The 132,500-nt window shown below is 37.1% G+C and overlaps 3 protein-coding genes across 7 annotated transcripts in view; 1 reads left to right on the top strand and 2 right to left on the bottom strand.

Annotated features, from left to right (window-relative positions):
* The window catches only part of LOC121327829 (TBC1 domain family member 23-like), a 27,444-nt gene extending 3,077 nt beyond the window's left edge, over positions 1 to 24,367 (top strand). Inside the window, exons 2-19 of one of the 2 annotated variants that reach the window (XM_041272061.1) lie at positions 2,978 to 3,089; positions 4,558 to 4,663; positions 8,046 to 8,250; positions 8,600 to 8,723; positions 9,265 to 9,389; positions 11,349 to 11,395; positions 11,651 to 11,754; positions 11,860 to 11,982; positions 13,021 to 13,113; positions 13,912 to 14,082; positions 14,766 to 14,808; positions 15,458 to 15,567; positions 17,056 to 17,198; positions 17,862 to 17,906; positions 19,724 to 19,812; positions 20,067 to 20,202; positions 21,905 to 22,099; positions 22,228 to 24,367. In XM_041272061.1, the coding sequence (XP_041127995.1) occupies positions 2,978 to 3,089; positions 4,558 to 4,663; positions 8,046 to 8,250; positions 8,600 to 8,723; positions 9,265 to 9,389; positions 11,349 to 11,395; positions 11,651 to 11,754; positions 11,860 to 11,982; positions 13,021 to 13,113; positions 13,912 to 14,082; positions 14,766 to 14,808; positions 15,458 to 15,567; positions 17,056 to 17,198; positions 17,862 to 17,906; positions 19,724 to 19,812; positions 20,067 to 20,202; positions 21,905 to 22,099; positions 22,228 to 22,309 (2,053 nt within the window). In that variant the 3' untranslated portion in view covers positions 22,310 to 24,367. The remainder of the gene's footprint in view (positions 1 to 2,977; positions 3,090 to 4,557; positions 4,664 to 8,045; positions 8,251 to 8,599; positions 8,724 to 9,264; positions 9,390 to 11,348; positions 11,396 to 11,650; positions 11,755 to 11,859; positions 11,983 to 13,020; positions 13,114 to 13,911; positions 14,083 to 14,765; positions 14,809 to 15,457; positions 15,568 to 17,055; positions 17,199 to 17,861; positions 17,907 to 19,723; positions 19,813 to 20,066; positions 20,203 to 21,904; positions 22,100 to 22,227) is intronic. The other variant, XM_041272062.1, reaches the window with a different exon arrangement.
* A 13,901-nt stretch (positions 24,368 to 38,268) lies between these two features.
* On the bottom strand, positions 38,269 to 43,806 carry LOC121327671 (C3a anaphylatoxin chemotactic receptor-like). Its single transcript, XM_041271808.1, has 4 exons — positions 43,738 to 43,806; positions 43,289 to 43,380; positions 41,515 to 42,545; positions 38,269 to 38,543 (listed from the first exon to the last, which is right to left on the bottom strand). Exon 3 carries the CDS (start codon positions 42,532 to 42,534, stop codon positions 41,533 to 41,535), a length of 1,002 nt encoding a protein of 333 aa, XP_041127742.1. The 5' UTR covers positions 42,535 to 42,545; positions 43,289 to 43,380; positions 43,738 to 43,806; the 3' UTR covers positions 38,269 to 38,543; positions 41,515 to 41,532.
* Positions 43,807 to 51,705: 7,899 nt separating this feature from the next.
* Positions 51,706 to 96,237, bottom strand: LOC121327906 (methyltransferase N6AMT1-like). 4 transcript variants are annotated; one of them, XM_041272236.1, is made up of 8 exons: positions 96,171 to 96,237; positions 90,545 to 90,609; positions 55,376 to 55,511; positions 54,905 to 54,991; positions 53,738 to 53,828; positions 53,417 to 53,500; positions 53,105 to 53,246; positions 51,706 to 52,296 (listed from the first exon to the last, which is right to left on the bottom strand). In XM_041272236.1, exons 2-8 carry the CDS (start codon positions 90,573 to 90,575, stop codon positions 52,190 to 52,192), a joined length of 678 nt encoding a protein of 225 aa, XP_041128170.1. In that variant the 5' UTR covers positions 90,576 to 90,609; positions 96,171 to 96,237; the 3' UTR covers positions 51,706 to 52,189. The 4 variants fall into 4 exon arrangements, with proteins under 4 accessions (XP_041128170.1, XP_041128169.1, XP_041128171.1 ...); XM_041272235.1 differs by lacking the exon at positions 96,171 to 96,237 and adding an exon at positions 90,972 to 91,559; XM_041272237.1 differs by lacking the exon at positions 96,171 to 96,237 and adding an exon at positions 91,064 to 91,559.
* Between the last annotated feature and the right edge of the window lie 36,263 nt (positions 96,238 to 132,500).

Here is a 132,500-nt window from a genome sequence, read left to right as displayed (position 1 = left end):
GTGGTACAGTGCTACACGATTTAGGCTTACAGTAAGCTCTTGAGAAATACTGTACCCAAGCCAGGGCTTGTTTGTGGCACCTTGGCAAAAGGTGACATGGGGGCAAATATGTTTGTTTTAAATATGAAAGGTGCACCAACCATGGTGTGAGGTTGGTATACAGTTCAGGAACTATGTGCTATTTTATTTAATACTCGTAGGGGCTAACTATGAATTTCACACATGGTTTTATTCAAAGTAGCCTAGAGATGTGTATTATATCTTAACACTGGTGCCCTGTACACAGGTCCAGGAAAGCTTCACAACACACTGCTGACTACTCTAGTAGTAGCCTACAGGAAAGATTATGTACAGCAGGGTGGTACACGACTCTCAAACTGTTTAAATAATTATCCAAGAGCAGTCTTTCAGTAAAGTCACCTCGTGGTGAAATAGTTAAAAGGTTTGTTATACACTCTGCTTTTTGATATGATTTGTTACTATGTGCCCTTTAAGATTTCTTTGTTTGGCATTCTTCCCTTGCACGGCCAGTAAATGGAATGATGAATTTTCCCAGCCTGGATGTTGATGGGGTTAAAAGTCACAAATCTGGTGCTGTAGTTTTGATGCTGGAAAAGAAGTCTTGACACACTGTCAGGTGAAACACAGTTCCCTTCTCCAGACCCTGCACCGGGGCAGCCGACAGGATCCAGCTTGCAGTTCAAGTCTTAGTTTACTGAAGCAGTTCTGGAACCCCCTGGTGCATTTACTCAGGCTGTTCTGTAATATCGCAGTATCTTGAGCAGCAATATGATATCCTAAGTTTAGTGCTTTCCATCTCTTGGGTGATGTACACTGAAAATTGAAATTCACAGTAGAATCTAAAACAAACTTGCCACTCATTGACATTTATGCACACCACCTAGTGTGAAATGCCAGCTGGGATTTGTTTTGTTTAGAGGTGCCTGCTTGCTGGCAAAAATCCAGCAAGGAGTACATTTACATTTTAGCTTCCTTTAACCTCCAATTAGCCTCCTGGTTTGAAATTAGTTAAACGATGAGGCTGAAATCAAATGACGTACTGGAGCATGAATTTCATTTCTTTATCTTCCAGCTAATGACAAGCAGCAAGTGTCCTGAGTGACTTCCCCTTACAGCTAGTTTGTGAAGTCATTTCTCTGCTTGCTGCACCGCCATTGTGTGGTTAGGCAAGAGAAAGGCAGTTTCAGTGAGAGAATCCCACAACACACCCCAGTACTAGACAGGCAAGAACACCACAAGCACACTGTACACAGACCGACACACATAAACATTCTTCCAGGTGCACACTGTGCACAGACCGACACACATAAACATTCTTCCAGGTGCACACAGGTTACATGCTGTAGAACTTAATATGAAAGAAAGGGACAGTTGTGTCTTTTGGACTCACTGCTACATTACTGTACAGTACCATGTAGCCTACATACGCAGGACGGTACAACTGACAAACTTGTCCTTATTCATTACCAGATACTACATAGTACACAACACCGATGCAAACCATTAACACACACACACCCCCCCAAACTAGCTGAGTATGCAAACCCTTTCATTTTACATTGAAGCACACCATACCATATTTAGGGCTCTGTGAAATTTGCATTGGGGAGAACATGGACGGTATTGCGGAATTCAGAGAAAAAAACTGAATTAGGCACCCAAGGCCATTACCACAAAATTGGTTTAAACAAATATATATATATATATATATATATATATATATATATATATATATATATATATATATATATATATATGTATATATATATATATATATATATATATATATATATATATATATATATTATATTTTAGTAAAATTACATTGAAACAATGCAGTTTGTATGACAAGAGGCTTTAAGAAACACATTATGGGAATACATGAAAATACACCTTTTAGCTACCATACACAAGCGTGATCTTAACTGTATAAAAGTGCAGCCTCTCATGCCACTTCACTTGCTAGCTACCATTATCTCTTGAGGGAGAACGACTACCTAGAAGTTATTCTGAGCAGGTGGTGCTGTAATGACTACTGCAGAATGTAGGGTCTAGTTGCTGCATTTTGACTTCAAAATTCTCAGGGAGATATTACTAAGTGCCTTTTTATTAAATTAGAATAAATCAAAATATTTAGACTTTGTTTGTCATTAATTATTAAATCTAGTGTCCCATCAGAAAGCTAAAGTACTGCACCTGGTAAAAATAATTTGCAGTGTCAGGCTTTCTGTTTCAAGGTGATCTGTAAAAATTGCATTTTTTCCTTTGTTTTTTCTTCTGTAATATTACTTGCAAACCCTGATTGGTTAATGTACAAGAGTATTACATTTTCTCTTTGTTTGTAGAGTGCCAATCTGTTGAATGTGTTTTCAGTTTTGTCAGTTCTGTATTTATTTTGTCTTAGCAGCTGGGCGTCATATAGCTACCCTCTGATTTTATCATAGAGCAGCATGGTGTGTAGCCCTGGAGATAACAGCTTGTGTGGGAGCTGACACTTCAGGTCCAGGATGACAAGGCTGGATAGACTTTGACCATTCATTGAATTCACTTAGTGCAGTGTTATCACTATCGCTCGTCAATTCCAAATATTTGACAGTGATGAAAACATCAGTTCAGTAGTCAGTAGTGATGACTGCTTCTGTTTGTATGGTAGTTTATTTCATTTTCAAAGAATCATCTCTTTGTAGTTTAAACACAATCATAATTTGACAGAGACGGATAAAGCGGAAGATTGTGCCACTAAACTCTATGGAACAATTTAAAATGCCACTACCGGCGTTCCATAGAGTTCAGATACAGAGAATGAATTTACCTTAAAAACTCTTCTGCTGCAGCAGCAATCAGTGTTAGATGTAAGATGTATACAACAGACTATAAACCTGGTAGGCAGTAGTGTGGCGATTCAGTGTGAGTCTGTGTCTGGCCGGGCTCACTGATCCTCTCTGTGTCTCTTCAGGGACAGAGACCTTGCTGACGCTCTGGAGTCTGGCGGCTGTGATCTGGAAACCGTGAGAAACATAATCCAGGGGAGAGAGCTGCCTTGCGACCAGAGGGCCAGAATTTGGAAGGTAAGTTGCAGGACGTCACTCTTACATATATAGTAAAACCATAGTAAAATTACAAGGCAAATTAATAGAATAGATATTGACTACTGACTATTATTGTATTTGCAGTGTTTAAAGAGCAACTAAAGGTATTAAATATCACAGTAATGTTAACTAATGTATTCTTGTTTAGATTTACTTTGTATATAATTTACTGTTTCAGTCTTAACATCCTGTTGACTTTTTTAACACTTGCATGTTTAAAGCACCCCTGTGGCATCAAAAAAGCAGCCAAACGTTTCTTAACATGTAACCGTTAGCTTGTCCCCCTTGTCCCAGTGGTTGTAAGAAATACCATATTTGTTATCCGTGGTTTTTTATTAATGTATTCCGTACATCCACTACATGTAGAGTGTTGTATAGTTATAACCCTAACCTAATGTATTCCTGAGGACTGTTGACCTCAAAGCATCCACCCCTTTACTCATCATTCCATCAACTTGTACATAAGAAAGGGGCTGACAACATTGAATACCAGGACACATAATGGGATTTATTCCAGTAATCTGAACAGTGACAAACAATACTGCCTCACTAATTTGAATGTCTGCTGTGCTGTAACGTGGATCTGTTCCACTGTATTTGAACTGTAAAGCATTGATTGCAGGTCAGTAAATCACCAGCGGGACGAGTTCAGTAGCATAGGTATTCAGATCTGCTACCGTTTTAGGTTATTAAAATACCCCACTGACTGCTGTTGAAATGCGGCTTAACCAAGGGCAGTGTCCCTGAAATGTTGTCTTCTCTGTTTTTTTTTGGTTTTTCACAAAGTTCTTGTCAGTATTTAATGTTTTATAAAGCCATCCTTTTCTGCCAAGTGATAAATATGAAAGCCAGTGACAATCCTTTGAGCTAGGAGTTGATAGCTGGCTGCGATAATCTGTGTTTTTGTTATCCTGGCTGAGGCTTTGTCTCGGAAAGCTGCCTGATTTATTGATTTGTTGCCAGTTAACAAAAATGCATCTGTCTGTCACCTGAGACACTGTCTGCAGACAGCTGTATAAGTGTTCATGGAACCACAACAGCTGTTGAGTAATACTGTACACATCTCATCTACAATATTACAATAATGTGGGAACAACATGTTAAGCCAATGCAGCATTTGAAAATAAAGCTGTATTGTTTGACCACTGAATAGTACCATAGATCTTGCTCATTTGTGCGTGATTGAGATCCATATGCAACCTGCTTTCTCATTACAGCTTGTATTCCCCAGTGGTTCTCTGACTACCTGAGGGATGATGGGTCATCACGCACTGTAGCCTTCTACCTCTCTGCTCTTAGCCCTGCTGTTGCTGTCTGCTTGATAACTTATTAAGCAATGTCAGGTCCTCCAGACCACAAACATGTAACCACAACACAATATTGTACCTTCTCCATCTTAAAGGACATCCAGTGCTCTCTTCTAATTCACTGTTTCTTTCTGTTTTAGATTGCACTGAATGTAGCGGGGAAAGGAGACAGTCTGGCATCATGGGACAGGTCACTAGATCTGCCAGAGCAGGCCATAATTCACGACAAATGTCAACAGCTAATAGGTGAGTATGTCTTACTAACATGCTTTATGTTTTTTGTAATTGTGTGCAAAATGCTCCTCATCTTTTCAATTCCTTCTTAACTGTTATTTACTGAGACATAGTTTGTTTGTTACCAAGCTTTAAGCATATTGTTTATACTTATTTGGTTCTACTTCAGTTCCAATTGATGAATGTTTCAGTCCCTCTAAATTGGGCAAGCCTTCATATTTTTGTTGTCATTGAATATGAACGTGCACATCTCAAAGTAGCTTTGGTGTGATACTGAACCAAAACAAACACTGAGAAATGTGATGTTTTCCAACAGCTCCAAACCACAAAATAAAAGACACTCCAACTCCCTGTAGTAATCTTTCAATTATTTTCATGTCAGTACAGGATGTAGAGCTTACTGTCTGGAATTGTGTATTCTGTAAGTATTATGCCTCATATGAGGAATGACCAAATAACTTTCTGAGATGCTATGCAGTGCTGCGTTACAAAAGGCAATTCCTTATGAGAGGCATAAGACTGATCTAACATTCCAGACAGTAACCCTTTCCTGCCGCATGCCACACGTGAACTGTTCAGTAAGACAGATTTACAATCTCTTTCAATCTGCACTGCAAGCAGGTAACCAGTTGACAGGTACAGGGTGTCAGCAACAGTAGTATGATTTTAATTGAAACTAAACTAGGACAGTAAATCCAGCTGCTTGCTTTAATTGTGGCAAGAAAACTATTGCAATAAAATTGCTATTTTAATATTCTGGATTTTACATCATCTTGTGTGGTAGGATTTGCTTTTAACTATTTTTACAGTCATACTTGGCATGTTGCTGTTGATGTGTTTCTTTTCAGTTAAAATGTTCTCTCCAGCAGCACAGAAAGCTGATATCTCCTCAAAGAGCACCAGGGTGAGCGAACCTCATCCCTTCCAGCGAGCACAGTGCACAGAGCCGGCAGCATGTGGAGGCAGAACGGTTCATTGTTCAGTTACTGGCAACAGCCCACTCTTAATGCCTCCTGAATAAAACAAAAAAAGTTTGAGACTTTTAATAAAACCTGCTTATTCATTTATAGAGACTGAGGTACTTTACATCATCAGTAATACATTCACCACTGATGCTGTTTGAGTGAATTGCTGTTAGCATTTCATTAGTTTGATAGATTATCCTTGATGTTATTTTTATTATAAAAAAAGATTATATATTTATATATAGTAGTTCAGTATGTTAGTATACAGTAGCACCTCACAGAAATTGTCATTCATTTTCGTTACAATGTTTAAATATTTAAACAAAAAAAAACAACCTATTAACAGTATTGCCTAACAGCTATATATAGCTGTTCGGCAAAACAGTCAATAACTTTACTCTCGATTCCCAGTTCACATTCGGTTGTTTTTTGCATTTTTATTTTTCTAATGCTATTTTCATGTTCCAAGTCTAAAACATAGTCCTCACTACTGTCTTCACTCGCAGACACTTTTGTCTGTGTAAGTGAAATTTCAAACTCAGACTCTAAGGAACTGATGACAGCATTCCCATAATATGAGACAAACATTTTAGCTATTTGAACGAAGCATAACAAAAGAGCAAATACAATTACCAAATTAACAATCAATTGAATTCTTATTGAACATGTATCAAATTAGGAAGAAATTTAAGTGGCATAAACAAGACTAAGTGTTGCATCGGTAAAACAACTACCCACAGTTTCTTGTGTCTAATAGCACATGAAACAGTTATTATTTTTACTGATATGACATGATCATTTTTACAGCATCCAAAACACTTCCAATAAAATAAAAGCTTGTCGATATTTGTAGCTGACAGTTTTAAATTCTTACCAGTTGTGCTTTTGAAATCATTGGTCGCACAAATAAGATTAGAGCAGCTTAGTTTGTGGAGGATAATGTGGCACATAATAAATACAAAGTCTATACGTAATGAATACTCTTGCACAAATGAGGACCATAAAGTCCATTTCAACTTTGAAATTGTACATAAACTGTGTATCAAATGGTAAACCTTGAGGTACTTGTATACTTGTTTGTCTATCAAACATGCCACTACATGATGTGTGTTAAAAGTGCGTTTAAGTTCTATGCAGTATTTCCTACAGATTAAAAAAAAAAAATAATGAAAGTAATTTTACAGGTGCACAAATAGCATTTGATATTGGACTGAAGCATAATAATTTTAGAGCCCTCTCAGTGTCTTTCGTAGAAAGGAGACTCACTTTATCAGCATGAAATTGGTGCCAGAATATACAATGTTTCTAATTTGTGTTCTGCATTTGTAATTTCCCTTTGTCAAATTAGTTTACTTCTTAGGCAGTGGGTTTGAATACCAACCTAAAATTGTGTAAACCTGATATTTTGCACTTATTTTTGTTATGCGTAAGGGAATCTATAAATCAACCATGAGGTTAAAAGGTAGCAGGATTAACCCAGAGTTAAATGTGCTAGTATTAAGATCTGCCACTGTTTAGATAAAAATATATCAGCTCATCATGTTGGTATGGCTTAATAAGATTATATTAATTTCCTTTGGGAGGGTAGAACACTGAAGAAGTATGTATTTATTATTATTATTATTATTATTATTATTATTATTATTATTATTATTAATTGTCTATTTAGCAAATGCTTTAATCCAAAGCAATTTACAGAGGCAAGGGGATACATCAACAACTGCTGCAGAGTAACTTACAATAGTACCTCGGTTTTACGTCTCATGCATTTGTATTAATGTGGATCATGTGATTTATTAAACAGTTTTTAGAATAATCAATTTTTATAGCATTCTATCAGGTCATGCATCATGAGTTCAATTTGTGTAATTCAACCCAAGAACACTGACATTCACTGATGCATAAAATCAAACTTGATGAACTTCCAATAATATTTCATGTCACTGACCTAAAATTGAAAGTGCTTGGGTAGATGAGTGCAGATTTTTTTTAAATGCAACGTCATCATTTATCTATGAATGGAAGGGCATGCAAGTTCCTTAAAAGTATGGTTTAGTTGGAATAACACTATTTAAGAGGGCTAGGTGGCACAGCAGTCTACTTAACAGCTACTTAAATGGCCTATTTTCCTTTCACCAATCGAGGCCTGCATTCGAATGTGGCTTGTGTTATAATTGAAATAGCGGCCTCATTTGAATGTATTTTTCACTCAAAGACATTGTTATCCAATGGTAATCTCCCAGCAACATTGAAAGTCAAGTTATCAATGTGTTATAGTCATGTATCCAACACCTGCATCAGCAGACAGAAAATCAGAAGCAAAAGTTTCTGGGCTGTGGGGATTCTGTTTTAAAGAACAAGCCAGGAGAACTCATGCTGAAGTATTGTTCTGTGTGCAGATTGGTCATTAACTATTTCTCGCTGTTCAGACCTGCAGCCGGTGCCAGAGGAGGAGAAGCCTGCTCTGCTGGTGGATGTGGAGTCAGTCATAACATTTTACTGCAAGTCCCGGAACATCACCTTCAAACAGAACCTGAACTGGCCAGATCTCCTGAAGCCACTGCTGAGTCTGCAGCTGCCCCGCAGTGACCTGTACAACTGCTTCTACGCTATCATGAATAAATACATTCCCAGGTATGCTGCACACTGTACACTATACCCTGGCTTTTTGTAGATGGAAAATCAGGGCTGTCCTTTGTTTGTTATACCCCACTGGGGATTCTTGTCCTGGTGACTGGTATAGTCCATCTGCCCTCATATACATTTGTGGGTTTTGCATATACAGTATCTAGAGAACGCTTATTTTTACAATTAGCTCTAGATCTAAGATTTACCAGTGCTGTCTGCCACCTGGGAAGAGTCCTTCACAGTTACTTATAACAGGCTATAGTGTAATGAGAACATGTACCTGAGGCATTTCTGCATTTGACTGAAGTTACATTACTACTCTGGTGATGTTCAGTAGAATTGTTGTTTCTGACAGGGACTGCGTTTCAAATGGTCGTCCGTTTCACCTCTTCCGGCTGCTGCTGCAGTACCACGAGCCGGAGCTCTGTTCCTTCCTGGACACCAAGAAGATTACCCCTGACTCCTACGCCATGAACTGGGTACCTGAGACAAACATCTAGCCTGTTTTTCTCTTTGGATCTCAGATCTTTCTGTGATCTCATGCTCTCCCTCTCTCCTCAAAATCCAGAGCATACATTACCATGTTTGTTTTGTTGCCTGATATATCAAACAATAGAATATGTAGTAGCTATAAGAAGGGTTTATTAGTCTTAACTAGTATCTGAAATATATAAAACACATTAGGTTTTACAGAAGCATGTTTAGAATGTACTAATTGCTCCCTGCACACACACATCTCAATAATACTTGATCAATTAATCAGCTCGATTTTAAATCAGGCCCTATAAATTATCTGACCGGTCAATAATTCCTGGTAAATTTCCAGGCTAACCAGCATGTGTGGTTTTACCATACCATACCATACCATACCAGTTAAATTTATTTAGCATCCTTCAAGAATAAGCATCATAGGGAATCACAAAAGCTGCACAGAGCCATCTTATGCTAGCTGTTTATCATTAGTGAGCTGACCGGTGTGGCTGTTGTCCCGATGCCTCCTGACTCTTGTTTATTCCCCAGCTTGGAAGCATGTTTGCAGGGCAGTGTTTGCCAGAGGTGACCCAGGCCATGTGGGATGTGTATTTGCAGCAGGCCGATCCGTTCCTCATCTTCTTTTTAATGCTCATCATGCTTGTCAATGCAAAGTAGGTACCCATTGAAGCAAGACTCCTAGCGCTCCTTCTATATACACCAGTGTTGTGGATCTCATAAATATAATACAATTATTTAATAACTTTTTACCCTGTTTCCAGGGTCCTACATAAACATTAATGTGGTTTCTACAGTAAGTTGTTGTACTTTATTGTAATACAAATTAAAGCTAGTAAGCTGTGTATTGCAGTGTTTTGAATCAGACTGCAACTGCCAGCCAAAAAGAGAGTCTTCTCCAGATTTCCTAAAGTAACTCATGCTGATCTAAGGAAGTGGTATGCCGGTTTTTGCAAGTCTGTATTAATAAAATGAATAAGAAATATCCAAAACCACTTGTGTATATAAATGTAATTTGAAGACAAAAGTGATCTTCTGTTTCAACATTACTTTTGAAGTAATTTCCATGTTTTGCCATTTCATACACCTGTTAATTGATATTTATGTAATGGACTTTTACTTTCAAGCTACGTTGTTTATGTAAATGCCAATACATTATGTATTGTTATTTGTATTTATTTTAATCAAACAACAGTTTCAGAATTGAAAAAGTATTAGACAAAAGAAAAAAAAATACAACTTGTTGTAGAAATCACATTAATGTTTACAGAAAATGCAACAGAAACAAACTTCTGAAAACTCTAAAGTCAACAGTGTTTGTTTATTTATTTGTTTATTTATTAATTAATGCACTTGCACATTCTCAGACTCGGTAGTTATTGAGAAATGGTGCCATGGGAAAGTGTGTGTACTCAATCTTAGACTAAAAAATAATTTAAAGACTGGTTGTTTCCATGAATATTTTTTGAAACTTAAAATTGGTCTTTTTTTTTTTTTGTATGACATGCAAAAGAAGAAAAAATCGAATACGTGGAAAAAAATGCAAAACAAAACACAGCTTATGGCTTGCCTTTTCTGTGTTCACATTTATTTTAATACTGCTTATGTCTTGAATTTAGAATTTGTTTCACATTTTTCTCTTCTGGCTCACTTGGTATTGTGGTAGCTATAATGTGACGTGTGTTTGTGTCCAAAAGATAATTTCTGTTTCACTGATGTCTGGCTCTGTCGCCACTTTTTTCTTTGTAATAAATTATTGCAAAACCAAAGTTTGCTTAAATATGTGGAGTTTACTTATTTTGAAATTCACTGTGTGCTAAGACAAGTTTGTGGTTTTAAAATTATAATGTACATTATTTTGTAATTACTTTTCATAGACACCAGGTAAATTTTTATTTGCTCTTTAAATGTCTTTAAAATCAGTTATACACCTATTTTGAATTCTGGGCCCTTATTAAAGGGTACGTAAGGACCTTTGTATTTTATTGTGTTACATGTTCCCATGTGTTGCTACAACTCTTTACGTAAGATAAACAGTCTCAGTTACATATGTGAGCAGGAGGATGATGGGAAATGTAGTTCTGACTGGTCTATACGGATATACTTGAAGCCATCTTTTAAATGAAATTTATAAATTAAAAAATGAATAAAAATTTAAACAATACACACACCTTATGTAAATAGTTGTAGCAACACATGGGAACATGTAACACAATAAAATACAAAGGTCCTTATATACCCGTTTAAGTCACATATTTAGGCCCAGGATATGCAGTTTTAGGCCTCTGCAAAACCCTGAAATTCATTTTCAGTGGGGGGTGTTGCCCCCTGCACCCCCGCTGGGGGAGGAGCCCCATACCCCCCTGCTCCTGATCTGGGGGAGGACACCCATGCCCCCTGCCTTCTGCTTGGGACTTCTAGCCTCTTACTTTAAATAAAAATGAAAAGACTGCTTACTAGTTTAGAAAAATCAAGTTTTAATTCCACTTGTGGTTCAAAATTTGCACTGTCCTCAATTACATTTTGTTTGGCTTTAAAGGTCCATTACAACATGTTTGTTCTGTTTTTAAACTATTATTTTTGCTAACCTGGTGTGTGTGTGTTTTTCCCTTCAGAGATAATATTCTGTCACAAGAAGGAGATGGTAAAGAGGAACTCGTACGTAAGTCTGATCCTTTATCGAACTCACGAAACACATGTTTTAGACATGTAATAACATAGGGAGTATGTTTTAGTGATCTAAATAACATATTCCCACTCCCCAGTTTTTAATATGAAAGAGAATAGAAATCTATAGCAACAATGGGACTGTGTGTTCAGAGCAAAAAAAGCATTCTGGCTATACTGTGAGAGCTAGTTAGCTCTGCTGTATTGATCAATGGGAAAGATGCTGATGTGCGTATTTCCTGTGTTTCAGAGATGCTGGAAACCTCGCCAGCTCATCTGGAAGTTGAAGACATGGAGGATCTCTTCTCCCTGGCTCAGTATTACTACAACAAGACGCCGCTGTCTTTGAGAAAGGTACAAACAACACAGTTAAACCAGTGCTATAGTAATCCAAGATTCGTATTATTTGAGCTCCCTTAATGTAAATGTTTCTTTCCCTTATTACCTTGATCTCTGCAGGATAATCAGAACCTGTTTGGCAGCAGTCTGGTGGCACTGAAAGATGAGGAGATGGACCTGAGCCAAGCTCTCTGCCTGCCTGTCTCGGTACCAGAGATCCTGCAGGCAAACCAACCGCAGGGGGTGAGTCCAGACAGTCTCACTTCTTCACAGTTAAGAGTCCAACATTCACTGAAGAGATGTGTCATTCAAATGCAACTCACTTTTTTAGCAGAGTATAGTTTTAACAGATAAAATACCCCCCCGTGCAAAAAAAAATGAAATCGGTGGATAGCCATTAAACACCAGAAAAACTGGTTAATCAATTCATGTTGCCTTTACCCTTTTCCCGTTAAAAAATAAAACCTACCACAAAAATAATAAATACATTTCCCAATGCTGTTGTGCTTGTATCTATCAATGATTCATTCTGAATACTTTAAACCTGCCCCAGCTACTGAGTGACAGCACATTCCTTTATTTCTATTGGAGACTCCTCTTGCAAGATTTAAAACAAAATTACAATCAGGAATGAAGGCGTGTTAGCGAGATTTAAATCTGTATTACAGTTAAGATACAGAGGATTTAAAACAGAATTGTGGTCAAATGTAAAAAAATGCCTGCACTCAAAAACCCCAGAAGAATGTGCTCATGACCATAGGGATTTCATTATGGAACACGGCAAAGGAAAGAAGGTACAACTTAAGTGTGCAAGTGCTGTTGAGGTATTATACGTATTTTGAAAAAAATAAACACTCATTTCATATAGTATATCTAAAACAAAAGCCCTGAAAAAAACCTATTTACATAACTCAAATAGCTAAAAATAAGCAGTGGAAAATACAATTAATAAAAACGGAAGCCCTAAGTATACATGACACTTCGCGAAAGGCTTTGCTGAAAGTAGGCTTACTGGCTCCTCTGACCTTGCACAATAACATATACTCCTATATTTTGTAATACATGGTTAAATAACAATTAAATGGCATCTCGGGATATAAGGAGAAACCTGTACGTATGTCACACTTCTATTTTGTACATATGGTGTTCAGTATGTAGGTCATGGTGATCTGCTTTTTCATGCTGCTGTTAGCTAGAATTGATAGTGATGTATGACCTGTTAGACCTGTGCTCAGTCATAGTGGTGGCTTGTATTGAACAGTATGTTGGTTTTCTCTGCAGGATGGTGTGCGGTTCTTTGTGGTGGATTGCCGACCTGCTGAGCAGTACAATGCAGGACACCTCTCCACGGCTTTCCACCTGGACTCAGACCTGGTAAATACAGCTGCTGCTCAGAGAAAGTTGATACTATATACAAAGACTAGACTGGTCCTGCTTTCTCTGCAAACACTGTCTTGGCCAGCCAAGACAGTTGAAGATGGCTTTGTAATCCTCATTGAATGGAATGTCTTCAGTATTTACTCCAGTTGTTTAACTGACATTTTGAATGGGCGTTACTGTTTTTAAATTGTGCTAGACCTTGAGAATACCATACCAGAATACAGGAGCCTAGTTTTGTGAAATGTACAGGTGATTTTCTAATTAAAAAATCTGCCTCTTATCTTAATGTGAACCTTTTTATTGTTGGATTTAGTTATTAAAGGATGAATACACTGCTGATATGATTCATAAAACCACTAAAACAGGATGTTTTGAAAGCATTGCCAGTAAATCACATGATGGTCACGTTGTGGTCAAAATCCAATATTAATCGCTTAAAAACATGAACACTTTTGCATACCACTAAATGCAAAGATGATGATGATTAGGGCAGGGTACTGTATACAGGTCACCACAATTTGACACATACAAATTTGAACCTAAAATTTGGTTGTTCTTTATTTGTTTCTGTTATTCTGGCTCTACATTGCTGTGGCTGGTGTCATCCATAGCTACAAAAGGCTCAATCAGCATTTGAGTAACAATCTATGTCAAGTAGACAAACGTTTCAGTACACTGAAACGTTTGACTTAGTTTCTTATAGAATACTGTTGACAATGCAGTCTCCTGTACCTGTTATTGCTGTGGCTGTGGCTGTGACTGGGAGTGAAGTGGATGGTGTTTGTGTTGTAGATGCTGCAGAACCCCGCTGAGTTTGCCCTGTCTGTAAAGTCTCTGCTGGAGGCCCAGAAGCAGTCCCTGGAGTCTGGCTCCATCGCCAGCGGGGAGCACCTGTGCTTCATGGGCAGCGGCCGGGAGGAGGAGGACATGTACATGAACATGGTTCTGGCTCACTTCCTGCAGGTAGGGAAGGCAGACTGGCAGGGGGAGCTAGTGTAACATACACTGTTTTGTGTTGCCCTGACACAATTCTTACCCCTTTTAAACAAGTCTCATTTATATAGTGATTAGGACACTGTCTTGTGGTGTGCAAGGTTTCAGTTTCACACCCAGTCTGAGAAAACTACTGACAGTGATCACCAATTCTGTTTGTAGGGAACTTGATTTACAGAACCCAGGAGTGGTCTGATCATGCTTACACTGCAACACAAGACAATGACTTGGCCAGTTAAGGCAATTGAAGCTGCCTTTTATAATCCCATTTGTAAAGAATATTTTCCGTGTTTAGTCCAGATTTTAATTAACTGACACTTCTTTAACAGTAAGAATTCCATGTCAAAATGTTCAAAATGTGAAATGCTTAGACCTTGAATTACTTGGTAATCTGCAGACAGCCAGACTGCGGCTGAGTGCACTAAAGTGAAGCTTTCCGTCTACCCTTCAAGCTCTGTAACTCAGAGTAAGTACATTTTTGTGAAGTGGCTTATCTACAGTAACTTTTTATTGTAGGTTAATAAGCTGGGAATGACATCAGGCTTACTTTGTATGTTTTATAATTTTAATCTTACAAACTAGAAACTGACAGAAGTATGCTTTTCGGGAAATGTTCATTAGTCATGTTTTCATATTTTAAATTTTCATTGCAGAAAAACAAGGAGTATGTCAGTATTGCAAAGGGGGGGTTTATGGGTAAGTTCTTTTTTCCCTGCTTGTTAGTTTGGAGACTTGATGGCTAACATTGACTAAGAGATCCTTTTTTGATTTGTCTAGTTAGCAATTCTGATATGTTTACAACCCAGCATGTAATATTTTCACTACAATTTTATGAAGCTTACTAAAAAAAACGGTGGTAAAAAAATAACATTATCAAGTGATCAGTATGAAAAGAGTGCTGGAGTTCAATTGTCACATCTATATGTAAAACATTCTGTATTGTGTTTTATTAATCTAAATATACAAAAGATGTGATGGCTGCATGAAGAGAGTAGTATGATTTCAAATGAAATGGGCTGAATGAAAGCTAATCAGTTACCCAATACCAGCACCATTAAAAGGCTGTGGTGTTTGCAGTTGAAGACCACTTGTTTAGAGTATTCACTCAAAAACAGATTCAGACTATTTGCCGTTTGTTTTAACAACAAAGCACAACAGAGTATGTTGATGTAGGACATCACAACTTCTTGTATGTGTTGTTTGTGTCTGTTAACTCATCATTAAGGTTACTTTAGCTTCTTGGCCACTGGTCAGTAGGATTCTCCCCTGGCTCCTTGGACATTATAGAGTGTATACGTTCTGTACGGTTTGCCCAAACAGTGTGCCAATCTGTTTTGTTTTGCAGCACTTCAGCAACACTTGGCAGACATTAATGTTGAGGGTCCTGACAATGTCTATGTCCACTGGATTGTGAGCACTTCAGGATCGAGAGGCAGCATCAGCTCACCTGCTGATGTGAGTATGCCTGTCAGGGGAGTCTAACAACTGAACTGCAGTACCAAAGCAATAAAACCTTTCTCTTCTCCACTGGCACATCTGACCCATGAGGGCTCGGTACGGTACAGGTACGGGTGGTTCTCCACTGTCTGTTTGTCGAGCAGAGTTAGAACCAAACTTTGAAACTCCAGCCTCAAAAGACATCTGAATCCGGCTGCTAGCCAAGCCGAGCCAGCGGCGAGGTTAAGGATTTTCATCATTACATTGCATCAGTCAGTACACTCCACAAAGACAAACAATAAACGACATGCCAGGCAGTGAGTGTGATGAGAAAATTTCAGCTTTGGGATGCTGTCGAAGTGCAGGCTCGAGTTTCTCTGTGGTCAGGTAGAAGTGTCCAAGAAGATCTGCAGTCGTGCATCAGGAATGAGAAAGTTTATGACCAAATTTCTGACTATTTGAAGCAAATGGTCATAAACCGTGGGTATGGAACACTTAATTTACAAACACAAAATTCTACCAAATTTCTCATCCTTGACCTTTATTATATCGCTATAAAGAAGAAAAAAGCAGAATATATTAAAAATAAAAAAGTAAAAAAATTATAAGCTTATTTACAAAAATATAGTAAAACAAAATACAGCTGGACCATACATACAACGACGACTCTTGTTGCACGCTTTTTTAATCACCCAAACAAAAACTCTAGAAAAAAAGACAACTGTCTTTAAAACTGATATCTTTGGCAAATCATATTTAAAACCTTATTTTTTCCTGATTCAACAGAACTAATTGAACTTAAAATTTGTGGATTATAAAGAAAGTCATAAATATATTTAGAAAATATAGCGATACAAGATACAGCTGTACCGTTGATCTATTAATTTAACACCATTTGTTTACGCCTCTTTTGGCAAACTGAGTTAATTAATAACAATAATTAATAACAACCGTCTTTCGTTGTGTATGACGTCAGTAGCATGGCTCGGCTCTGCAGTGGAAAAACTACCCAGGCTCTGCTTAACAGCACCCTGAGGGTTTGGTGCAGCTTGGCTGTACAGTGGAAGAGGTATTATATACACTGAACTAGATTATGCTCTTCAAACTGTATACTACTTTTTTTTTTTTTTTTAATTCTCTGCTTGCTCACTAGGAAGGAGTAAAAGTGTTAGATTTTCTATTTCAAGAAGCTATGAAGTTGATTGAATTTGTGCCTTAGCTACATACTATGATTAATGTACAATCTTCTAATAGCCTCTGACTGGTACTGAATATAAACAGTACGAAGAGGCATAGTTTTCAATTACAAATCCTGTTTTAAATGCCAGTCAGCACCTATCCTATCTAAATATCTCTCTCCATTTGTTTATGTAATTTTTCTTTCTGAACCTCGATCGGAAGTTCGTGGAGTTGCTACCTGTCATTTTGAATGCCTAATCCCTATGACCCTAAATTAAGATCCCTGCCTATCTCTGCTGCATCTTCTGATTCCTCTTTTCAATGTAGAGCGAGTCTCTGAACGGCTCGGGCGATGGGAAGGGAGTGAAGTCCCTGGTCAACAAAATGACTATTGCCCTGAAGTCCAGGTCGGTGAACGTGAAGGAGAAAGTAATCAGCTTCATTGAGAACACGTCTGCCCCGGTCGAAAGGTAATACAGCCTCTCCTGGACCGAACTTTACACTTTTACATTTCAGCACTTCATGGCAGACTACGCAGCTGGCATTATTTTCCAGCATGGGTAATGTTATGATTTATTGATACAAGACAAGCGCAATAATATCAAATTATTCTGTCAAACATTTTGGTAATTATTTAGTCAAGAGGGGCATATTTTTATTTTTTTTTATTTTTAGTTATAAGTTACCAACTCTCCCGCTTTAAACAATAAATAAATAATCTACGTTTTAAATGCTCATAAAATCAGAGAACAACTGAAAAATGTAGTCTAGTTTAAACCTGGGAATTGTGCTTTTTTATTTACTTTTAATATACTAGAGTAAAATGATTAATTAATTTCACCTGGCTATTGTTTGTTGGAGATACATTTATTTAGCTGAATTCTGTAATCTTTTGCAATTTTTTTTTTTAATATCTCACACCCCAAGGGTCAGACTGATTTCATTTTTTACAAGCAAAAGTGAATTTGCAAATATAGCAAAAAGAAAAAAAAAACTCTGCCCAAATCCAAAACTAAATGGCCATTGTAAAGTCTCTTCTGTGTTAAGAAATGTGTCAGCCTGGCACTCTGAAAGTGAGATATATTTATTTTCAATTTATTAATAATCTTTTGTAACGTTTTAATTTACAATAGAATATCTTTCAATCTACCTTGGCCAGAAAATGTGGTTCCGGATAGGTAAGAAAACACAGAGCACCTCCACATCTTAAAGCATCTGTCTTCACAAGCATGAGCCCCTGGTATTACTGCCTGTGACAAACACAGCAGTGACAGTTGCAAGCCTGAAAGACCAAGCAGCCCATATACTTAAAAGGTTTTCACTTGGGACTTAACAACATTTATTATACAAAGCGCAGTCCTGGTAAATCCAGATATTAAATACAATTGGGTCTCCATGTCTTGAATGTCACTGCTGTTTCCTTCAGGCTCCTCACTCACTAACAAAAGCTTGGCATTGGCTCTTGTGCATTGAAATATTTACTGACTTCTTGAAGTAAGCAACTGCATCTTGGGGATAGTGCTCTTGTCTGTTAGCAGTTGCTGTAGCAAGATTCTTCACTGCTGTACTGCTATCACTGTCTCTAGCTAGGATGGTATGTTTTACTGGTCATTTGTCTGTGGAGAACTGCTTTATGCTTAGAATGATTGTAGCTACTAAAGTAGTTCCATACATTCTACCAGTTTTTTGCACTTCCGTTTGCTAGTGCTACTTCAAATGTGAAGTTTTTAGAAAAACACTTAAAGTAAATGCAGGTTTTCATTTTAAACATGATCTCTGGTACTGCACTAAGTAAAAACAAAGTTCCATTTTCTAGGCCTTATTCACAGGGAATCTATTGCACACTTACATTTTCTAGATCATTTGCCATGCCTTCTAGGGCGTGTTATTGTCTTAAAGTATGTCAGTCAATAGGGAAGCATTTGCTTGGTTAAAGACAGGAAAGAAGCTGATGAAGGGGTGGGTACAATTTTACACTCTGTGAAATGACCAAGGAAGTGCAGCACTGTCTGAAGGCATGGATAGTGCAGTACCAGATACCATGTTTGAAATAAATACCTGTTTACTGTAATATGTTCCTTTAAAAACTGCACACTTGAGACCAACATTATATAACAAACAACAGTGCCCAACAGGTACGTTTAGGGAATTATTTTGTTAGCTGCAATCACTTCATTTAAACAGCCCTATGAACATTTTATAGTGTAAATTAGGGGGCTCATACATGCATTCTGATTAATTACTGCATTGTTTTGTGTTGCCACAATAGAATAACATTTTGGATGGGTCTGTGCACTGACCACTTTCTTACCTGTTTGTGTGTTGTTTTTGTAATTTTTGCATAGCAGTGTGTCACTTCTGAGGGGTGACAGCTTTTCACTGTATCTAGTTAGTGTTTGTGGTCTCCTTGTTTAGAATTATGTCAACTCAACTGACTGTTTCAGGTTTCATTCCCCTCACCAAGACCAGGTGTGTCTGTTTGTTTATAGTTTTATACATTTTATACATTTTACATTCCTGTTTAGTACAGGTATTCAGTAGGGAAGCCTCTGTTACTGAACAGAGGGAGCATCGATATCTGGATCAAGGGTGTCTGTGTTTCCAAGGGCACCGTGAGACCTCTGACCTGTACCTACTTTTTTTGTGATCCCTGGAAACATCACATTGTATCACATTTCTATAGCCAAAGACAAAGTACAGGAGCTTTCAGACATATGTCTGAAGGTGGGAAAAAAATACATTTTGAGTTAACTTTGACCTCATTACAATTAAGAGAATCAGATAATTTTGGACATGGGTTACTGATGTATTCTTTATTTTTATAACTTTTTTTTAATCTCGTGAAAACAGAAACAGATGTTAGTAATATGCAGTGCTTTGATATAGACGGTGTTATTGCTGATTGTGGAAGTGGTGATGGAGGTGTTTGTTTCAGGCTACCTTTAATTTCACAAGTCAGTCTCGTTAACTGGATATTTTTGCTGTCAATTTATAGGCATGTGAGTAGCAGTGACAGAGTAGGAAAGCCATACCGAGGAGTAAAGCCAGTGTTCAGCATCGGGGATGAAGAGGAATGCGACACAGGTGAGTATTACATTACACCCCAGTGGTCCAAACAGTTCAGCTCACTGGCAGTCTTGTTGTATGAGGGGGGGCTTGTGGGTTTTAACTTTAGTTTAGAACTTTAAGTAAATTGCATACACGCAAATGCTTTGTGAATTCATCCCCAGGAAATCTTTGAAATAGATATGTAGGTTAGCAATGCACAATGGACTTTATGTACAGTGCTTGTGGTGATGTGCAGTACAACAAGAATAAAGCTAATTGTTGTGCTACAGATGAGATTGACAGCTCCTCCATGTCTGACGATGATCGGAAGGAGATTGTTAACATCCAGACCTGGATAAACAAACCAGATATCAAACACCATTTTCCCTGCAATGAGGTGAAGGAGACTGGCCACATGTTCCCCAGGTAGGACTTCTTCACAGACAGATTGAGAAACTGCATTCCTTTCCAGGGCCTGTTGCCTATTCTGCACCAAAGAAGGTGTACTAGCTTGGCATTGACTGCTTTATTGGCAAGACCCTCCTGGGGTAAAACCAGTTTAAATCTGCTCGGTCTTGGAATGAAACAAAAGCCATTTTGGGATGTAAAAGTATGAACCCTGGCCAAGAAGCTTTGACACTGTACACAAAGTCACTTAACTTAAAGTAATTATCCACTTGTGTGTGTAAAAAAAAAAAAAAAAAAAAAAAAAAAAAAAAAAATATATATATATATATATATATATATATATATATATATATATATATATACCATAAAACTTCACTTAAATGCTTCCAGCGTTTATTTACTGGCAGACCTGGTGCTTATTTGAGACCGGCGTTTATATTGGATCACTAGCTTCACATGCTGCATGCAGTCATTGAGAGTCCGTTAACACATAACCTTGTAGCAACATCGTAACTCAATTTAAACATTCCAGCAACTTTGTTAAAAGGTTGTGTGTCAGCGGGAACTAAGTAAGAGTTTTGTTTTATAACAAAATGACATTGTATTGTACACCCTCAAGTATAAAGCGAAAGTATTATTAAGGTCTTTTTATATGCACTGGGATACAATATGCAAAACATTGGAAAGAAGCAGAAGTATAAAATTTTATTTAAAAATGGAATAATAATAATAATAATAATAATAATAATAATAATAATAATATAATAATAATAATAATAATAATAATAATAATAACAGTTAAATCCACTAAAAGACAGCCCTGTTGGTAGAAGAAGCAGCAGCAGCAGAAGAAGAAGCAGCAGCAGCAGCAGGGTGGCTAGCGCTGCTGCATCACAGCGCCAGGGTCCTAGGTTCGAATCCGGCCTAGGGGTCTGTCTTTGGAGTTTGCATGTTCTTCCCATGTCCGTGTGGGTTTTCATCGGGGACTGTGGTTTCCTCCCACTGTCTAAAGACATGCTGTTCAGGTTGATTGCTCACTCTAAATTGCCCTCTCTGTGTGGAGCCCTGTGTCTGCCAGGTTAGGCGCCGGTTCACCACAGCCCTCTAAAATGACTAAGAGGTTAAGGATACGGGATGGATGAATAATAATACAAACCTCTAAAATGTTCTTTAAAAATGAATAATAAAAACAATAAATCATTATCAAAAATAATTTATTGTTTAACACTGTCCCAGTTTGAGATTAATACAACAAAACATGTTCAAATACACCAAGAGGTTTGTATCTGGCCTACTTTCAGCACGCTTAAAATGATCAAAACTTTTAAATGTAATAACTGCATTAAATAAATGTGCATTACATGTAGGCCTACCTTAAATTACGCTTTCTATTATTATTTATTAATCCTGAGAGTCACTTTCATCGCTGTCACTTATTATTAGTTCATTTTGCTCAAGCTCCTCCACAGCTGCAATGGCAGTGTGACAGAGACCTGCCGTTTGTTAATATTTGCCAACAGACCCGCCGTGTATTGGAGACAGGTGATTATTTGAGGCCCACCAATTATTTTAAGATTTGCATTGTTTTATGTAATATTTACAGTACTGTACACCCATTCTTACACCCAGCTTGATATAAAGAACAACAACTGGGTGCTCCTTTTCTGCTTGACACAATAGAACTCACGAACATTTCTTTTCTTTATTTGTTCCTCTCCAGCCATCTCCTGGTGACGGGGACGCACATGTACTGCCTGCGTGAGATCGCCTCTCGCAAGGGGTTCGCTTACATCCAGTCTAGACAAGCGCTAAACTCTGTGGTGAAGATCACCTCCAAGAAGAAACACCCAGAACTCATCACTTTCAAATTCGGAAACAGCAACTCCTCAGGAGTGGAGGTACTGGCTGTGGAAAGGTAATGCATCAACTTTTGTTTGCAAATCGGGGCACTTATAGTCATATATTGTGTTTTTTTTATGTTTGACAAATCTACCGAAATGTTTTTAGATCAGTTTATTAACTTTCTCTCTCCTTCCAAACTAGGTACTTGATACCAAATGCAGGCGATGCCACCAAAGCCATTAAACAACAGATCATGAAAGTCCTAGATGCCTTGGAGAGCTGATAGGAGGAAACTTGGCGAATCTGAAACCCCTGCGTGGTGTTAAAAGAACCGCAAAAGCTCCGGATTATTGGAGAATGTTGACATTGCACTCCTCCCCTCCGTCTCGAATTGATAAATACTAACATTCAATGTTAATAACTCCCCCTCTTCCCTTGTCTTCAGCGTGCTTCAATAGCTGGCTTCCGAAGAGAGCAGTTACTGTGGTAGACCATTGACAAATTGTTATGTTGATTTACAGATTCTTATTTCTACTGTTTCATATGAACAGTATTTTTTTTTCAGATCGTAAAAAAGATGCAGTATATTATACAGGTCAGTAAGGTTTTTTTTTTTCCTTTTTTTTTTTTTTTTTTTGTGTGTGTATGTGCCTCCAGTCTTAATGACCACAGATACAGGTGACTTATGACTGGCAGTTTAGTGAAGTGCTCATACTAGTCAGGTTAGTGTGATCCCCAGGACTGGCAGAGATTCTGTGCTTGTGAGTTCATTACTTGATTTCATTGCTAAACAAGTGTTAAAAATGGCAGTATTGTTCTCATCCGGCCTTAATCCAGTATGATGTGGATATACGTTAACATAAATATACTGTATATATTGTACAAGTTTCATATTAACTAACAAAACTAGCAACTTTCAAATGTTTTGCTTGAGATGTTAAATATATATATATATAAAAATAAATAAAATCTGGTTAGCTAACATGAATCTGCCTGCAGCTTAGCTACCAGATTCACAGGAGGAAAGGAGAATGTTAACTACTTCGACTTATGCTTTGTCCCATTCCTTTTATTTGGATATTTCCCAAGCTGAACTTTCTCATTCCCAACAAGCCATTATAGAAATGTCTGGATATTGTTGCACTTCCCAAAATGGGCTTCAAGGAATGACGTATTAAGTTTGCAGACCAAAGCAAAGGCTTGTTAACTTTCATTACTATGCAAAATAAGCAAGTTATTTGGTACAGTATGTGTGGGTGCTACAGAAGAACGCAGACCCAAGACTCCTGTGTTGTCTCCACTCATGACAAATGTCTTCAAATTGACCTTGTTAATATGCTTCAACTTTTCTAATCTTCTGTGAAATGTATTTATAGGAACAATATTGTTGTTTTGTGGTAACTGCACCTTAATTTTTGGAAACCCTCTTCTGTATTTTAATAAACTATAATGAACCAAAATGTCAATTTTTATTTATTTTTTTTAACAATGGCATATCATAAGCACGGTTTTAATGTACAGCACATTTTCAAGTACAAGTGAAAGTAGTAGACGTACAATTACAAGTGAAAGAAATACAGACGTGACACTGTAAATACCCAACACGTGCAGTGTTGCCCTATTGGGCTGGTAAGAATTGCATTGTGTGGGTGATGATATTTTGGGCTAGTTTTATGTCTTTGGGCGGGTAATTTGTATTTTCTGTCAGAGGTCCATAAAAAGTAGTGTTTAAAAAATATATATATATAAAATATATAACAACACAACAAGTTCATTAGCACATACATCGGTATATTTTTTATGTTGATCATGCAGAATACCTATGTTTTATTAGATACATTTACAGTAATAGGTTAAATACCAGACCACCTTTATATAAATAATTTGCATATGTTTACTACAAATGTGATGCAAAGAAAAGCAAACAAAGTGCCCTCATTCATTATTAGAAGACCTAGCCATCGAGTGTTGTTCTCCTCCACACCACTTGTCTCTATGGAGTGGAACTTGAAACAGCTACATAAAAAAAAACAAAAAAAAACAAGCACACACACACACACAAAGAGCAAAAAGCAACTTTGTGATAAAGGGATATGAATGCTTAAAGATGCTTTTTGAAACACAATAAAGAATATTTACAAATAAAGGCAGGTGCTCTCTCTTATAATATCTAGTGAAAAGCTGGAAGGCAGTAAGTCACTATGCTAGGGTATTCAGCATTTCAATTATGAGTTATCCCTACTGCACCTTTTTAAAAATATCACAAAGCAGGCAAGAACTGATTGTTGTTGGGTTTTTTTACCATTTTATAGTGTTAGTGTTAACAAACTGCACAATTGTAGTTCTGAGATCATCAAAATATCTCTCATGGTTGAACATATAACAAATCCAATAGTTTGGCGATACTGCATAAAGGGAACAGTGTTAACCTTCAAATCATAGCACCTGAACAAAAAAGTTTGCTCTGAAAATAGTTATTTAAATACCTAAACCACTTATCCACTCATGGGAACACACATGCCTGTTTTACTGTAATTCTCTTGACCTCATATCATGTGATGACTTACTATTTTCCATTTTACTTATTTTTTGTCCATTAAATGCTTATATTGCAAATGCCATACACTTTAAATTTCAGTTTTGACATTAATGAAAGATGAGTCTGCAGAACAAGTAATCAGCTTCTATTATGTTAATCTAATATAATCTGTTGCAAGCTGTGTGTTTAATTAAATAGTAATAGAGCATCCAGACAACTAAGTGATGCAGATGGATCCACAGTGTCAGTACTCGCAGGCATCAGCATCTATGTACAATACAGTACATGAAACAGCAGGAAGGGGATATATAGTAGTAGTCGTACGCATATATGCCACACTTCACAGATTTTTCCATATATACTAAAAACTGCAGTTAAAATCCTGAAATTGGTATTAACATTATTTACCATAATTTACAGATAATATCAGATGCTGGGGATTTAGGAGGATGTCTGTCAATCCGTCCATATTCCATATTTACATCACACCTTCTCTTAAATTAGCTTTGTTTTCATATTGAAAGTGTAATGAAGGTTCATTTCACACACCAGAACAAACTGGGTTAAGAGGCGTTATCCTTTGGTGTGGTGTGTGTTTGCAGAAACAAAAACGGCATACAGATCATACCACCGTATGTCTATATATATATATATATATATATATATATATATATATATATATATATATACACACACACACACACTGCTCTGCAAAAGTTTCAGACATTTAGCATTTTTCTAATCTGGTGCATAAGGAAACTAAGACTTTGTGTTCAATGCAAATACACCTTTATGAAAAAGAAACTCTTATTCAAATAACCAAACTTGTACACAACAAACCTTGACATAAATGAATAGCAAGTATCTCCACCCTTTTCCTTCAAACGTATTGAAATTCTTCTAGGCACACTTTCAAATAATTTTGTTATAAACTCCAAGACCTTCCAAAGATCATCTAAGTTGCTGGGATTCTTTTTTATTTTTTCATTGTCCAAATAGTCCCTTCCAGCTTCAATGATATTAAGATCTGGGCTTTGAGGGGGCCATTCCATGCGTTGAAAGACTCCAGCTTCCTCTTTCTTTTGTACATACATTTAAATTACTCCAGCTGAGTGTTTTGGATCACCATCTTGCTGTAAGATTACGTTTGGACCAATAAGTCTTGCACCACTGGGGACAGCATGGTGAAGTAAGCAACTTTCCAACACCACTTGAGGATATTCACCCCAAAACTTGAGCTGAACCTCCTCCATGCTTAATTGTTGGCTTCAAGCAAGGCTCTTTATATGTTTCAGTTGTTCGCCATCTCATTGTCTTCAATTAGATCTAAACAACTGAAACTTTGACTTGTATGTCCACAGCACTTTTGACCATTGTTCCATAGTCCAGTTTCTGTGTTCTTGTGCATATTTTAGCTTTTTAGTGTTGTTCCCCTTTCTTAACAGATGTTTTCTTACTGTAACACATCCTTTAAGTCCTGATTTCAAAAGTGACCTTCGTACTGTTGATGGATGGACAACGACACCTGAGTCTTCTGCCAGTTCCGTTGTCAATTCAACGCTTGTCTTCTTTCTGTTCTTTAAGGATATTATCTTTAAGTATTGCTCATCCTTGTTAGACAGCTTTTTGGGTCTTCCAGTCCTGGGTTTGTCAATTACAGATGATGTTTCTCTGTACTTGTTGATTATGCTTCGGATACCACACCTTGAAAATAGAGTGATGCGAGCTATTTCACTCAATGTTTTTCCTTCTTTATGCAACAACACAATTCTATGGCGATCTTCTACTGAAATTTTAGCCATTTTGTTGTAAACTAACAGTTAATCCTGACATATCTGTATTCTGCAGTACGAAAAGTGGGCTTTTAGCTTTATGGATGCGTAGAGAGGAACACCTGACAATGAGTCATCAATTAGATTTGATTGGTAAATGTGATGGATTAGCTACTACAACACTTCTTATTTGCTGCTCATGTATAGCTTACTGGTCACTTCATAATTCCACAAAAACAGAATCCTTTCCCAACAGAAAAGCAGGCACATATGCAAGGTACACCTTGGAACAGTAGGGTCCATTAAACCGTGGAGTCTCTGGATCTATCTGGGTTTGGGAATGTTCTCACTGTCATTTACAGTTAAACCGAGTATATTATGTTGTTGTTTTCTCCATTTCACTTCCAGTGTTTTCCTTAGGCTCTGGATCCTCAGTTCTGATTGACTTGTACAGGCCTGTTTCACTCTGCGTATGAAACAGAGAGAAACAAAAGGTTTAAAAATCATTCAGCTACCTGGTTTCCAAGACATCTCCTAAAATGACACAAACTGTTTAGAACACTACACCTTTAAGAAGACATTTAATATAGGTAAAACTGTTTCCAGTATAACACTCCCTATTCACAAAGGGTTTACCACTGCACTTCAGTTTGCACCCTTTTTTATCCAAAATGAAAATTATATATATATATTTTTAATTCCTATTTTGTTTCTTAAGTTAAAACATAACATATACTGTATAACCACTCACTGCTGGAAGTTGTGCCAGGCCATTAATGACGTGTGTCCCTACAGCTGAAACTAAATTAGAAGTAGATATGTAAACAAATGCAGCAGTTCTACCAAGTTCTTTGTAAGTGAGATGCAACATCTCTATATTCGGTTTAAAGTGCACATACAATTATGATATTGTTAAACATACATCACAACCTTGTGTGACTCTACTGCTGAACAACAGAAAGGCACATCAAGATACACGAGTCTTACATCAACAAGTCCCTTCTCAATATCGGCTGCAAACTTCAGCGCTGCAGCCTTTGGCAGGCCTCCAGCCTTGATAATGTCTTTGACTTGGTGCCCTGCCTGGATGCAGCCGATCACCATGCCCCGCTCGAACTCTGTCAGTGTCGATCCACTGTCCATGCCTCTGCTGATCACTGTCAGAGAACAAGGAAGGAGCTTCAGATTAGAGCCTGGACACGGAGCGATTAAGTCGAACTGAACAACGTACAGTAGGGGAGATTTCATTTCATGAATGTTTAAACATGGGTAATAAACAAATTAAAATGTTAAGACTTTAATACACTGGGGATGTGTATAATCAATCAAAAAAGTCCTCAAATAAAAGTCTTCTAGCATTTTGTCACATCTGCCATTTCTGTCAAAGCAACCCACCATAACCTACTGTACACCCACCCAGTTGCATGGCCTATGGTATATCCACACATGCAGCTTACCTAGCCAACAAACAAGGCTGAATTTTGCCACATGGCACAGAACAAGCCAAGGAGAACACCAAAACTAACAGGCACACGCTGTACATAAAGTCCTCATAAGTGCATAACAATCACACAGTACCTAAAAAGTGGAAAATATTTGTATAGCACCAAGATTTTGTCAGATCATTGCCTTATTTAATCCAAAAAGTCTAAGAGGCAGGGAGTTTATGATAAAGGTTTGGTAAACACTGCTGCAAAATCAAGGCAAGTTACCATGCTCACCATATAGTGTCAAATATATGGACTGAGGTGCTCAGTTCCCATTTACTGAACCGAGGAGGCAAAGAACTGGGGAAAAATGCCGAGGGGGGGCACTGTTGAAGACCACATGTGCATATCACCAATTCACGATGTGACGTTGACTTCTCTCTGTCTCTGTCTCTCTGTCTCTCTCTCTCTCTCTCTCTCTCTCTCTCTCTCTCTCTCTCTCTCTCTCTATATATATATATAGTTATTAATTAATTAATTAATTGTCTTGGTTTCCGTTCACGATTGAAGTATTTACTTATTTGTTTTCAGTAGTGTTTAATTATATTAATCGCATTGTACGTTAGTTTAATCTGTTACGTAGTGACTAAACTATTCTATGTGCCTCAAACATAAACCTTTTTTGAGTCATTTCTAAATCGACTTTTTGCTAGTTGTTCTTTGTCAAGAACAATTTGTTAACATTAGGCTTTTTGTTTAGAGACAGAAGAAGAAAAAAAAACTATGCGAATATACACGAAAATAAAAACAACGATTTTTGACTGAAAACAATTGCTGTACGTACGTAGTATTTAAAGCACTGGAATCCTGGAATCAGTTCATTCGCTCTCTTTCCAAAGTAATTTCCTTTTCCATTTCTCAAGACAAAACACTACTTTCCTTGTCGGCTTTTCCCGATTGTATTTATAGAGGTTCAGCCTATCTTAATAAATCACGTACAGACGCGCTGTGTACTTCGCCTGTGGTGGACATGCATGTATCAAAAATACTATTCGAAAACTTGTATTAACGCATACACCCCGTCCGATATTTTTTTATTTTTATTCTCAACAGAAACGATGTTTTTTATTTTTGTTTGTTTTACCTTTTCTATTTTTCGTTTTCTTTTATCCAAGACTAGATTTATCTCTGTCTGTATTGACGCAGGTTGATGACATACCTTGTACGGGTCTTTTCATCTACAATAATTTATTTTGTTTAATTTTACATGGTGTTAAAATTTCTTAAAAAATGCTAAGGCGCCATCTAGTGGACGGAGTGTCCATGACATGATTGATTTATTGGCAACTCTCGGCCTATACTATGCAATAAATAAAACGCTGCATAGTCCCTTTACAATTCAGTTTCAGTCAAACAGCAAGCAGACCTAACAAAGTATGTTCTGGTATGCTATTATTTCCTGTTTCTCCGTAGAACAAGTACAATACAGGTGACTGTGGTACTATACACTGGCATGAACAGTTGTGTATGGAGGGAACACTTTTCATAAAATGAACAACAGCTCAGCTATCCAATGTTATGCAAGTAAAATATGCTGCTCGCCAGAATATCATTGCAGGAAGTCCGACACAAGGACTCCTCCTACTCCTTCTCTTCAGTGGCATTGAGGTGTGTGTGTGTGTATATATATATATATATATATACACACACACACACACACAACAACATCAAATTAAAAAACAGAAAAATAAATGTGACTTTCACTGTTTTTTTTTTTTAAATAAGAAGAAAATTAAAAGTAGTTAAAGGGGTTTTATCTGAACAGCAAGTTCACTGATGAGGGATTGCATGATGCTATTACTGTGATACAGTGGACAATGGCAATTACATCTAATTAAAACACATCTCCAGATGAAAAACCATCTAGACTTAAACTATCAAGGCTGTGACCTTCCAACTAACCGAAAGGATGATGGAGGCAGCTCACATACAGGCAAGGTATAGTCAGTGGTGCAGTTGAGCCGGAACACTGCTCCGGTACTCTTTTCTATGAGCAGCGGTTGTGTAATCAAGCACAGTAGGGAAGCTAGGTTACATGACTCACATCTGCACAATTGTCTGATTCAGTCATTAGTCCTCTTGATGCAATGAAAAAGAACTTCTTCTATTTCAAACCTCTTCTTTAAGAAGCCTAAAAAAACACTGTGTAACTGCATCAGCTATGACAGTGGACACAAACACAAACAAAACTGGAGAAAGACACTATGGAAATACTTTTAGAAATTAGATACATGCTATTATATGTGTTACAGAAGTTCATTATATCGCCCCACAGTTTGAGAACCACTGATTTTGAGGACGGATCTCTAACTCCAGTGCACTAGGGTGGACACTTTGAAAAGAGATTTGAAAGTTATAAGTGTAAAAAGTGCAACGTTAGGTTTTTCAGAACCCCACTACTTACTTTTTAAAGTTGAACCCCTACTAGAACTGAAGCATTTTGTAAAAGGTCATATGAAGCAAGGATCAATGACAATTCAAAAAGAAAGCCATAAAATAATCAGGTTGACAAAGTTCAGAGATAAACACAAAGCATTATTTGGACAGAAGAAAATTAGGCACTGTGTTTCTCAGAGACCCTTGCTCACTTGTTTGATTTGAATGTTCATACAATATAATACAACTGTTTACAGCAAATGTGGGTTCAGAAGGCACAGCTAATAAAGACAGTTTAAGATATGAATTTTAAAAACACTCTTGTTTCAACACATGTATAAAAAAACTGTATACAAACATTTCTATTCTACTGAATAGATTTGGACACATAATTTGCTTATAATGCAAGTAATGCAATGAAGGTAAGCGATGTCAGTATAATTTTAAAGCTTATTTTAAGGGTTGTGTCCTTAATAAAATACCATGCTTACTTTACTCAGAACTAAGATCAGTCACTGTTACAGCAGAGGTGGATACATTCACTTTGAATGAACAGGATTTACATCATTAGAACTATATACCTACGAGTTGAAGTTTCCATGGGGCTTGTTATGATTTTTCTGGAGGGACCTCAGCTGCCACCTCTCCAGAATCAGCTCCACTTGAGATGGAATGACCCTCCTATGTGTAATGCGATCTCAGGAGGCCCTTTACTATAAACGATGGGTCCAGTGTCTCTGTGTGAATCAATTTGTTTCGGTTTAAACTATTTCAGCGTGACTTGTACTTATTTTATCTTTAAAGTGCAAATAATGTTTTAGTCCTTAAGAGGCCGTTCGTTCGACAAAAATACAGATACACTGTTGTGCAGATTTATTAAACAAACAAAAAGGTTGAGCAAAAAAAAACAAAACATTGACACTAAAGAAAACAGCAAGTTGGCCAAAATGAACAGACAAACAAAACACTAACCCACAACAAGTATCGAGCTGAGCTGTTTCAGCACGAGTAGCAATTGTTATTCTTTTAGTTTTATTTCTCCCGACTCTCTCCCTTTCTCGCCACATTGAACATTCAACCCCAGTGAAAAATTCATGCTGCTTTTAAGCAGCTGTACCAGGACTTGATTGTTAATCATTCAATCTTGCCCTGGCACAGTCTGCATGTGAAGTGATTGTGTTTTCCTCATGCCCACATACTAACATACATTTTAACTCACCCGTGCTACATAACCCAAACTATACCAAATAAATCAAATACACCCAGGGGCGAGGGGTACCCCATCACAGGATGTTAACGATGAAAAGAAGTTCTTAAATAGTAGGTATCGGGGTTCTGAAAAACATTGCGTTATACGTGCCCACGGCTTGCTGCAACTGTTTAAATAACATACCTTTAATTTTTCATTTCATCATTAACACCCTGACAGATTTGTACACATAACTTTAAAGTCTGATTCAAAGCTATTTTTAAAATGTCCTATCAATCAACACAAATTAAAAACTGGTGCGCATTTGGGAGGGTAACTGCATTCGCTACAGTAATACCACAAACGCAACAACCATCCTTCCCCATATTTTCTACTTTCAAAATCTTCAAAAAGCACACTGTATTGCAATACAAAATTATCTTGGGCACTACCAGGATAGCGGGCAACCACATTGAGGATTCTCATTTGAGAGCCACACACCATTTGTAGATTCAGGGAACTAAAATACTTCCTATTCTGGATAATGTGCTCCCTTTCATTTGGTGGTGCTATGTGAGTCCAATCCATAGCACCCATCACATTAGGGAAGCCAGCCACCTGGTAGAAGACCACTTTCGCTTCCTGTACTGTACTGTGTGGGGAATGTAATATAATTCCCTGTGAGCTTCAGCAGGGTATGCAGTACCTGCTGGAAACCCCTGTTAAAATGTGGGGGAAACCCCAGCAACTGCACCCATGGTAGATTGAACAGAGCCAGAGGCTAAACAATCTAATGAACACAAGAGTTTCACTAGACCAGGCACATCATTAATTACTCCTGCCAGTCGTTGATATAAAGCCAATGTAATATCTGTGTTCAAGCGATACCTTTCCATCACCTCCTGAAATCAACTTAGTCCCTAGCGTGAAATATAACCAATGATGCGATTTGGATACAGAAACGAATGGAGCAGAAATGCACATCTAAAAAGTGTTTTTTCAATAAAATTGAACAACGAGAGCGATAGTGTGGGCAACGTTTAAGTAAAGCGACTTGTCTCTGTGAATGAATCATGTTCGCGTTTCTAAAAACCACGTTCTTACGACTCACCAGGAGTTCACGAGTTACAGGTAACTCAAATAAATACATTACTAATAAAATATTGTAACAAAATGAAAAATGGATACTTAAGATAATATAAGATTTAATTTAACTATACAATGGGCTAAATATTGCTGATATTTAACTGGACGTGAGTGACTATATTGAATCACAATGATGATGTACTGTTGGGTCTACAATATTTATATTTATTTTATAAAATTATGGCTTTTCCTCTGTCAGGACCAGAATGTCCCACTGCAGCCTCACAATATCCCCAATACGATGCAGCCGTGGATGTTTGTAAGGTACCGTGTTTCTACAGCAGTAACACTGAGAAACTGCAGATACCTTCTGTTATTTCATTCTCTACTGTGCTGTTCTAGGTTCCCTGCAGAATCAGCTGAAACTTGTTGCTGGAATGAAGACTTATGAAGAGCCCCCAGATTATAGTGGTAAACTTTTAGTTGTATTGTAAATGTATAAAATGATATTTCACTCACTTGTGTAACGTGAAGTAAACACAATAACACCATGAAGGGGAGGACATTTTCCCTTTATGCATTCAAAACCCAATCACCTCAAACAGAATGGTTGTACCACCTATTTACAGCATCTGTCACATTAATATTTCTCAGTTGAATTGTAATGCAAGCAGGTTAAAGATTTGTTTGTTTCAATGCAGTAAAGAAAAACATCTTTGCTTCCGTTATATATCATTTTCTTTTGAATTTGAAAGCATAGAAACCGTATCTTTGTCGGAATTTTCGTACCATATAATAATAATAATAATAAAAAAAACTGAAACTTTAACTTGAACTTACAAAAAGTACCATTTAAATAAGACCCTCTTCAATACCCCCCCCCCCCCCCAAAAAAAAAAAAAAAAAAAAAAAAAATATAAATAAGCAGAAATTTGTTAGGTTAATTTTAAATGTCAGCCTTCCAGGGTGAAAATATTTGTATGTATTTGGTACTGCGTTTGGTGTAAATAATAACAGTGGCTTTAAAAGATTCTGCATTAGTAATACATTCACAAGGATGTTTTTGGTAGCTATAAACACACACACACACACACACACACACATATATATATAAAATGAATATTTGCAATATATTGAGAGGGTCCATTGGACAACTAACATGTCTTGTGTTTTATTTAAAAAAAAAAAAAAAAAAAAAAAACATTCAGAGCTAAAGAAAGTTAGCAAATTTAGGATACCTTGCACATCCATATAATTTAGTATTTCTGGATTTGCCCTGTGCTGATAATGCTGACACTTTTCTGGATTTCCTATTTGCTTAGGTGTGGTTCTACCTGAGATGCCAAAGCTAAAGTTCATAAATAAGGTTCCAAACTTTAAGAAGGCGAAGAAACACAGCCAACACTTTTGCACGGGGCCAGTATGGACTTGCGTTATGTAAAGCAGTGGCCTGGTACTCATTTGCCAGTCCATGTGGCACACAGTCATCGCACAGTACTCTAGCCTTTAGGGATGGGAATTTTAAATATTTGAACGTATAAATTCTAAAGACGTAGTTAAACGTTGAATAATATGCTATACATATAACCGGTCACATGACAAATTACACCAAACGCATATTTTTTAATGAATTAATTTTAGTGATTTATCGTCATACACTGTAGTCCGTCGCGTATCTGACTGCTGTGGTGCCACAGTAAGGGCGGACATTATGAAAAGGAAGGGGTCTGGCAATTACCTCCAAGTAGTTTTTCTAATTGGTGCAACAGAAAGATTGACACTGGGACATGTTTTATTCTCGGTCAGTCTGGCGTTTCATTGGTGCACTCTGTTTTTGCTGTAGTGGGCGTGGTATGGTTCAGTCTACATGGGATAAGAAAAGTGTTTCTTCTGATTATGTATTTTTTATAAAATTGCATCTCTAAACAAAGGAACAAGGGTTTGGAATTATTTTGAGGAACCAGATGAAAACTGTGGTATGTAAGTAATTATGCCAAACAAAATTGCGATACCACGAAAACACAAGTTCAATCATAAAGTCTGTTTCAAAATGTCTGCTCTGGTACACTGCTAGTGTAAGGATTATTGCCCACATTGTCAAACAGGTAACTCAGCAATAATGATCCATGATGTGGTACAGAAAAGTCAGAGCACGCCTTTTTAATAGCTCTTCCTGCAATGATTTAAAGGACAAATCTGACTACAAAAGATTTAGAAGGGAGTAGTTTTTCGAGATTTACAATTATACTGTAAATACAGTATAATCGTAAATCTTGAAAAACTACTCCCTTCCAAATCTTTTGTAGTCATTTTTGTATTACTTTAGTATAAATACATGTTAATTTGGATTCATATGTTGTTTTTTTCTGACTTTATGTGAACGAAAAGACACACATTTGCCCGTTTTCCCATTGGAAATAGTGATATTTTGAAATATCACTGTCCTGGTCACAAAAGCAAAGTTTGTGGGGAATAATAGCCATGTTCTATACTTTTGAGGCATAAGCAATTTGGAAATAACACTTACTACCCAGGAACAAAAATTGTGTTACACAGTGTAATTAACGTTTTCCTGAGGTAATGATTAGAATTGGACATTTCAATACAAGAAAAGCAAGCCCAAAAAAGAACGTTAAAAAATACACTTGTTTACTTTTTTCAGCTCTCAAACATTGAATGTGTTTAGTAGCTGGTCTCCTGGGTAATATGATTGGCATTTAATCTAACCAATGAAAATGCGTAAAAGTTGGAAACGGTTCTCATTGGCTGATCTCTTTAGATCATCAAAATTTTGTGATGGAGGGAGTTTCGGAGAAGGGCGCACATAAGAGGGAGAGGGAGGACATAATGACTCCTTTTTGCCTGATGTACGAAGATGTCCTAATATGGACACCCTACTTGCAGGTTGCAGGTCTTATTAAAACGGGTCGGGTCGGGTCATGGGTAAGACGACGGTGCTGCAGTGGGTTGCGTGTTCGGGTCTAGTCCTGTAGTAGGGGGGTCCTGGTCTTAAAAATCAGACCCACGCAGGATTCTGTTGGACAGGACTAAAAATCACCACATAAACAGATGGCTTCAGAATTTTTACCTGTACTAATAGTCTATTTCTTTTTTTTTCTATTTCTTTAATCCCAGTTGATTTTCTCAGTGGTCTTCAGATTTTTTTTACAGGACATCAGAACCTGTAAAATGACAAACTCAGGCATCCTGTGTCTTTTCAGTCCCATGCGAATTGACCATGACCATGTTAGAATTGATATAAACATTTGTGTTGAATTCGCCTCAAACCAATACCAGCCTTTACAATAAAACATAATAGAATATTCAATTTGGTACGATCTGTCCTGAGATTCTGCTGTTCTGTAAAACGCTACGATTGGGCATAACCAAACTGGGGATGGGCGAAAATACAAAACACAATTGCCGATTCTTAAAGAAATTGACACTTTGAATAGAGCATTTGAAAGTATGTATGAAAATACATATTACTTAAGGGGCTATACAGTTATCCATTATGGTCAAGGTGCTGGTAGCCTTTGCGAAAGAAGATAATATGAACTGAAAAGGTGAAAAGGTGCCATCATGCACACATTATTTAGATCTGGTTCATTGTTTACAAATCATGCACAAAAGTGTCTTCTCAAGCCACAGCATCTCGTTTCATTTCAAGTTTACCGACTTTCCTTGATGAAAACTAGATCACATCTGGTAGGCTACTTGACATCCTCTGTTTTTGACCAATTCTAAAGCACCTGATTTTTAGTCCCGTGCGAATCATGCTTAAGTCTTCAGTATCAGTTTTTCTGTTCTTTGTTCAAGTTCATACCTTTGTAATTGTCAGAGAAATACAGTGGTGCGCTCCTTTGATGGTGGGAATCTAGACCTCAACAGACCACAATATAAAATAAATATAAAACACAAAAGTAAAATATGTCTTTACACCATGTCAAGATTACAATGAATCAATAAAAAACAAATAACACCTAGCCCTGCCCCTCCCATTACTATGCAGACTTAAGCAAACCACTACCTATGTTTCAAAACCATTCAAAACCTTAAAAAAGGTACTTCAAAAGAATCATATTTGGGAGCTTACTGAGCCATCCGTTAGCTAGCCCTGGATCCTGGTATTCCTTTTGCTTATGCTAGGATTTGTTGGGGTACACATTTGTATGGATATCTGCATTGCTGGAAGTGTTGCTGTGAATACCTCCCCAGCTTGGGGGATCCAGTCCAGTTGAGCCCTACCGACAAAACTTTTGTTTATATAACTGTGTTATTGGGATTGGTTTTGAAAGTGTAATAATAAACATTCTCTTGATTACAAAAGTGCTTTGAAAAATCTAATTTAACTTCTTGCCCTCGCTAAAACAGTTGACAAAAAGTTTTGGGAACTGCAATTTATCTGATCGAATTGGGCTTTAAAAAAAAAAAGTCCTTAAAAAACATTTCATAAAGTTTTGAGGGAGGAGCAGACTGATCTGTGTGGAAAATGTTTGCATGGGGTGGGTTGTGGTATGTTTGCTTGCTGTACTGTGTTGAAAATCAGTGGTTATAAAAGGTCTGTCTGGCCTGGTTAGCACATCCTATCAGTTGTTTGGAATAATGAAAATATTTGTATCGTCACAATTTCCTTTAAGCATCACATTTCAAAATTAAAACCACAGTCTTGTGGTGTTACTGTATTCATTGCCACACATCTTTCGAAAGGCTCCTTGATTACACATATCCATCTTTGGTTTAGAGTAATAAATTATGAATGCACAGTTTTGATATCTGGGTGTTTGATGTTATGGGTGGTTTTAAGTTCCTAAAAATCCCGTGCATTCCACAGGGGTCTCTGAAAGGAAGGCCTACTGCGTTAACTAACTGATCCAAATATTTTAGTGCAGGCTGTATAAGCACAGGATAGGTGAAAGAGAGAAAAAAATACATACTTTATTTCCCTAGCCTACATCCATGTACCTGTCTAGCCGTGAATTTAGCAGGCATCACTGGGGATTCATCAACAATCCATGACCACCTCAATGTGGCTCGACAGTGTATATATATATATATATATATATATATATATATATATAGACACAATATGTAATAACATTACATAATGTATCTATGTTTTAATTTAATTGGCCTTTGCATAAATGTACATCTCAGGAAAGTTTTCTATTCACATGAAGCGGTAGTTACAGATACAAAGATATGCACCACATTCTGAATACAACAGAGTGTACACAGTACCTCCTTCCTGTTTTTATGTGCACACATAACCACACTCTAAAATCATTAATTTATGAACGGTACATTTATAGGACAGTATACTGGTTTGTGTAATGTAAAAACACCAAGAATGCTACACAGATCTGTTTATATGTTACTGACTGTTCATTAGTTACATAAAACAGTCTACTTGAAACATATGCTTATTAAAAAAAATAATAATAATGATAATAATTAAGTGTTTCAAAGCACATCTATATTTGGTTAAATGAAAAAAGCAGCACTAGGGGAACAAAATATATGCACACATGAATAAATGTGTATGTTGTGGAGGTGGCAGGGATGTTTTAAGAAAATGTTTAAAATGTGGTCAGGTTAAATTGGTAAATCGATTACAAATTTACCCTGGTCATGTGTATTTGGTTCAGCACTTGCTGCTAGAGTCAGTTCAGCCTCTGTCCTAGTCATGGAGCTAGCTAACAGTTTGAGTAAATATTGCAAACTCTTTGCCCTGCTTAAAGTGAAAGTAAAGTCTATCTTTCTCTCATGTAATTTCATCGATGTGACAAGACATTGAAAGGCCATTCTTTATTAAAAATGACAAGGTGGTCCCCAGGCATACCTGATAAAAGCACAGATGCGTGAGTGAGTCATACAGTCAGGTAGCACAGGGTATCACACTGGTTAGGGGGGCAAAACTGTCAGGGACTGTTTCTCATTGTGTTACAGTGGACCCTAGTGGCAAGGCGCCTGGTGATCTCATGCAGACACCCATGCTGGGCTGGCCTTTGTCCTCCAAAGGCCGGTAGCTCGCTGATATCCAATCTCGAGTTCCTGGTTCTCCTGAGCTGTATGGGTCAATAAAGCATAAAATAAATACTTCATGTAACAAATATAAATAATATTTTATATTAAAAATGATTTTACAGGACATTCCTTGGGCAGTTCTACAAAGATTGTACCCAGGTTTTCCAAGTTCATCACAGTAACAGCAAGGCTGCTTGGTTCTGTTGCAAATTGTTCTTCCTAAAACAGAAATTAGCTGGGAATGGTCATAGTTTCCTGGCACCTACCCATTGCTGATTTGTAAATAGAGGAGCAACTGCCTTGGCCACGGTTTTGTTTAAATATCGGGACTATTTTTGACATAGGTTTTCAAAGCGACACAAATATGTGTGTAGCAAAGGAGAAGCCAACTTCCCCCAAATAAAATGGGAAAACCCGGTGGGTAGCGCGAAGGATGAAATAGAAATGGTGGAAATGACAAATGACTGCTTCCTAACACAATTTGTGAAGGCACCCACTAGAGGGGAGGCATGCCTTGATTTAGTGTTTTCAAATAACTAAGATAGAATAACTAAAACAGAGGTCAGAGAACCACTGGCAAACTCAGACGACAACATGGTCTCATTTGAAGTGTTTTTTAAATCCCCAAAAGTAAAGACTAAAGTTAAGGTTTACAATTTTAGAAAAGCAAACTATGAAGGCATGAAACAGAGACTAACAGAAGTAGATTGGAGTAAAATAGAGAAAACACCCACAGAAGAAGGATGGTTGTTCTTCAAAAATGTAGTACTAGAGGCGCAAAACAATTACATCCCTAAAGTAGACAAATCTAAATGTAAAACTAAATTGCCAAAATGGTTTAATAGATCAATTAAAAAAAATATTCAGCGAAAAAAGGCACTTTACAGAGCATTAAAAAAGGACCGAAAAGAAAGTACGCAGAAAGAGTACACGGAACTGCAAACGCAAGTCAAAAAGGAAGTTAGAAAGGCCAAGAGAGAAATAGAAATGAACATTGCTAAGGGAGCTAAAACCAATTCCAAAATGTTTTTCCAATATTACAACAGCAAGAGAACATTCAAAGAGGAGATTAAATGTTTAAGAGATACAAATGGCAAAATCGTAGAGGAAGAAAAAAAAATAGCAAATATGTTAAATGATTACTTTTCACAAGTTTTTACAAAGGAAGATACTGACAACATGCCCCACATGTCATCCAGTTCCTATCCAGTTTTAAATAACTTTAGCATAACTGAGGCAGAAGTGTTAAAGGGACTAGGAGCTCTTAAAATAAACAAATCCCCCTGGGCCAGATGAGATCCTCCCAGTAGTACTCAAAGAAATGAAAGAAGTAATTTACAAACCGCTAACCAAGATCATGCAGCAGTCTCTTGACACAGGGGTGGTACCGACAGACTGGAAAATTGCAAACGTAATATTCCAAAAAGGGAAACAAAACTGAACCAGCAAACAAAACTCAAAAAGGGAAACAAAACTGAACCAGGTAACTACAGACCAGTAAGCCTGACTTCTATTATATGCAAACTTATGGAAACTATAATAAGATCCAAAATGGAAAATTACCTATATGGTAACAGGGTACTGGGAGACAGTCAACATGGTTTTAGGAAAGGGAGATCGTGCCTAACTAACTTGCTTGATTTTTTTGAGGATGCAACATCGATAATGGATAATTGCAAAGCATATGACATGGTTTATTTAGATTTCCAGAAAGCTTTTGACAAAGTCCCGCACAAAAGATTAATTCTCAAACTGAACGCAGTTGGGATTCAAGGAAACACATGTACATGGATTAGGGAGTGGTTAACATGTAGAAAACAGAAAGTACTGATTAGAGGAAAAACCTCAGAATGGAGTGTGGTAACCAGCGGTGTACCACAGGGATCAGTATTAGGTCCTCTGCTATTCCTAATCTACATTAATGATTTAGATTCTGGTATAGTAAGCAAACTTGTTAAATTTGCAGACGACACAAAAGTAGGAGGAGTGGCAAACACTGTTGCAGCAGCAAAGGTCATTCAAAATGATCTAGACAAGATTCAGAACTGGGCAGACACATGGCAAATGACATTTAATAGAGAAAAGTGTAAGGTACTGCACGCAGGAAATAAAAATGTACATTATAAATATCATATGGGAGATATTGAAATTGGAGAAGGAATCTATGAAAAAGACCTAGGAGTTTTTGTTGACTCAGAAATGTCTTCATCTAGGCAATGTGGGGAAGCTATAAAAAAGGCTAACAAGATGCTCGGATACATTGTGAAAAGTGTTGAATTTAAATCAAGGGAAGTAATGTTAAAACTGTACAATGCACTTGTAAGACCTCATCTTGAATATTGTGTGCAGTTCTGGTCACCTCGCTATAAAAAAGATATTGCTGCTCTAGAAAGAGTGCAAAGAAGAGCGACCAGAATTATTCCGGGCTTAAAAGGCATGTCATATGCAGACAGACTAAAAGAATTGAATCTGTTCAGTCTTGAACAAAGAAGACTACGTGGCGACCTAATTCAAGCATTCAAAATTCTAAAAGGTATTGACAGTGTCGACCCAAGGGACTTTTTCAGCCTGAAAAAAGAAACAAGGACCAGGGGTCACAAATGGAGTTTAGAAAAAGGGGCATTCAGAACAGAAAATAGGAGACACTTTTTTACACAGAGAATTGTGAGGGTCTGGAATCAACTCCCCAGTAATGTTGTTGAAGCTGACACCCTGGGATCCTTCAAGAAGCTGCTTGATGAGATTTTGGGATCAATAAGCTACTAACAACCAAACGAGCAAGATGGGCCGAATGGCCTCCTCTCGTTTGTAAACTTTCTTATGTTCTTATGTTCTTATGTGGTAACTCCTGTTGTCTCTTTTTGTCTAGATTAGTATTACTGTATTTAGCAGTAGTTTTAAATAAGGGTACTGCATGGCAGCATACAGTACACCTCTGATACTGTTTTCAGCCAGTCTAATAAAGTGTTGTACACACATTAGGGTGGGGAGAACGTTAAGCATTTATCCTACCTTGGACTTGAATGTTCACTAGACCAGTGACTCTTGTGCCTTTAAGGATCGTCTGTGTTTCAAATCAGATGTTTCATCACTGAAGATCCCCTCGATTGCTGACATCAGTGATGCTTTCACAGTGCTGCGTAAATCTTTTCCGGCTAAGACGTAAAGTGCAGGGTTGAGGCTGCTCTTCAAGTAAACCAGGTACAGGGAGAAATAAACCCCCTCTTTCGCCACCCCATATACTTTGTCCTGAGGATAGGGACTGTAAAGTGACATAAGGAAACGAAACGTGTGGTAGGGGACCCAGCAGGTGAGGTACACCACCACGGTAAAGGTGAGCACCTTAAACAGCTTGGCATGCTTTGTGGAGTAGCCCTGCTTTGCCTTTAGCAAGACCATCAAGTTGCAGGAGATGAAGATCAGCAAGGGCATCAGGAACCCCAACACTGTTTCTGTTACAAAAAGCCCTATTGGTGACTTGGATTTTTCAAGACATTGGCCTTTGCTGACCTGGCTGGACTGCAGGTATGGGAAGCTGAGGAATGAGGAGAGGCACCACAGGGACCCGCAGATGGTAGGGACAACCCAGGCAGGCCTGCGGAGACGATACCATACAGGGTGCAAGAGACAGAGGCATCGCTCCAGGCTGATGGCGGAGAGAAGGAAAGCCCCTGCATACAGGCCCAACACTCTCAGGAACATGACGATCTTACAGGCGATATAGCCAAAGTGCCATTGGTAATAGGCAACCAGGTATGCAATGGCCAGTGGGATACGCATCACTAATACCAAGTCAGCAAAGGCCAGGTTCAGCACGTACAGCCCAAAGCTATTCTTTCTGGTGCTGCGGAAACACAGCACCCAAATAACCAAGACATTTAGAGGCAATCCAACCAAGAATATCAGGGTGGCTATTCCAATCTGTGCCACGCGTAGAGTCTCTGAAGAGGGTTGTGTGATGTTAGGGCTTATGGAATTAGCTGGTGTACTGAATAATGAAGCATTCATAGTGTCCCTGTCAAATCCTGCCATCGAGAGGATCCCTGAGAAAGGAAAAGAAAAACAATTGAAATCGAACATTTAGATTCAAGAGCTTGAGAAAAGTGTATGCGTTTATATACTGTTGTTATAAACTCAGGTACAGAGCACATTTTTCAAATATGTAGCTGACTTTTTGTTCAGAAGCAATGATAACATTCTAAAATTATGTCAGGTTTGAAAAACAAAACCAATAGATTGCTTTTAAAACTGATTCTGATGTCAAGGTGGATACAATTCATATTAAATTCACAAAAAATGGAAACAGCAATACTATACAATTATTGGTAGGCTGTAATATAACTTAAATCCAGTTCAGTATTTTTTTTTTTTTTTTTTTTTTTAAATGCAATCAAACATAATCAGTGTTCAGAGAGTATTATTTTGAATATATTTTGACAGGTTTATAATGTAAATAAAATCTTCAAAATACGTTAGCAATGCAAATATTGTTGGTGTAACGCCAAATAAAAAGGAGATATCAACCATTTTCTTACTTTGCACTTGGAAACCCATTTAACATTGTACTTAAATTTAGGATAGCATCAGTATATAATAATACAAAAAAATACTAATAACTATTTCTAATACTATGACAATGACTACTACGCCTACTTCTGCAACAGCTACTATTTATACTACTGCTGTAATAAAAAATAATAAAAATAATAAAAAATAATAATAATGCTACTACTAATAAACTAAGAAAGTAAGCCCAGTTACATGCTACAGAAATGACAGTACATACCTGTGCCACTGGAAAGTGGTATGTGCTCGTTGGGGTTTATTTGAACAGAATGATTGGACTCTAGTGACTGCTTGCTGTCTTCTTCATAGTTTCTAATGAGATTAGGTATAGTTATCTGTACTTCATTGACAGGAAAGAGAGGAAGTGGTTGTATTTCAACATACAAGTTCCCACACGAAAGCCGATGAAACAACTTTCTATAGACTATAGTATAGTGGCTTTATCTGATAGCCCATGTTTAATAAATGTATCACACCTGTGCACACACATGCATACGTACAACACAAACTGAGGAGTAGAGAAAGTATGGGAAAGGGTAGTATGATAAAGCAGATTAAAATAAAAACATGGTTAAGCATTTTGTAAATTCATAGTTTTACCATGCAAAAAGCCATGTGTACCACTTCTTTTTTCAATGAAAGCCTGAAGAAGGTGCTAGTTTGACTTACAGTTTCTTATAGATGTACTTTTTAATGAAAGCTTGAATCTCACTGCAGTGTTATTGCTGCCTCTCTCGCTGATACAGAAGAGGAGAGCCAAATAACTTTTAACTCTTACTTCAGGCAGAAGACATTCAGTTGCACAATGGTGGAGTGAACGAGGAAAGGCCTCCCTTCCCTCAGGCTACTCTGAGCATGTTTTGCAACTCTCATTGCCCTGGTAACAGGTATCATTTTGACAGAAACGTCAAAAATGTAGCACCATGAAATGTTTCTACATGAATTTGTTTTGTTTTACCTAAGCAGTCATTTAAACATGCTCATTATGCAGGAGTGACCTATGTGTTAGGAATTGCTACAGAAAAACTTACTGTGGTATTCAATGGCAAACATGCAGCAAAGTACAATAAAGCAAAGTACATGATACAAAAGGTATATTAAAGATTAAAGTGTAAGTAGCTTAAAATGTCATTAGATTTTTTTTTCCATTTTATGGTGTTTGCAATCATTCTGAGTTCTGTTTCTTCAACAATGAGTTATTACCATTTTCTCTCAATCAACTTTTAAGTTGAGCTAGGGTTAGGGTTAGGGTTAGGGTTAGGGTTAGTGGAACAAGGAAGACTGTACAGTTCAGACAAGCTGAAAGCCAGGAAAAATTAGATACAAAGAGCAATGATATTAAATCAGGATTATTGGAAAAACAGAACACTCAAGGCAATTCCTCTACAAGATGGGTCTGCTCTTTCAGAAGTGTTCAATTGCTACAGAACCCCCTGTTGTTTACAAGAAACATGTGGCTTTATTTTTGCTGTATTTTGTGTTGTCCATATCACAGTCATTTTTTAAAATGTATTCAAATAGTTTTTTTTTTCCACTTTTACTCGGGAACATCCACAAGGCAAGAGATTTTTTCTTCTAAACATGGCAGTGTCTCCTTCTGCAACATTTCTGGCATATTGTGAGAACAGAAAAGCAGCATTGCTTATCTCTTCATTCTATACTGAGGAACTAGGAAATAGTGAAACAGTGTCTGCCATTCGTAACCCTACATGGCGTAGTATTAAACACTTTTGAACAAATATAAATAATTTCTCATGTTGAAAATGGGCCAGTTGCACGTTGCAATAAGTTTTCAGTTAAGGCAAATTATTTTTCATGTCTCATACAGTCTCTGTTTTGCTGTCCTGACTTGTGACTCTTGGAGAGAGTGATTCCTGCAAACTGGCAATGTTAACTGGGGCTGACAGAGATCCAATTCAAATCAGTTTGCTCTCCATCTGCTGCCAATAAAAATTAACTGGCAGTTGGCAAACATGGCAATGGGGAATATCACTGTTCCTGTATTGGCCCCTCCAAAATAGGAGGGTAATGCATGGGACAATCCAGCATTGTTTACAGTATCTGGAGATTTGAATGGGTTTTGCAAAAGTGGGGGGTGCTTGGGGGCATATGGATCCAACCGGTTGTGAGCTCACCTAAAGGAGACAGGAGTTACAAAGAAGAATGTTTTAAAAACGGGCAGCAAGCAGCTCTTGTAGTAGTCGAGATATTAAAGAAAAAACTACTTTCAGAAATGAACTTGAAAAACCGCAGACGAATAATGTAATAGATAGATATCACAGCGTGTCAGCAAGAGGATGTAGCGTATTCTCAATGAGGGACAACGTTCCAAGGCACGTCTGTGAAGGAATACTTCAACCAGCATGGAAGCACACTAGTAACCTTTGTTAACATTAGAGACACAGAAAATGAAAAGGAAGAAGCCCCTTTACATTATCAATTTGTTTTATCTTTGGGAGTGAAATCTTATTTTCAGTTTTTTATAGGCAAAGCCAGTGGATTCAGACATAAGCACTTCCCTTTAGCTGGTAAATTTTGAGAACTCGGCATGTAATTGATGTAACTCAATATATCTGCAGAGGGGTTATGAAATGCAGTTGCTTTGAAATTGTGAAAGGCAGAAGAATAGACATGCACAGAACAGAAGTAGGGACGTCTGATGTAATTTCACTTCATCCAGGGTGGTTTTGTCACCCAGAGCTGCTCTTGCAACAAACCTACATGCAACATAGGTGTTTATATCTATATGCCCTGTGGTTTTTGCAAAGTAGCTTTATCTTGCTTGCTTTTGCTCTTGCTTAACTTATCTTGATACCATCTTCCGAGGTGTCAGTGCAACAACAGAACCAACTTTCAAGCAGAAACAGAAGTTAATTTCTAAACATTAATTTAAAAACATTGCATGCATGCATTTAATGCATGCACAATAGATTTATGCAAACAGATATAACACAATCCATAGTTTTATTTTTTCTTGCAAAATGTGTATTGAACTACAGAAAAGTACTGTGTTACAGATCACACCAAACCACTGATAAACATCAATGTTTGAAGTTGCTGTCAGGCATCCTTGTCCGCTCAGGGTGAAAGAAAATACACAGGTAGTGTTGAGCAAGCTGGGAAAGCTGGGGAAATTGGTGCTAGTTGCCTTTCCAGAATACAAGAGTATCTTGATGGTAGGGTATGCACGGTTCTTTTAGGTTGGTTTCTTGAGCACGTGGACTGGTGGCATCAACTTGGGGCTCAACTTCAAAGAAGGGGAATATGCAGCTTCTTATGAAGAGCTGAAGAAGACATCTACCTGGGGATGGCCTTGTGAAACTACGGTGAAGGTGCTGGCCAGGGTGAGGAGTTCCTCCTTGAGGCGTGCATCTAGAACAGCTGCTCTCTGATAAGTGGTCCTGTCCGCATAATTTGATAGCCACTTTTCAATGGAACTCATGAGAGCAATCACAAGTTCCTTTTACTCTGATGGGAAACTGAGGTGTCTCTTGATCCCATGGATAGAGGGGACAACTTGGTCTGCCTGTATCCTGTCTGTAACTTCCTTAAAGGGAGTCATGATGCTGATAAAATCATTGGGAACAAGTCTGCCTCTAGCAGTGAGGGTAGTTGTATCTAGGGAGTCAAGCTTTATCTTGTCAATGCTTAGTAAACTTCTTACCATCTTGATCTGACTATTCCAATGTGCAACTTTGGCAGACTGGGCCTTGGGCTGGTCTTCCAGGAGGTCAGTGGCTGTTGTAGACTTCTGGATGTGGGCTACAATGCATGAGACTTTGATCAGGATATTGGTGGTCTGTACTGTAAGGTTCATCTTCTTTAGAATAAAAGAGTATGGACAGAGATTGTTGAAACTAGCAGAGTCTTTATTGTGGAAACATAGTTTTGAATACAGCAATGAGTCCCTTTAGTGGTTTCAGAGTAGGTATTTAATTTCTGGGCACTCCTCTGGCATCAGAGATGGTATGTCTGAGCTGGCATGTAGATGTTTAGTTTCTGAGCACAGAGTCACAGCAACATACAGAATATATATGCATCAGCTTTACACCCACATTTCAGAAAATCACATAAGTTACACCTAAAATCATAAAACCCTCTTTTTCTCCTATCTCAGCTCTTAAAAAAAACACATTTGAATTGCTTCACAGCTCCCCCATGGCCTCTCTACTATCTCCTAGCAATCAGTCAAGAATGCATTGTTTATCTCTCCATTCTATACTGAGGAACTAGGAAATAGTGAAACAGTGTCTGCCATTCGTAACCCTACATGACATAGTTTTAAACACTTTTGAACAAATATAAATAATTTATCATACTGAAAATGGGCCAGTTCAAACTACAGCAGAAAACATTGAAAAATAAACCCACACATTGCAACATGTTTTTATTTAAGGCAAATAATTTTGTCTGTCACATACAGTCTGCTTTGCTGTAACATTAACCTTAGCTTGAAATGTATGACCAGCATTCACATCCATTCGTCCCCCTTTTACACACACAACCCAATTGTATGAGCTATGATGCATTCCAGGGCATGTGCTGAATTCCTGCTGATTAATTACCACTTAAAAGGCACATATAAAAGTCTAAAATGTATATAAAACCTTACAGTGTTGATGGTTTGAGTCCGTCCCTAGCAACAAGTTGAAGTGAATGTGAAAAATAATGCTTGTATTGAGGCAGGTATTCCAAGGGACTGTGATCTGACACACTGTCACCATCTCCTAACACTGACACACCATTAAGGTCATTTTCACTGGAGTCCTGAGAAGCTTGGGGTTGTGGCTGGAACCATGCTGGAAGCGCTGTCTGTGACAAAACTGGCAATTTTACTTGACATGTTGTAGGTGGCCCCAAATGGTCTTGAGGTTGTGACTGATGTCTGCAGAAGTGTGTTTATCTTTAACGTATTAAAAAGTTATTTCACTGATTATCTTGCTTTAACAGACTTCCTAGGCAGAATACCCCCTTTAATGACATCCCTATGATGCCTGACATTGTTACAGTACTGTGCAGGTCTGTATTCAGCATGCTAGCTCATCATTTTAAACAGATTGCTTGTATTTGAATGATAAGATCTTAATATATTTTATCCTTTCCTTCGTTTACATTTTCATCACCTGTTATTGTCTTTAACACTTTATTTTTACTGGATGATACAATAAAATCCCAGTGCAGTAATACTATTAAACTGTCAGGGCTGGGGCTTCTGTCCCCTCAGTGTTTTTTATAAGATGCTGTGTTTAAATTCTACTTCTATTAAACATGTACATTGGAAAGCACAAGTTCCGGTAAGTAAAAACATCACAGATAAGTGTGGCGGAGTACAGTAAATGCACAGTAAAGGCTTGGAATCAGCATGGTAAAGTGCAATATCACTGTTCCTCTATTGGCCTCTCCAAAATGTGAGAGTAACTTGTGGGATGATCCAGCATGGATCCAACTGGTCACCTAAAAGAGACAGGAGTTATAAAGGAGAATCAGCTCTTGCAGTAGTCTTGAGAAAAAAATCTACTTTCAGGAAGTAACTTGAAAAACCACAGAGAGAAATAACGTTTCTATTTTGAGTTTTGTAAGTGAATATTACGATATATAACACAGTGTGTCAGACGGGGATTACAGCGTGGATGTAGCCATAGGCGCTGGAGGTGGGTGGGCCAATGGCCAATACCCACGCATTTTATAAACGGGGGGCGAGAAGAAAACACTCACACAGACATTAATATATATATATATATATATATATATATATATATATATATATATATATATATATATATATATATATATATATATATATATATATATATATATACACACATACATACATACACACACACACACACACACCTTGAATCTCATCGTTCTTCTAAAACAGTGACACAGATAAGTCAAATAAATCCACAAATTAAGACAACACTGGAACTGTGTTGATAGACAATAATCCTACCATTTCGCTAGCTGTGCCGCCAGCTTCTACAGAGGAACGTTGATGCTTTTAACAAATCATATGGGAAAGAATGAGCACAGAGAAGCCGAGTTTAGCGAATGTTGCTACATTCGTCATTGTGAAACACTACCTGATGAAACATCTTGAAACATTTGTTACCATTTCATGTCATTTGTGTCAGAAGCAGTAAAAAACTGTAAAACTCAAAAAAAAAAAAAAAAAAAAAAAAAAAAAAAAGCGCTATAGGCTATAAAGCAAAAGAAATTCTTTGCAGAGCTGTTTAATATTATCAATATATTCTTCTTTGCAGGCAGCTGTTTAATATTATTATCAATATATTCTTTATCGATGTAAATGCTGTACATGGTCTTTTTTTTTTTTTACAAAACAAACATTTAATTTATTTTGAAGTAAATTAAACACTGTTTGTGGGATACCACTCACTCACTAACCAGCACTCATAACAAGTTCATTATTACTAGTCGTAGTTGTATTGTTGTAGCAAACTTGAAATAACCAGTAGATTATAAATATATAACCTGCTTCAATATTTGACGTAGTTGTTAAATAAAGAGGAAGAAGCTCACTTACATACACCTAGTTTTAATAATAAATGAACAAAATAAAGTTTGAACAAACAGGAAACAAAACACTATCAAACAAAACAGCACAGTGGCCAAAACAAATAGACAAGGAACACACAAGTATTTTGTTTTGGCCCTTGTGCCCTTTTATTTTTGTGTATTTATAATAATTATTTTATTATAAATACACAAAAATAAAAGGGCACAAGGGCCAAAACAAAGATGTTTAAACACAAATACCTAAACAAAGAAAACAAAACTTACAAAAATAAGGTTTCCAGGCTGGGCAATGCCTTCACTGGATTCAAAGATTCAAAATTTCAAAATTTCAAAACACCAACCCACCATCCTGCTTCCTCAGCTCCCTTCTCTCTACTGAGAGCCTGAGGCCTCCTTTTATGCCAGGTGGCTAAATGATAATTGATTAATTACATTAGTTGATTGCTCCCACCTGGGGCAATCAACCTGGGCAGGGAGGAGAATTTAACTCCATCCCTGCCAGTATTTTCCAAGTCAAATGGGGTTCATGTAAAGTTTGTATCTGACCAGAATTATTTAAATAATAAGGCTCAGACACCACACCACAGGTTAATACGGCTCTAGTTCCACCAGCGAACAGAACCGCTTCAAATACGATTCAGAATAGTTCCGGAATGTTTCCATATCTGTGAATCAGAGTACAGTCTGTCAACAAAGAAATTATTAAACGAAATTACTCTAATGTTTTGAGAATCTGCACAGCCCTCATTCTTGGCTTGTTTTGACTGCACACTTATTTCAGGATAATGCAATAACTGCAGAGATTTTTGAAGCACTTTAACACCATTATTTTCTAGCGCTGGGCTAATTTTTTTTTCTATCAAATCCATCAAATAAACCTGCACTGAAAAATCTGTACAACATTGCCCCCTTGAGGAAGCTGCAACTTTAACATGTGGGTGTGTACAGGACGTGAGACTGTGTCTGCATGTTTTTATTTAGTATTATTTATTTATATTTAGTTTACAAAATCTACTTAAAAAAAAAAAAAAATAATAATAATAATAATAATAATAATAATAATAATAATAATAATAATAATCATTTAGTAGTTGCCATTACTGTTTATTGTTTTTTCCCCCCATTGCATTTGTCTAAATTAAGATTTAAAACTAAATAGAATAAAAAAATAATAATGTTGACAGCAAAACCTGCAGAAGATGGATGGAGGGTTGTGATGCTCACACCAGGATATACTCACTTTTTGGAAGTACCAATGGCGTTACTGCAACGAGGAATACCAGTCCTATCAGTCTTGTTATAAAGCAGCAGAAATCACATACTTTCACAATGGATTTGGTTGAGGTAATAAGAAACACACAATACTGACATACATTCCCTATCAGTAATCTGAAAATCTAGATGTAAAAATATAAATTTGACATACCTCCAAACACCCCAGATTATGATAAGCACGATAAACTAACTTCTGTCAAAGAATGTTCTTAACAAGACATACTTCCTGTTTAATAAATCAAATGTGTGGTTGCTCTATCTCTCTGCAGATTTAAATGGTATTTTTTGTAATCAATGTTGTCAACCCCTTTCCCAGTGCGAGTGACTATACCATTAAGTTTTTTTTTTTTTTTTTTAATTTCAAATTACAAATCACAATAAGGCCCTCCAGGGTGTGCACTATTGAGTGTTATCGCTACTTCTCAGGCGGTTTAATGTACCTGGCTTGACCTCATGTCTCGCAACGTATCCTAAGGCACAGCGATATCCCACAGCGACACACATTCTGTTGTGCCATATTGCTTAAATAAAACGAGCTTTAAATAAATTAAAAGTTGGGCTAAATACAGATGGCCTTTTTATGCAGGTTATCCACTAAGGACCTTGTCAACATAAAAGCCCAATTTTGGGGCTCTTTATTTCATGTCTAACTCCCATGCTTGCTGACCAGTACTTTTATTAGTACTCCATCAAAGTGTTTTTTGCAAAAATAAGGTGGTCCAAGATTGGTGTTAACTGAGTCATAAACATTTACATTTTGTAACGCTTAAAGTGCTGGAACGCAGTTTACCTTGAGATAAAAAAAAAGGGCAAAAACTATCTGTGTAAAAAAATTAATACTTTATTTTTTAAATTGTGTGTAGTGCCAGAGAATGACAAAACGGCCAACACAGAATTGAAACGGACTGGGATTAAAACAGAACCGGGATACTCATACACTTTGTATTACAAATCAAAACATGCTGGTAATTTCAAGCTTGGAGGATGTAAGCTTAACCAGAGTGATGAGGACATCCACAAAATATTTTCTCATTTAATGAAAATGTTGACACAGGATCTCAGTTTTCAGCTTAGCTCTGCCACTTGGTTTAGGTTCACACTGCCACAACCTTGCTGTGGTGATACAGTTGCCCAGGATCCTTATGCAGCGGCCCCACTCACATCATGCCCGATGCTAGAAAATCTTCGATACAGGTCCAGGTATTCCCCTAACACCAACACAATGCCCTCCTACATAATGCAGGGGTGTTACAGATGAAAAGGTCTGGGTTATTATCCTGAAGGACCAGCTGAGTTTAGCAGAGTGGGCTCAGGATTTCGAGAACCGGAGAATGGACAGAGTTTCCCTTCCAGCCTGTCGAGAAAGAGCCCTAATCCCCTTCAGTCCAGCCTTCCCCAGCAAGCTGATAATCTCCTCTGCAACAGAAAACGCAGACCTTTGATTATACTCAAGGTTCACGAAGAAGAAATGTTTCAAAGTATTTTTGACCAGGAACAGTTTCCCAGTTTTGTTTAGGGATGTAATAGTTTAAACGTTTAATTGTTTAAAATATACATTCTCAAAAAGTTTAGTATACATTTAATTAGTTTAACCTAGAGAAAAACAACCGCATAAATCGCTCACATACATCCCATAAAATGTGACAAATATTATTTTGTGTGTTGTGTAGCGACAGAGGGAACATAAGGAGAATGTTCCTAGCTAACATCATGCACAGAGACATTTGAGTGCAATCCATTGGAATGGTGGAAGGCTGATACACAGCGCTTTCACAGGCTCTCAAAACTGGCAAAGATGTATGTGTGCATCCCAGGATCATCTGTGCCCTCAGAACGTGTTAGGGTTAGAGTATAATCAAATACCTAATTAAATGATATTTACATACCTAGTTTCATTATGCAGTACATCAAATACCAGCAGCAAAAGTGACACGTGTTTTCATATTTTATATGTTAATTATGACGTCTAAGTCAAGTAAATAAACACTGCGACTCTTTGGTGTACTGTTTTTTTGAAAACTAATTATAATGGACGGTTTGGGGCATTTTCAGCATTATCAATAATAAATGTCAGTTATCATAGTTTTTGTTATTTGATAATCTAAAGATAATTAAAATTGAATAGTACGGTAAGGGGCGATTTAATAGCAAATAATCTTCTCCATAGTAATACTTTATAAAAGTTGTAACCCTGTGTAAATTGCATTTAAGTATAGCTTCTTACCTGGGTTATTCTCTTGCACGGTAACCAGATAGAAAAGCCCCTGATTGGACAGGAGTTGGGGAACCAGAGGAAACAACCTGTCCATCACCTCTCTACCCCGCCTCCCACCTGCCCATGAGGCCTCGATACCACAGCTTCCTACCTGCAACAGGAAACGCACGGGCATTATTGTAAATCTCCAGTCTCACTCCCCAAATACAAATGAGTGTCTTTTACCTATTTATTACTGCAGTTTCACCACTGGATGGTAGTAATGTGCACTGTCCAAGTTAACCTGGCTAGTCTTTCCATTGCATCCCATGTCTCCCTCACCTCCTCAGATGGAGTCACAACATAGGGGGGGTTGAAGAGTAGAATGTCCACCTTCTCTAGAAGCCTGGGCAGTAGTGCACTGACCTAAAACAGACAGCACAAATTGGTGGAAGTCTTGAAGTCTCGTGGTTAGAGCTGAGGGACTAGGAGGGCAGCAGTGTGATCTAGTGGCTAGAGCTGAGGGACTGGGAAGTAGTCAGTGTGGTTAGAGCTAAGTAAATATGAGGCACTGTGCCCTAGAGGTTAAAGTTTAAGAACTGAAAGTCAGCATGTTTGAGTAATTAGTGGTTAAAAAAATAAAAAATCTATATTATTACTTACCAAATCAGTGATTACTGGCTGAACACTGACTTCATTGCACCGTGCAGTCTCTGTAGTGCAGGCAGCAGCTAAGGGGTTGATATCTGTACAGCTTGACATGAGATAGAGACAATTCAGCTTCAACTGAGATCAGTGTATGAGAACAGGGATACAAATACATTTGTGTCTATGGGGAGAAGCATATGTGCTTTTGTGTAATCAATTTCTTCTTGAGGCATTTAGCTAAACCACTGGGCTCTACATAAAACATCTTGATTATATAGAGGCGTCAACACTTACATCTTTACATACCAAGAAAAGCACTTGACCAAATTAAATGGGGCACATGATGTCTATATGTGAATTTACTTTTTCATTATACTGATTTTACTGCATGCATGTTACAGACATACTTGTTTTTCACATGTAATAAAAAAAAAAAATAAAAAAATAAAGTTTTTGGTGCCTGTGCATGAGAGAGAAGGTATTTGAGCTGTAAATCCCCCTCTCAGCCAGAAAAGGCACTGTGTAAGGTGGGTGGTATGCTTCCCCCTAGACTGGCTGAGTCGATAGTAGGTGGAAACCAGAGGTCAGTCATCTTGGGGGAAGCGGGTATCTGCACATACATGGAATGACTTCATTGTGATCTGCTGCAGGCCAAGCAGCGATTGGATAAATACAGAGCGCCAGTCCGATCGCGGGACGAAGTTCTGCTAGTACAAAGGGGTCGCAGATACGTACACTCACCACTTTCCCCACAGAAGAGCACAGTTTCGTGCATGGAGGATTGTGGTTACTGGAGTGTTTCATTTTGTGTTTGGGACTGCAATACCTGCTGTAGACCTAACCCTATACCGTTGCTGGTATTGGGGTGGAGCAATTCTTTTGTGTTCTGAAATAAACCACAGACGTTTTGAATTATAAATACTGTTTTGGACATTCACTTTGTACACACACACCACTCACATCCTGACAGTGCCATTTAAAAAACTAAATCTTTGCTTTCTCGGTTTTTCTCATCTTTCTGCATTGTTGTACAATACAGTACATGCACAACAGCTTCCCTGAACTACCTGTATATTTTACAGAGGCTGAACCTGAGAAATCATGAAGGTTTGCATTGTACTTTACACAGCAGGGTCAATGCACACTTGTTTATATAAAACCTTTACATGTAGCAATACTCACAAGTAGGCCGCTTTAGGCCCAATGAATGAAGCAGCGAAGGCAGAAACGACACCAGAACCAGAACCAACCTCCAGGCAGACAGAGGGACTGCGCAAAAGCAGAGAAAACACATGTTCTGAGACCATCAGAAACATCCACAACAGAAGCTGCCAGTTTGTGGATTTTATACAGCCAAGGAGGTATTGACAGCAGATCTGGGTTCCGATCTGCAGGAGTAGGATGCACAGAGAGGCTTCTACAGAATGCAATATTATCATCTCGTTTTAGGACACAGAAGAGTACTAACAGATTACATATGATAAATAAGTTAATTTATCTGGGACTCAAGAACAGCACTGTAAACAAAAACACCACCTAATGTAAATCATTGAAAGAGAAGTTATTGTATGTCCTTTAAAGTAGCATGAATGACAGGTTACAGTAAGTGTGATCAACAACAGGTAGAAATGTTAAAGCTGATGCTGGACCTACTCTCTCTGAAGAAGCAGTTCTGCATCTTGCTCCAGGGCATCCATCAGGAGGAAGGTGTCCTCGGCCGGGTCGTACACCTTGGCAAATGCACCGCGCCCAGTGTGGGCATACAGGGGGGTGGGAAACATCCCCTCTCCTGCGAGACACAGCAGAGGACAGGCTTGGCTGCATGACTTGAAACATCCTCTAGCTCTGAATACAGCCCTGGTTTTCAGAACCTCCCTGGTTTAGGTACATTATTGAAATGGCTAATAGTGCTGCATGAACCGATTATTCAGATTGAGTTCTCCACAGAAATCAGGAGTGCGTTCAGAGCACCCCAGTGCGTTTCGTAGCTTTTCCCAATTGAACGATGCGCACAATGCGAGTGGTTCCTAAGAGTTGCGAGTCAAGTTCTGAGCTGCATCCCAGGAGGTCAAAATGGCCAACCTGCAAATAATTTATGTTGTCATTTTGACTTTTTACAACTGATTATATTTTTTTTAGTATTAGAAAGGAAACATTTGTCATCTAGAGAAGACTTTATAACTTGATAAATATGACTCATGCCTCAAGATGCTAAGCCAAAATAATGTGTCAGTAACTTTACATTTAAAAAAATACAGTAGTAATTGTGTTTTTAAAAAAACGGAGCACCCCGAGAGAGCGTTCCGCTTATTGAACACAAGTGATGAGGTTCTGACAACCAGGTGTGGGTCATTGCTGTTGATTGAGCTAAAATGAAACAAATCAACAAACAGCGGCTTGATTTGTGTGAACTGCTGTTCTCCACAGTCTAAAAAAAGCAGCAATAAACACAAATCCAGGCAGCTGTTTCTTTACTTGGAATGGTTAATCAGCCTAATCAACACCAATAACCCTCACCTGAGATGAGCTTGATCCAACTAAACAGTTTGTACAGCTCTAATGACCAGGTCACATGTGTATGAACAATTAGGGCCCTGGTAAATTTGTGCTGTACTGATCACTTTTATTACAGCATCAGCAAGTTTGGGAATGGGTGAGGGGCTGGTCTGAAAAGTTTCAAGCCCTGGTGAACTGGTATTGGAGGTGACCTAAACAGATGATTGCTAATCTGAGTCACAGACAGTGGCCTGGTCTAAAACCCAGCAACAGAGTGCAGTCAGAGGGACTAGCACAAAGCTGAGTGAATCCCACACAGAGGAGGAGCTGCATTCGGTAATTGGCATTGTAACAAAATAATACAATAAACATCTTAAGAAGCCCCCTTTCAAATTATGCAGCGTGGGATGTTAAAGAAAGCACTCTTCTTCAGAAATGGATATACAGCTGTGTTAGGTCCCCTAAAAGAAGGTTCCCTTCAGGGGAAGGCTTTTCTTCTTCTAGAGATTCACTTTGTTGCAGATTTCCACACCCAACCTGATCAGTTACACCCGCACAACAATATAACCCTTTGCAGACTAGCTTCTTTTTTGTGGCACTATAATTATGGCAGCGTTATAGCACATGCTTACATTTTTATACCGGCGTTTTGGATCGTTTGTTGGTAGCTCATTCACCCAAACCGTAAACTAAGCTAGCTTTACGTTTTATCATATGTTAGAATTTACCATATAAACAGCACTAACACTAGCAGCAGCCTATCCTTTCTGCCAGTGTGCGCATACATTAATACTGATGAAGTCAACTCTTCGCAAGGCGAGCAATTTTAAATGATAAAAATCGAGCGTTTGTGTTAGTGAAGTCTACACTCATCATTCAATATTATAAAGCAAACGTGTTTACTATCGTTGCTTCAGAAGTAATTGATCATGAACTAACTGCAAAACGCACGTAATGTCGCTGGTTTGTTCAATGTATAATGTTATGTGCAATGCCAACAGAAAAGAATAATGCAATGAAATGTACCGCACCAGAATAATAAAAAAAAAAAGTAAACAAGCACAATTGCATTTATATCAACATTACCAGTTACGAAATCAAATGAATCCGATGATATAGGCTTCTCTAGTAATTTATCATGCGACCAAGAAAAAAATCAACACCTTCAACCAAGAAAAGAATGCAACAGCAGTGTCTTTTGGGAGTTGTAGTTTTAAGCATAATTTGCATCATTTGCGTCAACTGTGCATTCCGTGTGCAATGAACTACGTCTCCCACAATCCAACGGGAAAACGCAAGTGGCTGCGACATACACGGGCTCACCAGCGTACCTCACTCATCTTACTCGTGTGTAGCGCTTTTATTACGTCATTCTTCTGGCGATACAACTCGATCACATGATGAGGGAAGTGCTTTGGGTTTTGAAGATAAGAAGTTTACAGTTAGCAGTTGTGATCGGTACCTTACAGTTTACATAAAAAAACACTACTAAAAATCTTCTCCAAGGCAGCCATGTTCACGTAAAATGCATGTTTTGTGTTTTACAGTTGCTTCTGTGAAGAAATGAAAAAAAAGCATATTACAGTACACGATTGAGAGTGTATGTAAATATTCCATGAATGTGGAATAAATCTGGTTTTTATGTTAACTCCGTGACATCGAAGAACCTTCATAGATTTTTAATGGTGAGGTTAATGTTGAAGAGTTCTGGGATGCAGTTTGTCTTGAAAAGATTTCTCTTGGCGTTGTTTCTAGTAATACTTTTGAAGTTATATATTACATTGTTTTTCTTAAATCATAATGTATTATACTTTGTCTCTTTGTGACCTTTCTATTCAACTGTTGCATGCGGTATTTGGATTTCTGTAGGGTTTAAATATTATTTCTGTTGTGTCTGTTTTCATGTTGTCAGAGAGCATAACGTGATGTTGTAAGAATAACTGCTTGCTAGCTTGTGATCTAAGGTTTGCAGATCAAATATCTGTTAAAAAAAAAAAAAAAAAAAAAACAGTTACTGAGACAACAGTTTCTTGCAATGGCTTATTAAAGACATAACCAAACACTTAATACTGAAAATAAGTGATAATTAAGTTGTTTTCTTCACTTTTGATGATTAAGATGTTGTCATGGTGTTCTGTGAATTGTTCAGTGTTCCACCAAGTCATGCATTTTTCTTTTGTTTTGTTTCAAAGAACAGAGCAAAGAAATGTTTTAAAGCTATAAAATTGAAAGGTCACCATTTATTACTTTGTTTTGTGTATGCCTTAGAAGGCTAAAGAAAGCAGACACATTTATATATTAAAAAAAGAAGGTTTTTTTCTAAGATTTTTATGCAAAAACCAATGAGGTATGTCTTTGCTAAAGTTTACAAAACCAAGTTAAATGTCTTTTTCAGACAAAAAAAAATGGTTAAGAACAAATATGTAAGTAGATATTGGTCTTGTTAAAATGCATTATACTTAAATTTGACCTTTTGGTCTCAGAATGCATATAAAATGACCCAATCTTAATTAATTGTTAGTAATTTACTTTACACATCTTAAATAATAAATAGTGAGAAAACCAAAACCAAATTCTATCTGTTAGTTATTTTTAAACCCTTTCCTTAGCCCTACCTTAACTGTCTCAGTTAGTGGTACACAGTAGTACAGAGGAGTCACCTATTCAGATGATGATATAATGGAGACACATTTTACAGTATTGGTTTTCGTTGGATTTTAGCTTAAGTCTGAGTTGTTAATGTAAATGAGGTTTAGAATAATTATTATGCAATACAAAACCATGTTACCTGACTAGTTTTAAACACTTTGCCACCCCTCGAATTAATTCTGTGGATGCCCATGCTTACATCAGAAGAGAGGAAACACAATAATCAGAATAGGGCATAATCACTGCCTGTGAAGAGGCAGGTGGTTTATGTGGAACATATTTGGTAGAGGAGGCATTCAAGCTTTTGCAACAAATATAACAGACAGGCAAAATAACTATTTGACGCCTTAACGAAATCAGGAATCCAGGATTTAATATACTGTGCAATAATTAAATTAATTGGGAAAACTGATAGATATAATTGGATGCAATTGAAGCAAATGAATTACATACTAAGTGCAATAAAAAAAAATAAAAAAAAACTTACCAATGGATGGCAGGTACGAGCCTTTTGCTTTATATGCTTTGCATGCCACATAAAACGCAACAGAAGAATGATCAGGAGAATAGAGATTAGTTCTGTTGTTTTGTTTGAAAAATACTGAACAAGTAGGCTATATTGATGCTATAATGCCTATTGATTGTAAGAAACACCAAGAGGAGTTTCAACTTTAACTAATTAAACATTTTATAATTAAAATGGTATGGGTAGTGAACTGGTTAAATACGTATGAGAAGATTTTATTGTCCAGTGGTCCAGTAGTGAAAGAAACAGGCTTGTAACCAGGAGGTCCCCGGTTCAAATCCCAGCTCAGCCACTGACTAATTGTGTGACTCTGAGCAAGTCACTTAACCTCCTTGTGCTCTATCTTTCAGGTGAAATGTTGTTTTAAGTGTCTCTGCAACTGATGCATAGTTCACACACCCTAGTCTCGTATCTTGTAAAGCATTTGTGATGGTGGTCCACTATGAAATGTGCTATATAAAAATAAAGATTATTATTACTGTACCTCAATTTAAGGAAGTTAAATAGCAAGCAGTACAGATTTTTTTTTTCTTGGCCTCTGTTCATTCATCAAGTCAGATCAACCAAAATGGCAAATGTTCTCCACCCCTCTCCAAATTTCACTTCAATCATTTCATAAAAGTGTATTGAACACCTTGAACTAGCGAATTTTAAAGTGGCAGTTTCAATATGTGTTTTAGTATCTTTGTGGCCTTTGTAATTCTCATGACTCATGTAGCCTATTTGTTTCTTCAGTTTTTTTTTTTTTTTTTAAACTGTATCTATGTTTACTAAGATGGTTTCTCCTTTGACCATGCTGAGATTTTTGTTGCTGTTCCTAAGTGCATGTCTGTATGTGTTTTTACAGTTTACAAATATGTCCTCATGGTTTTCCTTTATAGATACTGAGATGAGGAAAGGTCAATTTTTTGTCTCACTGAACTACAGTCTGGCAAAAATACTGTTGATTTATACCAAAGCAAATACTCAACATAGCTTGGCCAGCCGTGCAATCCTAATGGTGTATAAAATCCCTCCCGTGGGACCAGTAAGAGGGATTAGCTCAGTGTCAGGGCAGGAGGGACAGCCAAAGGTAACACTGTGAGCAGCAGCTGCTGCCGCTGAGATCAGCCTGCACATCCCAGCTTGCAGTTCCCTGTTTGAGTCCATGTTCCGCAGGTAGTGTTAAAGGGTTGCTAACCAAGGTCTAAACATGTATTTTCTGTACAGTAGCAGTTTATCAATACCCTGACTTTTGCATATCCAGAATTAAAAAACAAATCCAGAAATATATTTACCTTGTCAATGTTTGTACTGCATACAAGAATGTGAAATGAGAAAAATAGCATTGTTTTGTTGTGGTTTGTTGTGATAAAGAGAGAAAGGATCAATGTTGTAAATCTCCCTCCCGACCAGAGGGTTGCTGTGTATGGTTGGTAGTACGCTTCCCTGTAGACGAGCCGGCCATCTTGGTGGAGACACGTAGCTGTCAGTACATGAGATGACTCCCCGGCGCTGCGGGCCAAGCAGCGATTGGTTCCACCCGGGTGCTGAGCTGATTGCAGGGAGGAATTGGGTAGAACAAAGAGGACTCAGCTACGCGGGTACGCTTCCTTTTGCTGAATGACAAACTAAGCAGCCAGAGCCTGTGCTTTGTTTTGGTTTTGTTGTGTTCGCAGTAGCAGAGGAGAATCGCGGAGACCGGAGCTACAGCCACTGAGCCAGCGAAATACCTGGAAGCACCGTACCACTACACAGCACCGCACAGCACAAATAGGATGACCACCCATCCCTAATTGGAAGGGACAGTCCCTAAATTTAAAGATTAAGTCCCTGTCCCGGGCTATATGACTTTGGGACGGAAACTGTTCCGGATTCCTAGACGGTGCAATCCTCAAAGCCCCGCCACAGCCCAAGAATGATTGACACACTGGATAGCCAATCTAAGGTATAAAATTACAGTCCCTCTATCATGTGACATTTTACACTCACATCACATCTTCCCCAACAGTTTGATACTGATCCGCTTTGGCAACATCAAACAAAATACAATTCATAGAATATTTTAATTTCAGTTTTTTCTTTGTTTAATCGAAATGGAAGGAGTACCCTATATGACTAAGCCTACTCTACATCAGAAAAAAAGTAAGGACCTGTGCAAATTCAGACAGTAATGGGTTATGCAAATATGTAATACATAAGGTGGTCATCCTAAGCACAAAGAGCTACTGGATTTGCACAGATTGTGGTCACCAGAGTGTTTTATTTTGATTAGTTTATTTTAGTTTGGGACTGAAACCCGTCATATTTTTGCTTCCCCTATACCATTGCTGGTATAGGAGCGACCTGCTTTATTTTTGAGAGCTTATTTTTGTGATTATGAAAATTAAATAAAACACAGACAGTCTGTGTACATAAATAAATACATTATTTGAAGACAAAAAGTATTTGTGAAGTGTTCATTTATAATTCAGAACTGGACATGGTTAAATATCACAGAATGACACACATTTAAAATATGTACAAAAAATGTATTGTTTTGCTTTTAGAATGGGTGAATTTATGGGTGTATTTATATGTATTGTGGGTTTATTTAACAAGTGGTTTATGGAGATGTATTGCATGATTTAAAAAGCATTGTTTGGGGTTAAAACACTGGTGAATGTATTGTAATTTAAATTTATTATTGTACTGTTAAATGTGGTCTGGCAGAGGCAGTGTTAGCAGCTCGTCTCTGCCAGACAGCTCGTGAGAATGTATGGTCGGCAGCTGGTGATTTATTGATAAATTGGCTGGCAGCCACACAGAGTGAAAAGTCTCATGTAGAACGTGACCATCTCCGGATTGATTAATGCATTGCTAATCCAGAGATGGTCACATGTATAAAAACCCGTAGCTTTTGCTGGACGGGGGTGGGTGTTTGGAAGGAGAAACGAGAACTCAGAGAAAGAAAACCAAAGCAGTAAGAAAAGTAAACAATTTCCACGCATGCTGGAAGCACCAGCACGATGCTTGTTTGGGTGGCGGTATAGTTTTGTTTGTGTTTGAGATTAGTTTTTGTATGAATTTTTATTTTGTTCTGTGAGTGTTGTTTTTGTTTAATTATTTTGTTTAAATAAATACGCGCACCAGCGCCTTTCAACCTGCAGTACCTGTGTGTGTGTGTGTCTGTCAGTTTCCTGGTCTGGGGACATCACTACAGTTGTTCAAAGGAAAAGCTAAAATTCTGCTGTATACCCACTGATATCATTGCTGATAGAAAGCAGGTCTTTTTGATTTAAAATCTTTATTAAATACAGACGGTTTTGAACAAGGCTACTTGGGCTGGACATTCACCTCTTGACAAGTAATTATTACAATAACGCATTTTATAAATAACCAGTTACCCCTAAATAACCAGTTACCTCTGTGTAAACCCAATACAAGGGGGGAGTGTAGCAGAGCAGAGGAAAAGCCCTGCACATAGTGAGAGGGGGTAGGGCAAAGCCAGCTTGTAAATATGGTATTATAATTTAAAACGATTGTTATTTCAGATGCATTGGGTGGTTTGTATGTTGGTGGTGGTTGGCAGGGATGGGGTTAATTTCCTATCCATGCCAAATACATGTGATGATGTGGCTGGAGCCTTAATTGAATGATTAATGGTTAATTAGGCTAAAGCCACATAGTATGTAAGCAGGGGGAAATCCTTTGTTTGGGGAGTTGGGGTTTAGGTGTTTGAGAGGTGTGCTGGTGAATTTTTTTTTTTTTTTGGTGGTCCTATAAAGATTAAAAAGCGGTCAGTGAAGGTCAATGCCCAGCCTGACAACATCATTTTTAACCTTTTATTTTAGCCCTTGTGCCAGTTACTTTGTTCCCAGGTGTTTGGTTCATGGTGTTGAAACCTTTTTATTTTGCTCTGTGAGCAGCATTTTTTATTTATTTTTGATTAATAAATGAGTGCCCCAGTGCTTAAACCTGCAGTTACTTTCTCTGAATCTCTCTAACCCTTGGCTGTCCTGTCACGGGGAGTCATTTTTGTAAGTTGGTTAGCACTGCTTTAAGCGTGCAGCCTAATGGTTCTTTAAGCTTTTGCCGTTGGGTGGGCTTGTATCTCCAGCTGGGACATTTTACTTTTTGTATTTTTTGAGTGGCAGCAGCTAACCCTAGAACCAGCTCTGTTTTAGTTGTGCTGGTTAGTCATAGAGAAATATGTTGTGCAGCTTTACCAGCCCATTTAGTTCTATTTAACACCAACAAACTGTAGGGGGTTACAAGTTCTTAACAGCACATTAGATTTTTTTTAACATGTACATCTTAAATATTTAGCGTGAGAGCCAGCGCCAGATGGATGCAGTTACACTCTGATTGTGAAGTTTTGCCCTTTAAAAAAAAAACAATCTTGTTTTTTTTTTTAAATTCGAGACATGAGGGAGTAGTAAAAGTGCAGCTATAAAACCTTTAGCTGGTATGCTACAAGTGATAAGTCAGTAACTTTGTTTTACTTTGCACATTCCACACATTTCAAAATGATTGCATTTATTGGGCCACATGTATGTATTTAATTTCTGTTTTCTGTATAGATTTTAAACCAGACATCATGTAACCAAACATGCCTTCATTTTTCCTTTTATTTCTTAAATATAATTAAAGAAATTTATTTTTTGACAGTCCTCCAATTGGAGCTAGTTAGTTAATGGAAAAAGGGACTCAAATGTATTAACAATGTTTATAAAGTAACATCTGAAACTATCAATAGTAAATGTTCAGACAGAAACAAGTACATTCTCAGTAGCATTGAAATATTTCATTGTCTGTTTTAACCCTTTGATGCATAGGTAGAATGACCATATTTGGACTTGAAGATGACCACTTTGTGTTTACTGCTTGTAGTTTGGCAACCTTACATCAAAAATTAAAACCCACTTTATCTATAGAAAGGCCTGTAGTAGCCATTTCCAATGACATGCATTTTATTGTGAAATGTATTTATATGTTTTTTTTATATGAACTGCACCGCCCAAAAAATAATTGAAACATGTATAATAAAAGTAGTCACTCAAGCATGCCATTCATGGTCAAGGATGAATGATCGAGTGATTAAAAAGAAACAAAAAACATTTTGTCAGTGACCATCATTTATAGACCTCTTTTTTCCCAAAAATAAATGTGTTAGTACCGAAGGTATCTTAGATAACTTTGAGTCACACACGTGACACATCACACACCACACCACTGTCATATCTATAGGTTATATATCCTAATAGTATAATTATATATATATATACAATCATGTTATTAATTGCTGATTTTTTAATTTATTTTTTTTAGAACTTAAGGCATAGACCTCTGAAAGGGGATCTTTTCAACACAAAGTAAGAACCATCAGATCGCATAGTTCTAATAGATAATATATATATAATATTTATATATATTACAATAAAAAATTCTAAAAAATAAGAAAGAAAACAACTAAAAAAAAAAAAAAACACATTTTGCAGTAAACTAACAAAAAAAAAAAAAAAAAAAAAAAAAAAAACAAAAAACAAATTGTCTACAAAAAAAAAAAAAAAAAAAAAAAAAAAAAAAAAAAAAAAAAAAAAAAAAAAAAAAAAATAAAAAAATAAAAAACAATAAACCACATACAACACACACAAAATTAATATTAATTATATATATATATATATTTAGTTAATCAATATATATATAAATCAAAAAACCACTACCATTGTGTGTAGAAAATTAAACGAGTCTCTGGACTTTAAAACCCCCCCCTCACTATTAAAAGAAAACTGTATATATATATATATAGATATATATATATATATATATATATATATATATATATATATATATTAGTGGATATTTTTATTGTATTATTGCTATTTTTTATTTTATTTTTTTTTAGAACTTAAGCTCATAGACCTAAAAGGGGGATCTTTTCAACACAAAGTAAGAAACATCAGAACTCATAAGTTCTAATGCATTTTAATAGAAACTCTTTAAGTTTCTGTGGAATACAAAGCAATACCACCACCACCACCACCACACACACACACACACAGGATTTAAAAGGAGATGTTTGACATACTGTTACATAAGTGTGCCAGTTTGTGTGCCAGAGATTCCCATGAGGTACAAATTCCTTGATTTCTAAAAATTATAAACCAGGTTTTAATTACTGTGAAGTTTTAGCAATAAACATACGTGCAGAACACTGACAAACAGTCTGAGTTTGTTGTAATATAAACACCACGGCCTATTTTAAAGGGGATCCACTTAAATAATTTAAACATGTCTATTGGATCTAAGTACCACCATTCTTTAACACTATGTTAGTCCTGCTAGTGTTTACCACCAGGGGGTGACTTACCGACCCCCACTTACAATACAGTACAGTAGGTGAGGTCCCAGGTAGAGCATGTTCACAAATTTTAGTTTTAGAATGAAGAAAAATAGCCTAGGTTGTAATGGGCACAAATTCCAAAAATACAGAATACCAGAAGCAGCATAAATTGGTGGTAGTCCTTTGTAACCAAATCTCTCAGACTAAACTACTTTGTAATTCATTGTTCACCTCTCTTAGTCATCATAACAACTGTGGTATTGTCTGTGTTTACAGAGTGGAGTTATTAAAAATGTAATGGGATTAAAGTCACATATATGATAAACTACAGAGAAATGTAAAAAGCATTCAGGGCGCAGTCTTCTTTGCAACACTTGCAGGGATTACATTTGAATTATGGCACTGCTTTAAAGAAAAAAAGTAAATACTGTGATATGAGTATATTTTTTTATTTATTTTTTGCTGTTGTAGCACAATTGCAATAATCTTTGTTTTTGTTACGGTAGAATAGCACAATGTAATATCAACACAGACTATCCATGAATAAACAATATTTGTGGATTATGGAGTCTTTAAAGGTGCTTTAACGATGGCGACCCTCTCATTATAATTGATTGCCAGACTTCCTGGAGAGATTTGTATACATGTTATCTACCCAGGAACCATCCCACTACAATGCCACTTCCAGTGCATAAACCTGGGCAGATTGAAACAATACAGGGTTATTTATCCTGGATCTCAGGCATCATGGCATCTTTTTAAGGGCACTTTGAAGTATCCAGTTGTAGAAGCCTCAGGGAGAACGTATTAAAAGTTTATGTTTGCGAGTTCCAGGCCTAACTTAACTCGATCCTTACACCTGACCTGGATCAGAGGGGAAGACTTTAAAAATATTTAAAAATATTTAAATAAAATCTCCAAAATAGGCCAATTTTATACATGTTCTGTTGCTAGACAAACACCATGAGCACTTAAATTGTGTCCAGCACCTGGGCATTAAACACCCATACCTTTCTGGGTCCAAGATGCACTGAGAGGTCCTTTGTCAGTGTTACACACCCATAAACATTAAAGGATATTAAAGGCCTAATGGCTAATTAAATAATTATATAAATGTTAGCTGTTGTGCATTCGCTATGTAAGTCTCACATGTTTTGACATGTATTTTCATATATATATATATATAAATTCCCTATACTAGTGATTCATGCAATACTTCTACAGTAAATACAGTGCCAGTGTTGTTCAGACTGTAAACAACTTCTCCATCTAACTTTCGTTTCTGTTTCTGCCTTTTGATACAGTATCTGAACTGAAGAAAAGCTGTGCTGGCACTTTATAACACAGACATCTTATTCAGCATTCATTTTAGAACTAAATAAATATTAGGTGGTCATCTTTCCTAATGTATTTACTTTTTTGCTGCTAGAGGAGCTGCAGCTTTCTCCGTCAGTGCTGTTTTTTCAAACTGTAAACCCGACACTGCGTTCAGGGATTAAATAGCCAAGGTACAGTACAGGGGTAATCACTCAGTAACGAGGTGCAAACAGCTGATTGATCAATCTGTCAAGCTTTTACTACAGTAAAGTGCTGGCTTTTGTACTGAAATATATGTGAATGGCAAGGTAACGAGGTGGAAATAGCTGATTGGTGGATTAGTAACTGCGTTTACTAGAGTATAAGCACTGTGTTTGTTATTTAAATCTATGTGAATGGCACATAACGAGATCTAAACAGCTGAGTTTGGCAAACAGGCAAACAGCAAATGCTATTTGTTTGATATAAACAGCTGCCCGAAATAACCCTGTATGGTGTAAGTGCTGGATACTGTATATTACTTAATTATATGAACAGCACTAAGATAGTCATGCCAAAAATATTTCCTTTTTTTTTTTTTCTTTTTTTAATACACGAAAACCGCATAATAAAAGGCTTGCATATATTTATGGTTTTGTAGTATTGTAGCGCCCCAGACACAGTTGTGTGTATATTGGACTTGCATGTTGTCCTGTCTGTTTGTCTCATCTGTCTTGTCCTGTGTTCATGTTGCGTGTATTGTAAGGGTGCCACCATGCCACTTAGAATGGGGAGAGGAGTGAGGGATAGATCTGGTTGGTCAATCCAGGTAGGGTGGATGGGAGTAGTGGGAGAGTATAAGTGCCACCTGTACGGGAGAGTGCGAGTCAGAGATAGTGGAAGGTTCAAATGGTGATGGAACCAAACAGTCAGAACTCCAGTGTGAAACAAAGAGTGCAAGTAGGCCTGTGAGAGATTGAAAGAGATTGAAGTATAGCAAGAGCCTGAGAGAGAGAACGAGGACCTCAGAGTGTGAGAGTGGGGTCAGTGGATGAAGGAAGGAGTTAGGGGGTTTTATTGTTTTTGTGGCGTGATCTTGGCCCATACAGGTGTTAGTTCTTCCAATAAATTGGTGATTCATTGCACCTGGCAACGCATTGCATCTTCTGCTTTATCTTCCAAGGGCACGGGTCATTACAGTATATAGAGTCATATTTACTACCCAGCCTTGCCTCTCTTATTATTTTGACTGACTCATACATAAAATATATACTGCAGACTCAGCTTATCATGGACAATTAAATGCCCCTCGGGCTTCAGATATTATAGCCCACTGTCGATAACAAGAGTCTTCCCTCGGGTCAATCATTCGGTAATGCAGTCAAAATAGTAGTACACTATTTCAGTCTACATTTCAAATTGTGAAATTTTTTAATTTTTGTCAGTTTTATGCAGTGGTATGTAATTCAATATGTTAGAATAACATTATCCAACAGGTTTCATTCGACTTCATGAAGCAAAATTAATACATTTTTATATGGTGATGCAAAGTGTTTGGTCATAGCTGTATATATACAAAAATGAAGGCTGATAAAAATATTAAAAAATAAAAATAAATAGTTTAAATGATTAAAAAATAATTTATTTCAGGATGTTTCGGGCAAAAGCCCTTCTTCACCTGTGAGGAAAGAAAAGTAAACACATTGCAGTAAGCGTGTTGATTTTCAAAAATTCTGAGGATGATGTTAAGGTGATGTCAGATATATAACTCAGAAAATACAAGAGACTGTGATGTCCACTATTGATAATGCCACCCTTAAAAAAAAAAGGAACCTAATTGTAGAAAATCCTGGCTGCAGTTGTTTCTATTTACTTCCCAAAATCCACAAACCAAACAATCCAGGTCATCCCATAGTATCAGCCTGTTCCTGTCTCACTGAACTAATCTCCAAGTTTCTTGATATCTTCAAACCCATTGTTGAATCACAGCCTACAGATGTCAATGACTACAGATTTTCTACAAATATTGGACAATTTCAAAGAACACTGCCACTTTGATAATCCTATTCTGTTTACAATGGACATTAAAAGCCTATACACTGTTATCCCCAACAGTGAAGGTTTAATACCTTTAAAACACTTCCTTGAAGGAGCCCCCAAAAGATATCCTTGTTTTTCTTTTAATTTAAATTTTTACACTCAAGTAAGAGGTGTCAGCATGGGAACTAAAATGGGACCATCCCATGCCTGCCTTTTTGTAGGATCAGTTGACATTTTTGCAGCAATGCAACGGTAATACACTGAAACTCTACCTCAGATACACTAATGACACCTTTGGAATTTCAACTACCTCTTATGAAGATTTGAAAAAGTTCATTCAGTCAGCATCAAATTCCCACCCAGCTTTAGAATACACATGGGACATCTCAGAGACCGGCATCGTTTTTAGACCCCTCTATCACAGCTGAGAATTCCACTATCAACACCACTATTCACTACAACCCTACTGACTCTCATTCATATCCACAACATGACTCCTCAGACTCAGACGTATTTGCAGTGATGATGAAAACTTTTTCATTAAAAGTGAGGAAATGTGCGGATTTTTTGCAAATTGTGGTTTTCTAGACAAGATCATCAACTGTGCCAAATCCTGTGTTTTGTTTCTAGACAGAAAGCATGCTTACATACCACTAAAAAACACACAGCAAGACATATTTACAGCACCTATTTTTAAAAATCCTCCACTAATGTGCTATAGAAGAGACAAAAATCTAAAAGAATATGTGGTTCACAGTGAAATGCGCTCTTTTGCAGAACCTTTAAAAGGCACAGTCCCATGCAACAGACCACGATATATGACATGCAAATATATTAACTCTCAAACTGTTTCTCCGCCACACTAAAGAAAATAATTATGACTTCATAATAATCAAAATTACTCCATACTGCTGTTTTCACATTGCACTGCTAAGGTTTTCTTTCGTTGATCAACGATGAGCACTGACACAAAACGAAACGGGCGGAGAGTTGTGACTCATGCCAAAATGAAATCTGATCAGAATGAAAGCTCGACCAATCAACATGCAGTGATTATACTGACGTTGATCGTGGCCAATAGCAGCAGGCGCAGCATCGGTTAGCCAATAGAAGTGTCACACACTGTGTGTGTGTGTGTGTGTGTGTGTATATATGTCTATAATATATATATATATATATATATATATATCAAAGGAAGGCATAGTGTAGGTGTAAGTAAGAACCTAAAAGTACGATGTGCAAACTGAGACCTTTCTTTAACCTATTGTAATTGAGTACCAAATATGCAAACAATTTTAAAGAACAATTTGTCCCATGTGCTGTTGTTCCTTGTTAGATGAACAATGCCGAGTGACTGGATGGGACAAGTGTCCATCTTTTATTTCACAGAATGTCTTTCTGCAATGACTATGGCCAAGGCTAAACTCATTTTATGAAAGTTCAATAGCTTTATGTTTTCACAATTGTGGCACAGACAGATTGCGTAATGCGCATGTTTTAATTACCTTCAGATATCATATCATAATATCTCTCACTGCCTCTTGGAGTGAAACTGTCCACATTTCTTGTTATTATTATAGTTTACATTTAAATAATAATAGTATAAGACTGCAATTTAATTATGTTCTTCTTCTAAGCCGAGTATTGTCCTAGTCTTTGTGACAAACACCACTTGGGGTCACTACTCTGCAATGCAACAGTGAAAACCGTGGTGGAAAACACAGTCCTTTTTTTCATGGTTATTTTTGGAGTAATAACAGTTGTGAAATCATCAATGCCAGACTTTAAAAAATAAAAATAAATCCTGCCCCAGAGTATTTGGATCACGTCTTTGAAAACAAATAAAAGTGCATGACGTATAAATTAGGGTTCATACTTTATCTTACTAGCTTATTCCAAACTGGCTACAATTTTCATTTTTCACTTTACAAGACCTTTCTGTAATTAAATACAGATTGGACATTCTGAAGGATTCTGTTTGTTAATTAGTTGCCAAGGTCCCCCAAGCAGTTTAGTTGTGAAAGTCTTTGAGGGATTTGGTCAGCCCAGTTTCTCTGGGATAGCAATGTTGTTTGGGTGAAAACCCATCCCCTGCTAAGTCTGGTGCTGTGATTGATTTCTTTTCATGGGACTTTGGTGGGTAAAGTTTTCCTCTAAACTCGCTCTGACATTTTCTGTTGTATTAGCATTAGTACACTCTATAAGCAGTATTAGTTTATCTCAAGCCACTTTAAATTAAACGAAACAACCATCTTTCTACAGTAGCCTTTATAGAAGTAACATGGGTAAAAGGCATGTGGGCGAATCGTGCAATCCAGCAAGCTCCTGATCAAATACGGTCACATTGAGTTGCTGATCTTAACTGATGACCCATAGAGAGCACTGCATTGATCTTCACTCTCTTGCTATCTATGAAGGATTATCTACCATAGTGACTCCAAGCAAGGCTCACCTCCGTGGTTCAGTTAAAAAAAGGTGATTGGCTAGACAGCGAGAACAGAGGTCCCCTGTCGATCTTGAGTCCTGCAATAGATGCATTGTAATGCAAATTGTACATTTATGTCTGTCTTTATATTTAGATTCTTAGCACCCCACATGTATCTGTATTAGTTAACCCTTGAATGCATTCCTGATTTCATTTCCAACTCACTTGCAGCAAAGACAAGCAATTTCTGTGCTCTCTGCAAAAATAAATGTTTTCCTCCTGAAAGCAATGTACTATTCCTGCATGTTTTTGGCTGTACACTGTGAGCATGATGGTATCAAAGAAAGCCAAATGACGTCTTAATGGGGCCTGCATTTTGATTTAGTCATTCCTTGGTAGAACAGTACATTTGTCACCGGCGAGGGAGAATAACTTACTTCAAATACCCCGTATAAAACATATAGCCAGACAACTCCACATTATGTTTAAAGGAATTCTGTCTAATTCTGTTTTATTCCTATTATAGCACACAAGTTCTAGGCATCAACAGAGGGGAACAACAACCAACCAACGATAAGTATAATCAATTTTTTATTTTTTATTTAGGCGCAATAGGTAAAAAACAGTAATCCATATGTTGGAGAATAAATAATAGAGAGATATAAAATGCAACAATTAAACATTAAAACAAATCACAGCTAGATATTGCACTTGTCCTGACTGGATTTCCAGTGGATGATGTGGCTCCAGTCTCCTGACACCCACATTTAGTGTAATCAATTACCCTTTCCCCTGCAGGGGGACCCCTCCACCACCGGGTCCGAGCCAACAGGCTAAATAGCACTGAACCCTCTCAATCTTATTTCCCCAGCAGGCAGCCCGATCAATGGTCTCTCCCACAGACTGGATTGGGTTCGATGGGGGGTGATTCAGTCAGTGTTCTATTAGAACTGGCCTCCATCTCAGATTCAAAGCCTAGGTAATGCACTCCCAGCTCCTTAAATAATAAACAGAACAAGAACAGTGCATTTACTTTCTAAACAATGCAACAATTTCTTCCTCAGTTAGTTTACACCTACAGTAGTTTATATGTGTACTATATTCTAAACATAAAACAATAGCCTCTCCTCTATTCACATAGACTACAAATAAGTTAAAAACAACACGTCATTCCAATTACTAAAAATGCGATCAGTATCAATAAAATAGAACAAATATCCTCTCCTAATTTGTTCATAAATAATGAATTGGTAGCAACAAGTATATCGAAGCAGCAAGTGACTCTAGCAACAAACAGCTCTAGCAGCAAATAGATCTAGTACCAAGTATCTCTAACAGCAAGTAATGAAAGTGCAAGTTGAAGGCGTAGCAGTTGGAAAGTAGCCTACGAGTTGAAAGTGCTTAGCTTATTTAACCAATAAACATCGACAGCAGCAAAGTATGCATATAGCAGCGATGATACAGCAATGAACTGAAGGCTGGAACAGGAACTAGAACTGGAACTAGAACTTGACTTGAACTGCTTCTTGTGACCCCAGTCCTGGCCTTTATAGTGAGTGGCTAATTAAAAATGGTTTGCACCTGTAATTGAATCAACAAGTCCTTCACTTCTTACAATTACTTTAAAATGACAGTTGGTCTGAGGAACGTCCAGCAGCAGTGTATAGAAAACACAATCAAGTTAGTGAATTACAATAAAACACACAGTACATAAATGTGGTCCAAGTAACAAATCAATTCAAATAGACACATTTTGAGAAGAAAGGAAAAAGCAATTAAATAAAACACTCAAAAAATCACCATCATAATAATAATAATACAAATTAAATAATAATCTGCGCACACTTTTGTCACCCGTGACACATTGGCATTTTGACTGTTTTAGCTCATACTGACATCTGGACCCAACCCAGAGGACATTCTCTGTCAATGGAAATGATATTATTGGCTGTGTGTCCATTCTTTCATCAAGTCTCTTATACAAACAGTTCCTGTGATTATACTAAACTGTTTGGAGATTATAATTCACTTTGTATTACTCAACAATAAACTTACATCTCTGATTATATGTTCCCTACTTCTAATGCTTGTCTAAGCATCATTCTAAATGAGCTCTTACCAGTGGCCACAGTAGTGATAAAGTGTTGACATTTGTTGTTTTGATTTGCTGTAACAGGTCTTTGTATCATGCTGAAAGTGTTATGACTAATTAGTTGCAGATTTACAAGAGCATTACAGGCAAAATGTCAAATGACTTCTCTGCCCAATTATTTCTTTTCACAACAAAGGTTGATTTACAAACCTAAGTGAAAAAGACACATTTTGAAAACAAACAGCAAAAAAGGCAAACAATACTGTTTGAAACAACACCGAAAGGTGCACACAAACCTAAGCTGAAAACCAAATAAACTGATTTCAAATGTTCCTGTACTTCATCAAATAGATGAGCCAGCATTTGTTGTATCTTGTGCTGCTGCTTTTATTAAAGGAATTTCACAAGGTAAACTATAATGTTGTCATCTGCTAACTGTTGCCACTACTTTACACAGCCGAGATCATCATCACTTATGTGCCTTACAAAAGATATGATCTTGTTCCATCCACGTGACAGTGCAGTTTGTGAGATATGGAGAATGATGGGTGAATGGACAGACAGGCGACAGATTTTAGGAGACTGCGTTTTGCTCTCATCTTGCACAGCATGATTAAACTGTTACATCATGCTGTGCTTTTGGGCAATTTGTAAAGCCAGAGGCAGGTCATGATAGAAAGTCTGTCTAAATAACTTCATTCTGGTTCTGTATATGAATTTTAAGAAGGACAGTCTAAAGCAAATGTATAACTAGTAACCATTCCTTTAAAAAATCATTCAAAGTAACCCTAGAATATTGCTTTTATCGTTCACATACATTTCTTGTAAGCATGAAGGTGCATACTGTTCTCCATTAACAGAGGATTAAATACATGAGCTAGTAATGAGATCTGGTTATAACAGCATTACAGTTCTTTAGCTGCAGAGGGACTGCCTGTTCTTTTCCTGGCATGGCACTTTATAAGCATGAAGAACTTTCAGCTTACATACTCCAAAATGAAATAATACAATTTTAAATCCATCTTCATTATATTGTAGCATTGGTAATAATTCAGGCTACTTGTGAGATAAATGTGTTTGTAACACTGGTATTACAAGAAGCTCATTGTTATAGCTATTTAAAGGTAATCTTGTCGTGACTGGGAGTTCCCAGGGGGCAGCGCACAATTGGCCGAGCGCCACCCGGGTAGGGAGGGTTTAGGTCGGCAGGGCAATCCACGGTTCACCGCGCACCAGCGACTCCTGTAGCTGATAGGGTGCCTGCAGGTTTGCTGTGGAGCCACTTAGATCTGTGTTGTCCTCCAGCACTATAGATCTGATGGCTTCGCTGTGGATCCGCAGTGCGAAAAAAGATGGCTTGGCAGGGACATGTTTTAGAGGACATGTGTGTCAGCCGCTGTACCTCGAGTCACCAGGGAGTTGCAGCAGTGAACCAGGATTAATAAATACAATTGACGATTAAAAATTGCGGGAAAAACTGGGGTAAAATCATTGACAATGAATACATTTAAAAATCTAATAAAATGGAATAAAAAAAGGTAATCTCGAATCTTAGGTATTTCTGTGCAAGCATGAGTAATTGACAAAGAGCAGAACATGTACAACTTTTCAAACAACAATAAAGCCATGTAATATATCTGCTAAACAGCCTTGGATAAAACTAATAATTTCATAGACTGAAAAAATGTTCTGTGCTAATCCAAATTCTTTGAATACATTATGTGCTAAGCACACTCCATCCGGATGTTCAGAAAGCGTGCAAATTTTGCAGTCACAGATAATTACACAGTGATTACACATAGCACAGAGTGTTCAGACAGTGGAATTGTTTCTCTCTCTGTAATGTCTATTTATATCTACCGGGGAAGTGTTTTGCCATTAGATGGTGAAAATGTGAACAGCAATCTTATTTCACTTTGACCAATTCAAATATAGCCACTTATCAATCAGGTCTGAAGATCAACGGACGACCCCATGAAGGGCCCAACCTGGGAAGTTTGCATGGACTCTTCTGGCACCTGATTAGCAGGGGGCTCTCAAGCACGAAAAAGTCAACCATTCCTTTAGTTTTCTTCTTTAATCCTGCAGGAGTTCAAGGGCCATTGCCAAGAAGGACAAGGCAAATTTTAACGTTACTGGTTAAACCTGGCAAACATCTGAGGTTTGGTGAAGCACACACACAGAATACTTTTGGAAGACACCTTGGCATTAGCAACTTCATGGCTTATCCTTCGTAGGTTTGACTATTCTATTTAACACAGCAAGGGAAGTTATTGGGAGTGTTGTAGTAGCTACCCCTTCAGCATCTACCCAGATAACCTCCCTGTGCCAGTAAGCACCATAGCGTAAGATAGAACATTTCTAAGGAGGCAGGCGGGCTAAATTGGAATTGATACTATAGCAGTCAGTGAAATATTTGGAATGGCCAGTTTAAGAGAAGCCTGGTAGAAGATTGTCAAATAGGTGCGGCAGATGGAAAAAACAAACACAGAACCTTCCCAGTATAACACTGCAATATAAGAACAAAAGAAAATGTACAAACAAGAGGAGGCCATTCGGCCCCTCAATGCTCGTCAGGTTCCTAGTAGCTGGTTGATCTCAAAACTTGTCAAGTCAGCATCAACAACATGGTTAGGTAACCCATTCCATACCCTCACTACTCACACTGTGTCTCTTGCTCTCTGTCTTTAGTCTGTCTCCACTTATTTTCCCATTGGGTGTGTCCTCTGGTCCTGCCATCATGAGCAAGGAGAATGGATGCTGCTGGATCTTTGGTGAACCACGAGTCATATTTCATCATATCACAGTTTGGTGTAGACTGGTAATACTGGTGTAGCATTATGTTATTAGATCATCTTATGTTGACATTTGGGAATTATATTTCTGACATGTAAGTGGTTTTGATAAATAATAAACAAAGATCAAATCTAAAAAAAAAAAAAAAAAATAGAAATATGTAGTTCTAGCTCCCAAAAACAATGATATGCTGTCACAAATTGAAAAGCCTGGCCATGTGAATGGGGTCAAAACAACTTTAATATTAGTTTTTCTGTAACCCGTGGCACATCAATCACAGTCTTTTTTATCGTAGCTGTTTGTAAGTGTCTCACAATAATACAATTACAGAATCTAATTGAAATGCTTTCATCAAACAAATATATAAACACTTTACTGGAGGAAGGCTTGCTGCTACGGTTTTTTGCTAACAGCCACTGGATGGCAGCCTGAATCCATAGTAAAAATATCTGCTGGCTACAAGCTTCTTGGAGATGCAAGTCTCACTGAGGGTCCGATTGTTCAAACTAGTAATCCTCTCGTAAAAGCATAATCATTTAGAACTGTTTGTGCCGAGCTTCAGTAGGTTTACTTTTTGTAAGACTCAGTATATCTGACAGAGATCGAAGTCTAGAATGTCCTTGTTTAATCTGGACTCAAAGTACATCTATGAAAACAGATCTGGATTGCAAACTTTTCACTGTAGAATTTGGAACTCTGCTATAGAACTCATGTAGAAAGAACTCTGTTTATATGACAAGTGCAATGTATGGAAAAGTAAGCATGTTTAACCCTAATTGATACAGACGTATCTGGGGAATTACTTTCAGACTACTGGAACAGTGCTGGATCCTACTGTAATGGCATCTTCTGTCAATTTTTATTCTAAAGCTTGTCAAGACTATTGCTTTTGGCTACAATTACACATTAAGTTGCTGTTACAAAAACATTCAAATCTCACCTACATACATTATACAACAAATAAAGTGTCATTATCACCATTATAATTGCAAATCTAGAAATAAATGACTTAAGAATTCCTAAGCACTTAAATGAAATTGGTCACTTTGTGTCTTAGTTCAGTATTCACTATTTATAATAACAAAGAAGCTTCTAGAATTCCTGCAAGACCAGAATTCCCTATGAAGAGCAGAGACACCAGAAGAACAGCTGATTTAGTTTACAAGAGGAGTTAGCTCTGTGTATCTGCCATGTGGATCCATTCCTGGAAACCTAATTAAAACATAGAGCAGTTCAGATTTGGCTTGACTTGGCTTGTTTTATTTCATTACGTAAATGTATCACAGGTTGTACTGTACCATACTAATATGTAAAGTCCTGTCAAGACAAAATCTGTGCTGTTATGTTGATTTTGAGGGTGTCCTGTTAGAAATTGATATTCCACAATTTCAGATTAACCCAATTTTGCATAATATTGCCATTAAAAACTGTTTCAGTCTGGAAACTAAGGCGATAGTTTATTTATTAAAACATAGACTTGACAACACTACTACATTATACATATTTTATACTGCATTATTTTGCCTTTCCTTTCAAAGTACCCTGCCCATAAGTTAGCTTGCAGATAAGTGGAGAGGCTGACCATAGGGAAGACATAGGCAGGGGTGCAGGATAGTTACTCTCCCCTGTTAGATGAAGCCAAGCAGCATGTAGAGGTTGGGGAGGAGGAGGAGTACTCTGGTTCACAGCAGGGATGTAATGGATTGAGGTAAGATAGTAATCCTTTCCTTGCTGAACATTGGACGTACTGGTAATAGGAAGCAGGTAATTAAGTTTTGCATTCATTCATAAGTCATAATTTGTTGATGGTCTTTTGCTGGAAGGAATCACATGCTGATTCTTCCCACTCGGAGCAGATGTGACAGTCAAGTAAAACACAAGAAGGATATTGATACCTGAACAATGGTGTACCGCGAAAGGGTGATTGACATTATTTGAAACATTTAAAAAGTAATGGAGATGCAATGTATCTCAGTCCAATACCCAGTTTACACTCGTCACTTTTAAACCGGCTTTGAGGTGGCTAAGGTCTTTTCTTTTTGTAGTGTAAACGCAGCCACACTAGGTTCAGCCTAAGTCCAGTTGACCTAAATGCGGTCTGCTCCAGAGGGGAGCTCTGCAATGGCTTTTGTCTGTTTTTTGCTCAACTGTGAACCCATCGGTCCCTAGGATGGTTCGCGTTTGCCACGTACACTTGTGGGCAACACGCCCATTATCAACGTCAAACAGGCATAGGCAACAGCAACAGGAAGTTGGGGCTGTTACTCGGACAACAGCAACAAACAATATCTTTGACAGAACGTTGACAGAAACAGAGGCAGAGGATTCCAAAATACAGACTTTTGTATTTGTCCTATAATGTGATAAGACATTTAAAGATGTATAATGTATACGGTATAAATGTGAATCAAGCTTAGTTACCACACAACTTTTTTGTCAGAAATATTTCTTTCACACATATCTACAAATGTAACCTTTTGATTTATGAAAGGCTTAATTTTCTTAATTGTTTCATGGACAGTACCTTGCATTTTTGCTATAAGGCAAAGGTTTTCAACCAAGGGTACGAAGACCCCTCATCAGTGATGAGGTTTTCTAAGTGATGTCAACGTTGCTTCCATTCAAATTACAAACTACCTTCCTGTCTTGGGTAACATAGCAGTTCCCTAATCTGCTGCATGTGTTAACTTTTAATGCAGCGATGGAGTACAAGTCTGCAAGAGTACCTTTTTCTAACAACACAATTCATTGAAAACAGATTTTTATAAGTTATGTACGAACATTTGAAAATCTTTAAATTGTCTTTATTAAACTATAAAGACTTTGATGTAAGTAAATGTAAATAAAAGAGAGGTAATGCATATTAGTGCTAACCCATCTCTCTCTCTCTCTCTCTCTCTCTCTCTCTCTCTCTCTCTCTCTCTCTCTCTCTCTCTCTCTCTCTCTATATATATATATATATATACAAACACAAATCCTAAAACCTCTGTTATGCAGTTTAAACCTAAAGGAGTCTGGGTTGCCTGCGCTTTCTCACACCCAAGCCTGTGTGTTTTTTTTTTTTTATTATTATTATTTATTTCAGCTTGATGTAAATATGATACTGCTTTCAGTAGATGTGAATGGTTAACACATTCAAATGCACATTGCTGTAGGAACAGGTAATGTTCAATGTGTTTGACGTGTCAGAAATAGATGTAATTAATTAGTTATTAATTAATTATTAATCTCAGATTTTTTTTGCAATGAAAGTGCACTAAATCGGGACTAAAACTTGCTAGGGAGAGGTCAGAGATACAAACAGGAGGAGGAGAGAGGGGGTAGGGTGGAGAGAGAGAAAGGGACGCTCAAGCAGGTTCCTAAAAATCAAAAAAATAAATGAGATTAAGCTGAAACAGTGAGTTTTGCCGTGTAAGGAGATTATTAACACTGTGTTGTTGTGGTCCATGAGTTTCTTTTAGTACTTGAGTCCAACCCCAGAAGAGCCTGGAGGGAAACACCTGTGAACCAAATGTGCCCAGTGTGAATTGTAAGAGGGGCGCTAAACAAACTCAGCAACATCTTATAAAATCTGCTTAAAACTTTATTGGAGAAGACTGCATGTTTTCTTCCCTCAAATAAACTTTTCCAGAAAAATGCCTGCGTCCACTTGCATAAATAAAGTAATCTTTTTTGTATTGATTTTGATAGAACATCATCAAACTTCCTTCTATAGATTTTGTAAATTTCAATCAGACAAATGTTTTCATATTTTTATAGGAATTTGTGTAAAAAATTTGAGATATCCGTGTAAAACTTGGATTTACAATGATGGAGAAGCTATTTGTGAAATAAAACGTATGTATCTGTGCCGGTCTTCTAATACAGTACAACACGGAATAGAAATGTAGGAAAAAAATAGAACTACAGAACAAATTATTTTAAAGAAATATGTCATATACCACATCCACATATACTTATTCAAGTATTGTACAAACATGTTATTTTCCTGCAGACATTACATTTATATACTGTCCAAAGATGAAAGCTATTGGAACGACTATCAGCTCAACAAGTCAGTCACATCAATCCTTTCTTTTGAAGCATGTTATTAAAACACCTTCTCAACACGTGTGTTCAAAACAAGCACAATGGCCTTTCCACTGTAAAAAAGAAGAAAAGAAAACTCAACAGTATAACATCCTGCACATGGTATGAATTTGTAAGAAAGACTCTTCACAGGGACAAAGTTTCATTTTGCACATGGTCTGAGCATTTCAGTGGAAGATTAGAGAAATGATAAAACATTAAGCACACAATAAAATTAGAAACAGCTGACCCCTGCAGCTCAGATAAAGTTACATGATCTATAACAGCTTGTGCAAATCAGCCTGGCTCTTTTGTGCAGTGGTTAAGGCACTTGGAGAATGCATGATCCAGCCTCCTGTTACAGTAACACATCTTATGTAAACGGGCTGATCCTCACATGATTGGTGCATTATTTATGCAAATACATCCATGCATCAATATAAAAAATCTGTATCTCCCTGTTGCAAGTCAGTTTTCACCACCCAGGGAGAGACAGCAGATCTGGTATTACTCAGTAGTCTTTCAGTAGTAGGCAGGTGTGTCAGTATGCACAAACTTAAATGCAGGTACATGCTAATATGGACGCAAGATTACTATTAATGATCCCACATTTGTTAAAACTAACACACACATGCACATACATTCTATTGCCTGGGGTAATATCCAATTCTAAACTGATAAATTACATCTAATAAACTGCCTTGCAATTTAATTTAAATTATCAATCACTCAAGGATTAGGATTTTACAGCTGTTATCAGTATGAGAAATGACATGTAACTTGTTTGAAGTGCCCTGTTCTTGAAGTTCAAGAACATCTGAGACCAGATACTTTACAATACAGTTTTTAATTGTTTTTTTTTTTTTTTTTTTTAGGAATAATGGTCTTAACAATAATACCTATTTCCGCTGCTTGTATACTTAGTTGGATAAATATACATATTTTTAATGCTGGTTGAGGTTTGTGGGCGTTTCACAGTTCACAACTTCTTGGGCTATTTTCTGTTTACAGTTGCTGACTCAGAGACTTTAGTATGGCTGAAGGTGTTCCTCTTGTAGCCACAGACATGTAATGTAAGCCTGTATCTTGGAGGTCATTCAGTTGGATTTGGAATGGAATGCGCCCGTGGTGTTACCTGGCAATGTAAACACTGCCTGCTTGATGTGCCTTCCTGTCTGCTGCCACATTTTAGGAGCCAAAGAAAAATCAGATCAGCATCCCTGGTCTCCATGGCACTCTTCGCAGGCGCCTTTTGGTCAAGAATGCAGCACCACCAAGCCAGTCCCGCAGAATTTAGCTGAGTTCGCACAGGAAAATAGCTCAATTATTTCCATCTTTATACATGTATATAAAAAAAAAAAAAAAAGAGTAAAATGAATTCATTTCCTTAAGTGGTATTACCTTTCAAACAAGGGCTATATGGCCTTCAATAAAGATTTCTTTTTAAGAAAAAGAACCTTTGACAAACCACCCCAACAAGCAAGATTATCTGGATAATTTTCTTATTTCTCAATTTTGTGATTAATGTGATACTACAAAGTAAGAGCACTAGAGCTGTCTTTCTAGAACACTAAGTAAGGCTATAGTGAAAATCCACAGAATTTAGTAAAAAGCCAATATCGGAATACTATTTGAAAATTGAATTAAAAATATATACTTTGGGTTAGGCTTGCAAAGACTCTTATGTTGTTTCTTATTCATATTAGAATTGCTATAATTTTGCTATAAAAAAGGCAGATTTTGAGGAAACAGCTTTAAGAATATAGGCCTATATGTTAAAATTGTAATAGTAAATTCCCCTTATATGTTATTTGCTTATTAGGGTTACAGAAAAAATGTGTTTGAACTTTCCGATCATTTAAGTCATGTGTCTTGATGGGATTGTAAGTAACGTTTGTCTATTTGACCTTAGAATGCTTAATGTTTTGAAGACATGGATAAATTAGTGCATGTAAGCAAGGGAATTGAGGTGGTGGTGGTGGTGGGTGGTCATAATCTCTGATTGGCCAGAGATCAATCACAGCCTTCGATGGGGCTGCTATGAATCCATTCTCTGGAGGGTCTCTTCTTTTGAATGCAGAGCAGCTTTAATAGAACAGTGATGAAGAAGTCTTACATTTCGACTGTGTTCGACATCACAGGATATTAGATTCCAGCTCTCCAGCGCCTCATTTAAAATTGAAAATGGAAAGAAAGCTGGAGGAAATTCAGAGGTTTGGGGGACAGGTTTCTGATAACATTTGCATCCTCTGCCAACTTACATATGCTGAACTTGTGCCAACTGGGTCAAGCTTGTTATCATACATATAAGCTATCACCCTGGTACAATAAAAGTGCATAGAAAAGTAAACAGTGTATGGAAATAGATATCTAGAAATATTTGTTTTGGAAGAAAGCCAGAGAAAAAAAATATATAGATGGTATTTTGCTTTCATACTTTCAAATGTTTAAAATGTTCTGTCTAGTCATTGGAAACTTTTTCTACACTTGGCATGGCCACTAAAACAGTAAGATTAGTATTTACTGAGTCTGGTTCGAAGGGAAGCAAGGTACAGAGTTTAGATGTGTGCTATGCTTGGTGCCTGAAAAGCACTTAAACAACAAATAAAAAGTGCAAAAAAAATGTAAAGGACAGGCAGGAAAACTGAGGAAGGAAGGTCTTTTAGGAGAAAATGCATGTGCACGTTAAAATAAGAGAATAAAACAAACGTATTATTTTGATTTGATTACAATATCAGCAATATACTATCAGAATAATAATTAAAAAAAAAACTGTTTATGTATATACAGCATATAAATATTTTTAAACTATTTTGAATGTATTTTCTCTGTCTTTTCAAAAGAAAGTGTCAAGACAGCGGCTTCCAACAATATAGCTGCTTTAGCTCCAGAGTGACAGAGTCCTATGCAAAACCATTTTGCAACATATTTTATATTATATTTATAGCTTATCTCAAAGCTATAAACACAACAGGAGCAGCTGCTGGATATGTATTACATGTTCAGATCCAGCTGTATAGCTTCATCATACTATAGAACTTGACACATTGGATGTTGTGATTACCATTTTCTCTCTCTTGTTGTATATTGTATAAACAGTCCTGGGATAATTTCCAAAACTCAGTTTTCTGAAAAAGCATGTGTCACAAGGATGGCTTGAACAGCAAGTGTGGTGACGTCAGAACCAGCAAGCAGTACACAGCAGACAGAGGTATTGACCTCAGCAAGCCAATATATATCTACACACTCATAAAGGGGCAGACACCTGGTGACAGCATGTCATTTATTAGATTAGTGTTCATCGCACAAAAGTGTAGGCAATGGTCTCTGATTGGCAGTCACTGGTAAATGTTTGGAAATAAATAGGCAATAAACACACGCATGAGGTCAATAGCAAGACATTAAAACTCAGAAACCAGCAGTCTCACATCTGTCTACATAAATTGTTTCAAGAAACCTTTAATTGGTTTAACTCTCCTCAACCAACAGATGACGTTGGAAATGAATAATTATTGATGCACTTTTAATCATGGCAAGGAATCCTGCAGTGTAAGATGCTGAAATGTAATGGTATTTTGAAACTAGATATTGTGTTTTTCCTGCACTGACATACAGTATTAGCAAATGTACTGATTTGATATTTGCGTAGATATTGACATGCAATGCTTGTAATTGTCAGTAAACAGTAAGTACCACTTTCTTTCCATCTTCATAACATATTTAAGCCCGGGAATAAGTCTGGTTGCCCTTCAGTGGACTCTCTCCAAAGCCACACTTGATTAAAGGTTTTAAAATCCTGAAAGGGATCAGCAAAGTCAACACCATCCAATATTTGAAAGCTATCTGGATGTGGGTTCAATAAGCTAGTAGGGAATGGACTGGCTCTTCTATTGTTCTTATATACATTTTAACAACATTAAATCAATAGCAAGCGCTTGATGCAGATGTATATCCACATAGAGGATGTTCACAGTAGCATGTCAGTAGGCAGTAGGACAATAGGTTTACAGAACTGCCCACTGTAGCTGAGGGGCACTGGTAGCACACAGGTCATAGAGCCTATTTACTGCTTGCTTGCTCAGTGAACACTGCCTCATAACATGCGTCAGAGTGGAGGGAAAGAGCTCACTCTTCAAATGGAAAACAGATTTTTGAAACCCAGCACTTTCCAATTTCAGAAAAAAAAACAAAAAAAAACCTGTCCAATTCTGTAACTGAAAAAAACAGGCGCTGGGGCAGGCTCTCTTTCCAGTCAGTGATGAAAAACCTGATGCTAATGGATTAAGAGTACATGAAAATGATTGCGTCAAGGCACAGTTTAAAGGCCTACCATATTAAGCTACAGTAAAACCTGTACAATCCGGCTTCACTTAGGACACTTAGGAAAATTGGACTGGATAACATAGTTACTGCAAAAAATCTAATACTGTACCTAAAAAAAATAAAAATTAAATTAAATGCCAAAACAATTTGAGCAGTTTAAAAATAAATAAATATGTATGAATGTACATACACTGTATAATAAACACAATAACACCTCAACAAAATCTTTACCTGTTTAAACCATTCCCATAGAAATGTAGGGAGAGTTGGTGTTTTAAATACCCAAATAATATAGAATATAGAATATTACTAAATCATACTGCATTCTTTATCAATCAGTTTGCTAAATATACATTCATCCTTCAATTAGAATTCATAGCAAATAGCACACATTAATTTATTCTTAAAAACAGCACCACCTCCTCTTATTCAGTTCCATAGATCGCTTTGATTATTTTAGCTCTGTTTATCTGGTAATTTACTTTTGTTATGAAGCAACATGACACACCCCTTTTACGTTTCACAACGTCAACCTTTCTGCAACTATACATTTATTACATTCCCCAAGTATAGTTTCTACAGTTCTTTTCAATTCTTTAATTCAATTAGAGAAAACCTTCATTTGCATCCGCAGCGTTGATACTGTGTGTGATGACTCAACGGGGCGGTGTCCTTTCAGGGTTTTGCTTAATAAAGGAGCCTCTTTTTAAGCCATTTAAACAATATTTGAGTTTTCTTCCAAATGTACTGAATCATTTAGGGTGTTTTCTGGATGTTACTTACAGCTGGCAATTCCATTTGTTTTCACTACTCACCCCTTCTCTAACTGACTAGACAATCTCAGAACAAATGTTCTGGGTGAATATTACCTTGTGATTTGTTACTGACATAATACACAGATATTTATACAACGTAAAACATTAAAATAAACAGGCTTACCTGGCTGCTCTGAGGTGTTGTTTCAAGCAGAAGCTTCACCTGAGAGCAGCATGATGTCCTGCTTTTATACTGGCCACACAAAGAAAATTACTTTTCATTGTAACCTTGACTAGTTGCAAACATGTCTCTTTACTATAACCAAATTGAAGCACCCATTTCAGAATGTAGAGCGTTAGCCAAAGTAACATGAGGCCGCAAACGTTATACTGTTGCTATGGAGATGAGGCCAGCTTGCCTCCATCTCATTTCTTTATCACAAATTCCAGGCTATGACATTTTAATTATAAAGATGTTTGACCTTTAAATAACATGTTATGTTAAGCGTGAATAAATGGGAATTCATGTTATAATTTTTATAACCTACAATTTTATTTTATAGTTTATTAGATCTGTACAAATAAATAAAACACTGGACCAAGCAAGGTATTATAATTTAAAATAACCGCATCCACTAGAATGTTGAACACCCAATTTTTAGTTTGCACTGTCCCTGCAGAGGGCTGTGTCTGTTTATCACTCATTTTTGGTCAATGTAAGCCAGCTCCACCTTTCACAATAAGCCACCGAACAAAAGATACGCCAGGACTGCTGGGGCTTTTTATATCACAGTGGTCACGGGTAAGTCTTGGACATTATTGTGAACATTAAATTATTGCTCACAGTACATGTAGTTTGCACACTATGGTATGTAAATTAGCCAAGTAGTGTGCATGTAAATGAATGCGTTCTATGTTAGTAAATGGGACAGTAAACTTAGATTTATGGTGCACATTGCAGCTACATTTATGCCCTTTCATAAATGAGGCTTATTGAGTACAAAACTACACTAATAAAACTTAGATACTGAGATAGGCTGTTGCAAAGGCCAAACTATATCAATAAGTCTCGCACGGGAAGTGTTTTCAAGACAGGGGTAATGTGCTGTCCAGCCCATGTATTTGTTAAAATACGAGTGGAAGAGTGCACTCATAACCCCGGTCATGACAAAAGTATTAACTAATCGCATCCTCCGAAATCCAGCAGGATCTAAGTCTGGCTTTATTTCTAAGATGAAAGAATGACTTTCTAGTAATATTGCAATTACAATGAGCAAAAGTAAGCTCTGGGTCTAAAACGACTCTCACACTGTTCTGCTAAGATCATATATTATATATAATAGATATATATATATATATATCTATATATATATATATATATATACTATAAATAGTAATAGTTCAACATTTTTTTAACAGAAATAAGTTTCACATTGTAGACGTTATGTCCGACCGTCGGTTCATTGACGTTTCCAAAGTCTATCAAAGTACTGGTTTATTTGAGACACGTAGTAATTGTATTGTCGTATTAACATTTTAGATTAAGATGCTATCTAATTCTAAGTCTCTCAAGATATATCATATATATATATATATATATATATATATTATATATATATATATTATATATATATATATATACGCATGCAGAAGAGCAAAGGTCCAAGAATGGAGCCCTGAGGGACCCCAGATGTTATTTCCCTGGTACAAGAGGAGAATGTATCTAGGGACACAAATGTTTGTCTATTTGTAAGATAAGATGTAAACCATTCCAAGGCAGTACTTTTCTTAACTGCACTCAAATGTAATAAAATCTATCAATCAATCTGACAATGTGGAAGATCATCTGTATTTTGAAAGTCACAGATTATGCTCCTCCCTACAATGACTCTGATGCTCTGAATGAAACGAATGGCTAGTGTAGAGAACAAAAAAAAAAAAAAAAAAAACCCAGCAGTGTTGCAGTTTGTTAAATTTTCCAAGCAAAGTTACAGGGGCTTTGGAATATTATGCTTATGAAAGCAATGTAAAGATTCCCCTAAAGTTAATAAAGAAAACAATCGGTAGCCCCAGACACATTATAAGGAAGGAAACAGTCAAGGTGCCCACGTCTAAGGCCCAGCTGTTCTTTTGCTTTAAAATCGATGAACTATAAGGAAGTGTTTAACTACCTAAAATCAATTACCGCCAGGAAGTTCCAGCTGACTTTGATCTGCATTTTTTCAGCCTGGTAAACTGATACGATAATCAAGCCCCACAGGGCATTCAATACCGTAGATCAACATGGGTCCTGAATAGGCTTAGTCACATGAGCAGAAAGGAATAACTCGTTAAATAATTAATGAGCTGGCAGGATTACACAGGTACAGTAGTTCAAGCTGATTCAATCAAGTCCCATGTGTCTCTGCCTAATTCTCTATATACTTTAAACAAAGTAAAAAATAATGCTGATGGTAATGAACACAGAGGATAAGATCATCCAAGTGAATGTTTGCAGCATTTCGAATTAGGAAATACTACCCTCCACTGTGGGCATTAACTGCTATGTAATTGGCTTCTGCAGTTAGGGGGGGTTCTAAGCAAAACGCCTTCCCGCTCTATAAAGAGTTATTCCACTTGGTTACCTGATTGATCCCAAGGAGTTTCTCTTGATTTATTTATTTATTTATTTTGCTTTCTTCATTGCAGCCTTCCTTTCTACACAATAGAAGATAGAAGATAGAAGTGGAAACATTGTGTTTCTGTATCTTTTTAGGGCCTGCATGTAATCTGCCTGAATGATTCACAGGTCAAATTCCAGCTATAAAATGCCCTGCCCTAAAGGTAATCTGCAGAGGCAATGTGCATGTCTATAAGCATAGCAAGTTGCTAAATTACTGTGCAGATTTACCAGTGTAAGATTGCATAGGTATAAAGTAACAGCAGTTAAAGTACAACAGTGCAAACTGTTCTTCTCTGTAGTGAAGGTTTTAAAGGGTGTAGGCTTATGCCTGTTTCTGGCTGCCATTGCTGTTCACTGTTCAGCATTGTATGGGTTTCATTACTCTCAATTGATCTCCTGAAAGATACTGTAGCCTAGTGATTGCCTCTTGTTTATTTTAAGTATGGCATGTACAGTTTCAGTGCTGCCTGTGGCTGCACGCTGATTGTGTTAGTTAGCTGTCAAGCCAGGGCCCCCTTGTCGGCCTCAATATGTTCTCATCACATCCTGCATGTTTTAATGAAAAATAAAAAACACATGTTGAAATCAAAATAACACCAATTATTAGAATTGCACTTGTGGCAAAGCCAAGATTGTAAAAAGATAAGGTTGTTTGTTTGAAAGGTTTTCCAAGTTCACAATTTAGTTGCTCCAGTTTAATGATGCTACACAAGAAAAGAACCTGAAACGCCTGAAATGTGGCATGCAGCCCTCACCTGCTTTTTTAATTTCTGGAATGTAGACGATACATAAAGTTACTTTTACTGGACCACTGGATCCCCCACACTCAAATGTATTTTGTTTCTTCTTTCATGCAAAATGTTGTATTGTATCAAAAGACTTACAATTATTTATTTGTACATGCTCCTTCTACAGATAGATACTGGTATGTAACTGGTCTGTTCAATATGTAAGAGTAAGAATAAAGGTGATCTGTCCTATGTTTTTTGGAACTGTTTTAAGTAAGCCTGTTTACTCAATTCATCACTTCCTCTTCCTGTATATCAAGCACTGTTTGTAATTAATTAATCTTAACTATTAATAATGAAACCAATACTGAAAGACTGGAAGTTCCCTGCTGTCCCCAATTCTAATTCGTTTTGCAGGAAGAAAAGAGGAAGGAGACTCTATTTATCCAAGAGGGCAACACTTCTGATTAATCACAGGAATTCAGCTGCACTATATTTTATTTGATGCTTGTGAATATGAAGCTAAAGGAAGGTGAAGGATGATTTTACAAGCATGCCCCATTAGACAAAATGCCCAGGTATTTGGAAAAATTTAAAATATTTGTTACATATGAACATACAGTAGGAAATTTGGAGAGAGCATGTTGCCATATGAAAATTTCAGGGTTGTGGTTTAAAGCAAGTTCAACAGTGATTTAACTGCTCCTTCCTGCTAGTTGCTATGCTTTGTAACAGCTTTGTTACTCTTGTCGCCTTCACAGACTCAGTCACTCTGCATAGTAAATTAAAAACATTGTGGTACCACAAATTTGTTTTCTCATTATTGATTTTGTATGTATCTGATGAGTAACAATAGGATTAATAAGCAACAGATCTAAAGGTTAACTGGGATACCCCTAGTGATTAATTCACCTGTCTGAAAACCTGTCATGTTAAAGAAATACACATACCATCTACACAGGCTATGTTTACAGTGACTTCGGGCATTCCGAATGGAACGTTGTTTTTATAGAATTTTGATGTTATCATACCATCATGGTATTATATTTTTCTAGATTTTGGCACAGAGCGATTTTAGTGCTTCCCCACTATTTTCAAAATTACATTCTTCGGAATTTCAAAACATGCATCTCTGAGTAATGTCAAAACAGGTTAATATGTTTACACTGTGCATTTTTAATACATATAAACGTTCGTATCTATTAACCTTCTCAGCTAAAAATAAATAAATAAATGTAATTAGCAGTAGCGGTAGCATGTTGACACAACTTTAGCACAGCACATATAAGAAATCCCCTTTGTGCTATATGAGGGAATCTTAATAGAAACATGTAACTATCATTGGAGATATAGAAAAACAGAGAACAGTAGAATGATCCAGTTATATTTGCTGTAACCCCAGATGCCCTCTAATAGGTAAAATTAGAGCATTTCTGTAATATCATTCTAAATCATCTTACAAAGTCTTTGTAAACTCCCCTTTTAGTGCAATGTGTGTTTCATTATTGGTACGTTCTTATGATGTATTCTACAGGAAATATTAGCATAGCCCATCCTTAATTACCATAAAATTACATCCCTGGCGTGGCACTTAAGTTTGTTGTAAACCCATGTCAAAATAAAAAAGGGTTTATTACCATTGTTGTAATATTTGTTTCTTACCTAAGAAAATCTGCATTCTTACATTTTTCATGGTCTTCACTGTTTTAAATGTTCTTTTGGGATGCCTGTGATGCAAAAAAAAAAAAGTTTGTTTGAAAAAAAAAAAGAAAAAAAAAAGTTATTCACACCCGATTTTTATTGTTAAGATAATTGTCTGTTGTGTAATTAACACATGAGACAGAAATTTCAGTTGCACACCCCCTGATCAAACTGCCTCACATTAGAAATGAAGCTTTTAGTCTTTTCCAAAATGGACCTAGTTGAAAAAGTAAGCAGATACAGCAACAGAAAATGATACAAACATAATAGGATATTAAACTGATAATATATTTAATAATATAACAATGTAGATGATGTGAAGTAAGCCTTTAAATTATGATACAAGGCAGTTTTGCTTTACATTTTTTTTAGATTATAAAATAATTACTTGGCATTGAAGACAGCCCTTGCAGTGTAGCCTCATCCAATTTAATGAACTAAACTCCACCCGAGTGTGCGTGACACTTTTAATAGATTTACTTTTATTTCAGTTTCTTGGCATTCCTCTTAGAAAGCAGCCTGTCTGTCTTTTGGAGATTCTGTCATAACATGTATAAATGAAATAGCTTAGCATATTGATTTTCCATGGATCACACCAGCTAGTTCAGCTCTGCAGATCAATTCTATGCCCAGGATGAAAAAGTTTGCGGCAAGCTACAAGTGACAAAACAACAGTGCTACTCCATTTAAACATAAATTGTCAAGTTGAAGACCTTTGATTCCTGATTAATGAGCATGATAAACAAAGCAGACGCTTTTAGTCCTGTTTTTGTTTTGTTCTGTTCTTTCATATCCTCTGACTGTTGTTTTACCATTCCCTGCCTTGTTCTGTTTGCCGCAAATGAAAAGCAGCAGACAAGTCCTTGGCAGTGACATAAGCATAATGCAATAATTTACTGTAACTAAAGAGTCCAATATAAAAAAAAAAAGATACATAGTTAATCATCTTTGATGAGAATGGTCTGAACCACTTCCTAAGTGAGCATGTAAACTTGTAGTGCACATCATTTGAAGTGCTCCCAGGTGGTGTCAGGGAGTCTAGTGTGTCTCTTATTACCTGACTGCATAACGACATGTTTCCACAAGTGACGCATGTGCCTTGGTACAGAGGAAGGAAAACAGTGACTAAAACCTTACACAAGCATCAGCAGCAGGGCATCGCCAATTCAGCACCACAGCTGGAAATTCATTTTGGCATTTATTCAAAATTGATGGTTTTCAGCTTGGATGAGTACATTCTTAATTCAAATGCAGATAGACTTGTAGCATAACTGATTATATATTAGCTGCCCATTCACACTCAGGTCAAGTGAGGGGTGGGTAGACAGTGTGTGAAACCACATCAAGGCTTAAGCACATTTCCGTGCATAGTGCAAAGAACAGCTGCAATGTTACAGCTGTGTCCCTCACACAATATAGAGGTTGCGACAGATGATAGAATTCAAGGTTCAGAGACCAACCTGTTGTGTGCTGTGAAGCCATTTCTTGAAAATGTAACATCTGTTACATTGAATAACTCCACAATATAATACAGTACTTCTAGACAAGCCCAGGTCTTTTGATTACTAAATTCTGTGTATAAGAATAGACCCATCATCTGTGCAAAACAATGTTTGTCTTGCCATGTGACAGAAATACAACGATTCTTGGTAGTAAATCTCCCTCACTGACCTGTGAGGGCGCTAAGCAGCGAGAACAGAGTTCTTTGAATGGTCTGGTCTGACAGTTCTTTCTCAGGGTCGGGAAGTCAGCCAGTCTGGCAGAAGGTGAGACTCTGCAAGAACGCATTGACCCGGAAGGGAAACGACGTGGTAGCCACAGATTGGAGAGGCGGTTGCAGTCATTTACCAAGGGATCATGTGTGACAGCATAAAAAGGGATGGAGAATCATAATCTGTTCCTTCGCTTTGGTTGGTATTAAGTAACCTGGAAAGACCTGAATTGTTGTTGGATAATCGTGAGTGTTTGTTTTGTTCTGTCTTATTTGTTACGTAATATATTATTATAGCTAACACGTTCCGGAGCTGTCGCCAGAGGCCAGCACAAACCCGAAACAGCACTGCACCTCTATCACAACCACTAGCACTAATTCACGCACTAACAGACTTGTGTATGTGTTTTGGGTTTTGTGTGGGTGTATAATAAAAACAGGATTATTATTTGCGGGGCAACACCAAGATTATAATTTAAGTAATATCCGTCGCTGTATTACTTACCTCCATTATTATTTACTGTTTGTTTTGCTGTCAGGCACTGGACTTAAAAATAAATAAAACAAACCTTTTCATCTGGATTACAATAGTCTGGATCACAAATGCCTGTTCTTTAATCACTTGCACCTGCACACTATCAACCACTTTGTCACATGTCATTATGCCAATATCTACAACTTAACAATTTAACAAACAGACCATTTTCATCAAATGACCTATGCCAAAAGAGATATTTACGGAACAGCCAATTGAATCCACCTCAATTATGCTTTAGTTCCTCCCATCTGTAAAACTGTTTAAATTATATTAATGCCTCAAACAAGACCTAGTCATCTGAAATACACCAAATGTACAGAACAAAAACTTTGTAGCCCAGCTACAAAGACCTGAAGAAGAAAGACAGGGAGAATGACAGGTCACATTGGGACCACACATCTCAGGACTCTTAATCCCATGTATAGGGTAGGCAATTACAAAAGTACAGAAGCCAGAATTACTGGACAGGCTGTCTGAAATAGAAATCCCAATAAACGCAAAACTGTATAATCCTATTAGATGAAATTTCAGGATAAAGAACACAGTCACCTGAGAAACATAATTGCTTGAGCCAGAATCAAAAGACAAATGACAGTATTTTCAGAATTAGCTTCAAACAGTAGAAACATGATTTCAGCACTCATCTTTGATTTCATAAGGTGAGTTGTTGGGCAACATATTACATTGCATGACAAATTGCACCCTGTATTGTCTCCAGAATCATTATTTATTTTATATTTAAACCATTTCAATGTATCAATCAAGGGTTATCCAGGATGGGGAATTTGAAGACAGGGCTTATAATCTCTGGACACAGGACAGAAAACCCTGACAAAGGAGCAACAACTTCTCAAGCTTTATTAAATATATACCGTTTCTTGTATCATGTCTGGATTTCAAAGTCATGTGACAGATATTTACCAATAGGCCCACTTAAAAAAACTAAACAATGCATGGTTTACTTCAAGCATTTTAAAAGGAACAAAATGTTTTGAATTCCTGAAGTCATGGAGAGGAAGGAGCAGAAAGAGGCCAAATGTTGTAATCATTGTTAATACTGATACTGGTCTGAGAAAACAAAGGGGAGATGTTGGGCACCTGGCTGAAAATACATTTCTTCAATGGTGTCATCAGCAATGATTGATTCATTCTGAACTAATGTCCTGGGACACTGAGGGAATAGATTAGTGTCGGCATGGGCTCCTATGCATATATATGTTGAATATGCCATAATTATGTAATAAAGCATATGCTATGATGAAAAGCAATGGTGAGCAGATAAAAGGACTCACTTATGAGAAACATGCAGCTAATACCTACAGAGCAGACCATTTTTTATATGGGGTTATTTTGGTGTTCCTTTCCCTGCAACAAAAATAGCTGTGAAGTCTTATATTTTATGCCCAAATATAAGAAAAGCCAAACATATCCCCCCAAAAAACTGAATCATCAGAATCTGAACTTGGACTAGATAGTCCAACTACCTGGTAGTCCCTATCATAAATAAATATGATCCTCAAGATAGTCCCCTCTCAGGAAGTAAAATATCTCAAGACAGACATTACACTGATGATGTTTCTCTTCAGACAGAGTTGGATTCAAATTAAATTATTGCATTATTGCTATTGTAGTGGATTTAAAAAAATACCAGATGACAAAAAAATATTATAACTGTGTGCAATTCTTTGATGCTAACCCTACATACAATTAGCTATCTTTATCACAGCTTGTTTTGTTCTTTGGTACTTGGTGTTTATAATGTAATCATATGGTTAGTGAAAGTTTTACTTTGTAAATCTGTGACTGAGTCCTTAAAGTTGTGGGTGAGGGTAATGAATCTCACAATGCTGATGCCTCTACTTCATAAAAGTTTCCTGCATTTGTCAATATATAATTAACATCTGACAATGAGGTTAAGGATTTCCCAAGCAATGGGTAAATGACCTGGGTTGTTACACTATTTCCATATGTGTACTTCAATTAAAAAATCAGTTTGGAGGAAATGACCAATCCCATTGTTTCTGATGTCATCATTCAGTCAGATATCACCACATCCAGTGGCAGTTGCCAAGGTGATGGGGTCTCTAGGGGAAGTCCACCTCTCAACTGTCTCTGGTTTTGAAGAGGTGGAAGAACAAGGAGATCTACCACTCTGGGGTGTTTCCATTGATATGCATCATCTCATTTGTAAGGAATCCAAAGCCTAGTGTGTAGTAGCAAGCAGGGGCTAAAACTACCTTTTTGGAATGCAATCGTTTATTTACTGAAAACTAACATTTGGGAAACTGTAGTAAGAGGTTGGGTGCGCCTCATAAAAATACTGTGGTAAACCTTTATAAGGATGACAAATGCTAAAAGGTGAGTGTTTTAACTGCTATATAAAACATAAAGCAGTGCTGTGTAAAATAGATTTCTAGTACTATAGCTAACCCTAACCCAGTTTGTTCTTTTAACACTGTTTACCAGCAAGAGGTACTGTGAATCCGTGGTTCAGTTTTACATCAGCACTCCAAGCTTGTTTTTCTCTCTGCCTGCCAGCACCAAGACAGTTTAATATAGTTGTTGTTGTCAACTATCCCATAAAGATCATTTTTCACGGAGTACAAAACAAGCCGCTGAGTACTTTGTGTGAAAATATTTGAGCATGGATTAGTGTATGTTTATTTTATGAAAGAGAAAAGAGCATGGTATACCTAAATAATGAAAATGAGACAGTGTAATAAAAATAAACTACACCACATAAAGCTAAATAAATGAATACATGAATGATGTATGGTCCATAAAATCAAACTCTCATAACAAATATTACTACAATGCGGTACAGCGATCTTGCCTGACTTGTTAAAGGTTTAGGATGACCACTGCAGTGACTTTCAACAACATGGCTGGTACTTACTGTATCAGTTGTAGATAAATACTAATGTGATTGCTCCCATATATTAACCTGTATTCGACACTCTCCAGTGTTTCATGAGCTTATCGCTAAGTATTTTTTTCCACTCCATGGTATTCTTTGAGAAAGCTTATACTTCATAAAGGAAGACTGGAAACTGCAAAGTATAGTTATACTACAGATCAGCATGATGTATTATATCTGGCCTTGAGTTTACTAATGCTCACAATATAGCAGAGAGGATTTAGGGGGTGTGAAGGTTAGGAGACTGAAGTTCATTCTTAGCCAGACAAATCTTAGGGCATTACCTGGAGGAAACCTTTGCAGGGCCATTACCAGACAAGACCATTAGAAATGACAACACCATGTGTTTGCAACAAATACTACAGTGAACCTGATACAGTTTCACTGAGTTATTAATATGGTATTATGGTACTGAAATTACCAGTATGTATTGGTTCCTACCAGTCAGATACCATTGGTTTGGCAAAACACCTTTGGCTCCATTCTCCCCTTGTGATGATGTCACTGCATTGCCACTGAAGATAATTTGATCTGGAACATAAAACAATTTGATATCTTCATGTGACACAAATTTTGAAAAAATGTAACTGGAAGATGAACTATCACTACAGTCAATACAGCTCATTAATATGAAGCAACATTTTGAAGTATTGATTTTTAATTGCAAGACTACCATGATCCTGTTATCATGCAGTTTCAGAGCAGTTAAACTTCACGGAACTACACTTTGCAATGATGTGTCCTTGTGGTTGAAAATGGAATTAGAAAGTAGTTGTCAGAACTCAATAATGGACAGACTATTAAAGCTAACCTGATTACTAAGAACTGAGATGGTCAGTGCACAGCTCAGCCCCACAATGACCGCACCCAGATGGACAGCTCTAGTTCCTAAGTCCTACCTGCTCTTAACAATCAGAATCCTGGTATTTACCCAAGTTGATGCCACCATAAACAACAAAGGCCATTGATTTTCTTCTGGAACAAGAAACTGCAGCTGGGAACTTTACTGGCAGTGAAATTTGATTGATATTCCCCACTAGATAAGATGGATTTCAATCTGTTTCTGGGTACCAGATGGAGGCTACTCACCTACTTACCGGAATACTGCAGCTGACTCTGCTTTACAGGAAGCTGTGTGCATTGGATAACAGTATGTCCTAACTTTCAGGGGCTGTCCCCAACAGGATCTGTGTCACTGTCTTCCAGCCTGGCAGGAAAGGGAAACACGATTATAATTACAGCACCGCTGGGACAAAGCTTGGGACAGTTATCACTGCTACATAATATTGGATGAGAAACGTGATCCTGCTGTGAAGTGGATTGGATGCTGAGAATTTGCAGTATTGCTGTGAGCGGTATATTAAAACCTGTCTTCACTGAGCAAACCATACTTTTCAGCTCTATTGACAATGAAACAGCTGTATGAGTTCATTTACTTACGCAATGTTCCAGTCAAACATTTCAGTATCTGATTTACACAATATAAACAAAGCAATTAGATATTGAAAACAGTGAATTAGCAAAAGGCTCTTACACAGTAACTTGTATTACATGTACAATGTACTGCCAGCTTTGTGAAATAGTAAGGAAGCACTGTATTTACTTAATGTAAATATATTACCTAGTACAATTTAAAGGAAATATAATATATTGCCTTCTTTTCATTTTTTGATAATTTAGTCAAATGTTTTTTACAGTACCTTGCACACAGACAACCAATCACCTAATAACAGAGCTGTGTGCCCAATTTGTGGTAAAGATACTTGGGCAAAGAGTTCCTGCCATACAAAACTAAAGTTAACCTCTGGAGCTGTATTTATCATGTAAATCCAATCTTCTTAAAAGCACCTACTTACTGTCAGGAGCACACATAACTAGGATTTCAGAGCTGACCGATTACATCTGGATAACGTAGTCCTGTATGCTTAGTTAAAACAAGCCTGATAGTGATTTCAATCTTTCAAGTGAAATAGATCCCAGATGAAAGGGCTGGAGCACTCTGTAACAGGCTATATAAACATGCATACACTGTGCTATGGAGCAGCACTTCATCTCCCTGTGCAGATCCCTGTTACCTCAACCTTGAGGTATGTGCTAAACTGGAGACTGACATTTCCCTAACAGAAAGTTGACAAATGGCTGGCAAACATGCTCCCTGCACTTTGTAACCTGTGTAGGGCCACGAGTTCTATGACAGCGTCTTAAATCAACCTGAGAGTTTCTCTCTCCTTTGACGTCAGCGGTGTGGTGCATGATGCAAGCCTCACTTCTTAGAAAAACAGAAGAGTGGATTGTAGCCTGGGTACGTGAGGAGGGGCTGGCAGGATGATTGCTGAAGGATGGGTAGGAGAGCGTTTCTCCTCCAGAAAGTCTGTCCTCACGAGTGTCTGTACAAACCTAACCTGTTTGTATATGCAGACACAAGACCAGTGTGTGATGATTTACTAACCTCTGGTTCACCGGGTTTACCCCAAAGCTCTAATACTCAACACAAGACAGGGGGTTCTTATTGTGAAGAGACTGTGTCCCCTCAGGACCTGCTACTTTCAGAGGATACCCAAATCTCCAGACCATGAGAGACATTCATGTTGTGTGAGGTCTTTCCCACTTAGATCTGCTATACCGAATAAAATAATATAGTACAAAGTTATAAAACATTTAAATCTAATCCAGCAGGTATCATTTTGTATCATTGTACTTACCTTCCTACCTACCTACCCTAGTTAAGCCAATCAGAGGTGGAATTAGAAACATTTGTTCAAATTGCTTTATTTCATTGTTTAAAATCAAGCTTTTTTGCTTTGTTGTTGTAAAAGATAAGCTATCAAAGCAGTATATTAGCTTCTGGGTGGCGGAGAAGGAAAGCTGTACAAATGCAATTCTGCTGAAATCACAGCAATCAGCAGTGTTCTGCTAAAGGGTTGCAAATCTTATTTTCTTTTGGAATCTGAAATCTGGCACTCGAGCGCAGGCTGGTGCCACATGCCATCGAACAAGCTTTACTCTATATTCTCTGAAATAACAAGGCTGAAACAAACTGCAGACTCTGCAACTAGAACAAGGTTATAGGGTCTAATCTTTTCTATGTTATATCTTCTGCTCTTCTTAAACTTTGATAACTGCTCACATGCCATCTTCAACATCTGATAGGGCTAACTGGGGCCCATATGTGTTATGTAATATTTTATGATAGATCTCTGCATAAAATAAACCTTTACATATACAGTACTTAAGATGCCCTGGGGGCTGGGTGCATCACAGGGTGCATGCAGTAGCTAGACAAATCCCACAACTTGTTTTTTTGTCTTTTAGCCGAAAACTACAAGTTTCAAAATGAACTCCTGCTTAACACAACCACAGAAGTTTGTTTGCAGCAAGACAAAGAGAGTGATTCCCAGCCAAAGCCACAAAATCTTCACCACCATTCTCTTTGCTGAAGCCTGTTCCAGTAGGGGAGTCCCCATCCAAGGCTTAGGGTATTGCAGAGAGGTGTGTATAATGTACTGGGTCATTTGGCAATATGCCAGAGACGAAATAATGCTGTAGCTTCAGGAAACAGACAGTGTGTAACATCTAGTTTGTGTTTAGCTGAGCTCAGCGCTTGTTTTTCTACCAAACAGTCTGGAAATACCCACAAACCAAGGCAAGTCTCTTTGATCTGTGAGGTACACACCACCACGCTGTTTTTAAAAGCATGGGAATATTTAATTTATACTTCAAATCTGGCACTGAATAGCTTTGTTTTTTATGCCTTTCCTCTAAGGTTATTTTTGTTTTTACCCTACTGATACCACAGGCTATAAAACAGCTACACCCCTTTTTTGTAACACATTCCTCACATCACAAAGGTCCACCTCTAATAACAATCACATTCCAACAACTGTGATCTTGTCATATTTGTGCTGCTAGGGCCACCGAGAGCTTCTATGGGCCCAGAGAAAGGATTGGTATGTGAGCCACGTTATCTCAGTCCCCCCATCATGCTCCTAAAGAATGGAAGCTTAAACCGGCATATATGGTACTATATTTATTAGACAAGAATAAATTTCAGAATTTCTTGAGACGGACAGACTTGGATACGTTCAATTTGTTCACTGTGGAACAGAAACAGATTTTAGTTTTTTTGTGAATTCAGTTTGTTCTATTTTTCTGTTCTAGTATCATGGATGACAATGATTTGAGGATGCTGTTGTTTGTGTTTTGTGATGATTTGTTTTTCGGTAAGAACATTTATATTATATGTAATAAAATATACATTAATAATATTATTATGGGTCAAATATATCCAAAATCTCATTATACAGTACAGACTCTGGTTCCCGGAGAGCTCCTTTCTCAGCACTGGCTCCTTCTATTACCAGGAATCTTCAAACCACAGTTCATCCAGGCTAACACTTTCCAATTCCAAGAACAAAACCCCGACCCAGTTTCTGCAGTGCTCTGTTTCAGAGACTTGCAGAATAAACCAGGTCCAGAAGCATGACTGAAGGCATGTATCTCAAGAGCAAAGATGTGCTGGAAGCAGTGCTCCAGAGGAGGTTTTGGGTCTGGGAGTAACTTACCCTCTAATTTTAACAGTGAGAGAGTAAAATGTATTTTCAGGGGGTAAAATCAACATTACCTTGAAGTCATGAGTAATCTAGATGAATATTGTACAATTGTTAATGGCAATGGAGTAGGCTCTAAAAAAAGAGCCTTCCATTTTAACTGCAATGTTACGTTGAAATACTGTACAAGGTTGCACATTTTTTGGGGGGTATCGCACTGACTATGCAAATTAATTACTTGTATTTTAACATTAAATTGTTAAACTCAGTGAACATGTTCTTTTAGAGGTTGCCTCTGAAGATGGTTACAGTTGGATTTGTAGCTGGACTGGGGTGTTTACGCTTCAACCTGTGTAGCTTCGAATTTTTCTTATTCTTTCTGTAAATGGCTGCAAAGACAACAGGGCTGGCCAGAGATTGGTAAATGTTTGTTGGGTTTTTTTTTTTTTGTATACAGTTTCCTAGTAACTGAAGACACTGTATTCTGGGAGATGTAGTTGTTAGTGGAGGTTTTAGGGGAGGCAGGAGGGGAGGCAGCCAAGCTGTGCAGCAAAATTATTATGTTTAAAATTGTTAAATTTAAATTCTGTGCATATTTCAGATTTTTTATTGCGTAAAAATGGCAGGTACACAGTTTATCTCGGAAGTTCATTTTCGGATCAGAAAATTGGAGAATGTGGATTGAGGCCTTCTGAGGTGCTTATAGCTTTCTTTTGTAGGGGTGTAGGGATGTAGAATCCCTCAGGTTTGGGTAATGTACTACACTTTTTTTAAATCCTCCTTTTTTCTCTCCTCTAGTGTGCATGCCCTTACCAGAATATTTCCTGATTTGTTAGATATTCAAAGGAAATATCCCAAAATGCAGTGAGCATGGAAGTGCTCTAGCTCTTAGCAAAGTTAAGCTCCCTGGCTTGTTTTTAGTCTGGCTGAAGCCCCTTTTACACTGGCTTGATCTACATAAGTCAGAACCTGACAGGACCTGGTGTCATGCGGGTTGGGTATGCGATTTCACACTGCTTTTGATAAAGCAGGGTTGACACCTGGGTGACAAACGCAAGTAAATAATGCATGTATCAATGCCCCAGGAGCAGTTTGTTACAGGCTCTTCCATCCAAGCTTTTCTGGATTGAACAGTCTGCCCAAATGTTGATTGAGAAAATGTTCCTTCATCCCTGCTGCAATCTGGCTCATGGTGTGTCTCACGCAGGCATGGCTGTTTGTTATTGTGTCGGCTCACAAACAGCCATCAAGCATTTTGTCTCGCTCAACCCGGGTCAAAGCGTGTCAACCCACTTCCTGAGTCACTGGGACTCGGGTTATGAGTGCCAGTGTTTCACACTACACTGGATTTTGACCCGGTTAGCTAGGACCGGGGAAGCCATGCCAGTGTAAAAGAGGCTTAGGTTGTACATTGGACTGATTCACTATCTTTTCATGTTCAGGTCACCAGTTATTTTAGGTTCTCAACATGGTCACCAGTAGAATTTAGCTAACATCACTAAACAATACGGCACAATAGTCAGTCTGTGCTAGAGAGACTGAATGGCAGCTATAAGAGGAAACTCTTTTGTGCTTTCCAGCACTAACAACACTGAAGATATTCTTTTCAGGTTTGCTTCTTGGTGTGCAGTAATATTTTGAGCAGTCTGCGATGAAAGATAAGTTAATTAATGTTGTATTATGAGTATGCGCCAAGAAGTTTAATTAAATACACATAAAACGTTGTACAACCATAACTTGAGCATTGAAAATGTTTGCATGCTTACCCACCTACGCATTTGCACACACCCAAACACACGGAAATAAAACTGGGGCTTTCCTCTCGGCTTATCCTGAGGAAGTCATTTAGTTAAAAAGGCCTTGATTCACTTTCCAGTGGGAAGATTGGTCCCTGCTATGCGCATCTCATCTCGGGACAGGGTGGTTCTCTTTGTTCTAGAAACACGCTGAAAAGCTATCAGAGGAGTAAGGTATGGAGGAAAGTTCTGCCCTCTCATTAATTTCTACTGCAGCCTCTGACTCATCGAGACTGACAGCTCCAGCAGACACTGTGCTTTTACATTTATACAGAAGAAAAAAGACAGATTGAAAGATGGATACAATTTTGCCCATAAGCATTCAATTTGTGTTTGAATGTGTTGTTGCTTGTTAATAAATGCTTGATTGACGATTGACCATGATGATACATATTTTTCACAATAAATCCATAATAAAAACGAACAGCAGTGCTTTTAGTAAAGAAAGGTCTTGATAAATAATAATTTAATAATTCAAGTTTATTCACAACTTAAAGACAATTTGCCATAGCATGAACTGTAAAAGCTTTCTACATATAGAACACGTTTAATACTTGAAGCAATACAAAGAACAATGGTCTGACTGCCCTGTCATTCTACATTAGTAATAAACTGCTATTTGTCCAATAAAAAGGTGATTGCATGCTCTGACCCCTACTTGCCTGCCTTCTGAAATTAAAAGGGAATCCCCCCTAGTCATTTGTCATTGTTATTTGTCCAATAAAAAGGGAAATTGCGTGTTCTTCATAGACTCACAGCACAGCAAGTGGAGGTGATTAAATGCCTCTTGTGGCAGCTAGCCCAGGTCATGTGTGTAGAGTGGTAACACTGACAGCAGACACCTTCCCCTGTCTATAGATAATAGGCCCTTTAATAACTCATTAGGCACTGGGAAAGGTTGCCAGTGTTTGACGTCAGACCAGAACAGAAACCAAAACATGGAATGACAGTGAACCTAAGGCGCTATGGCGCTCGTTCTTTATTAAATAATAAAACAAAAGACTTGAACAAACACAAAACAAAAGGGTACAAGGGCCAAACAAACAGACACTAACAAATAGTATGCTGGCTGCAAAACCAGCATACGTAGCAATTGTTTATTTATTTTTCGTAAACTTACGTCCCTCCTCTCACACTCTCTAAAAGCTGCAGGCTTTTATAGAGGTGACCACCTCCCAATTAGCAACAATTAATCAATGAATTAATTCAGGATATGGCCACCTTCTGCACAAGGTTTTTATGAATGGGGATTTTAACCCCATTCATGTGACCGGTCTCACACAATAAATAATAATAATAATATCGGATGGCTTTCGACCATCTGCACAAAACACAAATATATATATATATATATATATATATATATATATATATATATATATATATATATATATATATATATATATATATATATATATATATATATATATATATGAATAGGTATATATACAATATATACATAAAACAGCATATATATATATATATATTAATACAAATAATAATAAAAATACAAATAATATATATATATATATATATATATATATATATATATATATATATATATATATATATATATATATATATATAATATATAGATATATATATTATATATATATATATATATAATATATAATATCTAGTATACATATATATATAGAATATATAGATATATATATATATATATATATATATCCCGGGATAGGGGCGGGACACTCCGTCACAGTGCCATATATGCGCCTTTCTCTAATAAGAGAAGCGAGATAGGTAAGCTTATATTACGGTGGATGAATAGCACAGAGCAACACTGCCGGCCACAATCTTCCCAATAGTATACTTGAGGGTCAAGGCAGTCATTTTGGGAAGGGGTGAGGGATGGGGAGTTGTACCTGTCCCTCTTTGCCCATTAGCTCTCCACATGACAGCTAGGTTTTGGGACACGTCAGCACAATCCAAACCTGTCAGGGTTTGGGGCCTACACACATCTGGGAGATTAGAGTAGGGGTTTGTGTTGGACCAGCAAAGAGCTGTGTGCATGGAAACCAGAAATCTGGTCTACCTATCAAACACATCTCTGCTTACCTCATTACTGGCCCTCCTTCCGAATGAGATCCCGGTCTCCTCCTGCTCACTTAGTGAACCGGATCGAAGGGTCTGGGATTGACATTAAGGGGGATACTAGCAGTGACAGGAAGCACCTGGAAATGACTTTCCAAGAACCCGCCCAGGTGGCTGGAATAGTGAAATGCAAAGATATATGTGGAAGATGTGAAAAAAACTCACTTCTCACACAATTACACAACCCAAAGCTATTCATTTTTAAACATATGTATATTTTCATAATAAATGTGTAATGCATTATGTCACAGGGTTTGTTGCGGAGGTTTAATTGGCCTCCATTATACACAATGTATATTTTAAGTTATTAACCATTGAATACAAAGTAGTTACTGTGAAAGGGCAGGAATAATGAGTAATTAGCATGGTTATTACAGTGTAATAATATGGTTTCTCATGCCTTGTAGTCTAAAGTGCAACCATTTTCCTCTGTCATTATTGGCTTATTTTTTTCAGCACTCTAGCAGTAGGCATCTTTATTATGTAGGCTTTAGATTCTTTTAATTAGACTATTAAAATTTAGTTTTAGGGCTCTAAAAGTTACACAACCCCTGAGAGAGAGAGGATGTAATAAACTGAGGTTCTGTGCTTCCACATACCAGTACTCTTAGTTAATATACTCACTTTAGCCCAACTCTGTCCATTCTCATGCTGGCTCCAGAAAGAATCTAATGTCAAATCACAAACTCATCCTCATCAAACATTTTTGTTAAATAAATGAACAATTTTAACGGTAAAACCAGGCTGTGCCCCAGACAGCTCCTTCCTGCATGTGAGGAAATTTCATCCAACACCAACTCATTTCAGCTGTGCAGTGCTACAGAAACTGTTGATGGAGTGGTGCAGATGTGGTTCTGCCAAGGCAGTTCGGTACATTAATTCTGAAATGCAACATCACAAAGGAGAAACCTTTCTTTTTATTTATTATACTGGTGTCTGTGTTTGAGTAAATAAAGTGAGCAAACCCACAATGGACAATAGTCCAAAAATGTATTATTGTAGCCTATTGATATCCAGGTGCAGATGGTATCCATTACTGATACAAGCAAAACAAAGGTGTGAAATGCACCTCTGGACCATGAAGCCCACACAAAATGGTTTTGTTGGTGTTATAATACATCTTCATTACAATTTGACAGGGTATGAATTTTGCCAGTTAATTTTGAAAGTTGTTTAACTTGATACACATTAGTAGAAATCTGGATACAGTGCCATTTGTTTGACAAGCTTCTTTTCCCCTGCAGTTTTGAAAAACCACATGTTATAACTATATATATATATATATATATATATATATATATATATATATATATATATATATATATATATATATATGTACCATGTTACACTTTTTAAGGATATAGTATTTCCCGTATAATGTGAACAGCTTTTTAAAATCTGCACATCTAAATGCAGCTTTGGTGGATTAATGTTTCCAGATATGCCTGGAAAACCTCAGCTTGCAGAAGTCTGCAATACTCTGGCTTCAATCTCTGTTGCTTAGTTGATTACCACTAGTAAAAGTTTTATGAAGTGATACACCAACTGTGATGAAATACAGCACTAGAACTGTACAGGTACAGTGAGACCCTACATATCCTTTACCTACTGGTAAAAGAGAGCCGTTGTTTTGAATCAAGGAGTCTGCTTGTTGGAATATGCCTAAATGAAGAAATTAAGTTGAGTGCTGATACCTAATGTTTCTGTTTGGAATTAGAGCCAAAAATACTGTATATCTGATGCCTGAAGAACATTAGCTGCCCACAGGCTTGGACACCACGACTAACATACTGCACAAAGTATTGTACAGTTCATGCACCAGCTATCTAACTTGTCACATACACACACAAACACATGTGCAGTCGAACACATGCACGCACTCTCTGTTTCCCTGAACAAGATCCTAGCAGAATTAATATAGATCAAGGCATTACCAGCAATGGGCAAGACAATGGATTTGGACCAAATATTACTCAGTATTCCTGTTCTCAAGAACTGCTGTAATACTGATATGGTTCCAGAGTATTGCAATGGATTATGAGTGTATACTGGTTGATGCCACTGCTCTAACCTCGGTTTTTCAAAATAAGAAAAAGTTATCACTTGGTATTTTTCATCCAAGAGCTCATACTTGTATTGCTTTCCTTACACTGTCATTGGCCCTCAGTACAGAAGAACAATTGCATTAGTAGTGCCAGTGCGTTGCTATTGATAATAATTTGGCAAGGGGCCACATAGCTACACTCTACTATAATGTAATATGCTGTGTGCATACTGACTTTTTTTGTATAATCGATTTCATATGGTGAACTGTGGGTCAACGTAGATTTCTGGACTTACACTTTTACTATACTCAAAGTAACTATGAAATGCATTTAGTATAGAGCTATTCATTTTAATAGCAATCAATAAAAGCTGTAAGCTGTGTTTTGAATTAACTAAATGCTGTTGTTTCTTAGTCTTTTTTTTTTTTTAGTGACCATGAGATATCAATATTTTACTTGGCATCCATAGGATGGCAGCATTGTACTTCATAAAAATTAATTTTTTTCTGCCATTTTCCAAAACGAAGCAGCTTAATACAGAAGCAAGAAGTATGATATCTACAGGATTCCCTCAGAGTTTGCTGTTGCTGATTAAAGAAGCAGCTAAAAGTTAATAATCTTAAAACAGTACTGTTTAATAAAAAAACCGCCAATTCAGAAGTTCTGCAGTCTCACACTCTATTATTATGAGTTGTGTGCATCTGATCAGAATCAAGCAACTTACAAGGTTGTACAGCATTACAGATAACACCCAGGGCCAGACTTTACTTTTATAATACAATAGCAGCTTTCAAAATACATATTTAAGCTTCTCCCCCTTCTAATAGGTGCAGTTAGACTTTATCATGTTCAATGTGTCTGTATTAGACCTATAAGCATATGTGACATATACACATTTTACAGATAGATATAAAGAATTGTCTGCCTATTATGAAGGGCCTGCACTACCATTGTCTCATTTCTTAATTAAAGGGTCACAGAGCACGCTGCAGTGTTTACAAGAAACAGAAGGTTAAATTGATTATACAGAAATCATAGCAACACATAAAAAACATTAAATACAAGAGCATCCTTATATCCCAGCGAGAAGTTTCACTATCATATTTCTTTGTTACATATTAACAGAAGAAAAAAGAGTTGGAATATTAAACTGAAAAGTTAGTTGTGGTTGGAAATTGATATCGTTCCCATGTAAATTCTCCTCCTCTGCGGCAGTAGAGAAGCCAAGGCGTCAGTTTCCATCTGCCTGCCTCACTGACAGCTGAAACTGCACAGTCACTGTTTTAGGGCCAGGCCACCGGCTCCTGCTTTATTAGTTCCTATTTGAACATTTTCCAAGGTTCAGTGCTCAAGACTAGGATTCAAATGTCTATACCCCACAAAATGAAAACATTGAAATATATATATATATATAGTTTGTAAAAATATATTATATATAAATTCTTATATATTGTATACATTTTTATCAACAGCACTTGAAGACATAGATAAACATTAAAACACATTTACACGTTCAGATCCTGTGATAATTATCTGGTCATCTTTTTTTTTTCAGTAAATGCAGTTTGGTTTACTACCATCAAATCAGAAAAGATGGTTCTGGTTTCATCAAGTAGTTAATTTAATTGATTTAATTGGTGCATATACTGTACAAGGATATGTTTCAGGGAACGTGAAGAGTGGATCAGTGGATTTTTAGCACACTACTTTACCATATCCCCTGCCCCATGCATATTTTTTCATTTATAATCAGTAGTAGTACTTCATCACACCTATATTGTACTGCTTCCAGCTGGTGGCAATGGTAATCTTATTTATGATTGGTTTGGATTATGAACAATGCCCTTTCTTTTGGTTGTTTCATCCATTGCACACATACATATAGTTTAGATTTAAAAAGCATTTATTCAATTTCTGTATTCAAACTGGATTATTCTGACATTTAAAAAGCTCAATATGACAATGACAGTGCATTAAAGTTTAACAAATGTACTTTATCTATCACATTATTTTACTGTCTGCATGTAAAAGAAGTAAAGTTACACACAAACCCTTACTTAACATCCACAAATAAGCGTTGTTTTTTTCCAACAGGTAGCAATGCAATGCCAAGGACAAAAGCTAACCCGTCTTGTTTCACATGAAACTGAACTTGAAGTACCCACATTTCTGCACTCCAGATACAAGGTTCAGCATAGCCCTTTCTGTTTTAATTCCTATGGTCTTGTAGAACAGTAAGTGCTCTCTCTCAGTCCCTTCTCAGAAGTTAATGCCCCTAGTTGACTTCAAGTGCATTTAAAAAGATACCTCAATTAATGATCTCTTATCATTGGGAGCAGGGAGTAAGGATATATTTTGAAACTTGCATGGTCATAGAGTTATGTACTGTTCTACGGCATGTACTGTGTGACATCTTCCTATAATTAGACTATGATGCTGTCGGGAGGATACAAGGTTTGTCTGATAGTAATCTGGAGCACACCTTATTCCAGCACACCTCTCCCTGGCATGTTCGACCTGCCCAACTCTTGTCAAGGATGCTTAGTAGTGTTTTACACGTACCTGCTTATCGAGTTCCAGGACTCTTATCAAGCGTTTTTTCTCTGAATTCCCACTTGGTAGTGAACATTAGGTTGTGTGCTTTTGTGTTTAATGAATACAGTTCCTGTGTTTATATTCCTTCTTCCTCTTGGAGATCAGCAGCAGGGTGATTAAGCCAGGCAAAGGAAAGGGGGTGTTGACCTGAAGTGAATGACCTCATCTTCACAAGCTATCAGCAACTGGTCTCAGAGCTAGAAAAAAAGCAGACAACAGCAGAATGCAATACCTTCTGGTAGCAGAGAGTCACAGCAGAGAGTAATAGTGGTCAAAAGCCAGGGTAGTGGGTAGATACCGTACTGTGAGAAAAACGACACACAGGAAAAGCCCCAAAGCCCATCAAGGGCTCTTCCTTGAGGACATTTCAGAACTAGTGCCACAAACAGCCATTGGAATGATCAACAGAGGGACAAAAACAACAGATTTCAAAGAGAAGAGAGGGTTCTTTTAATATACAGCTAAAAATAACAGTTTGTTTATATATCTGTAACCTGACTTTACGGAATAGGGCTGTCACTGCTTGTCTTTTTGTATAGTGTTGATATTTTTGCATTGTGTTTAGTTAGTACTCTGCTTTGTTTTATGTTAGTTGGTGTTTTTCTCACCTTCTTCAAACTATGAGTCAGCACACAATCCAATTCTCAGTCCTTTTGCCTTTGATACAACTTGTGCCTCAAATAATGAATAAAAGTAAAAAAAATATAAAGCCGCTGGACAAACTAACAAAGTTTATCCCTGTTCACTTATTTCCATACCTGGAGGGGTTGGGGGTGGAGACGGGGGGGGGTGGGGGGGAGGAGGGGGGCGTGGGTGGGTGGATTTGCAATGTCTGTCATGTCGTTAACACAGATTTTCTATATACTAACCCTAACCTCCGCCCCCGGGAAACCCATAACCCGTAACTTATGCTTCCTATGTGATGTGGTGCCACCACCACTGCCGGAAAGCCCTGCGCTGCTGTCATCATTGCCGGAGGAGGGCCTTGCATTGCTGGCAGCATTCAATAGAAATACTTTTTTTTATGCAGCTCAGCATTTCAGTAGCTATGGGATTACTGTATACCTTGGCTTCAAGCACACACACTACTGGAAAGCACACTAAGTCTTGGGCCAAATCAAAATTTTGACAACCCGCTAATCACAGTTAACAAAACTGTATTTAATAGTGTTTTCTTTTCATGAGTAGAAGAAATAAGATACTTACAAAAAAAAGAAAATGCTATTGAATACAGTTTTGTTAAGTGCAATTAGCAGGTTGTCAAAGTTTTGATTTGGTCCGGGCCTACCAGGAATGGCTCTAGCGGGACCTAGTATATGTATATGATATATAGAGATATCCTTATACATAAATAAATTATATAATAAAAACAGTTTTTGATTTGGCTCGGACGCAACCTACTGGTTGAGAATATATATATATATATATATATATATATATATATATATATATATATATATATATATATTTTTTTTTTTTTACAGAAGATGTCAGAAGGAAAAGATCTCCTGGACGACAAACTTCTTCACACTGATTCTAGTAAACGATTTGAAGTAGATGAGCCTGTGCACCTGCATGGTATTTAGAAAGGATCTTTACTAGAATCTTTCTGATCCTAGTTCCTGAGGGTTGTGGATACCACTGGTATAAGTTTTTAGGTAGGAGATCACCCAATTACACTTATGAGGACATTTCTATAAAAAATATTCAAACTAAGGGTATACTGAAAACATTGTTTTTGTAATAATCTTCAGACCTTTAGCATTTTATAACGGTATAATACTGTGTACTTTAGGTGGATATGATACAAGCCCTGAAAAGTGAAGGATTTTTATATTCTGCAAAGGGTTAAAAGGTAGACCTAAGGTTGTAGCTTTTATTCTAAGGGTGCACACTTTTTTTTTCTTTTCTGTTATTTCATTGATATTCAAGACAAGCCAGCACTATAATATTTTTTATAGAAAACCCCCACTGAAAATAAATATAGTCAGTTCTCATTAAAACTAATTCAGATTAGAGACATTTACTATACTACTCATTTTCTACATAGGCCTAGAGAAGTGTAGAAGTAGGTTATTGTAAATTAGTTCTACAAACTGTTTTGGAGTCCTCCCGGGAAGGAACATTAGAATAAAACAAATTGCCCTTGTTTGAACAGCTGAGTGTAAAGGATATTAGGAAATATATTAACTTGTATCCTGATCAATGCCTCTATACTGTATTTTAGTGCTGTTTTGGGACTACTGAGCCTGTGATCTATTTCGAGTTGCCACAGTGCTCACCCATCAATGTCATTTCCATGAAGCAGCACAAAAAACACAGATGTTGCTGCAGATTTCAACATTCCCACAAACACTTTGTCAACCATTCTGTAAAACTGGGCTGCAATAATACAGGCCTATGAACAGCAAACTGTGCATGCAAGTCATCAGCATTTCCAATTTGCTGTTTGCTTAATACCCTGTTGTTGAGGATACCTTGCTTTTGTGGGTTAAAAATGCATGTGAGCAAAATGGGACATGTAGATTTCAAGTATAGTTCATTTGTAATGTATACTTTTTAAAAGATTACTTACAACCGTATTTTCAATAAAATGCAGTGTACTTTTAAATGTATAATTCTTTTCATTGTACTGTAAGTGAAATTTGATTTGCCTTAGACTCTTGATAATATTACTTACTGATATATATATACACACACACACACACACACACACACACACACACACACATATATATATATATATATCAGCATCATCATCTTCAGCCTTTTTCAATCCACTACTGGATGAAGGCCTCCCCAAGATTCTTCCAAAAAAGCCTGCCTCCCTCAACCACGTTGCTCCGGTGTGTTTCCTGATTTCATCTTACCATCTTCCTTGAGGTCATCTTCTTGGTTGCTTTACAGTAGAAACTCTGAATTACGAACACTTTGGGAATGGAGGTTGTTCAGAAGTCTGAAATGCCTGTAACTCTGAAAATGAGTTTTCAATGGTTTTGAATATTGTGTACACCTACTATCTGAAGCCTAAGTCTGGCAAATCATACAACATGGTAATATAACACTGTTATGGTTCTAGTCTTTAAAACTGTACTGGAAAAAGTCTACATTTAACTTACTATTCAGATTGTAACTGTTGCAAAAACATAGATTTTAAATGCCCAGGAAAACCTTTTCCCTGTTGTACACTTACATTAGTGGTCTTTTCTTTTTTAACCCTGATGCGCCAGGCTGCTCTAATGTTGGTGCCTCAGCACTGATGACCCGGTCTCTCCTCCGGGATGTCTCACAGCAATGAAATTCGTTTTTCTGAGCCTTGTTTTTGAATAAGACTAGGCTCTATACCAATTTTGATGAGTTTATTAAGACAAGATCGAGAGGAGTTTCGTACTTGACTGTATGTACCACTTTTATTTATTTGTTTGCTTGTTACAGTGGTGGCCACATTTCTTGCATCACCCCATTATTGTTACTTTGGCTGCTTTATCACCATATAGTTTGTTTTTTCCTAGAACTTTTTTGGTTATTGCTGATTTGCTATTTGTGGTTTTATTGTATTTGAACGTTTGTATGATTTTCTCTTCATACTGCAACATTACTGAAAGTCAGGAATGCATACATTATGTTTGTATGCCAAAAATGTTGTTATTCGTGATGTTGTTTTTGTGAACATCAGTCATTTTGTGTGCAATGTCCATACGTGAGCATCAGTTGTGATTAGTGTGAAGTATTCTTCCAGTGCCAAAATAAATATTTATGCCTGTGAAGACGACCAAGTGGCTGTTTCCTGCGTTCCAAAAATCTATGTGTTCCGAGGCGAAAAAAGTCACTGTGGGTAGGGGTAAGCTCGGACCATCACCCAGTCACAACAGCTGTTTCGCAGAACAAGACATGACAAAGAAATATAACAAGTACTATAAAGTGCTACTTTTTTAAAATTAAGTAATAAGTAAGGGTATTACATTACTTTTTTTCTAAAGAACCAAACAAGTAAAAAGTTACTTTTTTCAGTAAAGTGCCCAACTCTGATAAGATGATTATAATATGTTTGTTTCGTGATGTCACTTAGAATGTGCATATTTTTTTTAATCATTGCAAGTTGTTGAGTTTAGGAATATTCGGCCCTGCAGTCTCTGGAAGGCAAATCAAATAAATGCATCCCTGATCATCTTCCTCAAGGTAGCGGACACTTATTCTGCTCATGGAAATAAAAGGAAGTGTTTATATCACAAACAACCCAAGTTTTTATTGTTTTATTCACTAGTGGTTTTGTTGGTACACTATTTTGGTACACTATTTTAGTCTCACTATTTATCGTATTTTTACACTGTGTTATTTTTATTATACCCAAAGGGAGGCCCCAATAAAGGGTTAAAGTTATGTGTTGAAAGTACCCAAAGGGAGACCCAATAATGAGTTTTATGTATGTGTTTTTATCCTTTTGTCACAAGTGATTGGGACCTCAGGTGGAAGCCATCAGCGCCACTTGATTAGTTCCTCTACATAACTGGAACCAAAAGAACAGGTAGGGAGAGAACACGGGGGGAACACACTGGAACCGGACTGGGGCCATTTTGAACATGGAAGGAAGAAAAGCAGCACTGGAGCCTCAGCAACAAATACATTGAAGAGAAGCAGAAGGAAACAAAATGGCACAACTAAATGCAGTCAAGTCTGCGTCACAGAAAAGAAAGTTAAGTCCTTTTTGCATTTTCTAGATTATAACTTGTGTTTACACAAGTGTCTGATGGAGGCTATGGTTCTAGTTATTGTTAACTGTTACTCAATTCCAGTGCATGGGGTCTGTGAATGGAATAAGTATGCTGTCGGACAGGAAGATATCTTTATTGTATTACTAGGGCTGATGGATTGTAGTTTGTCTCCAGGGCTTGCCTTCTCTTTCCCTCCATTCCAGAAGAAGGATTGCGGAAAAAACAGACTACTTTATTATCTGCAGCCACCTCGATAAGCTAGGCTGTCACCTACTGCAGTTATGTATCAGTGGCCAGGTCAGAAGCTCTTGGGAGGGGCCAAATGTTAAGTGTGTGAATTAGCCCCGCTCAGAGGCTGAGACGGGGAGGGGAGAGCGAGTATTAAGGATGGATTTTTTTCACTGTTTTTCCAGGATCTTTGTCACGGAGGAAGGGAGATAGCACCCTCTGGAGGCAGGCTTGGGATCTGGATGCTAAGTATTGTCAAGGAGCCTGTTGGACTTTCATGGAAAAATTAAAATGTCTGTATTATGGTGAAGACCACTTTGAAGAAGATTGCCTTCTGTCCTTTGAGGACCGAGACACTCTGCTACCATTGAAGCACAGATGACACTAACAGTATTGTGGACATAATGAATCTATCTCCTAAACATTGTGGAACATTTTGGGATTGAACTATACTGCTTACTTACCTGAATACTTACCGTGTGGATATTAAATTGAGAGGAACGATAGTTCCTCACCCTAAGTAACAGTGAAGTGTGAAAACTGCCAGTGACTATCTATTTAGAACTAATAGTTTACCTTTTTTCAGGGTGTTGGTGCAACAAAAGTAAATCAGCCAAAAGCACCGTTCAACATTTAATTTGTAGTTCCCAACACTTACGTGAAATGTTGAAAAAAAAAGTAAATACCTGTCATACAGTAAGAGAAACAAGTTGTCAAAGGAAGGTGAAAATGTCCTTCTCCTCCTTTTTCTTTTTTTTTGCAGATTTTTGCAGACCCCACGCACTTTAATCCAGGCATATGTATATTACAGGACATTCGATTTTAATAACAATGAATTTGTTAAGTCAACATGGAAATATACCAGGGATCGCACTTATTGTGATGTCTATATCATTTATATGAAATGACTTATTTCTGTTTTAAAATGGAACAAACAAAAAAAATATATATATATATATAAAGAGAAAGGTCTGGTATACGTGGGATTTGAACCTACAACCTTCAGTTTCTTCTGTGTTAAACTGTCATCAGAGCTACACTATTAGTTGAGACAAGCATTAATTTGAAAGATGAATTCAGCCAGCTGAGAATTCTCTGGAATTTATTATATATATGAAATTTTTCAAGCCATAATCCATCCTCATCAATTCTCATTCTGAGATTGAGCTGGAGTGCTGAACATTTTTGGTTTCCTGTGAGTGTAACGCTCATGATGGTCCCTATTGGCACAAAGAGGTACGATTTCCTGTCTCTATGCTGGTCGATGAGAGTAAAGCTATTTCTGGTCCCCACTGGACAAAATAGGAACATCATTTCTGAGAATTAGCTATGCTGAAGGATAGCCTATATATTTGGTAAAAGTAAAACATAAATAAATACATTAATATAAAAATTGAAATAAATGAATACATTTATGTATTTATTTATCTTGATTTTTTTTTTCACAATCATATAAACAGTGACATTTAATAAATAATTATTAAACAATTCTTGTTCAATTGTATTTTAGTGAAGATTTTTGTACACAAAGGTCATTACGTGTACCTTAAAATAAATTAAATTCAGTTTTCTTATCATTCATCCTGAGCCTCAGGGTCTCTTCATTGCTGTTGAAAAACAACTAATGTGGATGAGGATCATTCCATGTACAGTTTGTGTTGTAAATTACATTGAGGGTTCAATCGGTAAATGGCTTAGCTCTCCGATTAATAGATAAGACTAAATCAAAGTTTAGTTAGTGCTCCCAAGAGAAGTTTTGTCTTGTTTACTTGGTTTGTGTTTCTGTAAAGGAATAAAAATACAGGCACTGCCCTGTTTCAACCACATTTACTGTTTGAGAGTGTTTTCTTACACTAGAAGACAGTGACAACACATCTGTATGTGGCAAACAAGCCCCACTTTGCCACTATATATATATATATATATATATATATATATATATATATATATATATATATATATATATATATATATAATATATCAAGTTTATGTTACAAATATATATGTATGTTATAGTCTATGAATAAACCCTTTTTCATTCCGTAACTAAACATTAAATAGGTAAGTATGTTCAACACATTTTTATGTTAGTATCTTCATATTGCTAAAAAAAATGTTTCTGCCAATCTAAAGAGGTTAGTTTACTCTTAACAATGGACCCATTGCACCTTCTATAAAACACTAAAAGAAACATTTTTCACATAAATAAATACTTGGAACACACACTTATGTGTCCAAAGGTTAATTGTATTTTGGTATTATCTTTGAAACTAGACCTTAGCGAAGCTGGGGAGCTGAAACAAGAATTGTATACAATTAGCCCAATGTTTTATTACAGCAGTGCCTGTCAGAATTGCCTTATGTGGTTTAACAAGCACTACACAGTATGGCTCACAGGCTGCAATAAAAGCCATTCAACTGTTCTTAGACTGTGTATAAGTGTTATGGGAAGATTGCTATACTGATTTGTGTGATGCAAAAATAGGACATTCACGTTTTTGTATTGCATTAATTTCCATTTTGCACAATAAATTTGGAGAAAATTAGTCATCAGTTAATCAAAAAAATGTTTCCTGTGTTCTCTGTTTTAAACAAAGATTACATAACAATGTAGTTTCTAACATGAGTTTATAGTAAAGCTATGGAACAGCATGTGCTTGGCAAACCAAGAGACTACTGTTCTAATTGATAATTCTAAGGCAGTGTATTAATAATTTATAGAACTTGTCAGTTGTAACTTTAAGATCATTTATATGTTATTAATTCTTATAAGACACATGCTTAATACCTATTGTATTGCATGATCTAAGCATCAATTATTGACTAATTCAGCAATCACTGTATTCATGTTAGGGAATACATATCTGTTTATGGTAAAGCTATCTCTGTTCATTATGGTTTAAGGTTAGATTTGGGGATTCAATATCAATAGGTGGCTAAGCACATCATAAATTAATATTTCAGTCAGGACAATCTTGTGTTAAATGAACACCTTTATTATAATACAAAATCTTATTTATTTCCAAAAAAAGCTGAACCAAACAATGGTTGTAGAAAAATAGTTGAAGCACAGCCTCATCCTTTGGAGCATCCCAGGGCTGTCTGCTAAAAAAACAAAAAATAAAATAATAAATTTATGTGATGTGTTCATCCCGGTAAACAAAAATATTAGGCAGAGGAGCATCGTACTCTCCCCAGAGGAAAGAGAGAATGAGAGATTTGTGGAGAATCCTATATGCTAAAAAGTGGTTGCTCTGTGCTCATCCTGAAAAGATAAAAATTAAAAATACACCACCTCACACATTTTGTTGAATGCACAAAAATGATCAAAACAGTTCACCCCTGCTCCCCAAGAAAATAATATAACATTATGGAATATTTATTTTTTTGTGACTGAATGTAACAGAGGGAAGAAAAAAAAAAGGAAAAAATCTCTGGGGGCCCTAGACCTCCAGCCTCCTCCCCTCTAGGCCTAAGACAAATATGCTAACATAGTATAATTATACATAATAGGTGACATCTTAGCAACATACAATGTTACAAAGGATATGGTAGGGTTGGATCCTGGAATAAAGTCTTTCATTGGAATGCAGGTTCCAGGTGTTGTTGAGCAACGAGAATGTCTTTAATATTGCTCCTTATGTAAATTTATAAAATGTGTTGGGAGGTATCTGCATCCTGGTTGGCTGATAGGCATTCCAAGCCATTGAATTATTACAGTACAACCAATGGGTAAAAATAAGTCCCAGCAATATAAACCAGTACCTGAACCAGTGGAAGATAGGAAGTAAGTTTACCACACCAATGATGTGATTGAAAATTTGCAACGCAAGTTTTCTGATGTACCGCAATGTGTACTAGATTAAGACATTAGCATTGATGAAAGTTTGAAGGGTGTCTGCTTTGAAATCTATAGCATAACAAGAATTTCGAAAAAGTGATATGACTTTTTGTTGCACTCTTGTTATAATGCTGCAACTGTATATGTACATATATTGTTGCCATTGGAAAAAAAAGAAGTGTTATTTTGTGGTTTACATTGTTAAAATGCTACAGTTGTAAACAAGTTGTTATTTTGTTATCTAGGTTCTACTGAAATAATATATTTCCATTTTTCAAAATAACAGTAAAAAAGTCTATTTAAAAATAAGGCAAATATAGTTTTGAAATCCAAATTGCTTATTTTGGGGCTAAGAATAAAAAAATCTGCAAAAAACAAAAAAAAAAAATAAAACTTAAAAATCGACATGGATATTGACAAAATGAATGGGCAGCTGGGTGGTTTATATATATATATATATACATGTACATGGTATTTTTTTTACCAATTACAGTAGTGTAATGACTTAAACATCAGCAGACCCTAAACACAGTAAACCTACTCTATTTCATATATATTTTTACTGTATTTTTTTTTTATTATTATTATTCTGGGGTCAATAAATTACCTTTGGGAAAACAACAGGAGAATTAACAAAGAGTTAAAGCGAGCCTGTTTTTAAAATGCTCAGAGGCAAGGTAAGACTGACAGAGGTTATTTTGAAGTAGTTCTATACCTGCTGTGATTGTCTGTTGTGTAAGTAAGTGCAGACTGCCGTAACCTTCTGGAGAAATCATCACATTGGAATAGTAACAATATAATATTCAACTCTAGATGGGAAAAAGGAAGTTACCCAGGGATTGGCTTCCACTGATATGAAGCCTTGGTAACAGGGTGAAAACATTATTTAGGGTTGAGCAACTTTCTGCACATACAATAAGTACAATAAGTGCAAGCGACATCTTTTTTAGAGGCTGTAATTATTATATTTTTTTCTTATTACCGTTCTGTTAAAGAAACACACTCGACAACCTGATTGGCTAAATTAAAACCAACAGACACAAAGAAAACAAAGAGCAAATGTAGCTAGTCAGAGAGTACTACATTACAACTACATAAGAGTTAAATTGGGACCTTTTTTTAGGATTCTAAAAGCTTCAATCAAACCTTCACAAACCACTCAGGTCACTCACTGATAGCAATTCTACCACAGTGGCAAGGTCTTTCTCATGGCGACTACGTTCAAGTTCTGTGACACCTCTTTTGGATATACAAAACATGACACTTGACACAAGGTAATGCTGGCCAGAGTAAGGAACTGCTACTTGTGAACCAGGTCCAGCATTACAATTTTCTCCTTCCAGTCCGATGTCGGACCCTGACATCATCAAAAAGATGTCAAGCACAGGTCTCAAGGTCTCAAGGACACAAGTTGTTTTTTCTCTGGAAAAAGCATAGAAAACCTTTCAATGGCTGGGTGAGGAGCCTAGAGAAGCCAGAAAAAAAAAATTAAAAAAGTGGGCGTATCTGAGCAATACACATAGCTACTGCACCACCGAGATAACATGGACACAAACAATGAAGATGGCTTGGCTGGACATGCAATACTGAGTGTTCTTTGCTATGCAGTGCCTTTTAATCCTATTTTACTCTTTTAAAAAAAATATTTTTAAACAGTGCATGTGAAAATAAATTCGACCTGACGTGCCTGACAAGCGCTGAATAAATGGACCGCTAAGGGCTAGAGAGGGCTACGCTTAAACAGCAACTGATTTTTAGGTGATAAGACTTATCTTTCAAAACCATCTTGAAGCTCATTTGTTTTGGGCATGCAGTGAGCAGATTAAATAAGCTCCAACAATAAGCAATAGACTATTAAGCTGTACTCATCCAAAAGGCAACTTATGTTGTTGGCTGCTGTTGTACAAATGCATGAATCCAATACAGAGGTCCTGGTAGCCATGAAGTTTGTGCTTGGCTTTAAGGACCATCTGGAGACCTTATGAAATCACAAAGTTACACACCCCTACAAGAGACCACCAATTGATCCACCTGCAAGTCAGCAAAAAGCACTAGGCATGTTTAGCTGTGGTAAAGTTAGGGTAGATAAATAAACTAATTACCTGCAAAGTCTGCTCTGGCTCATACAGTGATTAGCAAAAAAGCCGTGGTGCGTAATAGACTGAAACTCCATTGTGTGCCTGGAGCCTGCCTGAAATCATCTGTAACTTCATCTGATTGCACCCATAATTGATAGTCGGTTAAATAAACAGCCATGTCCAATGTGGTTCTCTGTTTAGCATGGGGCAACCAAATCTGAGAGGGTTGTTCAAGCATTACCAGAATCTCAAAATATGTCTAGACTCTGTGTTCCAATGTAGACCTTTTATTTCAATTCTGTCTTCATGGAAACTCATGTCCTAGTCTGGGTATGTCACAACTCAGCCATCCTGTCACAAGACCTTTAAAAATAAATACATTTTGCTGTACAACAATACAAGTAAGTTGCAATACAAGCTCCCTGATACCTGCTGACCTGCACTTCCATGTATCTTCGAGGTTATTTCATCTTAAGGATCACTGCAGACAATTTTAGGATATTCTATACCTTTTTATAAGTTGGAATTTTTTTCACATATATAATATATATATATATATATATAATATATATATATATTAGAATATATATATATATGTTACAATTGAAGTTTTGAAGCTCTGAAGTACCAGCACACAGACAGCTGCGTCAATAAATGCATCTGTACTGTAACTTTTAGAATGTAAGTGTGGCAGGGCACAAGCCCTGCTCCTCTAAGTAGTGTGTATGTGGGAATGTAAGGTTGTCAGGAATGAGGTTAAATCTGTCCCTGGCAGCAATCACAGGTGTGGCCATTCCCCAGTTCAGCAATTGATGCAAATTGGGGAGTGGCTGCATGTATAAAAAGCAAGCAAAATCCTTTGTTTGGGAGAATGTGGCGAGTGTGTAAACTGTATGGTGTTGGTAAATGCTCAGTAACTTGATCAGTAACAGTGAATGCTCAGCCTGACATCAGAATTGTTTTGTTTAAACCTTATATTTTGGCCCTCATGCCCTGTTCATTTGCTCCTGTGTTTGTTAAATAAGCATGCGCATACACGCTTTAACTGCAGTTTCTAGCCACGGAGTCTCATTCCTGCAACAGTAAGATTCTTATATGTTAAATTTATTAAATGTTAAATTTAATAAATGTATAGTTTGGGCAGAATTGGTTAATCGATTTAGAAAACTTCAATCGGCTAAGGCTAATTTGTGCAATTGGAATTGAAACGTCATACATACATTGATTTTTGCACAGGGGGGGTATGTTAATTAGGTACCCACTTAATTTGCATAATATTCCTCATACTCTCGAGAATTTCTGTTTTGCCACTGTTCTCATCCTTACTGGCCATTTTAGATTTTTGCTTTGAACACGAAAAACCATTGGAAAGTTGAAACACCCAAACAAAAGCCCCCCCGGACGGGTGGGAGAGCTTTGGTATTCAAGGCAAGTGTAACCACAGGCATCCTGTCAATAACTGGAGGAGCGGGAGCCCTGCAAGACTGCCCACCCTAAAGAACCACACAAGCAGTTTGACGGAAAAGGGAGATTTATTCTGTAAGAATAAACATAAAGCAGGTTTCAAGGGATACACTCCTCAAATGGCAACACAGCTCACTGCATCTGGAATCCATTACACTGCTGCACACATTGTGATCGTAGAGTTTAGTATTGAGTAGTAAAAATGAAACAAATCAAACATTGATTACCAGTAAATATTATCTGGTAATTTAGAGAAGAACCTTCTCTTCCCAACAGCCATGAATGACAAAACAATATCACAGTAAATAAAAATAAAGAAATAGTCAGTTATATTAATAACTATCAAGCTAGAGATTACATTTCTGAAAGCATTTAAAAATACAATATATACCGATCAGATTACAGGGAGGAAACATTCCGTTTTTCAAGTGAAATACATTTGTAAATAAGGAACACATACAGCGTTTAGTAAAAAGTGGGGCTGTCAATTAACCACAGCTAACTTCTGAGATTAACGGCTCTTAGCATTCCATAACTCATTCCCTGCAGCCCAATTTTATAATATACTCAAGCTTATGCAACGCAATGAGTGCAGTCAGTGTTAGCATACAAAGTTAGTTGTGTCATGGAGCAAAGTACTAAAAGTGAAGGACTTGTGAATGAGAAGTTTATTAAAAAAAAAAAAAAACTAAAACTTTCTGACGTATCATCAGCTGGAAAAAAATCACACATATGATAGTCCTGTTATACAGCTAATAAAAATGTAGAATACATAATAGCTTTTAAGAATACTTATTTCAGTAAAGGTAAACAAATCATACACACCAGCTACCATGTGGCCCGACAATTCATTCCCAGGGTTAGGTGGATGTCGGCCATCTAAAAAGGGGGTGGAGCTATGGTACACTAAATCATCGACCCGAAAGGGAAACGATGTGGCATCCGTGCATTGGTGGAGCAGTTGTACTCGTTAACCAAGGGGTCATGGTTGACAGTATTTAAGGGGGTGTGGTGATGTGATCTGTTCCTTTTGTAATGGTTAAAGGTAACTGGAAGGAGAACTGTGTTGTAGATCGTGAGTGAGTGTGTGTTTGTTTAGTTCTGTCGTGTCTAAACAATTGCATTGTTTGTTATTATTAGGCAGCTAAAAAAAAAAACTAAGAAAAAGGGAAAGTTTTTAAAATTTATTGAGAAAGAAACCAACGTCTTTGGCTGCAAAGCCTTTATCAGGGTATAGAGAACCACTAATAGAGTTGTAATAGAGGGGGATCCAAGAACAGATGTGTCAAATTGCTATCCGCTTTTAAAATGTGCCAATATTTATGTAAAATTCCTTTAATTTGTTCAGAACATTTGATGTATTCAGTGGAAAAAATTACAGAATTGTGCTTAGTTGTAGTTTTAGCTTGTAAAAACTCTGTTTTTCATTTCTGAGAAATATTATTTCTGTATCCCGCTTCTGAAATCTTTCTTTCATATCATAAGGTTGGATGAAAAATCAAAGTCTCATTGACAAATAGATTTTATTCCACAAAATTGGCTGCAGGGTAAACTGTTTTTCAACAGAAGAGGATGGTAACTATTTGATGTTAATAAAGTATTACGATCAGTGGGCTTTTTGTATAAGATAGTATATAATGTATTATTTTCCTTAATAATCAATAAATCTAAGAAGTTAATTTGCTTAAGATTGTATTGTATAGTAAATCTTAAATGTTCACAGCAAAAAATCAGAAATTGGTGTAATATTAAGAGCTCCTGAATACCTAATTTCCACAAAACAAAGACATCGTCTATGTATCTTTTCTAAAGTAAAATATTAGGCAAAATCTTGTTTTTGGAGGAAGTGTTCAAGAGCATGCAGTCCACCATTATGAGGAATATTTGTACACAAACTTTAAACATCAAATGTTACAAGAATAATTGATTCTGTAACGGGTCCCAAACATTCAATATTAGAAATCATATCACCTATATCTTTAACATACAACGGTAGCTGCTCAACAAAAGGGTTAATAAAAAAATCCAGAGTAAATACTAGACACAACAGGGCAGCCTGGGAGATTAATAAGGGTTTTATGAATATTTGGAAGCATATAAAACACTGGCATTCAAGGAAATTTGATCACCACAAATCATATTCTTTCTTAGTTATCTCTCCTTGATCTACATAAGAGTGAAGAATAAAAGTAATATTTTCTTTGGATTGATTAGTCGGGTCAAATTCTAGCTTTTTATAAAAAATTACTATCCAAAAGTTGTCTTTGACCCTCTCATAAGTAGTTGACCTTATTTTGAGTAATGATCCCTCCACCCTTGTCTGCTGGTTTAATAATAATGGAGTGGTCAGATTCAAGATCTTTTAATGCAATTTTCTCTTCGAGTCAAATTGTTAAAAGATTTACATTTGTTTTTATTTTTACACAATTTTTCAACATCATTTTCAACAAGTTGACAAAAAGTTTCAATAGAAGCATCGCAATTTTTTGGAGGCATAATAAAGCTTTTGCTTTTGAAAGGTGTCTGCATACGAGAGTGTTGATCAATATCAGCATTCATAATCTCAGGAGTTGATGTAAAAGGAGCAGGTAATGCTATAGACCTCCAAACACAGATGCCGAGCAACATAATATGTGACACATTAGAAATGCCTGTAGACAAAAGGAGAAGCCATATTAATGGGGGATTTCAACTTACCCATATCAAATGGGAAAACCCAGTGGGGAGCATGCTGAAAACTGAAATGGTCGAAATGATAAATAATTACTTCCTATTGCAATTTGTCAATGTACCAACTAGAGGGAGGCATGCTTTGACTTAGTCTTTCAAATAACGAAGACAGAATAACTAAAACAGGTCAGACAACCATTGGCGAATTCAGATCACAACATGTTCACATTGCTTTTTAAAACCACGAAAGTAATGACTAAAGCTAAGGTTTACAATTTTAAAAAAGGCCAACTATGAGGGAATGAAGCTGAGACTAACATAAGTAGATTGTTGTAAAATAGAGAAAACATCCACAGAAAAAGGATGGCTCTTTTTAAAAAATGTAGTACTAGAGGCACAAAGCAATTACATCCCAAAAGTAGACAAATCAAAATCTAAAACAAAATGACCAAAATAGTTTAATAGATCAATTAAAAATATATCCAGAGAAAAAAAGGGGCACTTTACAGAATGTTTTAAAGGGACCAATAACAAAATACACAGAAAGAATACTTGGAGCTGCAAATGCAAGTCTAAAAGGAAGTTAGAAAAGCCCAAGAGAGAGATAGAAAAGAACATTGCTAAGAGGGGTAAAACCAATTCCAAAAAGTTTTTACAATTTTATAACAGCAAGAGAACATTCAAGGAGGAGGTACAAAAAAAATCTCAGAGAAAAAAAAAATAGCAAATAAATAAATGATTACTTTTCACAAGTTTTTACAAAGGAGGATACAGACAACATGCCCCACATGTCGACCTGTTCCTATCCAGTTTTAAATAACTTTAGCATAACTGAGGCAGAAGTGTTAAAGGGACTAGGAGCTCTTAAAATAAACAAATCCCCTGGGCCAAGTGAGATCCTCCCAATAGTACTCAAAGAAATGAAAGAAGCTATTTACAAACCGCTAACCAAGATCATGCAACAGTCTGTTGAAACAGGAGTTGTGCTGGCAGACTGGAGAATTGCAAACGTAATAATGATCCTCAAAACGGAGACAAAATCAAACCAGGTAACTACAGGCCAATAAGCCCGACTTCTATCATATGTAAACTTATGGAAACTATAGTAGATCCAAAATGGAAAATTACCTATATGGTAACAGTATCCTGGGAGACAGTCAACATGGTTTTAGGAAAGGGAGATCGTGTCTAACTAACCTGCTTGATTTTTTTGAGGATGCAACATCGATAATGGATAATTGCAAAGCATATGACATGGTTTATTTAGATTTCCAAAAAGCATTTGACGAAGTTCTGCATAAAAGATCAATTCTCAAACTAAATGCAATCAAGGAAATGCATGCATATGGATTAGGGAGAGGTGAACATGTAGAAAACAGAAAGTACTGATTAGAGGAAAAACCTCAGAATGGAGTGTGGTAACCAGTGGAGTACCACAGGGATCAGTATTAGGTCCTCTGCTATTCCTAATCTACATTAATGATTTAGATTCTGGTATAGTAAGCAAACTTGTTAAATTTGCAGACGACACAAAAATAGGAGGAGTGGCAAACACCGTTGCAGCTGCAAAGGTCATTCAAAATGATCTAGACAGTATTCAGAACTGGGCAGACACATGGCAAATGGCATTTAATAGAGAAAAGTGTAAGGTACTGCACACAGGCAATAAAAATGTGCATTATAAATACCATGTGAGAGGTACTGAAATTGAAGAAGAAATTATGAAAAAGACCTAGGAGTTTATGTTGATAATGTGGGGAAGCTATAAAAAAGGCCAACAAGATGCTCGGATATATTGTGAAAAGTGTTGAAATTTAAATCAAGGTAAGTAATGTTATGCCCTTGAAATCACAGACCCAGACACAAGATTTATGATTTTAGCGCTTGCGTGCACTTTTAATAAAACAAAATAAACAAAAATGAAAACAAACTCCTAACTCTGTTCGGAGCACTTACTAAACATTGTCAGGAATACCCTAACTATTAAACAGGACAGGTAAGCTATTTGCCTGTTAAAATAACAAGAACCACACAAGTTTACAATTAAACACATTTTGTTTTTTAAAAGAACACACAGTACCTGTTCTTCATTCAACACACAACAGAGACCCCGAAAAGACTTGCTGCTTTAGTTTAATACCCTGCGCCTGGCTCTAATTTACAATAATAGCTGGGTGCAAGTGATAATTAACAATAAAATAATAATTAAATTAACAAACACACACACATCTTTGGCAGGGAGTGATATTAACCCCCTCCCTGCTGTGCTACATAATGCATTAGTAAGACCTCATCTAGAATATTGTGTTCAGTTCTGGTCACCTCGCTACAAAAAGGATATTGCTGCTCTAGAAGGAGTGCAAAGAAGAACGACTGAATCTATTCAGTCTTGAACAAAGAACTGTGTGACAATCTGACTCATGCATTCTAAAACGTATTGACAATGTCGACCCAAGGGACTTTTTCGACTAGAAAAAAGAAACAAGGACAACGGGTCACAAATGAAAATTAGATAAAGGGGCATTCAGAACAGAAAATAAGAGGCACTTTTTTACACAGAGAATTGTGAGGGTCTGGAACCAACTCCCCAGTAATGTTATTGAAGCTGACACCCTGGGATCCTTCAAGAAGCTGCTTAATGAGATTCTGGGATCAATAAGCTACTAACAACCAAACGAGTAAGATGGGCCGAATGGCATCCTCTCATTTGTAAACTTTCTTATGTTCTTTGTTTACTGAAGGCATGCAAGGGAAGCTGTTTCTCATTGGTCATTTCCCTAGCTGCTGCACAACACCAATCTGATTTTTTTGGAGTCACTTCTGTGTTGCTTCAGTGTCGCCCGTCACATCAAAAATACATGTTTAATTTTTTTTTTTTTTTTTTTTTGTGGTGTGGTGTGGTGTGTGTGGACTACACACACAACATTTTGTGTAAGTCACAACGTAGCGAAGGTCCAGACTTCTGGAAATAACCATTATTCTTCTGAATTATGTGTTACCATAAATAATAATAATAATAATAATAATAATAATAATAATAATAATAATAATAATCAATAAAACAAACTTGAATGAGATGGATGCAGTAATTGTATCAATTAAATATGCGATTAAAACCAAGATTAACTAAGATTAAAAATTGTAATCTCAAGCTTAATGATGATTAATTTTTTTGCATCACTTGAGAGCCTTAGTAAAAATTAAAACCTAAGTTTTTATATTCAATAAAACCTAACGATTAATAAAATATAGCATGCCATACTTACTTAATAAAACATAGCTGTTTATATCGATTTTAAGATCAAGCTATACTAGTCACCCTCGACTGCTCGTGTTTAAACCTTATAGGAGAAAACACTTTATAAAAATAAATACCGTACCTGTAAGAATAGACGTAAAACAGGGGGATACCGTAACTCTAGGGGATACTGTCATTAAACGGCAACACAGCTCACTCTACAAAAAGGTATATTGCTTGTTACCATATGAAACAAAAAAAACATGTGGAAAGCTGTGTTTCCAGCAGCAATTCCCATACATCTCGCGGTCAGGAGAATAAATATTCAAAACACCTTTAATACTCATTTTTTTTCCACATTCTATGCATTTACAAAGGTGTAATACAGATTGAGATACGTTTTTAAGCTATTTACCAACAAATCAAACCAAACGTATGGGAAGCACTGCATATCTTACCTGGGCCTGGAGCTAGAATCCATTACTGCTTCAGGTTCAACTTAACAGAGTATAATACACAAAATGAATGCCTTTGAGAACTGTAACCTTTTCCTGGCTACTAGTTTGTGATCATACAATTTTAGCAAGAATTTAATGGCAACTAAGTGGTTTCTCTGGGGAACTGAGCGCAAGACACAGAAAGTCAGCCATTTTGATAGACAGACTCGGATGGTTAACATCAAGGATCGTTTGGAACTTTAAAGGGAATACAGAAAGATAACCTGAAGGAAGGAAGGACTGGTCAGAAACTGATAGCAAAGCTAAATGTTTACCCTTGCATTCTACTGCTGAAATGGCGCTTTTTGGATTAAAAAAAGGGCTGTTAATATTAAAACACCGAGGACCATGTGGCGTTTGACAAACGCTAAAGAATTAAAGACACTTGGCAGAAATAGTTAGATTACCAGTATTAATGGTGGTGTTGTATTGCTTCCTTTCAAGGGACCTCCCTCCATGACCAATGCCCCGGAGGAGCAAACAGACACCAACAAGGGAATGGGCTGCCAAATCCCCGTACACACCAAGAGGCGTTAAGTGCCAGTGGCCAGGTCGGAAGACCAAATTAGAATAGGGAGGGCCAAGATGGGGGTGTACGTGGTGAATGACCAGGTACAGAGAGGGATTGTGGAGATCAAGTGCTGTTTGTTCTTCCATTGCAGGATCATACATCGTGGTGCTGGAGAGGTAAATACAAGCATTGTACCGGGACAAACCAATGGATTAGGAGGCTCTTGGATCGGTCACCTCCAACTTTACCTTTCCTTGTTGATGTTTGTACCTGGACAGTGTTTGGAGACTTGGATTAAGTACAGGACCTACAAACTGAGTTTTCTAGGCATTCTGAGGCCCAGGTGATATTCTGTAACTATCGTTTCACCAAACTGTTGCTTTTATTGTTTGGGACTGTGTTGTGATAATATATGGTGTGACTGTCACAAAGACCAGAACCAGGAACCAGCATAGAATAGTCAGAGAGACGTGGACTTTGGTGAATCTGAGCGCTTGGTTGCGCTCAGCATTTAATAACTGAACAAACAGAAAATAAAAGGTTGCAAGACAAACAAAACACAGGACACGGCACTGGTAACCAAAACAAAGAGATGAAACAAAACGGACTAACACTAAACAAACAGTTGACTAACAGACAAACAGACACGGTGAGTCAAGACAGTTCTATTTACGTTATTTTACTTTGTTTACTCTTCTCCTCCACATCCATTCTCCACTCACCGAACACACAACCCTGAGTGAGTGAAAACATATGCTTTTATGCAGCTGTACCTAGACTTGATTGCCAATCAATCATTCAATTGGAGTCTCGGTGCAACTGCACGTGAATTAATAAAGTGCAATTCCCAGTGCTCACATATTATTACACAGACCCATTTATATCCTGTGTACCAATGACTATACACCAACATTAACATACTAGACGTAACATACAACACAAATAAATAGCCCAGGGGAGTGGCACTTTGCCACATTGACGTGGAATGATTGTAATACTAATAGTCCCCTGAAGTCATAACTATCTTGTTAAAACATTTTATGGAAGGTCTACATAGGTTTGTTATGGAGATAATGTGCAATGTGGTTGCTCGGGGGGATTTGCAAATTGTCTGATAAAATAAGTGTATTCAATTGTCAAATTCCTGTAATAAAGAAAGCATTATTTTACTTACCTGTTTGTGTGGTTCCTGTACACACACTGGGAGGGTCCGGTTGGTAAGTTTGGAATCCAAAACATGGGCAAAGTGCGTCTGTGGGCAAAGGGTTATAAAGATAATTATAAAAAGAACGTATACTTACCTGAAATGAATAGTATATAATTTATAGAGGAAACCCTGACATAAAGTTGGTGGTACGCCTTTACAGGGATGGATCGACTCAACAGTGGTTGGTGTGGGATCCTCCGGCGCTTGTATCAGGCAGCTCGGCAGCGGTGGCGCTGCTCAGTCAGGCAGTCAGGCGGTGGCGGCTCTGGGCAGTCAAACCGCACAGGGGAGAAAACAGACTAAGCACTACATGATTGATTCAGCGGGACTGGCCAATCACAGGGGAGACACAGAACTTGCCCCCATGCGCAGGCAGGTTCACACAGCAACAGAGACAGAGTTAAACAATGGCGGGAAATCGAGAGGGGGAAGGGAACACAATTACAAACAACGAGAAAGACATAAGACACGCACAGCACGTAAACACACATACACAGAAGTACAGTACAACACAAATGCACAGATCATTACAATATCAAGAAATGAGTGGCTATAAGCAGAACCTATTTCATGAAATAAATTTGTCTGGTACTTTTTTAGTCTTTATTGATGATAATAATGGAATGAATGAACTATTAGTTTATTTATAATTAATTATTTTGAAAAAAAAATACTTGGGAGTACAGTCTATTATTGCTTATAAAGACCTTGATAATAAACGTGTATTGTCATGTAATTCCAATCACACAGATGAAAACTAATATGTTTGTAATTAGCCCAAACATCAATATGTCTCAATAAAACTTTCAGGAAGTATTGTAAGGTCCCTCAGGTCATAGAATAAATGTTTTTATACATGTATCTCTAAGCAGAATACATAATAAAAATTATGATATAGTGTGTTGAAAAAAATAAAAAAGTATATATGGCTTCTGAAGTATTTTATAATGTTCCCCAGAGTGTTCTGAAAGATCCACATGTAGGACACTGATGGTAAGCAATTATCAGTCTGGTTAAAAAAACAATTTACCTGAAGAATGAGTTCTTTATAATAGGTTCTGTATAAACTATTCTCTCTGCATGTCATTTCAGAAAAATAAAACAAAACAAAACAAACATTAAATCTGCATGATAAATCCCAAGAAATACCCTACAGAATGTTCCAGGTCTTTCAATATGTTTCTGTATGTTAAACTCTTGGTGCTTGGACTCTCCTACAGCTTTGATTTTTTTATTTTATTTTTTTAAAGAAGAAAGAAACAAGTCTCAATTTATAGTCACTGTCTGCATGAAGAAACATAAACACTCACATAACACTCCCAGACACTTGGATGTACATGTGCTGTTATTCCACGTATTGAGAAACAAACACAAAAGCACCTACACACATCCATACTCACATACAAAATGACATGCCAACACATAGTAAAAACTAAAAACTATTCATTAAAACACCCACCACTTCATAAAAGTTTATATGGCTGTACCATGCTTTATTTAAATGTTCTATGTGTTTACTATTGGAAAAAAGAAAGCAAGAACTCATATTATGCTTTTCCTTGGCTTAATTTGAAAAGGAATGTGCACACGCAGCTTCATTAAGTTTCTATGTCCTTGCATTCCTTGCGAGTCAGTAATGACTAAAAATTAATTTATTGAAAGCATAGAGTGGGCTGAAAAGATAATAGGTCTATCCAAATGAGACTTACTAGGCACTTTATTCCCAGGTGCTTCTGTATACAACACAAATTTACTAATGTTTACTAAATAACAGCAATAAAGGACTGGTCATATATCCCTCCAGACTAATTGAAACCTCTTGCAGAAATGTCATTTTAAATCAGTACCACCCAGGCTGCCCTAGGTGACACACACCATTTTGATTGTGTCACAGCAGGTGTTTGTACTTTTTTTTGTCCAGGGCCTTTTGAAAAATGGCAACAAAAGTGAGAAAAAGTATGAGTTTCCCTGATCATCTTGGATGTTTATGTTGAGAAATAAACACCTATGGTATGGTAACACTTGAATTTCAATAGAATAGAATGTCATCGGATTTCATAGGAGTAACATGTGCTTAACTGAATTCATAATGAACGCTGTGCTTGAAAAGAGAACATTAAAAAAATTGCACAGATTCATAATGGATTTAAGTGGAACACCACTGGAATAACATCTAATCTACTGGAATTCATATGAATTGGTGGCCAATATTTAACCTGATAGATTCATTCATCTTATATTCACTTGACGTCAAAATAATCTGGTACAATTATTTTTTTCCAGCATCCTGTTATTTGTTACATATAAAGTGAATGGAAAGCTGTTGTAACAAGTTTTGGATTGGCTGACCATCTCTCCCTTCATCTGGAAACCAGCCACTGACAAATAATTCTGGGAACTGTTGGCACAAGGGAATCCTAGGAACCATTGGCTGCCTTTCAGTGCTGCTGAGGAGACAAGATAATTTAGCATCCATCAGCAAAAAAGAGAACAGTATATAAACTGAGATAGGTACATACACAGAGACTCCTGTAACCCCCTTCCCTCTGTCTCTCTTCCTGGCACTGATAGACATATGGAACACTATACACACACAGACAGGCTATCAGATACAACCACTGACATACACGCAGACACACACACGTGCAGACAATTATATTATTATACTAAATAATGTTATTCTACAGAATAAGAATGCATGGAATGCAGACTGGTGAAAAAAATGTTAACTTAACACAAGTCTGTTTAAACAGAAAACCTGTGCTAGCATATCTCTCATCAGTATGTAGTAGGTTGGGACACAGTGTTTTACTAATGTAACTCTTTATTTTGAACTTAACTCCTATTTGTATCCCAACACATTAAAAGCTAAATCACTGGTACTTTGCATTTTCCAATTCAATACAGGTATAGGACTTTGTTGGAATAGTCAAATTTACATGAAACAGATAAGTTTCCATTCCAACAATAAGTGCAGTGGCCAGGCCAGCAGTACACATCTGCTTTTCTTGAAGTGCAGCTATCCAGTAATCCAACAAAATTTCCATATCGACATTAAGAACATGACCTCTGTTTAACTCCTCACTAGTACACACATGCTGGGGCACTGGTCTAGTTTTGGCTCAGAGGAGCCATTCGTTTATTTTTGTATAAGGTGCAGGTAAAACAATTCAAATTTGTGCGTACTTTCCTTCTCTTTTCAATCAC

The sequence above is a fragment of the Polyodon spathula genome, chromosome 15 (assembly GCF_017654505.1).
Source record: "Polyodon spathula isolate WHYD16114869_AA chromosome 15, ASM1765450v1, whole genome shotgun sequence".
Taxonomy (NCBI): domain Eukaryota; kingdom Metazoa; phylum Chordata; class Actinopteri; order Acipenseriformes; family Polyodontidae; genus Polyodon; species Polyodon spathula.
Note: the sequence above shows the minus strand (reverse complement) of the source record. Positions and strands in the feature narration are given on the sequence as shown.

What these genes read in the sequence shown, in the direction of transcription:
- LOC121327671 (XM_041271808.1), bottom strand. Translation starts at nt 42,534, where the DNA reads ATGGCAGGATTTGACAGGGACACTATGAATGCTTCATTATTCAGTACA.
- LOC121327906 (XM_041272236.1), bottom strand. Translation starts at nt 90,575, where the DNA reads ATGAAAAATGTAAGAATGCAGATTTTCTTAG. An exon ending in GGGCCTAAAGCGGCCTACTT is followed by an intron (nt 53,829 to 54,904) that starts GTGAGTATTGCT and finishes TCTCATGTCAAG; the next exon opens with CTGTACAGATATCAACCCCT. An exon ending in AGCCAGTAATCACTGATTTG is followed by an intron (nt 53,501 to 53,737) that starts GTAAGTAATAAT and finishes TGTCTGTTTTAG; the next exon opens with GTCAGTGCACTACTGCCCAG.